Source organism: Drosophila ananassae, chromosome 2L, assembly GCF_017639315.1.
Source record: "Drosophila ananassae strain 14024-0371.13 chromosome 2L, ASM1763931v2, whole genome shotgun sequence".
NCBI classification, from domain to species: Eukaryota; Metazoa; Arthropoda; class Insecta; order Diptera; family Drosophilidae; genus Drosophila; species Drosophila ananassae.
The window spans coordinates 22,135,519-22,271,663 of NC_057927.1; the positions used below are offsets into that span (position 1 = coordinate 22,135,519).

Genomic DNA, 136,145 nt, shown 5'->3' on the forward strand with positions numbered 1-136,145 from the left:
TGACTTCGGGACGGGTTTTTGGTTTTTTGGTTTTAGGTTCGGACCGTGCACAATGGGAAAACACGGCGGAAGCGCACAATAAATTGCTTATTTATGGCCCAGCTTTTGGCCATAAGAAACACGCTGCTTTTATTGTTTTTAATCAACTCGAAAAGATTTGGCAAAAGCTTATAAAATAGACGCAGTGAACACGGCGATGGATGAGCTTCCGGTTGATTTTATTGTTCCTTTTGTTGTTGTTGTGTTTGAACAGGAAATAATTTTTTGCTTGCCTTTTCCGTAGAGTAAGCATTCCAACTATTGGCCACTAATGCCCGACCCTCAAAGCCGAAAATTTAAATTTATGACTGTTTTAAAGTTGGGTAACATCTCGAAGGCTGCTTTTCAGGCTGGTGTTCTCCCGTTGCCAACTCTGTGGCTTTGTTAGCCATGGTTCTCTGTTGGCAACAGCAACCAGCAAGGCACACGCATCAAAGCTGGCCATTGTTTGGCAAATATGTGTGCGACACTTCACGGAGAGAAAGGACATTGAACTAAGTTAGAAAATTGAATTAAGTTTATGGAAATAATTAACTAATGTCTTTAAGTCATACAAGGTAATTATATGATCTGAAATTAAATTAAAGAAGAACTGCAATTTATGATTATTTCTCTCAGTTTAATAGTTTATTTACACGTTTATGCATTTTACTCAGTTAGCTATTTATCTGTGCAGCCTGGGACAAAGTTGTTCCGCTCTCGCCAACAAAGGCGCCTGGTTAGATGGGCGTGGCCAGAGGACCTGCCTGCTAATCGCCTTTTTGTAGACCGCTCCTCATTGTACGGGGACCCCATCCACCAACCACCCAGCAGCCTTTCTGGTAAGTAGTTTTCCACTGCGAAGGCAACCACTCAAATGATTAATTAAAGCACCGCAGGGCGCTGCCTGTTCCGTCTGTCTGTGGAAATGCAAATGGCAGCCAAAATGAAGTGACTGCACCAGATATGCACAGATAGGAGCACTGGGATGGTGTGGGACTGTGTGTAAGGGGTGTAGTTGGTATTTGTTTACTTTGCGCTTTCGACTGGCAAACAATTTGCGAAATAATTTAACGCTTAATAAAAGGCCAAATCTAATAAACCTTTGAGCTTTTTGCGGCAACCGACGGAGTTTTCCAAAAGTGTGCTCTCTCTGCACTGTAATTGCATTTGGCCGGCTTCTGGGTTGTTTTTCGCTTTTGTCTTTACTCGAATTTTTGTTTTTGCTACTGTGGCTTGTTTTGGCCGTAAATGTTGGTTAATTTAACTTTCCTAAATTATGCATACTCGTCGAGCATTGTTCTGAAGGCTCTTGGCTCCAAAATATGTTGGTTGTTTGAAAATTTAATTTTCTGGCTATCCAGCTAGCCCGGCCAAACCAAGCCAACCCGGACAACCAACCATCCAGTCGGCCAGAAGGAGGCTACAGCCACAGTAGTACATTGGCCGTGACTAATTTAGTGCTAATTTTGCACGCATTATGCGCAATTAGATTATTAATGGAAACATTTGTTCAACAATTATCAGCAAGCATGCGAAAATTTTAATTAAAATGTTCAATTTTTTAATTCCGGAAATTACATTTTGGTGCATTGATTAGCTCGTTAGGTACTGATTAAAATCACTGCCAATAAAACAACCGAAATGTTTTTAATTACCCGGCGATAAGTGAAATTAAAAATTGAAAAGCTCCATAAAAGTGGCCTCTTCATTCATACGCGTTAATTGAATATCTCATTCCCCACTCAAAACTCAAAATGAGAGGTCATAAAATTCAAAAGAAAGTTTCGGCAGAGCCATTAATCCGCTCTTGTCAGGAAATGGGACATGGTAAGGGCGTTTTTGTTTGGCCATTAAAAAAAATCTGCCTACTCATTAAGAGCATCAGCGGGAAAAAAACAAAGGAAACTGTGGGGGTTGGGCTAGTGTTTTGCACAGGTGAGCTGCACCTGGCGGCGGTAACATAAGATTCGCATAATTAAACAGACAAACCATGGGCCAAGCGCAGCAGCTGCATTAACAGCCCGCGGCGGAAGCAAAATAACGCACATCAGTCCGATGTCAGAGTCAAAAGTGTAGCCTACTTTGCAGCGCCACTTCAACGCAGGATAATAAAGGTAAGAAGGATTACAGGTACTCTTTTCTATAGATGGCCGGACTTTTTTTGGAAAATAATTAGTTGAATTGTTATTTAGTTTACTTTTTTTAAATATCTTAAGTCTATTCCTAAGGAAATTCCTAGATTAAATATTTATAGCCTAGCTAGATTGTGAAGGATCTCTTAAGATGAACAGGTTATACGTTAAACAGAGCTTAAATATATTAAGTATTTATAGAGGGACTATAAAAAATAATTGCAGTTCACTTCTGGATAGTGTGTCCACTTTTGGGCAGCGCCAACAATGCGCAAATCCGCAGCTTTCTCTTCCCGCTGCAGCTGTGCTTTTTTGTCTAATGGTTTCCGGTGCACTCACATGCACGCACTGCCACTTATACATAGACACCCCACACTACACACTACACACAACCACACTAACACCCACACAACACACATACACTCAAACCAACACACACGCACTTCACGCACGGCTGCTCAGCGCCGCGAATCTTTGCTTTCGGCAACAACTGCGCGCACATCCGTTTTCAGTTTCTGGTCCGTGTTCCTTTTGTTTTCTGGCTTTATTCCCGCTTTTTGGATCCGTGCTTGCTACTGACGGCCTTTCACAATTTTCCAAACTTATCGCAGTTTTTTTTTCTCGTTCCTAGAATCATTGCATTGTTGGGAGTCCGAAGAAGGAATCTACACACCACCATAGTATAATGGACAGTCAGCGACGTGGCTGCACTTCCAACTAAGAGCCATCCGCCGCTGCATTTCGTGGCACTTTGCTGGAATTTTTGGTGCATTTTGCAGCTTTTTGCTACCGCCTGCAGCTCATTGGGCTTTCGTCCGCCATTGTTTTCCGTTTCCAAAGTGGCATCTCCATGGGTTTACAGTTGACCATTGGCACAGGAATTCCATTGGGATTTCTTTTCTAGTTTCTTGCTTTAGATGACAGCGGGACTGCGGGTTTCCAACCATTGCATTTCTTTACGTGAAAATAAACTCCAACGACTGAAAATAAACTGCCATTAGTTTAATTTATTTTTAATGTATTTTATTTAATGACAATTAAATTGAATAATTTTATCCAACTGATAAATAATGTTTGCACATAACTAATAAACGGAATTGACTTAATAAATTTTTCTACAAAGATTATAGATTTCAGCAGTACAACAAATCATTAAAATTTATTGGAAGCTTTAATAAAAGTTTTAAAAAAGCAGTTTAAATTATATAGCCTTTTTTCCTTTTAGAAATTTTATAAAAGAATCCCTTAAAGCGATTGGTATAAGGAACACCCCGCAGTTCAGTCAACTGCGGCATTTAATCAATTTTATTGCCAAGAAAAAGCATATCCTGCTCGAGGTACTCATCTTTTTTTTTAAGCTGTTTCTATTATTACATTTGCTTTTGTTGTTTAAAAATGCAAATTTATACATAACCCAGCCGGAGAGTAGAGCCCGGCAGACATTTTCTTGATTTATGCGTCAGCTGATGACGCTTCAATGGAGCAGCAAGCCAGTCCATAATCAATTAGCAAGTGCCACGGGTTCGGGCCGGGTCAGGATGATGTGTCCTGGTGATGTTGTGGTGGCCTTTGTCTTTGGGCCAAGCACCGGCACACAGACGCATTAACTATAAATCCACGTTAATTTAGAGCAAACATGGAGCCGGCTAGGGCCATAAAGAGCCACCTCACGCCCGCCCAGATGGCACGTGCAGTTGCATAAGTTTATCAAACTCAAACGCGGCCAAAGAGCCCCAAAAATATATGTATAGAAAAAAGTAAAGCCAACAAGTCAGTGGTTCAGAGGGCGTCGAGTGCTTAACGGTAAAGATAAACTGCGCACGGGGCACAAATAATGTCTGGAGATGAAATTAAGCCGCAAAAGTAAATCACGACGCGCGATGCGCACGAAATGTAAATAAGCCAGAGTGCCAGAATTGGCTAAGGACTAGGGGGAAGGATGCACCCTGAAAAATCAGGATTAATGCACATGAACTTGGGGATGAAATTATTAGTTAAAGAAAAAAAAAATTACTTGCTTTTTAAGCCAAAATACTGGAAATGATAAAGAAACTTTTTAACTTTTAAATCGAAAGCTTTAGGAACTAGATTCCAAATCAGACTTGTTGAATTTTATACAGACTTGAAATTAATTTTATTATTTATTATATATCTACACTTCTGAGTGCTATAATTTTCCGAGTGCATCATCTGACTGTGGAAATGCTGGTGGTGATGTTGATGATGGGCCGCGCTCAATAATTTAGAGAAACTGCAAAACCACCATGGGCTAGCATTGGCAGCACCAGCCGGCACACCTTGCGGGGTGTTTGGGCCTGTTTTGGGAGGCCGCCGAGTCTAAAATATTTATGAGCCCTGCCAACAGACACAACAGCAGCAGAATCAGCAGCAAAGGGCACCAAGAGCAGCAGCAACAAGAGTTGCAGGGCTCTGAGTAGCTGCGGGAACTTTAGTGATTATTACTGACGTGGTTACGTGACTGTTTTGGAAAGTGTCGAAAATGCGGCACGCGGGACTTTCGCCCAATCCAGGTCCACCATCTTAAGCGCCCAACTCCTGGCCAAATACACACATTATTAACAAGTTTTGTGTCTCGGCTCTGATTTCGGTTGCCCCGCTTGAGAAAGAGTCATAAAAATAAATCCACTAGCCCAGGCCAGCCGAATCGGAGTCAAATATTTATGAACGCGCGAGGAGTCGGAATTTAATGCGAAATTGCTGTAAAGTGCCATCAGCGCTATCAGCGTGGCATTTAACACTAATTCATAATAAGATGTCGTTGACAGTTAACCCGTGGCCCCTAGCACGTGGCCCAAAAACCAGGCTGACAATGAAATTTTTACGCATTGTCGTGGTTGTCCTTGCCGCTATCCTCGTTGTCCTGCCAAAACAGATGAAGGCTGCTGCCTCAAAAACTTTTTAACCCTGGGCCGACAAAATTTTTCAACATTTTCGTGTTTTTTTTTTTTTTTGGTTTTCATGGCTCTTCACCTCTTTGTGTGCTGCGGTTCTTTTGGTTTTGTCCTTTGGCTTTTGTCGCGTCTCTGGACGTTTGTTTTATGTTGTCTGTCTATGTGCTGGCAGCCAAAATGAGCTGGAAATGTTGCCGGGGGAGGAGCTCTATGGCTACGGCTACGGCTACACCCGGAACCAGAACCAGAAGCTGTAGCCGGGCCCGGAGTCTGTTGGGCTATGCTGCGGAAAGCTGTCATAAGCAGATAAGCTGCCGCAATAAGCCTGAGCCGGGATATATTTGCTCTGATTTACGAGATTCGCTTTTGCATATGGTAATCACAGGAGACCAAGAGCAGTCACAAGAGGACTGACGGGGGTGCCCTCAGGGAAGGCGTTCAATGAACCTTCAAAAAGCCTTAAATTTCTATAAAAAGAAGTCTTGATACGGACTGTCTTGATAAAATTAATATTTTTAAAAACGCACATCGTGATTTAAATTAAGAAATACCTTCAGACACTCTTGAATATTTTGGGAACATAAATTCATTTTTTTGGCATCGCAACAAAGTGTTAATGAAAGTTTTGAACCAAAATGAAATCTGAAAAGTTCTTTGATATGAGACTGGCGAAAGTTGCTCAAAATTCACCGCCTCTATTTGGCTTTAAATTGGAAGCTTTGGTGCACCGACAATGTAACAGATTCTCCATTATCTTTTCATTTCTCGCTTGACTTTTGGCTATTCCCGCTGAAAAGCAGCGACTAAGCCAAAAGTCTCCCAGCTTCCTTGGCATTGTCCTCGCGTTTTTGGTGCGGTTCATGTTCATGTTCTTGTTTTTCCGCTTTTGTTGTCAGCGTTGGTGCAAAAATTAAATTTAGATTTAATAACCTGCAACCAAGGGGTGGTGCAGGAGCAGTGGCCGGGGCAGGGGCATGGCCATGGGGCAGGTTCAGGGGCAATGGGGAGATCACTGTTTTGTTCGCATTTTGGAGCGGTGTTTTGGGGCTGCACTCGATGCGCCAAAAGGTGGAGCCAAGCATGAAATTTAATCAACAAAGTGCAGCAAGTTTTTATTCTTGTATATTTTTTTTTTAGCCATATTCCTTTTTTTGTTAGCTTTTGTTTTCGCAGCTTGCTGGGAAATTGTGTTTGCCGTTGTTGCTATTTTGTGTGTTGCTGGTGTGGCAAGCAGCCGTAAATATATGTGTCGCCTGCGTGCTTTGTTCTAATACGGCGTTTTTATAAGCATATTGTGCATATTCCGACTGCTGCCAGCCAATTTATTTATTAAAATTTTCACCCGATTTCGCCCTGACACTTCTGGCTGCCATGGCGCCACAAGCATCTCGATTTGCATTTGCTTCTAGCCACTTTGCTCCTCCGGGCACCGACTCCGACTCCGACTCCCGTCTTGCCAATTAAATTGGATTAAAAATTCCATTTTCCCGACTGCATATCGCCATATGGGTGCGAATGTTTGCGCCAATACATGCTCGAATGTCCTGGAGCCTGGCCACGTGTGCGGTCTAATCAAAAAAGGGTAACAGCATGGCATTTTCGCGTCCATAAAAAAATCCTGCGAGCAGGAGTATAGCCGCCAAGGAACACGCGCTGAGGGCTTCAGATCTGCGGGAACTGGCAAAAAAATGACTGACGATGGCAAACTATTCCAATAAGGGTGAGGGACAAAGAGAGAAAGAGTAACCAACAGAGAAGGACAGGGAATGATGGAAAGTCAGGATTCGGGGGGACGAGTGCCGAGTGTGCAGTGCCGAGTTTTGTTGGTTTTTAATTAACTTTTGGCTGCAGGATACAACATATTGTGGAAATTAACGTTCACACACACAATCGCTGGCAAACACAAACATGTGCATGTGTTAGTTACATAGCTTGACACGCCCATCGCCCAATGCTTTACGTCCAGTGCCCTACTCCCACAAAATTCCATGATATATATGTACAGAAAATTTTTAAATATTTAAATTAAAAGATAAAAAATATTTTTTATCCTCTTTTTCTTATAAAAGTTGAAGGCTTAAGTTAAGCAATAACAAAAACTAATCTTTTACATTAAAAAGGTTAAGCTCTTACCTCTTTTTTTTAGTGCACAAATATGCAGGGAGAAAAGTCAAAAGTTGGTTATGTTATTTTGGCCAGTTTTTGACCAAGAAACACAAAAGTATAAATTGAGTTTTGCGCACGGCAGCTCATGGCTTATTGGCCAAGTCAAGTGATTGGAAATCAAAACTATTAACCCATGTCAAGGCTTCAAACCGAATTCAATTACCATGGTTGGAGAAACAAGTTGGATGCTCAAAACCGAGCGTCATTACATCTCAATTAATGGTAAATTCCTTCAGTTACATATGCTGGCAATCAAAAGTTGTAAATTATTTTTACTACCCACATATGTCAGAATTTGGCTTAAATAACAAACAAATTTTTTCCGAGTCCTTTTTCCGTCAGTTGTTGTGTTGTAAACTTTTGATGTTTTAATACACTACAATTAGGAAGTCCTTCAGCAGTGCTACTGAACAAATTGTAACCGAAACTGTAATAATTTTTAACAACATGCAACGTGCGCTGTTAAAGGAATCGCCAAAGGCGAACGAGTCGCAAGAGGCGCAATAATGGACGGCGGCCGGTTGACGGGGCGTATGAGCAATGACCGGGCATTAAAGTACGTCCACGGGGCGTATACGTTGTCGTCCAAGGCTGAGATTGGAAGGGCCTTGGAAGGAATAACAACCGCAGAGTGCCACAAATTTCGCACTGATTTCCTCCGGCCCTCTGATGGAAATGTTTTAGTTTTCCAGCACTTGACCCCAACTCCTCATCCTTCTTGCCAGTTGCATTTGTTTTACTGTATGCTCCGTTCATGTTTGCATTGTTTCGCCTTTTTTGTTAAAAATTCTTTTATTTTTATTTGCAACAGAAAATATTTATATTAGTTATTGTTTCAGTCGGGCCCTTGTTTTGTTTTTGCTATGTTGTTGGTTGTGGTTGTGCGCGAGTTTCATGTTTGCATTGTAGTTGCCATAGTTGTACAGCAAAAGTTAATTAATTGAGTTTTGCAAACTTTTGGCTATAACATAAATTTAAATTGTACAACCCAGCAGCTCTGATTTGAGTTGCATTCCTCCTGCAGGGTATGTTCACTTGCTGACGACTCTCGAGTCAACTACCCTGGCAGGGTATTGCCACCTTCGGCTGGGCCATGTGGCCCCGCCATCAAGCGAATTTATTTGCTCGGCTTGTGTTGTTTATAAAATTGCAATTTCCGTACTCAAACTGAAACTGCAACTGCAGTCATTTAGGGGTACTTGATGGCCCCTCATTGCCGGCTCATAGATTCCGGTGGCGGTAAAAAGTTTCGGGGCGGCAGAGTTATGGCACTCCTTGGGTGTATTTATGAGGCGTTGCTCTTATTAGCACTTGACCGACACACCGCAGCGGTGTGGCGAAAGTTGAGCAAAATCCGCAAACAAATTTACGCTAACCGCATAATCATTGCGCCTTCCGTTGGCTCGTCTCTCACATTGCTCATACGACCCATCTGCCCGCAGCGCACAATCCTTATTTATCGCTTTCAATAAGTCGCCACAAAAAGGGGTGCATGCAAAAACCATTAAAGGCATTACGCGTTTTTTTTCTCATTTTTCCCCATTTTTTCTCAGTCCTGCAAACGGCTTTGCTCTGCCACTGCCTTTACCCCAGCCTCTGTCTCTGCCATTCTGTGACTCCTCTCAATATTTCCTTCTTGTTTTTATTTACAGCGATCCCCTATGAATTTGTACGTTTTTTTTTCGGTGCCTTTTTGTCGCTTGCGGCAAATTAAAAACGATAAATTTACACTGCGCATACGAGTGTGTGAAGTGAAGAGAGTGCATCTCCCCGGGCCGCGACTTCCGACTGCCATAGACAAATCCGCGCATCAGGAGCTCGATTCAGATCCTGGTCCTCAGGATGGTGCGCCTTTCGTCCCAAGCTGTCAAATACAGTAGGGATACTTTAAAAGAAACTAGCCAACATTGTGATTATCCCAAAGATTTTACAGCCTAAAGTTTTAAAAGAAAGTGTTTCAGGATTTTATTTCATGCCGGAAGAAATAATAAAAAATCGTCGATTTCCATGGTTCGTTTTACAGAAGTTTACTGCAAGTTGAACGAAAGGGTTAACCGGGGTCCCACAAACAAATGACCAAATAAAAGCGCCGCTCCGGCAACGGAAATTGCTTTGCATTGTCATTGCTACACGGCCGGAGTTCTGAGTGTGGCCTGGGGCTTCGGGGCTCTGGGTTCCCGGTTTTCTGGGAAAAGCGCGCCCGACAAATTTTTAAGTCATGACTGCACAATAACAATAAAACAAACGACGACTACGGCCATCGCCGTACAAAGTATTCTTAAGCCCCGTCGTTCGACCAACGGTTAGTGGTCAGCCGGTCAGCGAATGCGGAAATAAATTCGCGCGACTTTTCGGCCGACAAGTGCCACATAAATTCTAAATGCATCCGCTGGCCGAAGGAATCGCTGTTACTGTGGCTGGTTGTTGTTTGGACGGAATTTTGAACGGCCGAATGAATATTTGAGGCTTTTCTGGAATTTCAATTGTAAAGCGGTTGTCAAGTGCGAATTGCGATCAAATTGCTGTTAGATTTTGTGGCCTTATTGGCTCGGACAGGAATATTCCGGAAATTGCACATCTTTAACCAATTTATATTCATATTTCCTTAATTGCCCGATTGTGGTTGGCAATGGATTTTTATGCGAGCCATAAGCAAAAGCTTATCGCCATGAGAGACCGAAAGTCGGTACGAGTTCTGCGCCTTGCATTCTATGTTTCCCGTATGTGTAAAAATATATATTTGTAATTCCCTTATTGCATGGCTGGATAGGGCGCTGTGAAAATATTGATATATAAAAACATGGCTTATGGCATAGATTTAGCTAAAACCCCGGTCATGCCGCAAAAAACGAAGCCAAATGCGTTGCCAACATGGCAATAACAACAAGAGGAGTAGGCCAGAAAAAAACAACAGGGCAAACAAGGCAATTACAAAGTGCCAAAATGGCACAAGCCATAACAGTCCCGGCCATCTAAGCTCCCCCCGCTGGCAGCTCCCCACTGCTGCCCCCACTGGAAACCCAAAAACAAATAGCCAAAGCCATTTCAATGTATTTAGCCAGGGTCGGTCCACATATGCATAGCCATCGACCCCATGGACCCATGGAAGCTGCTGCGGCTTTTGCAACTGACTCTGGCAAACTGTCATCAATTTGGCGACTCTCCGACGATGCAACTGTGTGTGTGCCAGTGGGAGAGTGTGTGTGTTGGCCATTGTGTGTGTGCAGATGAAGAAATTTCACACGAATCGGGTTTTAAAATAGATTTTTCATGAGGTGTTTCCAAAGGGATACTGGTTAAGTTTAAAATTAAAATCAAAATTCTTTTACTTTTCAACAGAAAAGGGAAATCCGATTATCTATCAAATCTATTCATCTATATAATTTTGAAACAATTTATATAAGTTACATTAGGTTCGATAAGAGCATTAACTTAACAACATCTCAAAAATGAAAAGTTCCTTTTTAAACAAATGTCTTTTCAATTCCCAAAAACGTTGTAATCTTTTAGGTATCAATTTCTAGCCACACCAATTAGAATCTACTGAAATCCCACTAATACTTTTGTCTCTGTGTATTGGCCAATGGCCATATTGACAATATGTATTGAAACTCACTCAAGCTATTAATGCTGAAAGCTTTTACGGCCACTTCAGGCAGCAAGCGGCACGGATTGCCGGCGGGGCAGAAAGGAGTAAAGGACGGCGGGTGGGTCGTCCGACCCCCTTGGACGACCACAGGCAGGCACCAGCTGGTGTCAAACTCAAAAGTGGTTTGTTCTTCTTTTTTTTTGTTCTCTACAATATTTTTATTTATTTTTTTTTTTGGTTCGCTCACACCAACTAGAAAAAACATTAGCCAAAATATAAACATGAACTTTACATTTGAAATATGAGAGTGTCGGGGCTTTTTCCAAAATAAAGGGCAGACAGAGGCAGTCGGTGGTAGTTTAAAGGACAATTTGTCCGACCATGTTTAAGGCTGCAGGACACGGCGACTGGCGGAGATAAGGCACGCAGCGAAAACGACAGGCGCTGTCTACACAGGACGCACAGCTGGCAAAATAAGCGGAAAAACTGCGTTTAGCGGCAGACACGGCGAAGATTACGGGGGTAATGGCGGAGGTGGGTCTTGCAATTGCAAAGTTAACGTGTCAATGGCAACCATTGAAGCGTTCCCCTTCCCATATCCCCTTCTACAAGCCGTACCCTGTCCTGAGAGCGTTGGCTTTCCGCAGCACAGATAAAGGCACGAAAAGAAAGGCAACGTCGTCTGGGAAAACTTCTTGAGAAAGTTTCACTTTAACTTGAACAATTGACTTTTTTTCCGAGAATATTGTTCCTGGACCCGAGCCCAGGACACTTGACTTGCGGCCAAAGTCAACCGGTTGCTACTTCAATCAATGCATGCGAAAAAAATATTTATTTCTGATTTAAATTTCGAGTTTACTTTCAAGAAAAACATATATTGTCTTGAATAAAAAAAAGTATTGCATACTTATAGGGATACTTCCGGAAGTCATAAAAAAGGACTTTATAGTCGGTTTTTTCAAAAGACGTTTAAGAACAAATTAATAGTTTAATTTTCTCAAATTCTTTTAAATAATGATAAAAGAAAGTGCTTTAAAGCTTTCCATAAATTAGATAATTTGCTGTTTATTGGCCTGTTTTTCTCTCCCTGTAGAAAAGGATCTCATCCATCTATCCTATCCATTGGCTGGCCTCTTCAGCACCCCGACAATTGGAACGTGGCTGAATCTTGGTATTGAAATGTTTGCAGCCAAGTTATTGTTATTGTTATGCGAATTGTTGCCACTGCCGGTGGCGGGTGGTTGACTGGATCGGGTGGTTTGGGCTGTTGAGTGGTGCTGCTGGCAATTCAACGTCTTCGCCACTACTCCGAGTGAAGCGATTGTTGCCCCGTGCTCATGAAACTGTAAGCGAAAAGTTTGCTTTACTTTTGTGTCACGCTCTGTTGCTTCCCGCGCCCCGAAAGACTCAAATTGAAAATGTTCTCATAATTTCTGGCCGTAAAAGATTTCAATCGTGAATCGCAAAACTTTGCTCTGCCAGTTCTCGAGTTTACTTTTTACTGATTTTACAATTGATTTTAATACACACCCACACATACAGGAGGATGTTGAGCCTGAAAAAGTTGTTGAAATCCTCTGTCGATTCAATCGTGCAACTAATTGAAATTTTTGCTAATGAAATTGTTTGTCGAAATGATTATTAATTTTTTGGTTTATTTATTTCAAGCTCTTCTTTGATTAGCATAATGAAAGCGGGCTGCTGTTCATGTTTCCATTTAATCTAACAGAATCATGTCAGTTGGGTCAGAAGGTGAACTGAAAAATACATAAAACTGAAAATTAGACCCTAATAAAGACGTGTCAGACTGGCTTTTCAATTCAAATCATTGGGCCAGAAATAACATCTATAAGTCTACACTCTAAGTCTAATCAAAAATTAATTTATAAAAGTATCTTTAATCTATCACTTGAAAGAATTTATTAACTTTCCTAATCTTTAATGATTTTTAATTTAAAATGTTTAAACTTATTGTAATTAATTAGAAAGTAACTAATTTTTTTTATGTGTGCCAAATCCCAGCATGGCGTGACAATGTCGCGACTTTGGCCGCTTAACTCCTGGAAAATGTCCTGATTAGCCGCCACTCCCGACTGGCTGGCTGGCATTTAAAGTGGCTGACAATGTGTGCAGGCGTGCGACGGCAATCCTTGCCAAAATTGCCAGCTGCCATCCGTTGATGAGCTCGGATTGCAAACAATAACACTCCGAGATTTTGGGGATTTATGATGTTGCTTCTCCGTCTGTCGGTCCTTTTGTTTTCCCGATCTCTGTCCCCCCACTTTCCTCCCAGATTGTCTCCTGTCTTTTCGATTTGTTTGCCTTCAGTTTGTTGTTTCTTTTGCATGCAGACAATCAAATGCCTGCCGTTACTCATACGCCATGTTGGCCGCTCGTTAGCTGGTTAGCTGGTTTTGCGAACCGCCTACTACCATTGTTGTTGTGCCAGTCAGAAGGGGCTGCAGGGACCTGCCCGCCTGTAACAATATTTATTCATGTTAATTAAATTGTGTGAATATCACAATTTTCCATATGACTGCGCACATTTATTGTCTTTCAATTTGCGGCTGTGGTTTCAGTTCCACTCTAAGCGACAGTATACCTATTACTTGTGGGGATTTATGGATTCTGGGTAATTTTGAAACTTAGATCATTTGAAAATCTTAGTATTTTTAAATTAAAATAATGTTTATTTATTTTTACTATAAATCTATTAGGTTACAGGGTATCCCCAAAGTTAAAAGCATCCTGGAGAAAAACATTCGTGGCTTACCTAACCCTAGCTGGGTTATGATTTGACTTGCCCATGAGCACCGGCTTTCATTAGAGCCGGTTCCGTCGCCTGACCCGAGACCACGGCCGTATGATTTCCCTGGGCCGGCTTTTATGACTGTAATCCGGCGAGCGGCGAACCTGCAACGCATGCAGAAATAAGCAATAATAATCTGTGTTCAATTTCCACTCGCCTTGGCCGCAAATTGCACGCAAGTGACGACTCCGGGCCGGAAACCGGTTCCGGGTAAAAGACGAAACCGTAGCTATAGTAAAAGCGTCGAACCAAAAGACCAGTCGCCATGTTTCCGCAGCTGACAAAATAATTTGAAAGCAATTTCGAACGGCGTACGTCCCTTTCGCCTCTAAGGAAAAAAAATTGTCAAATTCGCACTTTGCCGGAAAAGCCAAGAAGACGCCCGTACAATTTTTGGGTTAGCCCACTGCAATAATATTTCAATATGTACTACAATTTGGAAAATTCAAATTTTGGCCAACTGCAGTCGGTGGAGTCTCAGTTCTCCGACAGCGATAATTTCCCCCAAGAATGCAGCATTAACACGAGACGCAGATGGCCAAAGGGCCTTCCGAGGAGTGGATTAGACCGGAGTGCTTCGGGAAGGGATTGGGACTGGGATTTCGGATGCAAGGGTTAGAGGGCTGTAGTGCTGCAGGGCTATAGGATTGGTGGGTTAAAGGGAGGTCGCTGTGTTTGTCATATTTGTATGCGCAACTAAAAAGGTTTCTGGCTGCTGGCAAATTGATCCCAGCTCACTGGCTTATGAAGGACACGGGCAGGACTATTGTCTGGGTGTACTTGGCAGGATTGGGGCCAGGGTGGATAATAAACGCTCCGGCAGCTCGAAGCACAAGAAATATAAGTCGTAGAAAAAGTAGAGGCAACTGTAGCTAAAGCAGCCGGGCGAGCAATGCAAAAAGCCAACTCTCAAAGGACCTGTGACAGGATAATGCATGCTTGCATTTTAGATGACAATAATGCATTTTTGTTTTAAGGGTAATTTTGCAGAATGTTTTTGCCTCTTCCTGTCTTCTCTGAAACTGACGCTGCTACTGGATTTCCACAGGGATTTCATTATACGAAAATATATAAGCAAGTTTTGTTTATTCTTTCCGCCAGCCAGGACTCGCACAAGCGATTTGCAGATGTCTCTCCAACTTTGGCAAAGCGAGCCCATCAAACCCGGCCCAGAGGCGGGCATAAACAACTCGTGTTTCGCACAACTATTTAAAATTGTATTAAACTCGCCGAGAGTGGAAAGTACTTGAAACTTTAGCAGCCAATTAAATCCGCGATACAAAATGTCGAAATGGCAAAATAGCTGCTGGACTGGGCCTGGCTGGGGAGGTTAACATACTATATTCTTTATGAAGCATACATATTTTATGGGACAATAATTTTTCAATTAAAGCAACTGCCATTTTGTCTTTCGCCTGGCGGCAATAAATGAAATGTTGTCGATGGAGAGCTCTCTTACTCGAAATGAACAGACACTTTTCGCCGAAGGGTAGAGGTCGGCAATGCTTTTAAGTATTTGTAAATTATGTTAATGACAGCACATTGACTTTATTACGCCAACCAGCAGCAGCAGCAGCAGTGGCAGTAGGATAATTGCCAGCACCACTGACAAAATAGGATACAATTTCTATGTTAACAACTTTTCCCAGCCATGTGGGTGTATCAAAAGATGATGGCAAGCCGCAGTAAACGCTTTAAAGTTCAACTCCATGAATTATTTACAGCTTACTTCGGGTCGTACATCAGGCCACTAGACTTTGGTTAAAGCCACTTTAAAGACTCCTGCCTGGCAGTTAATCGATGGCCGTGCAGTCTGCTTCCTACCAGGAGGATTATGTGAAAAAGTCTATGCACTTGAAAAAATATTTTGCAATTAATAGGCAGTAGTTAGAAAATAAGTTAGTTTAATAATTAATACATTAAGAAATAGCTTTTTTAGAAGTGACTTACAGAGCCATTACTGAAATATTAAATAAAGTAAGTCTTAAAAAAGAAATATAATTTTTTATTATAGTGTTTCAAGTGGATGCCCTGTCTGTTGTGCGTTTCCGCCGGACCCGGTGACGCTCGGCAGATGTCAGACTCTCTCTCTGGTTATGCTTCTGGAGGCTAATCCTCGCCAGGCACGTCCTTGTGCTCAACGGAAATCGCCGTTCAAAAATTACTGGGGTGGCATCTGGCCCACTCACATGCCACTGATTGTTGCACGGCAGCTTTGTTTACTTTTCATTTCCTTCAAGCAGATGCCACATGCTCGCCCACACCGACGGTTCGATAAGTAAACAGACCGGGAACAGAGGACATTTTTGGGAATCCCCTTCTTGACTCCTTTGGGGTCGACGGTTTTTTGTATATTTTTTTCCCGTCGCTGGCGACTAATTTGCAAGACAATTAGAAGGTCCTGGGAGACCCAGACATCCGCTAATGAAAGGCGCCCGCGATAAGGAACCCGGACAAATGTCAAATGGCTGGAAGACGAAGGATGGAGCGCCGCCGGGCGACGTTGTCTGCGCTGAAAAGTAAAGTAAATGTTTGCATTGGAAATCTGAAATTTGCATAATTTGCCAAGGAGCCGGAATGCAAAGGAGCTGCAAAAGTCGCGGAATAGAACTGAGTAATATTCATGGACCGGCGGATGTACGACAAAAGTTTTTCGGACCAACATCGGAGATAGTGTCACAAGTGTCGGACCAGCGGTAGATAGTGTCCTGGAACTGTCAAAGTGGACGCCGGTCGGCCATCAGCAGGTGTCCTTTCCTGCCAGCTGACTAAACAGGACCCAACAGGCTCAACAGGATGCCTCCCGCCCATCTGCCCGTTCCTCACTTACTCAGTTGTATCGTATTTTAGCAGCCGAGAGCGAGCCTCGGAAAACGGCGATACAAGGATGAAAGGAGCTGCAAGGACACGGCTACTTTCGCTCTCGCTGAGCGGGCTCCTCGTGAGTTGTATCGTGCATCGTGTTTATGCTGTTGTATTGTATTTCCCCCCTAAACAAATCGTAAACAAAGCGCAGAGGCGTCGTTTCAAACGGGGTTCTAAACTTTAAATGATCGCCTGGGAAACTTGTTTGAATAAAACTCAACCGCCATTTTGTCTTCTACAAAGGAAACTTCAAATTACCAGCGAGCATGTATTACTCTCTGACGGCACCTCCCATTTCGGTACATAAGTCTTTTGTTCCTTTTATGTATCCCGCATTCAGACTCCGCCTCTGTGCCGGGTATATGCACTTCACGTGGCGTCTGACTGGACGCCAGTTGCACTGGTGTTGGTGAGTATCCTTGCAGCTCGTGCAGAGAGTTGAGAGAGCAAGTGCTCTGTCATCGCTGCGTTTTCGGTGGTGGATGGCGCCAAAAGGACTTTAACGACCTCAGGAAATGCGCTACATTTCGGCCAAGTTGGTTTAGTCTTGAAACTTGGTTTAGAAATTTATACGTTTTTAAGAGTGGCTTTTAGGCACTACAACTTGAAATTCTTCAAAATTATTGATAATTGCTAAATTATTAAAAAGAAATATATACATGAGTCCAATTATGTTTTTCAAAAACAGATTTTGATAATTAATCTTACATTTTTCACATTAAAAATAAATGAATAAATCTATCTATCTATAAAATAAATTTTGTAGATAAATATTAGCTAAAATATTTTTCCAAAAAAGGAATAATGATATCCTTTATAAATTGTAGTTAATCTAAAAACCCGTTAATATCTCGGTGAAGACTCGTCACAACAGAGCGATAGTAACTGAGGCAATTCGAGGAGAGTCACTCGTGGGCCACTTGCTGAACGAAGGACTAAGGACGATGGAGGCGAAGACGTAGCAGATGGTCAAAATCGCACCTTTCTGTCGTGGTGGTGGCTGTTATCCTTGCTCTCTTTCTCGCCATTTCCCTCTCACTCTTCGAACAAACGCGAATATGTGCGAATTAGCATATCAAATGCCATAAATGACGCCAAGGACTCTGAGTGTGTGTGGGTAAGGGCTCTCTGTGTGCGTTCATATTTCTATTGTTACTCATACGCCTCGTTGTACGAACGAATGAGCGCACGAAGGGCGGTGTGACGGTTTCGGGGCAGGTGGGGGTTGCTGCAACTTTCCGAGCCCTTTGTATGTGTGTGTGATTTAGTTGCATGCGATAATGTCAACCACAGAGCGGGCCCCTTTGAGCCACCCGGCTAACTGACTAACTGAGACTCTTATTCGGCTGCTTGGGTTGGCTCGCCTTGCGTGTCCTGTATTGGTGGCACGTGTATTCCACTGCGTTCCTGTATGTGTAAGTGTGTGTGTTGGCGTTTTTTTTTTCGGTGGTGGTGCAGCGGCTCTGCTGCCACTGAAACTGCTACTGAAACTGCCGGACTCCGACTTGGCTCTTCAGTGTTAATTCGTCGACACGAGGCGTTGCTTTTGAGCTGAGAAATAATCGTTGACATCTTGGTCTAATTTCCAGGACCTTCGCGGAAATCGTTTCATATTCGTGCGTGCATCTCCCTCCTCTTGAGGGCCACGTGCTCGTGCTCTCAGTGTTTTTTTTTTCTGGCTTCTCTGGTTCCTGTTTTGTTTTCCTGCCTCTCTGAAGGACAAAAATTCGATACAGCTATACAACGGCAAGTGGGCCATACGGGAGCTGTCCTGCGAACGTGCCAGTGTGTGTGAGCACTGCATTCCGGAGAGGAAGAAAGAGAAACAGAGAGTGAGTAGTAGGAGCCAGGTTCAGCTGCAGCTGTGGCTCTGCAGCCTGCTCTCACTATTGTGCAACGTGTTTTGCTTTTTGACCTTGTTTACAATTTCTGAGTGGCCACAAAGGACAACTGAGTTGCAACAACATGTGCGCATGTGTGCAAGGTTATGCAGATCCTTATGTCAGATCTCTTTTGAAGAGCTGCGGATCTATGTACATTTGTGTTATTTTTAATCAAGCAAATATTATAAAATTTTGAAGGAAAAGATATGTTTTTCAAAAATAATTTAGTACATAATTATAATTAAATAAGAGTTGAATGATGTCTGGATGTGACTTAGTTTTTTATTCAAATTCATTCCATCTATTATATGGTTTATAAATACAAATTTATTAAGATAAAAGAGCATAATTGTTGTTTAAAAACATACTATATGACCATTAATCTTTTCCCAAACCACTCATTAGTTTTTAGGGCCCAAAACTAATAGAATTTAAATTAATTTATTTAATTCCATTGTTCATGTCCATGAATAGAAGAAGTTAAATTAATGGCATAGTCCAAAGGCATCTGTAGAGGAATTTCTAATTTGAAGTGAATGTCTAATGAATTTATAATCAGGCAGGGGGATTACATATTTAAGCATCAGATTTAAATCAGAGCCCTTTACATACATCCTTTGCCACCGAAAATCCGCCCACATAATTTATGTAAAAAGTTTATAATCCAGGAGAGATTTTTTGTTGCAATGGCGCTTCATTAATTTATGAATATCAAATTGCATTTTGACATTTGCCAACAAAAACTATTTAAAACTTGTTTCCTCTCGCCGTTTATCCCCAGGGTGAGCACGGTTCACAATAGCCTTGTATGGTTCCTGTCCCAGGACCTCTGTCTCGGTCCGCTCCCGTCCTTCCATAAAATACCCTATCAACGGTCCTTTCTTCGCCGCCCCCTGCCATTGGCGATTCGGTTTGATTGAAGCACCCGCATGTACAGAGCATTTTAAATATTTACAAAGATATTTCAAAAAACGCTTTTGGCATGTTTTGTTTTTGTTTGGCCACCCAGCTCCAGTTCCAGTTCCAGCACCAACTTCTGGATCCTGTTCCTGTTTCCTTATAATTGTAGTTGTTGTTGCTGCTTCTGTTGGCGTGTCCATTGAGGTCCGCAGTGTTCTACCCCTCCTAGATGGTTGAGTGTTTTGCTCATTTTTTGGTCGAAAGCCCCAGTCCACCCTCCGCTGTCCGCTGTCCATTGTCCGTTGGACTTAAAAAAGGGCAAACGAACTTCGAATGTGGCATGAGGGCGGTCTGATCAGTGAAATGGGGGCGGGGCACTTGAGAGCGCGTGTGTCCTTTTAGGAAAGTGTCAAAAACCGTTGGTCAAAAAACCGTATGGCAATTATTCAACACAATTGAATATGAAGTGTGGCAATGGGCAAAGGACGAGCACCAGGAGGAGTATGCTGCTTGGGCGCCCAACAAACCAGCAAAAAAGTTGCAGCGCTGGGCAAATAATGAAAAACACACCCACATCAGTATTTTTCGGCTGTCTGCACTCCAACACACACGCAAACTACCAACACATTTGCACCCTTTTCATGTCCTTGCTGTTGCTATTGCTGGTGCCGGTGCCGCTGTTGCTTTTGGCATTGGTGTTGCTGCTGCCGATGTTGCTGTTGTTTTTGCGCAGTTGCTGCCGCCTGGCAATTTTTCGGTGATAAAATATTTAAATTTAATTAAGGCCACCAACGAGCAGCCCGATTCCGAGCCAGTGCCACAGGGAAGATGAAGTGGAAGTGGACCCAGCAGCAACAGCAACGGCAGCAGCAACATCAACAGCAGCAGCAGCAACACTGGACCTTTGACCCTGCATTCCCATTCCATGGATACAGGATCCGTCCCTTTTTGCGCGTTTTGGAGGCTTACGGCTGCCCGGCAAGAAATTCATTAAAAATTTTTGCTTTGATGCTACCAAATTCTTTTTGTAAGTTTCTTTGTAATTTCGGCTTTCTGCACCCCAAACGAACGTATGTATCTCAAAGCCAGAAACAGAAGCAGCACCAGCAACAGTAAACTCTTACAAAACATGTTTTTAAAGGACCTTAGCGGTCTGTGTGTGTCCCTGCCAGTGATTAAATATTATATTTTGGTCCAAGTCCCCTTTTCGGTTTTGCAATTAAGTTCGAATGCCACAAAAGTTCCATACACGCATATCTCTCTCACTTGTTAGATACAAAAATTCAAATTGAACAGGAATTGTGGCTAAAAGCCAAACTTTGCTTTTGCCGGCATCTTAATCGCCGGCTAAAGTCAGAAAAGTTGCTGTCTTACTCGTCTAAAGCCCGAAACTACAATATTTCTGCTATTGTCTGCTCGTAGCTCTGCCACCAAAAACTTTTGATCTTAAGTTGTGCAAATATTTTTCATTATGCGGGCAAAATATTTATGGAATTATGGAAATTTGTTTTGAAGATATTTGTGTTTGTCAGCCAACAAAAAAAAAGGTAAATTCTTTCATATTCAGGAGTCGTTTCATGTGCGGGTTAAGAGTTTAAGAGCTAAAGTTTTAAAGTTTTTACATACATACATATATCGGTCTTGTAATTACCAAAGATTGTCCAGAAAAAGTATTATTTTTAAGCACTTCTTTCCTTGGAAAATGTTGATTTGTTAGGAATTACTAGTTCCTTGATCCTCTGGACCTTTCTGATCCTGATTGATTTGATTGAAAAATATGAGCCCTTCTGGCCTGCAGATAGTCTGCCAATTAGCCATGGTCAACTGGCCCAGGAACGGAATTTTGACCAATGGCATCGCCAACAAAGGCTGCATACGTGCACCTGTTTTGGGACATTTAAAATTCTATTGTTTGGTCTGCAGCAAGGATTCGTTTCTGGCCAAAATGCGTGCACCAAGGATTGAGAAGGACTCGGGCGAAGTCAACAATCAAGTGTGGATAGAGTCGTGCAATTTGACCAGAGGGGGCCGGGGCAAGGCCATGGGCAGGAACAGGATAAGGGAAACCAAAACAGGAGCCAGCCTGGTCAATTTTTCTTGCATTTGCCTTCGGGAGCGGTAGAGGCATCAAAGCCAGCAAGATTTTTTTTGGGTTTTGTCGGTTGTCGGTTATTGTTGTTTCTGCTTCGTGCTGTTTGTCCAAGTTGCCATTTCAAGCGTGTTGCAATGAAAAGAAAACTTTTTCCCCTACAGCCGACAACCGGGTTAGGGATAGGACTGACTTGTTTTTGGTTACGGTGTGTTTCGGGCCTGTCGGAGAACTGAATAGGCGCACACGGGGCGTATACAAAATTAAAATGCACTCAGCTGAAAAATTGGTTTCTCGTTCTTGACAAACTTTGAGTGATTTCTGAAAGCATCTGAAGAGTGCCAGCCAGTTAGTCCAACGTGCCAAGCAACAGGCGGTAACAATCTGAGCCACAACAAGATACTTTCATACGAAATTCGGTTACTCCCCGTACTACCACATTGTTTTCCAAAAAAAAATTGTTTTAATAGGACGTAAAAATAACTCATAAATATGAAAGGTCAGCGGAGGAAAAAACCTTAAGGTATATTATTTTTGAAATAGGTGGAAAATCATTTTTGAAAGTAATATACTAAAATACTAAAAATATTACTAGTTTTGAATAATATATTACTCTGTTTTATCTTTTTTTAGCCAAATCTGAGCAACATAAACGTGGCAAACATAGCGAACCTGAAGAGCGAGGTTTCGGCCAGTCCTGCCTCGGGGCTGGGCTTTGTTGGAATCCTGCCCTGTTCCCTGCGTTGGAAGTCGCCGCCGGGGAAGTCATCCAAATTGCTGGGCTATTCCTCCCGCTCCGCCGCTCGATCTGGCAGTCAGCCGTATGACATGCCTGCAAACCACAATAGTTGCTGCAATAGCGGCCGTGGGTGCTGTCAAGACTGTGGTAGCTGGGATCAGGACTATGAGCATCTGCCGGTACCGCGCTTGCAGCACCAACATCCGCCACCACCCCTCTACCAACAGCCCCAGCAGCAGCAACAACAGCCGACGACAGCTACTCAGCAGTTGCCACAAATACCAGCTGCATATGAGAACTATTCCCACGGAAATGGCCTGCCACCAGCAGAGAGCGAGTCTAAAACATACGCAAGCAATGTTGCACCTATGCCGCGTTGCCAATCGCATTGCCATGGGCTTAACCTGCCGGCTTGCACCAACAACAGCAGCTGTAGTGGCATGACTCCCGCCCAGTCAATGATCTTTCTGCCCTTCATGTTGCCAGTGCCGAACCAACAACTGCAGTTGCCACAGCAACGTCTGAATATTCCGCCGCCAATGCTGGCAGCGGAAAATTACAAGCCGGTGAGTCAAGCCAAAGGCATTCCGCCGCCGCCACAGCCACCTCCGTCTTTGCTGCCCCACTACCATCCGCCGACGCTGATACCGCCGCTGCCTCTTCCCCCTCAGCGGCTTGTTGCCTGCCCCCTGCCGTCGAGGGCGCCGCCCACGCCTCCGTTGCCTCCCCCGCGAAATGTTCAGAGCTTGAAGTCCGCAGCAGCAGCAGCTCTCAGCGTGTATCAGAGAGTAAGTATCTTAAACTATTATTTACTTATTATCAATATTTTATGAGTATTTGGAAAACCACATAACACGAGCCAATAGACTTAATAACTTGAAATGGAGTCCACAAGGTCTTTTATAAGCCCTCTTCAAATGGATATTCTATCTACAGCCGTCAATGGGTGAAAAATCCTGCTGGGGCTACTAAAATGTTGCAATTTGTGAAGGACAACAGGAGCAGGGACAATGCCTCGTATACTTAATATTTATGGGCATGCTGCTGCTGCTAGTGTTGCTGTTGCTGCCAAACTTCAATTTACATAAACATAAAAGACAAGCAACTTTGGAGAAGCTCTTCACGAAGAATCCTCGTGCATGTTGGTGAGATTTAGCGCAGCGACAGGACACAAAAAATCAAAGCTGGCGGGGAGAGGAAATGCAAATCGTTAGGTGCGGAAGTGAAGTGAAGTGGGATGGTTATGGGGGGATCGGTGTTGCACAAAAAACTAATGCATAACCTAGTAAGATCATCAACACGAAATTTTACAGCAAACTCATGTCCAAGGATGTGCAAATAAACTAGTTATTTTTGTTGCTCCTGTCTTGAAGCCCCCACTCCTTGTTGTCCTGCGCTCAATGACTTTTGCATTTAATATGAGTAAAGAACAACAGGACAACAGGAGAAGCAGCCAAATAAAAGTACTGAAAGAAGTTATTAAAAATATTATAAAAGTTATTCAAGAACTAGGAAATAGTTAAAGTTAATTTTTATTTGCAAGAAGTATTTTATTGATTAAAGCTCAGTATGAAAATTTACTTGAATCTTGAGAGCACACAAATAGTTTACCGTTTTTCTCAGTGCACTTAAATTTAAGGGGATGAAGTGGGACCAACAAGCTGAGCCGGACTTGAGGATTGGGCTTTTTGTTGGACCTTTACGGCGGGCTGAGTAGCACTGGCCAGCGACATGCAAAACGTGCTGTTTAAATTACGTTCTTGCTGGCAGATTTCGGATTTCGTTTTCCAGGATTTCAGGTGGAGCCGACTGCAAGGACAAGCAGATAGCGGATAGTGTCTGTTCACTTATCCTGCTGCTGGCTTCCCGTCGGCCCTGCTCCTTGGCCGTGTCCAGCGATTCGTTTATTTGATAGCCTTGCTGTTGATGCTTGTGCATACCGGATAAGTTCGTCCTGATTAAGAATCTGCAACACAAAAGGCTGAGAAAAAAAGCAAAAGTATAAACGCGATGTTGGACTCTTCGTTTTATATTTGCATATAAAAAAAAACACCCCGAGTGGTCACTCGGCAATTTCTTAATGCAGTGAGGGCGAGTGAGTTTGTAGAATAAATATTCATAAGTTTCCAGGCAGCAGGATGCGCTCCACAATTCTGATGATAACTCTGTCACATTCATTTTCCTTGTACGTTTATAGTTTACATGAGAAATAAACATAAGCAAAGTGCACATCATCGTCTTGCATCCTTAACGCTGTTCATTCACATGTACTTAAGTAGTTTTATTTGAAGCCTGCACACTCACTCGTAGGACTCTGGACTCTGCCTTTCTGCTCAGTGCACATTTGAATGTTAAATCTTTCATGAAATGCCTTTTTTTCGACAGCATGTCTGTTAGTTTGGCCGTATCTAATACATTGTGCTCATGTATGCTTTTTTGCGGTCTTCCTGCAACTTAACAATACCATTTTCCAACGCCTGCCCTTCCAAAGGCGTTCACTTTCATTTGCTTCTGCATTTCCCCTCTCGGTTTGCAAAAAACTAAGCGTCCTATCATGCACAAAGAAAGAATTCTATGTGATGTCTTTAATGTCTGCAGTAGCCGTTGTTATAATGTACTCTCACCCACATGTGATTGTATGTATATCTCATTATTCACAGAAAGAAAATGTTGTCCCAAACTATTATATTTTTATTGAGGGGAGTGTTTAATAGTCAGGGAAGTCTTATTAAAAATTTTTCAAGAGAAGTATTTTTTTGACAAGTATAGAAATACTTAAGTGTAGCACATTTTTTATATTTTTACGAGTGAGGTCTGTTGGATTCGTTGAAGCTCCTGAAGTCTGGTTTCCTTTGGTTGCTCCACTTGACCCCGCCTCTGGCGTCTTCCTATAAAAACATTTGGTTTCCATTTAATAATTGCTCTCCAAAAATTCCATATGCACTTGCGGAATATCTCAAAGCGGATTTCGGTGTTAGAGTTTTCCTGTTGTTATGGTATCTACACTTTTATTTCTATACTGATTCTACTTCTTTTGTTTTTAAAATAAAACAAAGATAACTCTAAGCTCTGAGCTGTGTTTATGTTGCTTATTTGTGTGGAGAAAAATCTCTTACTTAATCAGTACCCAGGCGATGGGATTCTAACTAATACGGAAATGGAAAGGATTTTCCCAAGAACCATCTTGCTGAATGATTGTCGGGTTTGAATGAATGAAATGAAAACACTTAACTCAGATATTTAATTTTTACTCTTTGAAAAGAAAGCTCTGGTTTCATTCGCCCTGAATCCTTCAAAAGGATGCCTCTTTTGGCTTACTTTATTTTCAGGGAAGTCAGTGCATTTGCCTTGTTTTTATATAAAAACGTGAAGCCAATTGCCACTGCCATTCCACACTTTTTTATGCCCGATCGTAGGCAGTGTTAAAAAAGCCCAAAAAAGGGACACAGAAGGAATTGCTTTCAGATTCGGATGTTAAAAAAAGGCAAAGGACAGAGGATGAGTGGTGGCCGAAAAGAGAATCCTTCGGCCAGGAGTGTCAGTGGTGCGGTGGCTTAATGGCACCAGAGGGTCGGGGCTGATGCGTAAGTGAATCCATATTTCATATGCCGCGTTAACGGGCCAACAAAAACCCAACGAGACACACAAAGTGAACAACATATTTCGAGGAGTGCCGCCAGAATGCGTTGACTTCATTGGAAGGAATCCAAGCAAAAAAAGCATCTCAAACCGAGGCTGTCATTATTTTGCTCTCAGCTATGGAAAACTGAAGCTGAAACAAAACGAGGCGAAAGGAAAGACAAGTCGGGCATGTCCTTGCCAGAGCAAAAGAAATTTGATATCAACGCCAAAGGATGCAATATCAAAGAACTGCCTTGTGGCCAGAGAAGGAAGTCCAAGGAAACCGTTGACAGCCAAACCAAAGCCAGGCAGCCAAACTGGCAAATTGGACAAGCAACTGGCAGCAAAGACAAAAAAGGAATCACTAGGAAAAAATGTTTAAATAAAATAAATAAGAACAAAAATAGAGCAGAAATGGCACCCAAATGCGAAAATCCACATCATAACTTGCCTTGGGGCCATCGAAGTATGTTACTTTGAATCGAAAGCTACCAAGAAGTCCGTGGCATTAACAGAATGTGGTGACTTTCCCGGCCTGTAAACGCTTCATTGCTCCCCCGGGTGGGACCACCTCCAGCTCCGCACCAACCCTTGCGGTGCCGCTGAGCTTCCATTATCCTTGTACGCCGGCCGATCTCACCATTCGAGCATCTTTGGGGCACAGTCCACAGTGTGCTGTTAATTCAATCTGCGGACTGGCCACGAGGTGGCGCCCCAAAAGTGCCAGCCACTCTGTTGAGTGGCCTGAATTTCACCGCATCTGACTCTGCGACTAAGTCTTCGTCCTTCGTCCTGCCTCCTTAGTCTGTTCTCTCCTTTGGGTCCTGGGTGCCAGTGTCCGTGTGAGTGTGTCGCGCACTGGCTGGCCTTCTAACTTTTAACCCATTTAGTTAAGAGTTGAGTCTAATCATCAGAAATTATTGTTTAAAAAAGAAATAATGTAAAGAACATAAATTTATTTAATAACATCTTTTAAGGCAAACTATAAAAGAATCCTTTCATTGCTTTTTCTCTTTATTTTTTAGTGACGCATAAAAAAACCAAAGACCCATTTAAAAAACTCCCGTAAAGCCCTCTAAACATCAGCCAAAAAACAGGCCATTGTGCTAAATTGAACATGCAAAAAATGGGTTAATCACCGCCGCACAGATAAAAAGGACGAGTGACAGGAACAGGAGAGATGGCGGCGACAGCAGCAGGCTTGCCATTCTTGTTGTTGCTGTTTTTGGCACTTGAAAGCTTTTACCACAACGCTTGTGTATCCGTGTCGCTTGGAGATGCGTGAGTGTATGTGTCTGTGTGTGTGTGAGCCGTCAAGTGCTCCTTTGTTTCTCGCTGTGTGCGAGGGCGCCAAATTTCAAAAGCAGCCGCGCAAAAGCTTTTTTGCTGCCAACGGTTTATTTTTCGCGACACTCGACGGGCGCATAGCCTTTGAAAGTGTAAACGCTGTCAGCAGCTTCACTTTCAATGGCGTTTGGGGCTTGGCCCATGCGGCGTATACTTGATACTGTACTCGCATTTAAGCAACAGCTCTTCCGTTTCGTCCTCGTCCCTTAAAACCGTTGCCAGGCCCTAATTTAATTTAGCGTAAATTTAGTTTTAGAAACTTTTGTTATTTTTTTTTCTGTTGCCGCTTTGCCGTTAAGGTCAAACCGCCAGAAACAGGGAGAATTAAATGCAATTGACAGTTGCAATTTCCAACTGGCTGTCAGGCCAAATCCCAAAGCAACTGCATTCGAAACAAGGAGAGCAAAAAAAAGGACCTCGAAGGACAAAAGCGGGCTTTGGGGGGCTGGCTAAATCCAAACTGTGTTGCAACACAATAAAATGCAACCTCAACTGACACAAAGAAAATGTTTTCGCCGAATGTGAATGCGAATGTGAGCCAGAAGAAATCGGTCGTGCGGGCCCGGAAAGGACAAAAAGGGGCGGACGGAAAGGACGAAGGCGTGTCGCTGGCAACCGATAGACAACACGTAAGCGAAACTACAATGCTGCGGCTGTCAAATTAGAGGCATTCAGGCAGCGGCAACTTTGTCGGGAATTTCTTATCAAAAGGACGAGAGTTGCAGTTGATATATAGTAAGGACATTGCATTACTCACTGGCCTCACTGGCCACTGGCCACTGGCAAATATGCTTTCACCAAGCCAATTAAAGTGACACACGGAGAATTCATACGCAAAAGTAAGCTATTCTCCGACGGAGGTCGGAGTCAAGTCTGCATAATTCGCATTGCTAGTGAGAAAATCACTGAAATGTATTTCCCAGTCCATTGAATTAATCATTCTGGTTAAATTAGCAATTTGCACCAAAGGCGTTGATTCATATTTCGGCAAATATCCAGATCATGACCGACGTAAATCCAGCTCACATGTAATTGTAATTGAAATACCTTCCAAGTTGCTTAAATTCAAGTTTAGCAGATGCTTGCCATCGCATTTACTCAACCTGAATCGTATTTTAGTTTTATTGAATTCAATGAAACAGCTCAGGATTCACACATCACAGCTCTAAATATGCCTGCTGAGATGACTTTACACGGTTAAAAATATAGTACATAGTTCATGATAGTACATAATACATGTATCTTATTAAAATTTTATTAATAAAGATTTATACAAAGTGTTTATCCATTTTGTTACATAATTTGTATGCCACAATTATTAGTAATAGAGGTAGCAGTTAAAATTAAAGCAATTTTCTTCAGTATACGATTTATAAGAACACTCTCATGCGTTGTCCTTGCAAAATACTTTTGTGAATTCACAAGTCTATTCCCAAATTTATTTAATGGCATAATGTCTGAAAATGGCCTGTTCATTGGGCGGTCGAAATGAATATGAACATTATTAGAATTAGTATGCGGACAGGAGAATACATTGAAAAGCCATCATTGAATTCCATGTGTATGTTTCTCCGACTGAGTAAAGGCTGGTGAGTTGTTTGTTTCATTTCGATGCATTTTCCTGGACAATTAATGTGCATGTCGTTGATGGCAGTAACTAACGATAACCTATAGCTTCCAAAAATGTTTGAGCTCTAGTTCGAACTCTCCGGTGGTTTTTATACCCTTGCGGAAGCTATTATAATACTGCTTAGATCCTAAAATGAATATTTGTTTTTGACTTACATCACCTCCTGAGTCAATATAAGGCGTGTCGTTTTGCCAATCTCTAAGCTATCATCTTCAAACTTACCATACTTTATCCTACTTATCCTATAAACCTGAAGATTAAAAATTTAATAACTTTCATGAATTTAAAGATAGAAATTGGAACCAAATTCTGAATGTATATTAAAATTGATACTAAAATTCTTATAAATATTCGCTAACTATATCTGATATATGTAAAATTTATCCAATATTACCATATACACCAAATTTATAGGCGAGGGTAAACGAACTTCGGTCTCGCAAGGAAAGTTAACTTCCATGCTTCCTAACTTCATTAAATTAGTGCATGTGGTGACTCGAACAAATCGGCTGTCTGTCACCCACCTGGCCACAATTTTTGTCTTAAATTTGTTGTTCAGTTTCATTGGAATTCCTTAAGGGCCATTTCTTGTTTTGTTCTGTTAGTCTTTTTGTTCTGTTAGTCTTTGTTTGGACATCTTTATTTTCAATAACAAATAAAAAAAACTGAGAGTACGGAGAACGTAAAATAAATTGCAGCCACCGACCGGACCTCTGTTTCCCTTTTCGAATGCGAATAGATTCAACATGAGTTGTCTGCCCAGGATCCGAGTCCATTATGTTTCCCCACATTTCCGTTGCCTTTCGGCATTTAATTGGCCGTATAATTGATTGGAGCAGCAATTGTTGTTGTTGCGGCTACTTCTTGGTAACTCATTATGTGGTGAGTGTGTTTGCAGCAAAACATTTGAAAATGCCGGGCCCAAGTGGCAAAGTTTCTTTGGCCAACTATTGAATTGGTAGCTCGTGGTTCCTGGCTTGTGGCTCGTACCACATGCCCCGTAGCCCGGGCCTTTTGATAGACTTTCAGCCCCTCTACTGAGTCTTTGCTGAGTCGGCCTTCGGCCTGCCTCTATAAATTTGTGTTGTGTTCACTGGCGTATTTTGCTGTACGTAATTAATTATATTTGCCTCCGACTCAAAATGTCAGTTGGTCTCGAATAATTATTATTATTTTTCCAATAGGGGAGCTAGCCGGGCCACGAGCCAGGAACCTCAGCAAAGCCTCTTCCTCTCGGTCGGCATATCTTTTTTGCCCGGCTCTCACAGGTTGTTTGACATTAATTGATTTATTTGGCTTTTACACAAATTACGCACCGAATATTTGGTTACAGAGGTAGAATACCGGTGGAGGGGGACAACAAGCTAAGACCATAGTTAGCCTAGTGTTTGATTTCACTTTTGGCTTTTGGCTCAAAGTACTTGAAAAGTGCACTAATTTTAAACATAATATGGAACACGCAGTTCTAATTATCCAACCTGGTGGGTACTCATTACATTTCTGAATATGACCCATAGAATTAGTATATCAAACTTTCTGGCTTCCTGCCAGTTAGCCACATTTAGCTGCTGCTGTTTTTGAACGGACCACAGTCTTTGGCACTCGCTCAGCTGAAAAACGCGATCCTGGCGAAAAAAGGAGCAACGGCAAAAAGCATAGTGTGAGGGGGTGAAACAAAATACAAAAAAAGGCGAAACTTTTTGACAGGGCAACATGCAAAAACAAATTACCAAACAGTCAAACTGTCAATTACGAGGCAATTAGTTGGCTTCGATTAAATAGCGTCCGCCGTTGTAGTTGCTGTCGTCGCTTAAGCCGTTTCGTTTCGGCTCCGTTTACAGAGGCTTTCAACTTCCGACTCAAACTTGCGAGCCCCAGCCCCCAGAGTGTGCAAATATTTGTGGCTGAAAATTAATGTCCGACAAGCCAGCGGCATGAACAACTTTCTGTGATAATTGGCTCAATGCAGTATTGAAGCAGCCATTTAAGTGGCCTGGCCAACAGTTTGATTTATTCCCGCTCCCTGTCTGGGACTCTGAGCCTGCGATATAGCCAGGTGCTCGGATCGGATTGGATGCATCCCCGGTGGCCACTCAAACGGCAAATACACAACATTTACAACTGGCCAGCCAAGGTCCGGCAATGCACTTTGGGTCCTAGCAAGTGATAAGAAGATAAATGAGGACATTCTGCATTCAAGAGTTAAGTCCTGCACTCAGAAAAGTATGTGAACAATAAGATATAAATAATTTATAAATAATAATAAATGTGTTCTTTTTTATTTCCTTATCATTTCTAAAATTAAGGTGTTCGTTTTTTGAATAATAAATTAAAAAAGTACGATAAGGGACTTAATATTTTATTCCTTTAATAAATATTTAATAAAGTACAAGTTCACTGACTGTTTAACATATGCAAACATATTTAAATTTAAGTGTGTTTCTAATAATTTCATTTGAATTGTTATAAGAAATGGCATTTGAGAGTTTTATGAGCGAATAAAACAGTAGAGCGCCAAACCACCGAGCGGCAAGTACAACTGCAATAGCAGTCGTTTTTGGAATGCACGATGGGGTATTCGAAGGACACTGGAGCCCTGCCTATGGCAGGATATGCAAAGTGCAGCTGAGACGCTGTTTGTTTGTTTGCTTGCATCGACTGCCATAGGCTGGCATATGCGAACTGGAAATTATGAGCGATAGTTCCCCCTTTTGCGTTTCGAAAGCAGTCTTGGGGTGTATGCCTCCGATATGGTTGCGTCTTCTTTGCGTTGGCAACATTTGGCATTGCTCATACGACGTGTGGTCTCAATATGCAATGTTGCGTGTCTTTCCGCCACTGGATGCCATCCCCAAGCCATCCTCAAGCGTTAGTGTTAATGCACAGAAAAAAAATATTATCATAAGGAAAAAGTAAATAAGTGGTTTAGACTTTTGCATAAATTAAAACTTAATCCATTGTGATATAAAATTAATTTTTCATTCAATCAGTAAAGTGTATTGCGTAAAATTTTAAAAACTTCTAAGACTGAACACTATTATTTAAAGAATAGAAAGAATATAATATAAATTACCATTAAAATAACTTAAAAAATAACATTTTGTTTATGTGTAAATAAGAGACAGTGAGCTTCATGGTACAGCACTCTGCCGATTGATGCCTTTGGCATGCTTTTGTGTTTGGTTCTGGCTCCAGTTCCAGCTCTGGCTGCAGCTCAGGCAGCAGCTCCATTCCCATCTCCACATCCACATCCATCGGATAACCCATTCCCATCTGCATCACCGTCCTCATGGCCGCTCTCTGAGTGATGTGAGGCTTAATTTATGGCAACCCGTTCTGGTCTGTTCTGCATACCGAAATGGCAAACGGCAACTGTCAAAGCGGAGTTGCAACTGCAACAGCAACGGCAACTGCAACAAGGCTGGGCACCGCCTGACCGACAACTGCAGAAAATTGCATGGCATTAGATCGACGATTGCCCCCGGCTTGCCCCATTCAGCTCACGGGCAATGGTGAGATGGGGCCATATGAATTGCATTCCCTACTCCGGCGCATTGCTAATTATGCGACTCAACCGTTCCCATCCGATGTTGGCCTCATAAATATGTATTACAGCATATACTTTCACCTGTCGCTGGACGCGTCATCAATCAACGTCCATTAGGGTAAAGAAAAGCAACCGGAAACGGAAGTGCAGCAAAGCATATATGCAGTCGGCAGAGGCGCCAAGGGACTAGTTTACCATCCGGCTATGGTTTTTATTTTCAATTAAAAACTACAATTTAAGGTTTAAATTTATTTAAGACAAAACTTATCTTGAGGTTATCGTTTATTCAATTGCCATTTAGTCTCCGGTATTATGCCATTTCTTGCATTTTTTAAATGTCTGCTGGGCATTAAATAACAAACAGACTGAGTCTCTGGTTGGCTGGCATTGCCAAGAAGGCAGTCATACATAGTATTCCTGTCAACGGCAACGGCAACGGCAGATGATAAAATGTTTGCGTCCAGTCAGTGACTTTCTCTTACTTTCATCTTGGGAGGGAAGCGAATGGAACCCAAGGAAATAATTTAATTTCGCCTGCCATGTTCGCCGCAGGCCGTCGCCCGCCGAATTTGTTTTATTAAAAACTGTGCACTATACCCAGACATGCACGAGCAATGAAAATGAAAGAAATGAAATCAAATACTCAAAAATGAGCAAATAAAGCAAAACGAAGCAAAGTCGGCAATGGCGACGGCATCGGCGACAACATAAAACGAGTCTGAACAAAAAAAAAATTTACAAAAATATGTGCGGGGCACAAAAATGTTGTAATTTCTTGGGGTAAATCGTGAAACGCTTTGTTTCTTTGACGGTTCTTTGACCAGATTTTCTTTGACGGTTTGACGGTTATTTAATTTTCTCTCCCCGAGAAATTGGGCCACCAAATCTTCGTAATCCTCGGAACACCAATCGTACACCCACCCACCCACATCCCCCACCCTAGGGCCGAAACGAATTGAAAGTTGATGCTAATGCTATAAATGCTCGCCCATCATTTGTCTTCATTCATCTTTGGCAATTGTCCACCCACCGAGTTTACAGCGCCACTCGAAATCATTAATCTCAAATATTATCCTCGCCTGGCAGCAGTGCCTTCCAATTGTAAATAGTAATAGGAGTTGAGGAGGATCGGCCCGGGCGGTGTATATGGCATATTCATAAATATAAAATAACTTCAGTGCCATTTGGTGGCGAATAATTCGTTCTGGCCACGCCCACTTTTAAGTGTGGAAATTCGTTTAGGTGACGGGGCTTTTTTTCATCTTTATCGGTGGGCCCATTGCCGGTTTCTTTATTAGGCAAACTAATCATGACCCTTTGTGGCCGACACGTGGCCGGCAGAAATGGTAAAAACGCAAAAACTGGGTCCCGGGGACACCGAATAATGTCCGCTCTGATGACCGGAATGGGCCCAGGGATTCTGGGTTTCCAGGATACCCGGTTCGACAACCGGCTCCCAAAACGGTGAGCATATTCAACACTCGCCCAGGCAAATCCTTTAAGTGTCATTCGGTGGCCCAGCCCTCCAGCATTTGAATGCATCGTTTGCTCTACTTTTCCAGCATGCCTTTCCCCCTTTTGTGTGCTTTTCCCCCGGATTTTTCCTGATTTTTCCTCTCGGGTTTTTGTGTTGTTTGCTCACTTTTTATGCGTTTGGATTTGCACATTTGGACACTAGTTAATTATGTTCTTAGTCCCTTTTATGTCACAATTTTCATTTCGCAACATCAAATAAACTAAATGTCCGGCCGGGCTTGGCCGGAAACAGCCCTCGACGCCGTACCCCTGGCCTCGAGAAACTGCCTACCGCAATTGTCGTGGCAAGGTAAACAAATATGCGTATATGGCCGAGCTGCTAACTACATTGGCCATTGCCTGCAGTTCAGATCGTGGCGTCCTGTGGCTCCAAAGGGGGTGGATTATGCACAGCAAACATTTAGTTATAATTGTACTAATTTTTATTAAATTATTTTTCAATTAATGAAAAGTTTCTATGACCTAAAAAGTGTGATTTTATGATTACTTTATAAAATGTTAGAGAGTTCAATCATAATAACATCTAATGTATTCTTTCCTCCTTTTTCCCAGTGCTCTTCAATATAGATGTGGGTATTTTGGGTGATTTTCGGAAAGTGGGTGGTGGAACAAATGTGCCTATTTGTAGCCCGGGTAGTCCTGTTTTTCGGTTCGGCTTGCCTCCCCCTTTGGTGCGGTCGCCTGCTATAAAATTCTGTGCGGAATGGACATTCGGACTTTTAATATGCTCGAGTAATGTCTGCATTAACAGAATTCATTTGCAGGACATGTCCAGTAGCTGGGCCAGGACTTCATCCATGTGTGTGTATTGGGTGTTGTGTATGCGTCGATGCGTGAGTGTTTGTGTGTGTGTGCGGAGAAACAAATTTATGTCGTGCTACTTGCTGAAATTGGATTTCTGGCTGCTGCTTCTCCCCATGGTTGTTATTGTTGTCGTCACATCGTTGCTTTTTAGTTACCCCAAAAAAAAGAAAAAAAAATACAAAAATAAAGGCCAAAACAAAACTTAACCGTCAGGAGACACCGAGCATTTGTTTCCATTCCAGTTTTTAGTACGTGTAATCCTTTTTCATGATTTGCACGCCACTTCAGAGGACATTTGTCGCCCTTGGCATTAGTCTCAGGTTAGTCGTTTGTCGTTTGCAGTTAGTTCCCTCCACTTGGATTTCGTTCTCGGTTTTAATCAAGTTGAATGCCTCAATTAGGGGATCGTCCACCTCGAAATTGCACTTGGCACGTGTTTCTACCCTTGCAGAGGGTATTACAATTTAGGTCAAAGTTTGCAACATAGTAAACGAGTTATCTTCCCCTTATCTAATATTCTTGATCTGCATCACACCTTGAGTCGATATAAAAATGTCCGTTTGTCTTTCTGTTTCTACGCCATCCAGTCTCTCAGTTGTGCAGCTTTTAATATGCAATTTTTAAAAATTGAAAACTTACATTATTGGAAGCATTACTTTGCGGAAATCAATTAGATTGGATTGGTCCTCCTCCAGGGCATTCCTCCAACTTCCTCCAACTTCATTCACTGAATCGTTTGCTTTGCCATATTTTGCTCAATCTCTTGCAGCGAGACCGGAAAAAATAGCTGATCAACTTCTTACTCTCCTAATACTTTCTTTCTTAGAGCCACTGGCTCCTTCAGGGTTTTAAAAGGCGAGCCTGAATCCTACCTCCTCATCAATTATTCCATAAATTAGGACATCAGGTCGATATAATCAAAAATTTAAATATAATTTATCCTGTCATCATAATTATGGCATAATGGATAAGATAATATTTGATGGAAAAAAGATACTTTTAAGACGAATAGACAACTTACATATTGACTATTTATTGCCTTGGAGAGAAACTTGATAAGAGTTCTTAGTAACTCTTTCTCGATCTTACTCGAAACTCGTTCGCTTTCAGAGTCAATCTATCGATAGACATATATATATATATATATATATCACGGTTTATCTAGACCGTGACAAAAGATAATGATCTAATGTTGCAGAAACGAAGAACGCCGGGGCGAGACAGAGGCACACATTCTGAAGACTGGAAGAGGGGAAAATGCACCGGGTTAATAAGCCTGCAGTTATGAGAGCCAACTTGAGATGCCGCTATAAAGATATTTGATAATTTTGTGCTAACAAAATACAAGATTATTATAGATATACATAGCTAGAGTTTGTATATGGTATCCTTTAACACCCACGCAGTTCATGTTTGCTTTAAGATTTTGCCACGAACTGTCCCGCCTTCAAAAATGGCATATTTTTGTATGTTTCTCACAAAAGTTGTTTGAAATAGTTTTTATATAGTTCTATAAGGTATAAGGATCAAGATCACCTCCTGAGTCGATATAAGCATGTCCGTCTTTCCGTCCGTCTGACTGTCTGTTTCTACGCAAACTAGTCTCTCAGTTTTAAAGCTATCAAGTTTAAACTGTGCACACATCCTTTTATTGTTTGCAGTATTTAAGTCGGAACGGGCGGGATCGGTCGAATTCCAATTTGGTCAACTCAATCCGTTCTTCCAAATTTAGCCTAGTCTACTATATCCTATAGCTCCTATATAACTGAACGATCGGCAATGGAGGTTGTGGATACAAGAGAAGAGTACAGGCTATCATATATTCGGTAAATTTGACCGTGGTTGTATTTAACAATGTTAAGAAGTTATAAAATACAAATAACATATAATAGTACATATAATAAAATAAATTTTTTGGAATATATATATACCGATAGAAAGAAGGTGAATTACCAAATGTGGCAGGTATGATGGGGATGCATTGGGCTTCCCGCAGGGCAGTTATAGACCTGGGAAAAGTCATGATTGTTGGAGACTGCGCCCAAGACGCGATACTTTTCTATGGTGTGTTCATCAGTTAAGTGGTTCCAAAAGTGTTCCTGCTTGTAATCTGCACACCAGAGCTGCGCAAATCCGAGAAAGAAAAGCTGTTCCGGCGACAGATCCAATCCGGGCATTTGTTCGTTTCTTAGGGTCTCGCTATTCTCTTTGCTTCTATTTTTTAAATGTTTCATGTGGCTGCGGTATGCATCAAGGGCTCTCTGCAGCCCACCGATGTCCGCGATGTTTTCGTCCTTGGTCTTTTTTCCGTTAATGTTGCGATTAATCTCCGGTATATGGTAGCTGTTATAGTGATCTATAATGCACATTTCCCGCTCCTTAAAAGCAGCACCAGACTTCTTGGTCCACCAGTTGTGCATTTTCCCCTCACTATTGAACTGGGAGCCCTTAGTATCAAAGCCATGGGTTAGCTCGTGGCCCACCAGGTAGCCCAAGGTACCAAATTTCAAAGAATTGGGCCAGTTGGGATGATAGACAGGTGGATGCAATATGCCAGCCATCACATAAATGGAGTTATCCAAGTAATAAAACGCATTCACCTGCATGCCCAAAAGAAAATGCAGAGGCTTGGATTTCTCATCTAGTTCCTCGTAATGGAATCCATGAAAGCGCTTCAAGCGGGTAACCAACATCGCCAGTTGGATCAGACTCTGCGGGTAGCTCGCGCCCTCCAAGTGCAGGCCGCGAAATTTTTGGATCAAGCGAGTGGTAACCTGTTCGTTTTTGTAGCTTCCAATTACGGTCTTAATGGTGGACTGTTTGAGCAGTGCTTCGCGCCGAGTCTCCGGGTCCAACCATTCTACTTTTTGCAGCGCTTTCCTCTGGCTATTTTGAAGTTCCTCTACGATAGCAGATACTTCTGAGCGAGTCCGTTCGGTAAAATGCTTCTGGGGATTCGGAAATGGTTTTAAAAAAATGTGGTTTAATGTATTGAATATATTAATACTGATCTTAATTCCACCGATTCATTTAGTTTGAATTCATATTCAAGCCTTTAAGAAAATAAACAAATCCAATGTACAAAATATACTTAAATTTGGTGTATATTGATTAAGAAATTTTAGTAAGCTTTTTAAATGATTTTTACAGCAATTTCCAATCTATTAATCAGGGCAACTCTTATAGAACAAAATTTTATCCAAAACTTACCGCCATGTAAAGCTTGTTGAAAAGATGGGAAAATCCGAATTGTACCGCTAAGAGGCAGTAATCCTTGTGATACTTCTCCTCTTCCAGTTTGGCATCCATTCGATATAACAGTAGTAGGGACAGATAGTTTGCCACAGCCTCTGGGTGTCTTGAGCACACTTTATCCAACTGTTCGTAGTAGTAGTCGCAATATCCAACCAGTCTGCTAGAAAAGTTTCGTCCGTTCCATGCAATTTCATAGTAACTCTCCCACTGATGGTACTTTGGCACATTTTCGTTTTTAGAAATTTCTATGCATTTCTCCCCATCGCCATGAAATTTATCTTCAATTGTCAGTGCGTCACGCCAGAAGGCAAAAACCCCAGCGATCACCTCCGAAATCTTGTCCTCCGTGAGGTTAAAAGCCTGCAGATAAATCTGCATTCTTTTCTCGTTCAGCTTGTAGGCTCTAGAGGTATTGTTGAATATGTTATCTGTTTGCACAATGTGATCAAAGCCCAGTTCTGGCAATTTAAAATGCGGAACGACGATAATTTCCTCGTTGATCAACCCATTGATCCCAAAATTAGTAAGATGGGCACTCATGTTAAACCAGCTGAATGTAGTGGCATTCCATGCCGCTCCGTCGATGGCAGGGAAACCGCCTACTGACCTGATAAGCGCCAGATAAGCGGGGTCAGCGGCCGGAAATGGCAGCAATACAGCAGAGCGACACGCGTTGTAGAACTGTTGCGCAACCAGCAATTCTGAAGAAACGCTGAGAGCCTGGGCCAACTGCTTGTTGGTCAGGAACTTCTCTACTTCGTCGCGTATGGTGTGGACTATATCCCTCATGTTGACACTCTCGCTATTATACTGGAAGTGGTCCGGTCGTACGTTTTTCCAATTTCCGCAGGCGTATTCGTAAAAGTCATCACAAGGCGCCACACTAAGGTTCATGTAGGACTTCATTTTTTCCCCATAGGACTTAAGGTTATTTTGTGAATCCTCGAAACTTCTGACCTTCAGATCAACAAGGATGAAAATTAAAAGGCATCCAAAAAGGATGAAAATTAAAAGGCAGAATATGAGAACCCTGTGGCGACTGAAGTTTGAAAACATTTTCCAGCGAGTCACAAACTAATCAACGTTTACAAAACCTTAAGAGCAAATGAGGGAACGACTGTTTAAGTCAGAGCTTAGTTATCAACTGATTAATTGTGGCTCTAAATTTAAACAATGAGAACTTATTTTGAAGAACTTTGCAAATAAGAAACCACAATTTCAAATTTCCAAATAATTTTTTTTTGCCATGACTCACATTAATTCAGCTTGAGATGAGATTAAAAACTTCCATTTACGAATACACACTATTTACTCATATTAACTATTTACTTATATAGTTTTGACGAGTTTTATTTTAAATCCCAAAAATTAAATTATGTTCTAGTGATTTCTTTCTCTCTTTCTCTATAAAGAAACAACTCTTCCGTTGAAGTATATTTGGGAATAAATCATAGAAGCACAAAAATAAATTTATATAATTTAAGATTTCAAGTTTGAATGGTTTTTCCAAAGATATGTTAACTGCTTGATTTTATAATTTTAATTGGTGTATATACATAGATATAGATATAAAAAAAAAATTACCAACTACACATACATATTGTACACAATATTTGGATTTTTTCTGTGTAGTTATAGTATCAGACTTTTTGTAGATGGAAACCCAGACATTGTAAAGATCTTTTTAAAATATAGTATTGAGATCAATGAATTTTATAATATATAAATTTACTCGTCTTGGAGCACATCATCGACAAGTATCGTGTATTTGGCGCAGTCTCCAACACTCATAATTACGGTCAGGTCTATAGCTATTCCGCTAGCAGACTAATGTATTCCCAAACTCCATTCCGCAATTGGTTCCTTACCTTATTCCTTATTTATAACGATCAAATTTCCTAATCAGTTTAAATATCTTAATTTTTGGTTGAAATCTTTTCAGGATAGGGTTAGAGTTTAAAAATAAATTTTATTTTGCTATATATGTTTTCTTAAAAATTTTATATGTTTCCTTTAAAAGTAAACGATAAAAAGAAAAGTTTTCTTTCAACCCTCATCACTTCTGGTACAATGTGCTGCTTGTTTCGAACAAGATGCGGGCAATTTACTAGTTCTTATATCATGACAGGGGGTATTATAATTTTTCTCAAAATAATGATAATATATTTGGTGTGCAATGCAGTATAAAAGTCAGAGTCGGTCGACTATATCCAATAGCTTCTACATAACTAAACGATCGCTAATGACACAATTTTGGAGTTTTTGTAGATAGAAGCTTGAGACTTTTTTCAAAATTTGTATTATGATAAATTATTTTGATAATAAGGGATCGACCAAAAATATCCGATATTTCCGATATACATCTGATATCTAATTAAATCAACTGCCACAAAACTTCAAGGGTATATCAACTTTGGCTCCTATAACTTTGGATGATATCACGCGCTCATAGTTTTGGGTCTCGCCAAGCTTTATTTTTATTAACAGCACAGCTTGAATGATTTCTTTTTTTTGGAAATTTGATTATGATTAAGTCCTAATTAGCTAGAATTTGAATTCGAGTTGAAACCTATTTAAATTCAAGAAACTATTAGTTCTGATATGTCGTTGTTCTGATATGTAGTTCTGATAAACATTTGGAATTTGGGTGAGTTTCATAGGTTTGATGAAGGCGCAACAAAGCTGAAAAATTACCATAAAAGGGTTTCACCATATAATGTTATTTTTTCAAGTTCACAATGATTCCAAAGTCCAAAATTTTTACTAAAAATCCAACCGGGTAGAAGTCGGTATAGAATAAATAGTTTGCTTAAAAATTAAGGTGATTGAGTCAACTATATCCGATATTTGCCATATGTATCCGAACCGACATGTATACATATAAATATCATGCCACATACACCTCCAATTAATTGAAAATGTATATAAAGTATATGAAGTTGGCTTTCCTTTCTTGTTTTATTTTTGTCTTTATATATTTATGTCTAATGTTGATGGTCCATCGCTGGACTCTTTCGTTGCAGAATGGCAAATTGCCCAGGAGCCTGCCGGCATTGCGTGCAATGGAAATGGCTCTGCGTACTAACTCCTTTGCCATGTCCACCCGAAGAGCCAGGAGCCAGGATAGGGTGGATCCAACGGACGATAGCGACTCGGAAATGGAGTACATGCCGCCGCTTCACAGTAAGTATGAGTACACAGGGAATATAATGGTTTCTTTTTGGGATACATTTAAAAGTATAATATAAAATATACAGTTAAACAAAAATAATTCTTTTTGAAATTATAATATTTTTAATGATAGTACCGATAATGCAATAAAATGGGTTTTTTTAAATTGATTTTTCTATTATTCATGGCTCTTCATAAGTGTATCAGAGTATTCTTAGGATTCCTATTTTAATTCTTAATTTTTATAATAATATTGTCATATTTTGTCTTTGTGTACAGTCCCTTTCCCTGTCCGGTGGTAAATTCAATTAAAAATTTTTGAAACTGGTCCACCTGCACGTGCGTGACGAGCTTCTGACGTCCAGCAATGATGGCCAGGTGGTGGTCGTTGGCTTGGTGTCCCAGTGTCCTAGTGTCCAGATGTCCTGGTCCTCCTGTGCCGTGTTTCCAGGCTCTGGCCATCGTTGTCAGAGCCACTGTCAGGCGTTTCAATTTACTTTTATGTCTCGCAGCCTTATCGCGGCGCAAATTGAAATGAAATCTTGACACAATCAGCATGCCCCTGCCACTGGCAGCTCAGATTCAGATTCCCACATACAATTAAGTTAAACGCTGACCATCAATTATGGGACGAGCTGCCTCTAAGCGGCTGGGGTGCTCAGCTGCCCTTCAATGGCCAAACTTTTCAGCCCATCCGAAAAATAGCCAGGGCGCTAAATACATAGACAAGTCGGAAAACAAAAACAAGAAATAAGGGAAACCGAAAAAAATGGGAAAGCCAAGCTAAGACTTTAGCAAAGCGACAAAAAATTGTCAACTTATGCGAAAGTCCCCACTTCCCAGTTTCTCCGGCTGTTGTCTCGGATGTTTCGCTAAAGATGATATCAGAAACTTTGCCCCAAGCCCTCCTGCCGGCCCAAGGAGCACTGGCAAATGGTCACAGGATCTTCTTCACTCCCCCTTTTATTTATATTAATATTTTTATCATTTTACGAGGGCTATACAAATGTGAAAAAGACACCGGCCTTCTGGCGACCACCTTGAGTCCGGACCCGGGATTGCGGCCAAAACTTTTTGGCCACAACTTAAATTCAGTTTATTTAGTTGGTCCGTGTTACCGTATTAATCCTCTGCCAGAGCGTCATTTACATTTCATTTGTGCGTCCCGCCCGTAAATATGATGGAATAATGAATATATAAATCAAAGCGAAACTTCTTTAGCTCCGCCCTGTGCTGCGTCATAAATCAATAAAGGGGAATTTATGATTTGGCTGCTTTTGTATCAGCTTTAATATGGGGGACTCTTGTGAGACTCGTACTGAGGATTCAAGGTAAAGGGGCTAAAAATCTGCATCACCAGCCATAAGTGCTTTGCTCGGCAGCTGTTCCAATTCTCAGTGTAAATAACCCCGCCAGCAGCAGACTCGTTCATTCCTCCCCCAGCTTGAGTTTTTCAGTTTTTCCACGCTCCGTCCCACAACCCCTCAGAGCACTTGTCAATATGAAAATGTTGCTGTTGCTTCTGTTGCTGCTGCTGCTGGGCGGCTGATGTTGGCGCTGCCATTGCTGTTGCTGTTGCATTTTTTCGCTCACCTGACTGTTTGTTCAGTCAGAAAGTTTTGATTTATTTACGGCCCAAGTTTTACATTTTACACGACACTCGCCTCCAATTACACGCCGCTGTTTCAGTTTCTGTTTCAGTTTCAGTTTCAGCAGCAACCCTTCCAACTGAACCAAAACTCATTTGCACCTCAGCAACCCTCAGCTGCAGCTTTCTGGGTGGAATGGCAACAAAAAAAAAACAAGTAAAACTGAAATACTTTCCTTCAGATTTTAATCGCTCACGTGAGTCCTGAAAGTCCTACGAGCTTGTGTGTGTGTGTCGTTGCCCGAGTTCTCTGTTTGCTCCTTGGGTTTTTACATATTTAGTCGCCGAGGATAATGTGTCGACGCTGCTGTTGCTATTTTACTTTACTGCTCATGCTGCTGTTACTTTGGCCATTGTCGTCACGGTTGCACAGTTTCAAGAACTTGGTCATTTGCATAATACAGCACCATAGATCCAAGCATTCATGGCCTAAACATTCGCGTAGGATGCCTGATTCCCGGAAGAGGTCGATTGTTCAATGGAATCTCCATACGAGCCCTATAGAAACTTTCTTTTGAATTTTAACTTTTTATTTCTAGGAAGGGATATATATTAGTCCTTTAGCTTTTCTCAACAGTATTAATAAAATGAACTTAATAAAATTAATTCAAATACTTTCGGATATTTGAAAAATTTTTCTATCGATTAAATATAAAATCTTTGTTGTAAAGTTTATTTATAAATTTTAAGTTATGCGTGCGACGAGCTTTTCTTGGCCGTTCTTTCCCTTGGCTTAGCCCTTTTTGCCTCGAAGGCCTATCCCCGCGAGTCGCCTAGCTGTTGCATGCAACGTAACCGATATCTGTTACACCATCGACGTCAACTCGTTTGTGCTTGTGCTTGTGTTTGTATGCCCGTGCCCCATGAATATGCAACGAAGAGTTTGCCTCGTTATTCCGCCGTGTTGGCCATGGTGTGGGTATCCGTATCCGTTTTGCGGGAAATCGATCAGGGACCACCCCTTTGAGATACAGATACGGAAAACGTAAAAAATGTTTAACAAAAGGAGAACTGTGCCACTGCGACGGCTCATCTGGTAACTATTCGTCGTCTGAAGTGACCTTGAAGTGCCTCGCGGTCTGGTTTCCGTTCTGGCCGTTCTGACCAAAAGCCAGAGCCATTTGCGACTTGGCCACTTTCCACAAATTATTTCCCAGACTCGAGACTTGAGACTTTCGACGACTTCTGTGTCTAATACGCTTTCGGCATGGAGTAACAGTTGCTAAAATGTTTTCCATTGTTTTCACGCTCAACAAAAGGCAGACAATTAGTTTTCTTAAACGACAAATCAAGTAGAAATTAAGTGGTGGCGGGCAAGGGCAAGAGATGCGGCAACAAGCTGAGTGCTGCGGGTGGTTCGGCGGTTCGACGCTTGGAAGGTTAGTGGATAGTGGGTGTCTCTGTGTGGGTGGGGTCCTTTTGGGTGGTGATAACAAAACAAAAGTGGATTATTGGCTCTCGAGCGCATAAACAATAGCATGTGCCTCGTGTATGGGGGCCGGGCTTGTGTCTGGCCTTTGTTTGTTTGCCCAGTGTAAAGTGGCTTAAGCTTGAAACACTCGACTCACCCTGAGGGCTTTTGCATAATGAGCAAAATCGCGTGTTAAACAGATGCACTCCATGTAATCCCAAGAAAAGAAAAGAATTCCTGTTAAAATTAGCCCGCCCAACAAAATGCAATGAATTAAGCCAACAGGATGACTTAACATAGCCCGACTTCAAGGTGTATAACACAAAGGATATGCCATAAACGATTCAAACTGAAAACAGGGAAATTTATTCTCTCAAGGAAAATCTGAGGAAAATCCCCCAGCCAAGACAGAAACCATTTCGAATTTTTACAGCGCATGCCTGAGAGTGAATTTTCCCAAAACGGACTTCGGCTAGAGGTCGGAACTTTTCCGCGAGGATATCCTTCGTTTGGGCCAAAAGGATGTCGGAGCGCCACCTTCTGCCGGCAGCGACGTCGGCAGAATAACGGTAAACGACCGGAGCAGACCGATGTGTTGACTATTTGTGAGGCGGACGAAGGCGATTCGCCTTCAGTTTGAATTGTGTCCTCGTTAAGAAAGGATATTCGTTACATTGTTGTTAAGTTGTTATTATAATTTCTCAAACAAACCAACCAACCAACCAAAGCAACCCAAACCGAAAGCCAACTGCTCGCTAAAGAGAATTCTAAATAAAAACCGAAAAGTAAGAAAAGCGAAAAAAAATCAACGAAGTGAAACAAACGAAAGCCGAACAAATGATAAACTAACCAAGAACTGAACTTTAAATAAATTCTAAAAAAATCTCAAAACTAAAATTTGTTGAAAGCCAAAAAAAAAAAAATGATATTGAAATATTTCGTGAACATTTGAATAAAAGAGAAATTTAAAAAATCTTTTGAGTTTTGAGTGTTTAATTTTGATTCTTATTTTTTAACAATGTCCTGATGTTCTGTCAAGTGTGGTTACAGCTGTGGTCTTAAATATTCAAGTCTTGAATAGATTTGTGAAATATTTCCAAGAAAATCGATGCAAGTTAAAGATTTTTTCGAAACGTTTAACCCATTTGGGGTTCCTTGGTCTCGTTGTCACCGAGCCGAGCATCGATTTTGGCCTTATTTACATAGCCTGGCTGCCACAACGCTTTTTGCGTGCATGTATATTTTGTTGTGCCTGTTGTGTGTTGTGTTTTTGGCCACATAATGTACAACGGCAGAACAGCCAGAGCGGCAAAATCAGCAGCCCGTTTCTGAAACAACAACCAAAGTCTGGCACTTCGGCTTGTGTGGCACATAAACCGACAACGAGCAGCCAATAAATGCTGCCGCCAGCCGACATCGCATGGGTTCCTATATAAAAAAGGCAACTGCAACTGTGTGTGCCTTGTGTGTGTCTTGTTTGAGTGTTCGAGTGAGTGTGTCCGTGTGTGTGTGTTTTTCTGAGTGTGCCAGTGTGTGTTTGAGTCATACACACAAAAAGGGAATGCTGGGTACCACATATAGAACATATATGTGTTTTTTTGTTGTTTGTACTTTTGGTGTGGCCTCTGCATTCGTGCTTTTTTCTGCGCTTCCGTGTCTCCTGGCTTTTCAAATAAAAATAAAAATATAAGTTTATATTTATACATAGCATTTGTCTGTCCGTCTGTGCCATAAAAACCGGAAGCGTTAGACTGACGGCGAGCCTGTCTCTGATCCTGACACTTGCCAACACTTGGGGCGTACAGGGTGTCAGGACTCGCAGGATTCGCAGCTTTGTTTGCTGCTGGGATGCTGCTCGCTGTCTATCGTCTTTCGGGGGCCTGTCGTAAAACCCCAGCTCGGCTTCTGGTGCGTGTTTTTTTGGCACTTGTATTCCGCTGCTTTTATTATTATTGTTATAATTTTTTTCGCTGCTGCTTCTGCTTTTGGCACTTAGACATTGCGTTGCTCTCGCACTTTCAATGTCTGCTGCCTGTCGCCCCTCGTTTCGGGCATAACTTTTTATTTATTTTTTTTTTGTTGCGTTGCTGGGCTCATGCCGTATTCAGTCCGCATACAAAGCGGGCACACAAATCGTAAAATATTAAATTTAATTTTTCAAATGATGTGTGAATGGCTTAGTCTTGATATATGATAATGGCTGTGCGCGGGCTATACTCGATCCATAAAAGTAAAGAAAGTGCTCGGCTTTATTTACTTTTTTCTTTGGACGCAACTGTAATCACACTAACAGCCATGAAAGTTAATTACCCCTTTTGTTTTCCAAGTACATTATCATTTTGTTTATTTTCAGCTGGCAGAATATTTTAATTCAAAAAAGAAGTGAAATGTTCTGGCAAGCTGAAATAAAATTAAATTTTTCCTTAAGAATCTAAACACAGAACTTCCTGCCTTTTGTGCTTGGGATTCTGGATGGGAACATACAAAATTAAAAACAAAAAAACCAAATGAACTTTTTGAAAACAAATTTCATTGGTCTGTGATAAGTGAAGGTCAAGCAAAAAAAAAATTTTTTATGCAAAACTAAAAAACAAATTAAAAGCCAACCACAAACAACACGAAGCGGAACAAACGTAAAGGAAAACCACAAAAAAGGCAACATTTTCAAACTAGCAGAATTGTAGAAATTATTTAATGCAACAAATCGTTTGCAAAAAAACCAAGAACAACAAAGGCCAGCAGGAGCAACAGCAACAATAGTGCGGTTTCACACAAAAAGGCAGCCATTAAAAAAATACGTAGCCAAATTATAATACAATTTATTTATATCATCAACTGCAAGGCGGCAGGCACTTCATTAAACATCAAAGCGAGCTGCGTGCAACCGCAAAACGTGCAAATTCCGCACCGCAACAGCAGCAGCAATTGCAGCATAAAAGCGGCAACAGCAGCAACATCAATACCAAAACGCAACAAGCAGCATCCGAGTGCAACTGAATTTGTAAAATGTTGGCCATGCCCACGCTGATGATGCCAGCCACCGCACAGATGACGCTCAGCAGTCAGCCCCTCTCCGTGGGCGCCGCCCATGGCAAGCCCTACGAGACAAAGCTGCTGGCCATCCACCAGACGCATCTGCAGCAGCAGCAACAGGCTCCCGCCCCGCAGCAGCAGCCTCAGCAGCAGTCCAATGGCAAGCAACAGCAGCAGCCCCAGCAGATGACCATCGTCACCACTCAGCAGCAGCAGCAGCAACAGCAGCAGCATCCCCAGTCGCAGTCGCCGCACCAGCAGCAGTCGCAGCAGCAGGCTGCCGCTGCAGCCGCCGCAGCTGCTGCTGCCGCCCACCACCAGCAACAGCAGGCAGTGGCCGCCGCCGTCTGCGCCGCCCAACAACAGGCAGTGGTCGTCCAGCAGCAGCAGCAATACCAGATCCACTCGCAGCAGCAATCGCCGCAGCAGCAGGTGCTCAGCGTTTCCCCCAAGCAGGGTAAGTTCTGAAAAAAAAAAACTCTCCAAAGACAAGACTATATTAAATTCTCCGGAATTATTAATTTCATTAAATTAACCAAAAAGTAAACTCCCAAAAATATCCTTACTTTTTGATAAAGAAAAACCCTACCCTCAAAATTCCTAATCTAAAAAAAAGGAACATTAATTTTACTACTTTTTTGTACGCGTAATTGTCATAATCGATATGATGATGATGGGGTGGCTAATAAATTTCCGGCAGAGCTGGGAACTCCTTTGACGATTCCTTGATGGATGAATGGGTCCCGGTCGAGGTGTGGGCCACACATTTGCCACATTTGTTTACGAGGACCTCCAACACTTTGGGCACTTATCGATTGGCTTTTATTTCCTGCCTACGCCTATGGTCGCGCTACACTGCTACACAGTCGGCGTCTGAGGTCCTTACAAATTTCACGAGTTTTACGAGCAACTGGAGCAGTTCAAGTAATGCTTTTTATGGTCTGTGTCGTAAAACTCGGCCAAGCCTCTAATAGCTGTCTAATGTTATTTGGCCTCAAAACGAGGCCCGCGTGTTTGTCAAAGTTTACGTTTTCACTTAAGCTATTTCCCCTCATCTTGGGACTGCGTTCTGTCCTGGAAACTACAGACCTGTCTTGAAAGACCTGACCACGTAGGTCGTATCTATATCTCCGCAAATTATAGACCAAGCAAAGCCTAGGTGTCCGCCTTTGTTAGCCTGTGTGCTAAATCAAATAGAAATCAATTGGAAATTATTGACAATTTCCACATTGGCATTGGCTCAGTCAATGGCTTCGATTCGATTTTGATTTCGACTCCCTGATTCACCGACTTTCTCATAGTTGGCATTCTGGCTAAACGAAAGGCAAACACACACCACCCACATATACACACTCTTCCAAGGCAAACAGACATCGGGGGCGGAAAAGTAAACACCAGATAGAAGGCGTGGTCCTTGTCTGTCTGCTGTTGTTTTTTCCTTTTTTTGTCGTTTTTTTATTTACGTTTTTTGGCCCGCGCTCCACCGACACGTTGGAAAATGCACGAGGCAAACATGAGACGTTGGGCAAGACACCGCACCAAACAGTCAAACTGAAACTCTAACTCAGACGAGACGATTTGCTCAAGTGCAGCGGACATGGCGGACAGGACGGGCCGTGCGGACAACGCGGCGTATACGTAACATTTAAACGCACGTCCACACTTGACCAGTTTTCCCAGCGAGACAGGGAATTGAAAATCGAAACGGAGTTTCGGACCAAAAAACTTTGTTGGCCAAGTTTGCTGTTGGTGCTGGTGTTGCTGCTTCTGCTCCTGCTCCTGCTACTGCTACTGTTGCTGCCAGTTGCTTTGCGGCAAATTTGTTTTTAAATTTGCAGCACCAGTCCCGACTGAAGTGTCTGCCGAAATTTTCAATTGAATTCGTCGTTGTAAGATGCAGAAAACAAATTGCCAAAAGCGAACGACACAAGAATGTAAAAAGTTGTCGAGCAAACAGACAAAGGCGCAATGTGCAATGGCAACAACAGAGTTGAATTTGGCTTATAAAGTGGCCGGATCCCCAACCCTTGGCCTCCGCGCCGTTCTCGTGTGTCCCAACCGGCAAATGTCGTCCTTTGTTAAACTGTAAAGACGTTGACTGATGCGTTGGCACAGCTACCAAGTAGCCCCGCCATTGTTGCTCCTTCCGCCCCTCGGGGCGGCACTCTAACTTTAAACAGGTGATCGATTTTTCTCTTTGTCACTTTGGCGAAAAACTTTCGAAACGAAATTTAATAAAATCTGATGCGATGTGATGCTGGGTGAATTTAATCCGCTTGCAGGCGGCTTGCGACACCTATCACAACGTTATTTAATATATTAAATATGGCATATTTAAATTATGAAATAAAATGGAATAAAAGCGAGCAATGGAATAACAGCAGGCAGATTATGCCTGATTTTGAAGCCTATTTAGCTGCTCCCTCATGAATTTATTTTATTTTATTTGCCTCCATTGATTTGCATATTCATGTTTCAGCTATAGCTGTACACTTTTTTGCTCCGCACTTCAAATGCAATTGAATAAATAAACATATTAAATGTTTACTCCTAAAGCGCATTAAACAAAAAATGCAAAGCCCGGATGAATATGCGTTTAAGGTAGATTCTGTTTAAAAATAAATGCCTTTAAATTGAACTCCAATTGATAGATTTTACATCCCAGAATATGCTATGTGCAATTAGGCCGATGAATTCAGAGCAATCAGGATTTTGTTAAGTGGAAAATAAATAGGTTTCGGCCATCAGTCGGTAAGGTAATGCATTTTCCGCCTCCATGAGCAGACACAAAGCATGAGTTTCGTGTACGAATTCCCTTCGGTAGTTTAGTCCTTCGGATTGCTAATGATAATGCTGATGAGGATGACGATTATTATTGGCAGGCAGTGTGCATTGCATGCCGAGTGCATTTTGTCAACCTGCTGGCTGCTAACTCATTGCCCATTATCGTCATTATTGTGGCTGTTAAGTACGTTTGCGCCATTATCTTGGTCTGGCTCTTGGTTCTGCCGCTCTGCCTTCTCGCTTTCTCGAAACCGATTTTCCCCGAAGTTATGCTTTAAATATGCCAACAACGTCCTCGCCCGCCAGTTTCCTTATATATCTTTGGCATTTTTTTCTGCCCCAACGCCTCGGGAAAAAGAAACGGAAAAGAGATGGGGGCTGGGAGGAACGAGGACGTGCAGCTGCTGAATGGTTTTTAAAATTGAAAACTATATATCAATTGCCTAGGCCAAGGAGATAGTTTGTCGGCCAGTCTGGTCCGGAGTCCAGCGCGTCCGGAGGCATCTCCTTTGTGTGGTCCTCCTTTCTGTTGCAGCGCTTTTCTTATGGGCTTTCATTTATTTGCTATTAACCTGTCATTGTTCATTTTTATTATTGTGCGGTTTTTATGCTCGTTTTCTCGTTTTTGCTCCCTCTGTCGCATGTCGCATGTTGCATGTATGTATTTGTTGTTGCAATCGTGTCTCGCGGAATTTTCCGGCACTTGGCAACTCTGCACATGGCTGTGTGTTTGTGTGTACGTGTGCAATAAATTGTTATTATCGCCGCGTTGCAGCATGTCGTTGTCCTTTTGGCAGGACACCCATCCCCATTTCCTCGCACCGCCTTGCCCCATCGTCTTGCGCTGCCTTGTCCTCGACAGACCATGCAAAAGATTTATAACTTTTATTATTATTGAAGCTTATTTGCCGCTTTATCTGGCCCCCGACTTTTGTCCAGCTCAGCCGTAGTTTACGACTGGAAAATCAATCATACGCCATGTTTGACGCCGAGTCGAGCCACTCGAGCATCACCTGCCAGTCGACTGTCGCGAGTCGGGAGTCGCCAAAGGAGTGCCCACCCCCACCAGGAGATGATAGCCCTTTGTTTTGCCCTGCTGTCGCCGACATTTTGTATTAATTTTTCACCGCCCAGACAAGAGCCAACCCGACACTCATTGATGTCGGCTGTCATTAATGTCTTTGCCCCAATGTCCGTTTGCTGTCCACTTTGCCAGCGATGGTGTCTGGCAGAAAAACAGGTGACGGATGGAAGTTGGAATAAAGAATCTCTAGGGAAAGCACAAGGAGAAATTGTGTTGGCTTATTGTTAAAAAATTTTAAACAGTCTAACTAGACTAAAGCATATGTGAAGTTTTTTCTTCTAATGACTTATAAGCCATCTTCGTATAGTACCTGGTTATTTTATTCTCGTATAGTATGTACAATCTTCTCCGGACTGGACACTTAATTCAGGGGGTGGTTCCATCGGTGGTCTATGGATTAGTATGCCAAGTGACGTCCAGCGGCTGATGCCTTGTTATTAAGTGGACGCTGCAGTTCCACATCCACCTCAGCGCTCACATCCCACTTGCAGCCCTTGCCCAAAGGCAAAACTTTTTACAAACGTCACTCCTGTCCAGCTCCCTGGCATTCTTTCCCCGCTTTCTTTACTCTCTCCTTTGTTTTTCTTTTTTTTTACTTTTTTTTTAAATGCCAGCAAACAACAAAAGCAGCATAAGGCAGTTTGGACAGCCGGGATGAGCATACAACTACGTAGCTAATACTTTAGCAGCCGGATTAGGTTCAATTGGAGCGGGGCTGTTGGGAAAGGCAAGAAGGGTATTCCACTCCTCTGGCTGGCTGAATGAAAAAAAAAAAACAACGAAACAACAAAAAATCTCAAGCTCACACACACAAACACCTATGCAGGAAAAGTGGAAACAGAGAAAATGGCCAAGGAATAAAAACTGTTGTAGCAGGCATTAAAGTTTAAACGTTGGTAAATTCCTACAGCTTCCGCTTTGTTGGACTTCATGGCTGGCAGTCACTGTGGGGACAATGGATCGCTTGACTGGACAGGTGGACCAGTTGCGCCAGGTAACCAGGTGCCAGTGGGGGTGGCACTCAAGCTGTGGTCCATCCAGGTGCGTTGACGTGCGTGCCGGGTGCAAATGAAAAGCCCGATTACAGAAATCGATCAAACTGGCTTCAATGAAAACTCAAAGCAGAAGATTAAATCCCATTAAATAGAAGGTAACTGCTTTTGAATAGTCACAACATTAATTAAAGAGTAAGAAACACATTTTAAAAAAAGTGTATTCTTATTTTTAAAAAATGTAGCATACTTTTAAGCGCTTTGGAAGCAGATTCAATTTCCCTTCAATTGCCCTTCAGGACTCCCGCATATGAGTACGTATAAAGTGTCATCATTTCATTTATTATCCTGCCCGGCCCATGCCTCGACTCGTTCTCGTTATTCCGCAATCGTCAATCGCGATCAATGTTTTATGTAAAGGGCAGCATTTTAAATGTCAGACTCACATGCAAAATGTCTGGACCTCTTCCTGGGGAAAAATCGATGAGGCTGAGCCGTTTCGTCTGGTTTTGGAGGAGGTTGGGCTTTAAGGCTCTGGAAGTTGAGGTTGAGGTCAGCCGGGGGTCAGCGAGTCCGGCAGCCATTTTGCCGTTTTGGTTGCATTGGGGCGCAGAACCGAGCGCCTTTCCCTTTGTCTTTGGCGCCTGTATGGAGGCTGTTCTGGCCACAGGACATGGGCATACACACACAGGCTTTGTGTATGGTTACAGGCACAATGCAGCAGTCTACGCATTTGATAAAATCAGTTTCGTGGCTCTAGCAGGGACAATTAATGCTTAAAACAAATATCACAATTAAGAATTCATAAAATATCAATTAAAATTAGGTAGTCTGAGAAGGAAAATGTTATTTATTTTATGATTGTTTAAACAAAATCCCCTTGAAAATGTTTCATTGCCACTCCTCTGTTTTTAATGGTCTGGCTGGTTATGTCCTGACGCTATCTTGGCCATCCTTTTGGCCATGACCATCGTCAACAGCATCCTCCTCGAATGACTAACAGCAGCTGCGGTGACGTCGACTGAAGCAGAAACAGTGGCAGCAACTGAGGCAGCAACAGCGACCGCACAAAATGCCACAAAGCCACATCCGTCTGAGCGCCGTTCAGTACTCTTGGGTCGTGGCCTGGCCTTTTGTTCTCCATCTGCCGCGTGACCGGCCAAACAAGCTGAACCACCCATCGCCCACCTCCTGGTCCCCCTGTTGGAGGCACATACCTTCCCTTTTGGCTCCGCTTCAATTCTGTGCTCTTGTGGCATCCGCGACAGTTCCCCGTTCGCTGATTTGTATATTTCGTGGCAGCATAATTTATTGATTGAGTGTTTGGCCAGTCCACAGCAACCACCGAGCCACCAGAATCGCACTGCCATCCCTCCTCATCCACCCAACCCTTGACCCGCTGTGGCCCTTCTGAATTCCAGCAAACTGGTTGCGATTTTCCGACTTTCAATTGTCATTGCGAATATTTCTGCACGTTCTTTTTGCAGCTTCTGCTTTCGTCCTGCCGGTTTGATTTTGTCAGCTACGCTTTGTTGCGCTTTTCGCCAGCTTTGTTAGCCCGATTTTCCCCCGGCTTTCTCCGGTTCTCCGGTCCACCCGGCTCCTTTCGCTGCACCCGTTAACTATGTTTTCCCATCCAGACTAACACCAACCGCCGACCCTTCGACACCGTTAAAAATTTAAATTGGTTTGTTTTGTAGTGCGGCAGATTCATTTGAACAGTGAAAAAAATTCTGGCGGTTCAATTAAACCATATATTGAATTATTTAGCTGTGCAATTGCGATGTATATAATTTTATTTAGTACATATCATTTTTAGAAATGTATGTATGTATACCAACTATAGAATATTCTATTAATACCATACCATATTAATACACAGAGCAGGAAAATTAATAATAACCATACCTTCAGAATGTTCATCAACAAAAACAAGGATAACAATTTGAGAATCCAGTGGTGACAGAGATTTAAAACCATTTTCCAGCAAATCACAAACTAAAACTCGAAATTAATTAAAAAATTAATTATTTGTGGCTCTATTTCTCAAAGTTAAACTTCGAATGAGATAAGATTAAAAATTCCTATTTTTCATATTGTTCTATTTACTCCAATAATTTTGACGAGCTTTTTCTTAAATCAAAAAATTTAATCATGGTATGCTCTACTGATTTCAATAAAAAGAAAAAAATATATGGTTAAATTTGATAAATTTCTTCTCTTAGGTGTACTGCGGAAACTGTGTTTTTTTGTTCTGGACTTTGGTTCAAAGGAGCCTAAAGAGAAGGAGCCTGTGTTATGGGAGATTAAAATAGACTCCTCGGAGTCCAAGTCCTTAGAAACATGACATTTTCCATCAATTAATTGATTTTTCTTCCGGTGTCCTTCTGTGTTTAGCAGCGCTGCCATAAAATTGCAAATTGCAACTCCCTGGCAGGTCTTGGTCTTTCCCGGTTTTCCTTCCGCTTTTCCGCTTCTCACTCGCTCTCCCCTCTCCATACCCCCCTCAAGATGTCTGGCTGACATCAGCGTCATGTTGCGCATCGTTGACAAAGTTACGAGGAGCTGTGGTAAATTTTATTTGAATATCCAATGCATCTGCTGCCGCTGCTTCTGTTTCTGTTTCAGCTTGGGCTTCAGCTTTTTTGCACTTGCTAACCTCAGACAGCGTGTTGTTTGTGCTGTTTTTGCTGCAGCTCTTTGCGGTTGGGAAGCGTTGATGAATGAAATGCAGTTAACACCCGAAAAGCACGAAGCTCCTTTGATTTGGCTCACTTCCTTTCCCAATTGTGTTTTTGTGGCGCCAGCTTGTACACACCAATTAATCATGGCCCCGAGGGCTGCCTTTCTTACTCCTGCTGTTCCTGCTCCTGCTCCTGCTCCGGCTCCGGCTGTCTTACCAATCACTTTCTGCTTCATTAATGATCGCAGCCAGCCGCAAAAGATAAGCCAGGCAGAGCAATTTTTAATCATAATGGGATCTCGGATGCCCAATCCCAATACCAATCCCGAGTGCCATGTCAAACTTGTTGAGGCCATCTTGTTCGCTTCCCTTGATGATGGCCTCGAGGCGGAAAACCCGCATCATTGGGAAAACCCCGAGCACAAAGACAAGACAACATGTCGAACACAATGGCGGCGGTGGAAATTCGTGGGAGGTGGCACGCTTTAATGATAACAATAAAACAGCTCACAGCGAGCTGGCATCAATGTCACACATGAGCCAAAGACAACACCAGGACCAGGAAAAGTACCAGCACAACTTTCAACTTTTACGGCAGGAAGGCAGGCAGGCCAGGGCAGAGCATGAGGGTGTTTTTTTGAAAAATTGCTACAGCGTCAGCCAGAGCTTCTGCGTTAAATCAAAAAATTATATAGTCATATAGTCGGGCGCACACACATAACCGACACATGGCCCCCGTAACACCGAGGACATCCCGAACAGGAGCAACATGTTCGGTATTTAGGTGCGGGCCCTCAAAGTGATAAAGGCGATAGGAAAATGAGGAAAAAGGCGCCAGTAGGGGAGCCAAGGAGCGAAAAGTGGAGAGTGGAAGCCACGGCTGGCAAAAATTAATTTATAATAGGCATCCTTTATGAGATGACAAGGCTGCTGAATAAGATAATGGCATCAACGAGCGTAGCAGACAAATGGCAAAAGGCAACTGGCTGGGGCGAACGGCAAACTGGTGGGATTTGTGGCCCAAACCGTTCACATGTTTGGCAAATAACAAAATTACTTATCGGCGGAAAACGATGAAAGCCAGCATCACCAGGAACATAAGATGAAGCTTGGAAGCTTCTGCTAATAAATATTTAAAAATGTTTGGGTTTTTGGGAAATAGGGATGGAGGATTGAAGAGAGAGCTGTGAACTGGCCATTAATTATGCAAGATGAGAGACGTTGGTCACAACAGGTCAGACAAAATGGCCAGTGAACTCTGGCTTTAAGCCGAAAATCCTCAACCTTAAACTCCTTAGCATTTTCAGCACTTAATTTAGGATTTATACCTGTACTCCTATCTGCTGACAATCTGCCGAGCCAAAGCCCCAATGTCATTTAATGTCGTTCATCGACATTAACTCACTCAAGCTGCACAAACACCATGAATATCCATGATGCCACGAATCCATGGATCCTTGAAGCTCCGAATCCGAGCACACACCGAGCACACACAGTGTCACAACTGATGGCTGATACAGGGCGCAGGCAATAAAACGTATTTTATGAGCAAATTATGTTTATTAGTGCGTCAAAATGTCAACATTATGCACGACAAAATACATATTAAAAAGTACATATAAAAAATGAAATATGAAGCTCGGCGGCACACACCCATGCCCATGCCCGTACTCTGATACAGAGGACCATAAAAGCCACTTTTTTGGTAGCCAATTTCGAGAGTAAGGTAATTTCAAAGCCAGCTCAAAAACACCGCAAGCCAAACGACAGAGTGTTGGTCAAAGTGCAGGAAAGGCCAAAGGCCAAAACAAGAAAAAAAAAAACAAAATGGAATGTGGGAAGGATGATGGGAACGGCATTGCCTCGGAGGCATTGTAATGCGGCCTTGTCTGTTGTTGTCTACATTGTGGCAGAAAATATAATTCGATTTGCAAGCTATTCTCCCCAAAAAAGAACACCAGAGACAGACCGAACGCAGGGCACACGATTCGAATATGAAAATGAAAATCATCGTAAAATTTCTGGGGGTGAAAGCCAGAAAAAAACAAAGGAGCAGACTGGGGGAGGCCTGGGTCTGGATCTGACTAGAGCCAACGAACCGGGCAACAACAAGAAAATTACAACAATCACCGGGCAACATTGTTGCATCACCAAAAGCGCCGCGATGCATGCTAAAAGTAATGCACAATGACAAACGTTCGTCCTGAATGGCACTGAAAGAAAATGGGTCTTTGAATAATACAGATGATAGAGAAACCTTAAAAAGTATGCAGTCCTTAAGATGATATTTTAGAAAATCTTTAAAAATCTTAGACATTTTAGGAACCATTAGTTAGATCTTATTGGGGAGTCAAGCAAAAACTAATTATAAAGCTAATTTTCTGCGGTACAATGGTGCTAGATCTATCCAAATCCCAGGGAAAAAAAAGAAACCCTCTGGGGCAAGTGCCACAAAGACTGGGGCAGCATATAAAAATAGTCAGCCAGCCAGCTGGCTGGGTGGAGCGAGTGGCAGGGGGCGGCTGGCATTCCGATTGCGATTGCGACTGCAGCCCACACAGGACATCCAACGCGCATGACACGCTCCTCCAACCGCCACAAACTTACTGGCTGGCTTGCTGGCTGGCTTTCCCGCTTTTCTACCCGCTTCCTATCCAACCGCCTTACCAGCTACGGAAGCTGACGAAATGTTGCCGATGAGCATTGCTAACGATGGGGGCAAGAACAACACAACGCCTACGAGGACGACACGACGGAATCCTGAAACGACCAGCTACAAAATTGCACGGCTAGCTGGCCAAGTTGCCTTCTCCTTCCCACATTCGGGACTTTGTCCTGGGCGGGAATTGCATTATCTATCCGTGTGTGCCTGTTTCTATGTTTGTGTATTTGTTGCGTTTTTATTTGCCGCCTGTCTTTGTTGCTGCTTTTCTATTTTCCAGCTTCGGCTGCCTTCATTTTCCGCTCAATCCCAACCCCAAACCCAAGCCCTCGACCGGCTTTTTGTTTTTGCCTCGTTCGTTCCTCGTCGGCGGTTGGGCGTAAAACTTTTAAATTAGAAATTTTTGTTAGTTGCAGAAAGCGCGGGTGGCTGTCGGGTTGCATGGGGGCATGGTGGGGAAAAAAAGTGAAGTGTTGGGACGCCAGCACTCAATAGTTTTTTACACTTTGTTAGCCGGTTAGTTTTTGTTGCCTAGCCCCATATTTTTTTTTTTAGTTTAGTTTTTCTGTCCGCTGCATTGTGGTTTCTATTGGCACTCGCCAGTTGCTATTAATTTTTAATTTTTTTCTTTAGGTTCCTGGCCCACCCTCCCATCGCTGCCTTCCCAGCCTTCCCAACCTTGCCAGCCTGCCCTTTCCCAGTTCCCATTTTGGCCGGCGTGTGTAACACTTTGTGGCAGACATAAGGTCAAACTTTTAATGCCATTTCAGCAGGGTGTTGAGCAAAGCCGAGCCTGAATGATTTGTAAACAATCAACTTTGGCCGATGGCTTATGCGAAATTGATGAATTTAAAGGCCAAATAAAGACGGGATTTTCTTTGGCTCACCTCTTTTGGCTGAAAGGAAAACCCATTAACGTTTCGTGCCCACAAAATGGGCCAATGCTCCCATTTTTTTCGGCGTCTTTATTTGGCTTCCATTGTGCGCCGCCCCAACTTGTTATTACCTATTTGCCTTGGCCTGGAGCTTAACAAAAGATGATGTGATTGAAATTTCACTCCCTTTCCTTGCACCCAACACAAAAAAATAAAAGGAGAGGAGGAGAAATAAGGAAAACCTGAAGCCAGAGATAATTTCAGCAATAGGCGTCACCTAATGGCATTCCGCAAATTGTTTGTTGAATTCGAGGCCAGGGCAAGCGCTTGTCAAAACGTCTGAGATTCAGGACTTCTACTTCCTTCCGCATGCCATCCCGCCCAGTACCCCCGCCCTGCTCATCCAGGAGTCCTCCCAGGACCCACTCAGTCAGTTAGTCGCATAAAAAAAGGTTGTCTCGCTGCCAAGAAGCGGTGGCGAAGACGATGACAAAAAACAACAACTTAATACCCAGCTGATGCCTATTAAGCACAGCATTTGTGGCACCATCCACCCCGCCTCCTGCTGTGCAGCTCCCAGCGTGTGTCTTGCCTTGATTTCGAGCCACTGATATTTTCATTTGCTTGATTTGTTTTGGCATAATTCTGCCGCTGTCGTCTCAACTTTTCTTCTTTCTTCTCGTTGTGCCTCGGCAGTCTTTAGTAAATTATTGGGAATGTATCTGTGAGGCTTGCGGTGGCTGAGTCTCACATCGTTTGTGGCCCAGGCATTGGCAAACCGCAAATCAGCATTTTTTTTTGGTTGTGCCCCAGTCCAGGGCCAGTGCCAGTGCCGGATGGGGGGATGGGCAGAGAATAATGGCCCGCCCCGGCTCACATTAAGCATTCGCCACATCGGCTCAGCCCCTACTAATTTGGGATGCCGATAGATGCCGTCCGGCTCAAGTGACGATGCACACGTAGCAACAATAATTTCGGCTAATTGCTCTCTGAACAGCAATTTAAATGCGAAATGAATGCTGGGCATTGCGTGAGGCCACAGCCAAAAAATTGGGAGCACCGAAAATAGTTTCGCCCCATTCATTTCATTGCGTTTCATTTGATGCTGCCACTGCCAGTGGCATTACCACTGCCGCTGCTGCTGCTTCTGCCACTGATGCTGCAGCTGTAATAAAATTACGCATACGCTGCGTGTGCCGGACTGCTGTTGGCTGCATATTAAAAACGAGTTTGTCCAGACCAGACCAGACCAGACCGGGCCAAAAGTCAACACCAATCCAGACCAGACTAGTTCAGACCTAGATCTTTATTCTTGCATGGGTGAAGTATGACACATGAAGAGTATGACTTTCATTGCAATTCATATCTGAGCGCAGACATCGCTCGGAAAATAGAAAATGGCTGAAATTAAATTTGTCTCTCCACGACTGACAAATGTCCCCCGAGTGGGCGAAACCAGAAAAGTACTTGACGATACGTAAAAGTCAAGTCAAATTGCAGAGGGCGACCCTCCCGGTCTCCCTTTTATAAGTCAGCTTGTAATGTTGTTAAGCATCCAAAGATACTGTCACTGTAGTGGCCACAAAGTAGGAGGTTGAGTGTTGCAGGCAACACAGCAACGATCCACACACATACATACATATATGGTATATACAGTGTATACTGGAAGGACCCCTCTTCTGGGCTGTATCTGCAGCTTTGTATCTTTAGTGCTGCCGGCGGTTGCAGAAGCAGCTCGCAACTTGGTCCGGGTTTTTGTAGAGGTTTGGGCTTGGGCCGGGGTTTGGGTTTGGGTTTTTGGGCTTTGGGCTTTGGGTGGGCTGAAGAGCAGCTGATGTTGATGATGATACACACTCAAGTGCGCTTTGGGTACAGCAGTTGAGTAAATACACCCAGCACACACACACCCAGAGACCGACTGACAGACAGACAGACAGCCGGAGACACAAAGTGCCATATGCGCAATATGGCGAACTGGGACCCAGCCGAAGTTAAAGTCGAATTCGACGGCGAGGTTGAAGTTGACTTTGGTGCTGTGGCCGCTTTACTTATTTATGCCAATTTTTGGCGTGCGTGCGTCTGTGAGCGGCTGTGGCTTGTTTGTTATTGTTGCTTCTCGGCTGGCTTGCCTCTATTTAAGCATTTAAAGCAAGGTGCTACGTGAGTCGAATGGGCAAGCCAAAATAAACCATTCCTTACACTGCAATATCTTTGCGAGAAACAAAGAAGAATACTTCCATTCATTGAGGAAAAAATTTCAAGATCCATCCCTTTTAAATTCATAATAAATCATACAAATTCAACAAATCCTTATAGAGTTATACCATTTTTTTATTGAGTTTCCTGACTGGCATGTTGGATATTTTTTAAATTCCGTTAAGGAACCACTCGGGTCCCGGAGGACATTAAAGTCCATGGGCCTGTTCCGCTGGTGGGGTGTGCCTGCCATCCAACGAACCAAGCAGCCGGCACAAATTTAACCAACTGAAGCCACTTGGGAATCGCCCCGACATCGCTCCTGCATTGGTTTTATTTCATTAGTTCGCCAATTTAAATATTTAACGAACATTGCGAGTTGATAGCATTTGCCGGCAGCTTTAAATTGACAAAAGCGAAACACAGGCCAGAACCCAAAAATAAAAAAAGAAAGAATGGGCAATGAACGCGACTGTGGCATAGATTAAATTTCCGCTCTTATGAATGCGCGTAGCTAATAGAAACGCTCGTCGAGGGTGGTGGTGCTGGGTGGCTGATGGTGGCTCCGTGGCTGTGACAGCGGCAACAACAGTTGCATATATTTCGAGCTAGGTCCCTGCTGATGCCGTGCGGAGCACATCGCTCCCCGGCCGGCGCTCGTCAGTTTCAAATGTCCGAAAAAAGAAATCCAATTTGCCGGGCTCGCGTTGGCAATGCCCCATGGACATGCGTTGATAAAAAATAGACGAGCACCCCAAAATAAAAAAAAAAAACAAAAAAAAAAACGGAGAGCAGCCAGAAATGGCCGTTGCCATCCGTGGACCACGACAAAAAACTGGCGACGGCTGCAGTCGGGAATCCAAATCCAAACTGAGGCCATGGCCATGGGAACGTGTAGAAAATAAAAATTTCTATTTAAATGGCAAAAATCAACAAATGCAACGCAAAACAATCTAAAACACAAATCGAAATTAAATGACCGCACTTGCACACAAAAGCGAGCTCAACAGAAAAGCGCTGCTCGCTGCTCCCCACCCCTACCATCACACACACACATACACACTCTCAGGGCAGAACAAAAAAAAAAATACATACAGATGGGAACATGGCTAAAAACAAGCCACTAGTGCCCAAAGGAAAAAAATGCACAGAAAGCGATTCAGAGTGCAAAAAATGGAAAGCAAGTGACTGAAATAAAGTGCAGCAGCTGCGCAGCTGTCCAAAAAAAGGTAACAAGTTCGTTGGCCAGGGGCAGAGTGGGGGTGAAATGGCGGTCAGCTTGCCGGCCCGGGCCGGCCCTTGGTTATGTTTTTGTTTTAAGCCAACAGCTAGACGCGGGTTGTGCAATTTCAACATTTCATTCAGCGACGAGTTTTGAATTTGATTTAAGCCTTTTTTTTGTGGGGGGGCTTGGTGCCGCCATTGAGGGTATTGTTTCCAGAAACCGGGGAACCCCCTATCTAGCAGAGCTAGTCCTTTAATATAATTATAAAAATTAACTTGGCTGTCTGTCTGGCAGGGCAAATGACCTCATATTGTTCTCGCCTCAACACTTTCCTTTCAACAATGGCCATCCTGGCCAAATTAATTAACCGAAAACGTGTGGAACTAAATGGAGTCAGTTGCTCCCTCCTCCTTCTAAAAAAAAGTAACCCACAAACTTTACAATTAACGCTCTGGAACCCAGCCTTGAACTGGAAACCGAACCCGAATCCTATTCGAAGCCAACTGAAACAGAAAAAAGGCAGTATCAGTGCCACTATTACTACATCAGCGCTTTGGCCGTGTTTGGATACATCAACACCTCCACACACACACATACGAGCACACGGCCACTAAAACTGGCCAAGTGACAGAGACAATAAGTGTAATGGCCGTGTGCTCTGTGGGCGGCAGTTGGAGGGACGGATCGGGCCGGAATACCGGCAACAGTACCGGCGGAAAATAAAAACGGTAACCGCAATTTGACCCAGGTTTTTACTTGCTTTACATTTCGTGGCGCCCGACAAATATGCAGATTGGCAGAGAGGGTGGCCTTCTACCTGGGACGCGTTTACTTTTAACATGTGCTACCAACAACGGCAGATATATTTTGCCGCGGGGTTAAGGGGTTGCTTTTGGGCTGGGGCTGGGGTTTTTTCTGCTCCCCCTCGGGACCTCTAATCTCTCCCTGCCCCCTTTTTTTGGCAAACGCTCACAGCAGCGTTAAATGTTCATTGGGGTGACTTTCTATAAACTCGGGGCAGTGCGTGTGTGTACGTGGGCTACAACTAACCCCAAACCAAAAAGAAAACACAAGGAACTCCTTTAGAAACTGTTAAAAAAGGGGTAAGGTATTAAAGAAATATTCATGAAAAATTTGATTTGAAAAAGTCAAGCCAGAAAACCCCTTTCTTCAAGTGTAAATTCTTTAGGGCAACTTTGTTTTATTTCAGGCCCTATTGCTAAACTTGTCCAAAGGTCAAACACACGCATTTTCCATTTGGGCCTCTGCCTTTCCTTTTTGTAAGTCTTTGTGTGATTTTTAATTTATAAGCCAACTTAACCCCCATACAGTCAGGGTGCACTTCTTGGCCCGGTTCTTTGCCGGGTCCTGCTACGCACATTTTGAAAACTGCTGGCTGTTGCAATGTCTCTTCGCACGATTGTCAACCCCATCGGGCTGCGAAATGGGAAAAGAAAACAAGTGACGACTGCCTACTGCCTACTAGCATTTAAATGTGAATTTCGCACGCGATCAGCAAGCTGAATGTGGGGACCCTGCCACATTTAAATCAAATTATTGACATTTGTTTAAAGGCCGGGCAGGCGACTCGCATACAAATGATTTAAATTTGGCCAACACTTAAAGAGTTCCGACCGGTTCGGGAGCCGGCAAAAGCAGAGTCAGCACTACTCGTAAAAAGGGCCCAGGACTCAAGACCCCGATAAGAGCTAAGTTGAGTCGAGGATTCCGGGGGATGATGATTGGGGCGGTTGGGTTGCCCCGGGGGCAGCAACCCGTTTGCCACATTTGCGTTTGCCTTTGCCGCTGCCACTGCTACTGCCACTGCCTCTGTCATGTTTTGTTTTTAATAGTTACTGAATCTCATTAGAATTTAGATGAGTCTTAATGAGTCATTGTTTTACACGTTAGACGAACGAAGAAGCAGACGACGACGACGCCGTTGGCAAGACAAACAACAACAATGTCAGCCCAAACACACACTTACAGAAGGAGCGAAAGCAGATACACTTGAAAATATTTAAATAAGTACTTAAATAAATATAAATAAAAGTTAAATAAGAGGCTGACAAAGTACCTATAACTCAGATCTTCAAGAACAAGTAGAACTTTGTGAAAACATTATTTCCTTCAACTGGGAAGGAAATGTCCTTTTTTCTCTACATCCAAAAAATAGTGCAGTGCTCCAGAAAGTTTCCGAGTTTTCAGAGCACGAAAACTTGAAAAGGTAGAGACTTTTCCAAACCCTAAACAAAAACAGAAACAGACACAAAGCCGGACCTAGAGCGAGTCACAACACAATGAAATTTTCATTTGATCTGCGCGACGCGACGACTTGATGAGGCTGCACCACCCAACTCCCCAACCCAGCCAACCACCCAAGGCAGCCAGGCAGCCAGGCAGCCATTCATTCAACCACCTTACCGAAACGAAAGGTTGTTGCCACCAGAACCACCAGAATACAATGCGAAAGTCGCGGGCTCATTTAAGTGGCAACTTAAATGCCACGCACACTTGCGGAAATGATGCTGACTCCGGGCTCAGTTATCTAAGACTCGGCGGGGGGAAAAAAGGATAAAAGGTGGCAAGGATTGCGGCCTGGCAGCTTGCGGTAATCAACATTAAAAATCAGCATTAACATCAGCCAGGCGGGGGCGTCTAATGGTGACAACGAGCCGTCGGGTTGAGAGTTGAATCTCCTTAGTGACTGCCGTTTCATTAGCCAGTCAAGTTGATTGGCTTTTGAGTTCGAGGCTTGCTGCCCGAGCGAATAAAACTATTGGCCCTCGAATAAATCTCTACTCTCTGATTAAAAGAAATAAGTTTTTACTCAAACTTACATTCCTATCAGTTTCAAATTAGCTTAAGTTTTTTTTGCCGTGCCCTGCACTTTGTAGCGTGGGCGGTAATCAAGATGAAATTAAAGCGAAAAGTTTGCTTTAAGTCGACTTCTGCAGCGGCCAACGCTAATTAGATTTTTTAGTTCCATTTAGCGCCGGCCAGGGCCCATTGGGTGCCTTTCTTGTGCGAAGCACATTTCATGCAAATGAATGAAATTAAAAGCACATTATACTTTATAATGCGCTCTGATTTGAGTCGAGAGAATTTAATTTAAAGATTTGCTGAGCCCAGACTTCTTCACACAACAAAGTCACAAATGGTCGCCATATATCAGGGTCTGGCCCACACATATTTTGGTCTATCCCCTAGATAACCGCAATGCCAAATTGTGGGCATAAGTGACTCTCAAAAGCACATAAATGCGGCCGGGACTGTCGAAGATGAAGATGAGGATGCGAATGCGGATGCGGATGAGGATGGCGGATGGACCCAATTGATTGGGCTTGGGCAGCCAGCCGGGCATTGATCAAAGTCATAAGTCAGCGGCATACAAATCTCCATGTAAATATCCTTTTACAGTTGAGTTGTCCTTTTCGAGCTGCCGCCCAGGACATCGCTGCCGCCCAGGATGGCACAGCACGTCTAAGCAACTGGATTATTAACATTTCAATATAATTTGTGGGCCCGGCTCATATTCGGGCAGGCCAATAGATGGGTTTCTGCCAGCCCCAAACTTTTCCTGCTGACGTCTGGGAAAATTAACGCGCCTCAGGACTTTGATCCTTTTTTATATACGTATATTTGGCAGGACCCCCGATGCGTGTTAGTCTTCTGTATTTGCTTACATATTCATCAATTTTTTGGGTTAAGTTGTGGGCGGGTCTGGGGCCCTGGGAGCTGGGAGCTGGGAGCTACAAGCTAAAAGCTGGCTTCTCGATTTTGGGATGGATGGTGTGTGTGGCCAGCACGTTTTGCGGTTGTTGGCGTCAAATTGTTTTGCTTGTTTGGGGCTTTCCCTGTCACAGCGGGCAGTCAGAGTCGGTCAGATGGTGATCTGGTTGGCCCGTGGTTTTTGACCGCCAGCTAAACGCTTTTGGCTTTAATGCACTGCACTTCCCACTTAGCGCCCAGTGGCGAGAGTTCATAATTGCCATTACGCATACGCCGTGTGGTCGGTTATGCGCGCAACTAAGCGGCAGCTACAAAGTGAATTGCCAAATGAGATTGCAGGCGCGGTCAATAAAACATTAGGTCGCACATATCGATGGGACACGCATATATCTTGGCTGAAGGCTGTCGGCTATCGGCTGTGGGATGTGGGTTGCGGCCAAAAAGCATTCTCCCTAGGGGAAAATCAGCCCGAACATCCTGCTTGAAATGGAGTCCTCGATGGGGTTGCGTGTAATTAAGCGCTGCAGCTTATGTAAGACAAACAGGAAATAAGGTTTAGCACAAACGCATAAATAACAACGGAAAATCAGTAAATTCTCACACACACTCCCAGACCCACAGCAGGGACAGTAGGGCAGTAGGCAGTCGACAACCGGCAGTTGGAAGTCGGCAGTAGACGGTAGACAGTGGGGAACATAAATAAAGGCATACAAACAATGAAAGCGGATAACATAAAATTTACAACAACTAAAGCCAACAAAAGCGGGATGGCCGTAGTAAGGCAAGGTAAGACAAGACATAAAACCGGATAGTTCTACACTCAGAGAAGCAAGGAGCTTAAAAGAAAAGGGGTCTAAGGAACAAGGACTATGCAGGCCTTGAGTGAATATTACTCTATATTTTTTTTATATATTAAAATCCCCATTTTTGTCACAGGTTTTAGGATTACAGCTAATCCTACCTGTGCTTCAGTGTGAGACCTTTACGCACACATCCACAGACACGTGTATAGTCCTTGAGTAGCTTCCGTCTTTAATCAAATACTACAAGAGGGCGTGGCAGGTACTGCTGACACACTTCTCGGCTGCGAAGCAACTCCTTGCCGACTTGGTCCAATCGCCAGCGGAAAGGAATGAAAAGGATGGATCGTAGGAAGGGTCTGGTGTGTCCTTGGCAAATATACAAAACACTTGTAACTGCCGTGCAGCTAGCAAGGATTTATGATTAATTTATGTGCACGTGTGTACACACCGAGTCTGTGTGTGTGTGTGAAGGTAGGAACAACGACAAAGGGCGACTGTAACGATGGCAAAAACTTAATTAACTCATTACCTACGCACCGTTTTAATCAGCAAACGACCCGACACGGCCGATGAAACAACGGCAGTACAAAGGGAATAAAAAGCTGCCACTACTTGACATGCTGACACCGAAGGCGGTTCAAAGATTCCCGTTCTACCGCCAACAAGGTGCCTGACGGCGTGGGGCGTGGCCCGGTGGCCCGGTCGCCCGGGGGGGTGGTTAAGACCTGCCAATCGAGAGTGCTGGCGCAGTGCAAATTTAAAGCAGCCTTTGACTGCAATTAGTGGCCGCCTCGTTTGTCTGTCTCACACATGCACACACGTACGTACGTATGTGTGTGGAAATGTATCTTACGGATACCATATACCCATACACTCAAGGCTGGCATGTTGCGTGCCTGTCTTTCGCCTTTTGCTGTGCAAATGGGCGAAAGCAATAACCTGAGAACCGCCGGAGCGAACCTCAGCGATTGATTTACAATAACGGCGCCAAGTGGAGTCGAGTCAAGCCGCCTGCACCGACTAAGCCGCTCCTACTTGCCAGGACTCGCAGTCAGGATTACAATGGGCTCATTAACGGTGGCGTATACGCAATTTCCAATTAAATAAAAAGTGGGCATACACACAAGAGCAGAAGCACTGAAGGAAATCAAGGAGAAACTTTATATCATTATGATAGTTAACCGATAAAGTACTGATTTATAAATGTACTTATCTAAACATTTTGTTTAGATTAAAAATTTAAAATCAAGAATTTATTTTTTGTTCTCAGTGTATGAAATACAAACTCATAGTTTTGTACACGTGAACACGCAGAGATTTACTCGTTCGGCTTGTATTTTTAAAAGGCCAACAGGCCGCAGTCAGGTCGTGGGGCTTCCACTTGCTCAGCAGCTACCTTGCCACCTCCTTGCCACCCCCTGCATCTTGCCATGTCTCCATCAGTTCCGCTGGCTCTGGGAAATTCCTTTTAATATTTATTTAACACAAAAGCTTTCCGCATTTCGCATTTTGCTTGGCTGCGACCACGACGACGTTGCCGTTAATTTTTCGCTTTGCTTTTCATTTTCGCAAAATTACCGGAAATGTTAATTTCTGCACGTGCAGCAGGCAAGGACACCGGTCGAAGGCGACAGGGGGCTGGTAATGGGAGGAGGTGGGTGGCAGGAGGCAGGACCGCCCTTTAGCCGCGCCCATCGGCGCTGTCAGCCTCGAATGTTGTCGTCGTCGTAGTCGTCGTCGTCAGTGGGCCCCAGCTGAATAGTGCTAATTATTTAGGGTAAGACTTCTCTGCCACTGTTTGTGAGGGGTGGCTGGGTTGGCTGGAGGTTGTGAGGTTGGGAGGTTAGTGGGGCGACTGGGGTGGTGGGGATAACCCCCGAAAAAATACACCCATTGCATTGGCCCTTAACCCATTACCACCCCACGTGCGTCGCCGAGCTGGCTTCGCCTTTGCCAAGTCTTGGCTCAAACCGAACCGGCTGACACAAGAGCGCACGAAGGACAACGTCGAGAAGCCCCGTTCCCGACGCCCCTCCTGGCTTTAGTCGAGGCGCCCCCCTTTTGTCTACTACCCGCACAGTCGCGACTTTTTTCTGTGCCAAAGAGACAAAGCACACAAAAATAATAATAAATGATTTCAATTCGTGCGAGTGTGTGTGTGTTTGCTTTGCATGGGAGCCCTACACTGAAAATAATCTAAAAACTAAATCCAATTTATAGTAAATGTGTTTTTCATTTAGTGGCATAGTCGCGGATATACACGGACCTAATTAAGGGTTAAAAAATGAGTAATTTGTAAGAGTGTATGAGGTTGGGGCTGCTGCACCTCGGGAGGACGCTGGTTGGGTGGCTGGGCTTTGTGAGGGTGGGATGTGCCATCACCCACTGCACTTGTGTTTGTGCAGCTTGCATAACAGCGAACGGCTTTGAGTTTGTGCATGTGTACATGATGTTTGGCTAGATGATGGGGCCTGAAGATTCGAGCGTGCAAAGTTTACTTAGATGAATGGGTTAATTAGTATTAATGGGGACGTTCTCCACGAGCCAGAGTGGGCGAGCACAAAAGACGCACAGTTGCAAAGTTTTCCACGACGTTTTTGAAAACTAATACCGAGTCGGTTGAGGACAACTTGGCAAGTTTTGTCATTCCCAACCCGACCCATCCCAACCCATTCCATCTTTGAACTCATCAATCTGCTCGACTCTCCTTTGTGATTTCAATTAACTTATCTCTGCTTATGCAGCATAAAATGATATATGAAAAACTTGTTCCTTTCAGCCTTCGTATGCCTTTTTTTTTTGTGATTGTGTATATGCATTAAAGCGACAGCTTCAACGCTGGCAATAAATTGCGAAATAAAAGCGCATGACTTGGGATTCTCTTTTGATTTGCGTTTTTATCTGGCGCATATTTTGTGCGACTCACGATGCGCCAGCGGCAACCCTTCTTCATATGCTTCCACGAAAGTCTCCCTCCAAAGTATCCCCAATACTCATACTTTCTTCTCGAATTTCTTTCTTTCTTTTTTTTGCAGAACAATTCCACATCTTTGTCGGCGACTTGAGCTCAGAAATTGAAACTCAGCAATTGCGCGAAGCGTTCACACCATTCGGCGAAATCTCGTAAGTATTAAAATGCAAATTTTCCATTTGCCAGTTAACTTGGAATTGCCTTCACACCGCCACCCCCGTCCACGGATTTTACCATTTCCCATTCAGCAGCTTTTATTTCTCCTTTCTTCGTTACAGTTCCGTTCCCCCTTTCGTTATTTTTTGTGCGACAATTTTTCTGTCACACATTCTCTGATTATTGGCAAGCGCGTGGGTGTGTGGGCATGTGGACTTGTGGGAGGTGGGCATAAAAAATTCATAACCGAGCGGCAACAAAAAAATGAATTTATGCAAATGCCACTTTGGCCGAACTCTTTTCGCTGTCTGTAAAACCGGGCCATTCAAATATTTAAGTTGCTATTTTTCGGCATGAAAAGGCAAAGTCACTATCCTCTCGGTCCCAAGCGCCCAAAAAACCTCATCCCATCAGCCCCCACTCCACTCTTGGCAACGACAGCATCAAAAACTTGGCTTAATTAACTTCTGTTTAATCGCAAAGTTTTGAGTCAAAATGTTAGTCCGTCTCTTGGGAGCAGCCCCTCCTGCGCTGCGGCCTGGTCCTCCAAAGAAGATGGCCCCGCGGCATCTTATCAGAAATTACGTCAAAGTATTTGATTTTTGGATTTGCCGCCTATTTAGCCCGCCGCCGCCGCCGCTTCGCCAGTCAATCAAGCAATCTGCTCATCTCCAGGGCCCTCCCGCCGGCCAATTTAAATTTTAATAATCTGAAAATCATTCTAATGACTGGGCTAAGGGGTTGCTCCGATTCGCTAATGAGCTGGCCATGTTTTGGATCAGTTGCTGAACGAAATCTCTGCAGCACGACATGAATTTCAGCCATCGATTGGCACCTGGCTGATAGCTATCGCTGACATCATTATCACCGATATCCCGACAAAAGTGAGCCCACGTCGCCGGCTGATTATCTTTTTAGAGAGTGGGGGAGAGCGGTTGAGGACACAGAGGCGCAAAAAAAAAAAACCAGAAGGGAAAAATAAAACAGTGCCGGCTTAAAGAACTTTATTTGTGGGCCGAGTCGATCTGCCAGCCGACATGTCAAAACGCTTAACGCCCCAAAGTCGGCAGGATTCGGTCGTGCGGCTCCTGGGGATCAAGATGTCCTGCCCCCGCAGGACCCTCCCTCTCGGTAGCTGTCAAAACTTTTATGCGTGCCTGGCGTTGTTTGCCCTTTTTTTCGTATATATTTTTTTGGGGCATTGTTGCCTGGTTTTGGCATTATGCTTGGGACTCTGCTTTGGGCGCATTTTTGTTTCGTTTTGTTAAATGCGCGGCGCGTGTGAATATTTAATAAGTCGCCTGCCTTGCTTCTGCCACAGAAAGTCAAAGCAAAGAGAGAAGCCCAAGCCCCAACGGGTCTCCCGGCATTTTACTTATAATAATCATAAAAAAAAAAGTTGCCGGACAGCGTCGCCAAGTTCGCCGCCGCTGTGGTTTATGCTTCATAAATGAAAAGTAAACTGCCGGTCCGGGGGTAATTGCCAAAGTTTCCTGGCAGTCCGGTTTAGTGCGGTGTCGAGGCCCCAATTGTCCAAATGAGAAGTCGTACTACTGCTGGGGGAAATCAATTTGGGCCCCAGAGTCGGAAGTCTACCAATTGGCAGAAGTGCCCCAAATGAGAAAGTCTTTTACGTTAATGATTGTACCATAGTTCTATGCTATTCGTTTCGCTTTGATTCGATTCGATCTGGGCATGGCTTTCAGTTTGATTACGGATAGAAATCGCGGAAGATCAACACCGTGGTCGGAGAATAAAAATCCATCAAAACTTTTCCCTTATCTTAAAGCCCGATGAGTTGTTTAAGCTGCGTGGCTTCTTGGCATCTCCAATCCCTCAATCTCGGCTGCAAATCTCCCCCGGTTCTGCGGCTGGCCAAACTGTAAGATAAATAAAAACTTTCCAGCATCGGGTCAGATTTCTAATTTCCGAATTACAAGAGGCCACGCCCACGCCTGCCCAAGTCAGACACACGCATTGAAAATATATTTGTATTTTGGACTCGAACGGAAATATTTGAACACGTCGGCCAGACCGTGCTGAAGACAGAGTCCTCGTCCCCTGCCCCGGGAGATGTCTTTATTAAGAATTTGCATAAATTTTAAAGTTTTCCAGCACTTCCGTTCGCAGCGAGGGTGGCCGCAGAATTATTCGAGTCCTAAGAGGACTACAGTTGCACAACTTTAATGTTTACATTTCGTGCTTTTGTTGCTTAAATATATTTATTTTGCTTTTCTCTTTGCAGCGACTGTCGCGTGGTTCGCGATCCACAGACCTTGAAGTCGAAGGGCTATGGTTTTGTGTCCTTCATCAAGAAATCGGTAAGTACTGCCACTGGCATTAGCATATTTAAGTGCATATTTATGCAGTCGTGCGCAGGCTCTTATTCTGATTTCGATTTAACACGTAGCGAAAAGTCTTAGTTATTTAAAATTATAATTTATTTTTTTTTTGAATATTCTTTAATCTTTTTTTATTTGTTTCAATATTTTCTTTGTGTTTGTAGAATATTTAGGTTTAAAATATTAAATCCTGTTTGTTAATTCGCTCTGTGTATATATTTTTTCAATTCTGGTCCTGACCGTGTCTCTGTCTTCATTATCGCCCTGCAGGAAGCCGAGAGCGCCATTACGGCCATGAATGGCCAGTGGCTTGGCTCCCGTTCAATTCGCACGAATTGGGCCACACGGAAACCGCCGGCGAGTAAAGGTAAGGAAATCATGAGTGTCACCCCAGCCGGCAGGCCAGCTGAGTTTCCGGTGTGCGTACACTCCGGAGCACCAGCTCCGGACTCAAACGGTTACTGTTGTTGCTACTGTTGCTTTTGCCTTTGCTGGCAGCAGGCGCGTCGTTCTTATTACAGGAAATTATGGCAATGAATGCCAAAGGTAGCCTGACACAGGCACAATGCCAGGGTCGAATGTGAGTCTGCGAAGGTAGGAAGTTTATGGCAGGGGTGTGGAGCTTGTGGAGACGGTAAAGAGCCGGGAAACCGCTTGCTATTTATAAACGTCGCACAAATTTTCTGCCAGATTATGTTTTCTTAATATTTGTCCTTTCTTAACCGCACGCGCCTAATTTCCGTAATGGGCTGTACCCAATTTGGTTTAAACTTTTTCAATTAGTCGTCGGCTACAGAGCGCCGAGTCGCCGCCGCCGCTGCCGACCCAAAAATATAAAAACCATCTAGAGGCATTCAATTAGGACACGGCAAATCAATTTTCATTTAGTCCCGGGGTCTGGGTCTGGGCCTGGGCCACGCCCCCGTCCTGGTCGCCGTCGATTTATGGCCATGGCTCCTTGTCAACCGCATAGATATCCGGCCATAACCGTAACTATATACTTAGAGCCGGGCGTAATCATTATTAACAGCGGACAAACATGCGCGGGGTTTTCCGCTCGTCGTTTGTCTTCCATAAATCAAAACTTAACGCATATTTGCATGTTTTAACATAATTTTTATTTGTTAGACAGAGAGTGGGAGGGCATCGATGGTGGTTAGCATGGAGGTGCTTGGAGGAGCGGGAAAATCAGATAAATAAATTTTGCCAACACGAAACTATTATTATAAAAGGCAAACACACACCCCCACACACACTGACACAACACACTCGCATAATACAAATGGGGTAAATTTTCATGGTTATACAAGAAACATTTGGCATTCTTTAAGGCCCCCACACAGACAAACACTCGGAAAAGTGGAAAACTAGCTGGAGTCAAGGTGGAATTTATCGTGCAGAGGCCCGAAAATTGTTGAAGGGTTCCTTTCGCATTCCGGGTAGTCGGAATATATGTATGTTATATTTTCCCTTTGCATTTATATTGTTGTCATAAAAAACGCCTATGAAAGCTTAAGCGTATTTTTATTGGTCGCATTGTTTATTTGACTATGTCACGGTTTTGTCTGCTCTATTCTATTTGCCGGTTTCGGGAGGCAGGCCAAATTACTTGGCGGTAGTTGGGGATCCTGTAATACAAGTTATTATTAGCAATTTGACAGCGAAATAATTTTGATTTTTTGATCGCTTCGAGGGCTGAATCAGCAGAAAAGAAATCGAAGGGCCAGCCGGCTGTGAGAGCCTGAAGGGCTGTTCGCTGAAGGGTTTTTATATCCCGCTCACATATGCACGATATAGGAATCGGAGGGGCACTAAAAGGACCAAAAGGGGTAGGTCCTGGATTTTACGGCCAGCCTAGTTGTTGCTGCTGTTGCGACTGTTGGACGAACTTTACGATTTGTAGCACTCAACTCATTTCGCATTTGGCATTCGCATTACTTCATGTTTTACGCAGCCACTTTGCTCGATTCTTTTGGCAATCCAACTGAGTTGGCCCGGCATTTTTATGTTTTAAGCAGGCTGCACATTTTATGTCCGTCCGCGTTTAGTGAGCCACTCATGTGTCTCTGTGTGTGCGCCCAGTGCGCTATTGTTGCAAAAGATTTACGATCCGGCGCAATTGCGCATTTTACAGTTGTGACAATTTTGGCGACGCTTTGCAATTTCGTGCCCGGCTAAAAGTTTCCCCTTTTTTTTGGGCGGTAAGGGGCTTTATAACAAACGCATTTGGCGCGGCCCCTTTTTTATTGTCCCTTCGAAAGGAAAAGCAGCCGTGGCCAAAGTTTCTTCAAAGTTCTTCTACCTTTGCCGAGCCACTCCGGCCTATATCAATGCATGCCCATAAATAAGGCCCCAAATACCTGTGAGCTCATTATGGTAATAACTTAATTAACCAGAAACAATATGCCGACGACGACGAGGACGACAAAAGCAGCATACAAAGACAACGCTGTTGTATGACAAATTTCTTTGGCGAAACTATTTGACTTTTGACTTGGTAGTGGTGACTTGTGGGCGAGTTCGCAGGAAAATAATTTCGGAAGTTGGAGTTACTTGGCCTCGTTACCTGGTTGACGCAATAAATCAAGATTTTATGCAGAGTTGCGCACAATTAAGTAAAAGTTTAAATGCCTCAGTGAGTTTTTATAGTAGAGGAAAGACTGGAGTCATGTTTTCATACCACCCCACTTGCTTATGCTGGCCTTTGTATCGATTAGACTTCGGCAAGAACGCAACTTTTTTATTTTCTTCAAAATTAGCACATGACCACGCCCATGCGGTACGTCACACCCCAAAAACACGCCCCTGCTGAAGGAGCAGTTCCATGCATATTAATTACTTTTAAATTTCCTCAAGTGCCTGCCTGGCGACGTCCTCGAGGCTCGTGTTGTTCGCAATGCCGACGCTGCGTGTAAAAATGTGAATTATTTATGTTAATGATTCGGTGATTATTTCATGATTTAGTTTTACATGCCTATAATTGCTCATTAAAATTTCAAATCGTCGCCGGCCAAAATGAGAGCACCTGCCGGCCGAAAGTATTTGCCCCCATAATGGAATGGCCCTTGGGCTGACCAGACTCCAATTATGTGTGTCTGCCCCCCGAGAATGGGACCAGATTGGAACCAGCCGGGAATGGAACCGGAATGCAATCGCCGGGGCTTGTCGTAGACAAAAATGTGCGATAATTATGGCCACGCTCCCGCAACTCATACAGTTGCAGTTTAACGGCATCGCGGGCTTTAATTTGCCGCGGACATGAAACCAAGTTGGCCAAGTTAACCAGCCCTCAAGGCTAAGCACGTTGGAATATGTGAGCCGGTCCTCATTTGGTTGCATTTTCAAAATTTAATTACACGTATTTAAAAGCGTAAAAAAGAAATTAGAGAAAACAAAAAGTGGAAATAATAATACGAGGAGGGCTGAAGGTACCGAACACAGGCACAGTCACAAAGCAATGTGAAAATTAGTGAAACATGGCGCTCGAAAGTATGCAACGCTGGGTTAGTTTTGTTCTTGTGTGTGTGTACGTGAACGCCAGGACCTCTTAGTACGTGTGTGAGTGTGCGTGGCCGAAGCGCATACATTTGTGGCAAAAGCTTTCAAAAGTATTTGCGAGCTTGTTAGTTTTTCGTGTTTTCGGTGCACCCTCGCCACGGAGCTTTGATTGTTGTTCCTGGCCAGATGCGTGTATGTGAGTGATTCCATTTCGAGTACGATTGTGTGTGTGTGCGAGTACTTGTTGTGTGGGTAGGTAGGGGTGTGCAGCAGCTGTGTACAGTAATCCTGTTGCATGTCATTGAGCCATATTTTTGTGTTTTCTTTGGCATGTTCGCTGCGCAGGCAAAATAAAAAACAGCCCCACACAAATCTAGACATCCTGCAATGGCATTTTGATGGCATGCCAGGAGGGCGGGGGCACTGAGTAGCGCCATTAACGGGCCATGTTAAGTAGCCTTCTGCAATTGCGCCCGGGTCCTTTAGATAGGCCAATCAACTTTCGATCTATGCTACCGAGTACTGGTCATTATGGGTTATAGACCATAGGCGCCACTTATCCCCAAAAGCCGAACAATGCGTGGAAATGTTCCTGAGCTAAACAAAGACATAAACACGCAAAGCCAACATTATTTTTAAAAGTGCAAATTTAGTTTTAACCTCAAAGGAAGTAATTAGTGTAACTTTTGCATACAAATACGTGCATACATGTCGTATACGTAACGACAGCAGCAGCAGCAACAGCAGTAGCAGAAACAGCAACAACAATCAGGACAACGACAACGACATTATGGGGGGGAAGCGGTTAAATAAAGTGTGTGTATATTGTACAGTGAGTGCAAAAAGCATAGCGACAATAAAATGGCATACGAGCATACGAAATATGTATATCCACCAAATACGTATAATAAAAAATGCAATAACAACCGCAACAATTTTAAATATTCAACTGCAACAACAAGAAATCAACGGTAAATGGTGTTGCACACCCCCCTCCACCCATATATAGCATGGCAGGACTTTACGTGTGTGTATAGTGTACACGTATAGGAACCGCACACACACAAGCATATTGACTAAGTGCATGCGGTTATTTTAATTACCAAAACGTTGCCGAGGCCCAGTCGGGCAGCTCTCGTTGCTGGCGTTGTTGCGGGTAAATCCGTTAATTAATTTGCATATTAATCATGCAGTTGGTGAATAAAAAAGGGGACATACAGAAAAAACTGCCACCCATAAATGGTCGTTCCAGGCGGCAACATTAAAATGAAATCCATCAAATGACTGTGTAACATTTGGTTTTCTTACACAATTTTTTTTGTGTTTTCTTCCCTCACCCGCAGAGAACATCAAGCCATTGACCTTCGACGAGGTCTACAATCAGAGCAGTCCCTCCAATTGCACCGTTTATGTGGGCGGAGTCAATAGCGCCCTCACAGCCCTCAGCGAGGAGGTGCTCCAGAAGACATTCGCCCCCTATGGAGCGATACAGGAGATCCGTGTCTTCAAGGATAAGGGCTATGCCTTTGTGCGGTAAGTGATACTACTTTATAAGAGTTTAACCATAACATTATTAAAAATAAAATAATAAAACTTTACTATAAAATAGATAATAATTTTTTCGTTTTTTTTATTATTTTCAACAGTTTCTCTACCAAGGAGGCAGCCACCCATGCTATTGTCGGTGTCCACAACACGGAAATCAACGCCCAGCCTGTGAAGTGCTCCTGGGGCAAGGAGAGTGGCGATCCAAATAACGCCCAGACCATCGCCACCCAGGCACTCAACTCGGCCGCCGCCGCCGCTGCAGGATTCCCGTATGGAGTGGGCGCCGCCGCTGCTGCCGCCGCCTACGGTCAACAGCTAGCCGCCACGGGATGCTGGTACTCGCCGACGCCCACCTACCCGGCCTCCTCGGCAACGGCGGCTGCTGTGACCCCGGCAGCCAATGCAGCTGCCGTGCAGAATCAGTTCCTGCAGGGCATCCAGGGATACCACTTTAGCCAGTACGCTGGATACCAGCAGGGCTACATGGGGTGAGTTGGGTCAAAAGTGCGCTGAGGGGATTGGCTTAATTTTATTAGGTGATTTGGCTCAAAGGCAAATGTGCAGCAGACGAAAGGTCCTCTAAAAAACTTCTTGTGTACTTTTTCCAATGGCTGAACCACCGCTGGGGATCGCCAGCAAACAAACAAAAAACAATAGCAGTGCCAACGACAGCATGACGGATGGGTGAATTCATTTGCTAATTGCAAAAGTTTTTCCTTTGCACCGTCGTCCTTCTGCGGCCGTTTGAAATACATTTCCGGATCCGTCGGCCTGTCAACATAACGTGATATTTGCAACGCAGTCGCGTAAATTTTGTTTTCCGCTTCCTCACTCATTTCACTTTGGGCATTCAGGATCCTTTTGTCTTGCCAATCCAGCCTTAATTCTACGGTTGCGGCATGCAACACCATTCTGGAAATATATGTTGCAAATATGTCATTACAGTGAGCCAAAAAACTTATTTGTTTATTGTTTGGAAAAGTTTTATAGGAGCTATAAGCATAATATTTTTTTAAAGCCAATTTCTTTCTGTGTTCTTATGTGTGGATATGTTTGATTTTATTTCCAGCATGGGCGTACAGATTCCTGCCACCTGGCAAGGCGTCACCCAGGCACAGATCTCTCCTGCCCAGCAACTGGCAACGGGCGTGGCCGGGACCGCCATCCCGCAGGCCGCCGGTGTGGTCGCCTATCCGATACAGCAGTTCCAAGTGAGCCCACAGGTATGCAATCCAGACTCAGACACTCAGATACAGATACCCATACAGTTGCAAATGCAGATTTAAACACAGATACACTCATGAACGCTGCCCGCTATATTGAAACATTTTTCGTGCATCTCCCTCCGTTTGTTGAAAGTTTTGAATGTATTTTGGATTATTTTACACACTTCTCGATTTCGGTTCGTTAGTGTTTACCTGGCAGCTGAGTGCCATGGTATCTGTAAAACTCGTATTTTCGGCCACTTTCAAAATATTGCATCGCCGTTCGAATGCCTTTGCTTGATAATGTTATTCTTTTGCATTTGAATATCGAATGTGGACAGGGCTAGTTCAAAGCACTCATATTCATGCATGTTTTTGATTGAATAGTATTTTAAGGATGAGGCAAATAAAATATAAACACTATTGGATTGGAAAAACAAACAATAATGAAAGCATAAACAATGAATTTCTTTTTATATTCATCTAAAATGTACATCTTTTGTTTACCATTAAAAGAATTACTTTTTTGCATGTGTGGCTTAATAATAAATTCAAAACCTTATGGTGAAATAGTTCTGCATCGCTGAGTGCTCAATGTTTTTAGTCTGTAAAATATCTGCAATTTGTTTGCTTGTTTTATTTGTTAATCTCGTACTCCTACACACACTCCTTTCAAAGCTCTCTGGATGGTACATAAGGCCAATAGAATTTTGCATTGCATTTCAAATATGTGTTGTTGACAAAAGTACAAAAAATCATGCACTCGTGCCAATACTCTTTTTTGCGTTACAATTACTTTTATTCCGTCTACTACTTTTTTCCAATTTTTACTAACACCCATATTATTTTTTAAGGTTTATCCTTTACTTTTGCAGGCACAGTAAACGAAAAAAGCCAAAAACCGAAATCCAAACAAAATTTTTCAAGTACAGCTGCAATTTTCTGAACAGAAACAAAACCATACTGAGCTGTAAATAAAATGCGAAGCGCAGAACACTAATTGCAAAACAATTGACGGCAACTCGAAGTTTGGCGATTTTAGAGAGCTGCACCCCAGAAACAAAATCAAGAGCAAAGCAAAGCATAAGCAAAAGCATAAGCGAATGCAAAACCTAAACCTTAACCTAAACCTAAACCAAAACCAAAACCAATGCTAAATGAAAATTACACGATCTCACACACACACCCACATGAATATATACATACTAATTATATATATAAACGTATATGTATAACTAGAGCATAAATATCTGTCGAGCATTGGGGGAGGCCAAAGCAAACAATTATTATGTATATGCAAAAGCAAAGAAAGCAAAAATATTTTTAACCCTAGCTGCTTACACCACAACATATACACCCAAAACACACGCATACACATCCACACCGACATATTTTAATGCTTAATGTAAATGTGTTGGAGCACGGCGCGTATAAAAAATAATAATAACAATAATTAATTGACGCAAGAAGCAAGAGAGGTACATGCAAAAACTGCGTTTATAAATAAAAATAGGGGCATACAATTTGGTCGAGGAAAAGCATAAATCGAGTGGCGGCCAAAATTAAACTCACAGACTCATATGCATCACACATCCACATCCTCATGTATTTCCAGAGTGGCGGCATTAAATTAAAATAAACATAATTAAAAATGCGTTAAAATTAATTACGCGAACACACACATGGAGACGCGTGCAAGTAAATATTTGTATGTGTGTATACAAATATTCGTCCTTGCCCCTCACCCGCTCTGTCATTTTCCATCCACAGCAGGACCCGCATCATTTTGTATTGCCTACTTTTGCGCGCAGTTTGGTTCTAGCTTGGCACACTCTACACCTAAAACACATACATACACACATAGCACTAGTGCCTATAACTATGATAGATGACGTGGATTTTTTAGAGGATACTGTAAATCACACACGTTAAAGAAAATACAGACAGCTGCCAAATCGGTCCAGGAGCAGTTCATGTCCTGCTATCACTTCCTATATAGAATGCAACTGAAAGTTTACGCACTCACACTACTTTGATTTGTGATCGATCAGCAATTGAAAGACAGGTTCCTACACACGCACATCAAACACACTACGAAGTACGAATCCGAATCCAGGATCCTCGAGCCCTCTCTCTCACTCACCTATACCGCTAGATCTCTTTCTCTCTCTCTCCATCCATAAAAATCCCTCCTTTTCGAGGAAGTTTCGCAATTAGCAGCAGCTGCAGGAGCTGAGCCTTTAATTTGTTTGAAATTTGAGTCTAATTTGATTACGATTTAAGTTTTTCGCTTCACTTTCAACAAGCTTCATGAGAGCCATGTACAAAGCAGCCAAACCCGACACGAAAGCCGCAAAAATGTTTCAACACCCTCCAAAACAATTTACCAACACACACTCCTCTCGTACTAAGCTATGTACATATATATGATACGTTTATGGTTTTATTTCAGTTGCCAGAAGAGGAATGGTTAGCTGCAAATTTGTTGTGTTAGTTCTCTGTTGTTTAGGCCAAAACGAAAACGAAATCACAATCCATACCAATATCGAAAAGGAGACCCCCAAACAAAAATAACAGAAACCAAACCAAACCGAACCGATAACTAAAAACAAAAAAAAAATATCCAAGTATCTAAGAATATATTAAAGAAATATACGGTAAAATAGAGAGAGGAGAACTCCCAAAACGCAAGTAATATATATATTGAAAACAATCAAAGTATGCCATCGAATGATATTAATTGATATTAGCTAATGGAGCATAGCCGTAATAGAGTAGATATTATCGCCTAATCATATAAGCCAATAAACACACTTGCAACACAGAGAGAGGAGGCCAGGAGCCGGCAACCAGCCAGATAACAAATTATCCAGAAAACGCCGTGAGAGAAAGGAGCCCTCACACCCACAGACTTACACTAGCAAGCATTAATCAACACACTCATACTCGCAGGACTCTAGGACTCTTGCGAACACACACAGCAGGCAGAGTTTCGGTTAGCATTGCACAGCTACCCACGCAGTACATGGATGTGAAACATAAAAATAGTCATAGAAGGTATAAAAATACAACTAAAAGTGTAGAGTATATATATATATATATAAATGAATGTAAAGTGGTAAATAAAGTATAGAAATAGACATGGTTGATAAGTTCGTGGCGTATTCAGCATATGCATTAAACCAACATGCTTATATAATATACATATATATATATATATACGGATAGAGTGACACTCACACCACTCACAATCACACCCGCATACCAACTAAAAACTAAATGCGAGCAACGTATGGTAAATTATATTTATTGTATTTTGTGTTGTACGTAATACGTATGTATGTATGTGTTGGATGATAAATCACAAATAGATGTTCAAAATGAAAACCAATTAAAACGATGACAACAACAAATAAAAATCCCAAGTAATAGAAATAGCAATACGCATACGTAAAAGCAACGTAATCGCAATCGCAATCTGAATCGCAATTGTGCGAAACATATTCGTACGTATCGGACAGTTTAGCCATAAAAAAAGTAAAGAAAAATGGACGAGTAGGAGGCTGAGAGGTATAAGGACGAGCCAGGACGAGGCTTGATTTGCATTTGACACGCCCCAATCCCCCGGCGGCAGCCAGCGTGGAATTTGTTATGTCATTTTTTAGTGGAATTTTTCGCAGCTATCGGAGCAGCGCATTTAGTTACTTGGGTGTGGTCCCATATAGCTCGAGTAAATGTCTATCGATAATCGACAAAAAAAATAAAAAAAACACAAAAACCCAGAAACACCCATACACGAAATACTCCAGGACACATCATTCGTGTGCTAACTGGTAGGATTGATTAGAAGCGGTGGGAGAGGGAGTATTTTAGCCACGACACAGATACGAATAAGAAATATAGTGACACGTACCCGTAGTCATTAGGGCAGTCGTACTGTATATTTAAATGTTTTTAGCACTAGAACTTAGAGGAACTACGAGAAGCATTGCGTGCAAGCGACTTAGATGTAGATGTGATTTTAAAAAGTGGGCGGGAAAGGATCGGCCAACGATCGGATAAGCGGTAAAGGATCATGAAGCTGACAAATGCATTTTGGTTCTGTTATTTTACGTTCTAGACATTGTGTTAAGCAAAAAAAAAAAGCGAAAGCAGAAATTTGAATGTTGTTGACCAAACGAAAAATAAACTAATACAAAAACAGTTTTGCAGAAAACAAAAAAAAATATTTGGCTAGGAAATCGAAGAAGAGAAACCCCTTTATAAGAGAAACCAGTTTATAGTTAAGGCGAAAAAACTAAAAAAAAAATATTATCGGTTTGTTTGTTAATGTTTGCGCTACATATCAGTAAAGAGTTAAAATGGGTAGTTGGCACGTAGAAATAGTGAAGAGTTGGAAACTAAATAAGCATTAACTGTGGAATGTAATATGATCTAACAAGCTGACAAAGACGACGAACTAAATAATATACAAACAAATAAAATATTTATATGAATAACAGCTGTAACTGTATGTATTTATGTTGTGTAACTACAAAACGTGCTAAGTCATTTATATACGTCTATATATATATATATATATATGAACATATACAAAGTATTTATACACAAGAAGGCCCACGTCACATATACCGCAAAACCAGGGATCCTGACAGAAGGATTCAGTCCCACAAAACGATCAAGTTAAAAACCTGATGTAAAAATTTTGAAGCTACAGAAGGTAAAGCACTTTATTGCCGAGAAATTAATATTATTATTTCCAATCACTTTACGTTAATTTCAACAATTAGTCAGGTGTAATCTAATTCCGTGGCAAGCGCTTTGAGTTACTAATTTGGTTTAAGTTCAAAGCAAAAGCAAAACTACACACTAAAATGATTGCAGTTATTAACCATAAACTACAATTACCAATTAGTCAATTCAAAGTGTAATTACTGAAATGCTGAAACAGGAGCAGTTAGCAAAATTTTACCACATGCAATGCAAAAAAGAAGGCGCTACAAGTGGAGGTGGCAGATGGAGGCACATAGCATAAATTAAACTAAATGAGCAGAAAACAAATTTTAACGAGATCAACTTGCGGCAGAGAAAAACCGAAAATCAATCAAATAAAAGTATTATCTAAGCTACAAAACAATTACACAGAATATATATTCTATACGTATATATTTACATGCAGGCAGATCCTTTAAATTACATGGCAGTGCATACTACTTAACTGAGTTCTAAGTGTTCCAAAATAACAAAAAAAAATATAAAAAACACAAAAAAAGGATTTCATTTACAGGCAGCACTAGCCACTAGCCACGGAAGAAAATTAAAAGAGCCAGGCCAATTCGAAATTCCATTTGAAATCCGGGCAGCCTAGGAAGTAAAAAGCAAAATATTTATGTGCAATAAACCAGATGGATAGAAAGGATCGAGGGCATGTTATGCAATTAAAAATACACTAATATAGTAAACAAATCAAATGCAAATGTAGAAAAAATCAAACGATGAGCAAACAACCAAAAGCTGCTAACAAAACAAACATCAAAAGATAAATAAAAGCAAAACCAGAAAAGTTTTGGAAGGCATTCGACACAAGGACACACCAAACGGACACGAACACAGTCACACGCCCATAATGCATATACAGATATCGATATTATACGAACCATATATATATATATGAAAATATATATATACACACACATATATATATACAGACGTAAAATATGATAAGTAAATAGCAAATAACTAAAGTAAACAAAGTATAGATATCGACTGCAGTATTGCAAATATTTTGTAGAAATTTAAGCATGTTTGAGTGTGTTTTAGGACAAGGACTAGAAAACACAAAAGCGAAAAGCAAACAGAATGAAAAATCGAAAACATTGTAGCGGAATATAAGGGCCGAGCAACAAAAACATAAACAAACATAAAAAAAACCAAAAACAACAACCAACAACAGTAAGAACAAAGCCGAAAATTGGAAACCTAATGCATAAGCTAAGTATTAAATATACACAAAACAGAAATAAATTATATATATATAGATATATATACAATATAAATACGGCATTAGAACCATACACCTACACAAAACAAACACACACACAAAACATACACACATACAAAACGGCATTTGCATAAGAAAACACAAGTGAAACAACGTAACGAATATTAAAAAAGTTAATCAAATTAAGCATAACAAAAAATGCAAAATGAAAAATATTTATAGTTGAAAAACAAAAAAAAAATATATAAATAAAACGATGAGAATTTGGCTGCGTTTTTGTATACCAACGCGCCAAAGGACATCGAAAGTAAGCCAGCAGCAGCAGGATGCAAGCAGAAGGGGCAAGACGCTAACTGGACGGTCTCAGTGAAGCGGTCGCCACAATAAGTAGGAGATGGTTTAGAGAGCTAGATGCTGGGCTGCAAATGCATAGAGAAATTATACTTAGGAGACAGAAAAACAAAAAAATAAAATAAAATAACACAAAAAACAAACGTGTAATAACAAACCAGAGACGGCCATGTGGAAAAAAAACCAAGAACAACTGCAACATAGAAATGATGAAAATAAGTAAATATACCGAATAAACAACAAAAATTATATTATGTATACATAAATATATTGAAAGAAAACAAATAAAAACGAACAAAAAAATTTTGTAAAAATAAAAAAACATATGAAAGGCGTTTTATAATTTTTGGTAAATGGGAAAGGGGAATATACAGGATCCTAAGGCTCCTATATCCTTTTTTTCAGATCTTGAGAACTTGCTCTTATACCATTATAATTTTAATTTTATTTCAAAACCTGAGAGCAGTTATAAAGCACAGCCACCCTGCCGCTTGAACAAAATGATTCCTTTTACTTTATGATCTTTGAAAATGGCTGTTTTCTTATTTCCCTGGGGCCCTTCGGCCATCGCTGGTATCCGGTGTTGTTTTGCCAACATATTTTTCGAGCGCACAGCTTTCCATTTACACAGGTGACGCGAAGAAGACGTTCCGCTACTTATGCGTATGCCCCACAGGTGAGTTCGTTAAAAACATTTATGCTCCGGATGGCACATACATACGTACGTAAATACGTACATCCTCGGATCCGTGCCACCTGCTTCGCCGGATCCGCCAAGGATGGATTGTCATAACAAAGGCAAAAGACAACACGTGCAACAATAACAAATCAAAAATTTACAAAAACAGAACAACGACAAAATGCTAAAGGGGACCGGAAAGGGCCGGTAACGGAGAGGACTGGCATAAAAAAAAAAACAAAAAAAAAATGCAAAGCGGAGAAAAATGTTTAAAACATATTTTTTGCCAATTCCTTTTGTTGTTTTTGTTGCTTTATTTTTTTGCCGTCGCGACTGCTTGCCCCGCAGTGGCGCAACGTTTTTTTGTGTCTTGTTTCGCATTCTGCCGCAGGTTAAAACCAGCAGACTCGCACTGCCACTCGCACCCACCGAGCCCCCATTTATATTTATTGTATACGTGTGCGTGTGTGTCTATTATCACAAGGACTCCAAGAGCACATCCCCATACATACATATGCGTATAAAACATGTCTGTGTGTGTGAGTGAGTTTGTGCGTGTAAATGTGAACCATGACGGCTGCATTTTTAAGCAACATATGCGGCAGGGTTTTACTTTCACTTCTCCTTCCGCATGTGTGTGTGTGCGTAGGAGCAAAATAATGGCGCTATGTTTGATTTGCATTGCAAATCGGCGTAATTTTGCAAAATGTCTTCCTATAAGAGAAACAATATGTTTTATTTACTTACATTTGACTTTGATTTCACTGTGTCATCCGCAGCAGTCCTTTGCCTTTTATTTCAGCCTCCCTGTCTGCCTATTTGGGGCGTACAGATGCCGTCCCGACTTTCCTTCCCCGTTGCTTACAAAAGCAAAAAGACATCGCAAAAAAGCGAAAGCATAAAAAGTGAAATCCAAGCCATTGCTTATTCTAACTTTGCTTAGGCCCTGTATGCGGGTGGGGAAAGAAATTGATTGTTTGAATAGGGAATTCTGTGTACACAGAGATAAGTACATTCCGCCGCCAAAGTTATTCCGGAGATATATTTAGACGGGAACAGAAACTCACAGCTGTATTGTCGTAGGGAATTGCTTATTTAAGACTTCTTATTATTTAAAAATATGCAAGCTACAGTAGATTAAAAAGGCTTTATATTTAGACTATACTAGATCTTATACTATTTATTTGTAAAGGTATTCTGATATATCTAGTTTATTTACCGTCTTACCGCACACGTCACGCATTGGGGCTCTTTATGGCATTTTCAGTTAATAATTCCCATGCCTGAGAGCCTGTCGCCTCAACTAAGACGACACGGGAGCAAGAAGCATTTTCTGCATAACAGGATATTTGCAGAATATAAAGAATGTATCAGCAGCAGCTGCAGCCGGATGCCAGGATTCAAGGCTGGTGAGAAAGCCGGGAACGGGGAGTGTGGCGGTGGATGGCAGGCAGGCGGATGGCAGGACGTGCAGCTGTGCAACGGAAACCGGAAATGCGCAAATAGCAGGGCACTGAGGATTTTTACGCTCAGCACGATTCCGCATGGCATCGGGAATCGGGCTGTGACCCCATGCAGTGCTCAGATGAGTGGCTCCATCGCCGCACAGCATACATAAGCTGGCATATATCCCCCTGCCAGCAGATTAGACACTCAACAGGACGAACAGGACGAGAGCAACAATGCATCGGACAGCAGATATGCATTTGTGAGCTCATCCTGGTCAGGTCCCCGATGTCATATCCGACATATCCGTTTCGAAAGCAGCCTCGAAAGGTATGGCTCCCAATCCCCTTAGAAGGACAGTACTATAATTATTATCTGAAAACTGATGGGCTTTTATAAAAAGTTGAAATATCAATTTAATAAGTCCGTTATCATGGATACCTTTCGTGGAAATCATATTAGAAGTGAATGGCCAATTTTGATGTGTCATATTGTCACTGATAGAAGTCAGTTTTTATATAAAAACTATAAATTTGTTGTCCTTGCAGTAAAAGATTCCAATAGTCGGTCTTATTAACATACAAAGCACCCGGTAATTTATGGCACTGGACCCGTCTGAATCGCATTTTGTGCGGGTACGGGAATTTTTTTGGCATATTACCGGACGCTTATGACTGCTAACTGATACAGATGCCACCCCAAGGAAAACACGTGCCCTCGTTCTCGGCCTCGGTCTCGTCCTTTTACACGAACCACGTGGACACCACAGCCCAGGACATAATGAAGCATACAATTTTCACAGACAAACATCAGCAGCGTAGAAAACCAGAGGTAGCTGGCGGGAGTGGAGGAAAGCTGGTGGCCACAATGTCCTGCATCGTTACAAGTAGCCGAATATCCTCGGCTCATAACACAAAACAGAACAAATGTCCTCTGCTGATAAAGCCTCATAATAAATGTCGACCTTTCGTTTTTCCATTTATATTATCAACTCAGGGGGAAACCAGAAGCGAGGACTTTCGGACAGCCAGGAGGATAAAAAGAGGCTGCTGTAGCTTCTGTACATGTTTTTCTCATTGTTGTTCTTGTTATTTTTCCTGTTTTGGTTGTTGTGGATTTTTGTTGTTACCGCCCCCTCCATGGCCTGGTTGGAGAGGGCGTGGCTTCATTGTGGCTACCAATGTTACCTGAACTATACATATACTGAGTATATTAAAATTTATAACCAACAACGGTAACTGAAAAAATAAACGCTGTGATAGGTGGGCTCTGAAATGTTTGCCAAAACATGTGGATAACGTAATATTATCCTAGTAAGTAATTACATTTTTTATCATTGGAAAATCTTAAAGTATTTCTCTATAATTTCTCTGGAAGAAACTACTGCCTTCCATTAAAGCAACAATCTTGCTGCCTTCCACCTTTTAAAAACCCAACCCTCGACAATGGCGCCACAATTTATGTAATTTTTCTCTTTACCTCCGTATCAGATGGCCAATAAAAAATATTATAATTACACATACATATCTGACAAAAGGTGGGTGACCACGCGAACGATCCCGTCCGCAGCGCCTTGGGCTCTGCGCCGCAGAAGCGAAGTAAGCCATAAGGACAATTTAGACTTTGAAGTGCCATTGCCGTTGCCGTAGCCGTAGCCCATTGCCGTTGCGGTGCGAACTTATTTTAATTAGACGGTGGCACATAAATGCTTAACGCCCATGCCACAGAGCACAGCTCTTCTTTGCGGTGTCGCCCCAGTCCGTTTCGCCATTCCACCTGAGAGACAATGCGACCGCAACATAAAAACCGAAAGGGGCCGTGGTAGGGGAAGGGGGGCGAATGTCAGCCTTGGAGGGCCAGGTGGTTTGGGCGGTTTGTCGTGTCGTGTAACTCACATTAACCGATGCCATGCAATGCAGCCATAATAAGAGGTGAGCACAAGTTTAATTAGTGCATTCAGTGAGGCCAAAAGGAAGGCGGAAGCCTGTGGCCACCGTTGCGTATGAGCAATGTGTGTTCGTGTGATAAAACGGCCATGCCGCATCAAGGTCTCGTGTCTCTCCCAGTCCCTGTCCCTGTCATGTGTGTGTGTGTGTACTTTTATTGCTGTCATCCATCTGAGGAGTAAAACTCTTATGGTCATAAAACTCTAGAACGCATGGGACGCGCAAAAACAAAGCCAAGCCTCGAACGCAAACGAAATCCCCCCAAAAAAACAAGCAAGAGAACCGAGCAACCGCAAAAAATGTCAGAGTGCTGAACTAATAATGGCACCTGTCAAAATTCGTTAGACCACCCCGGCCAGGGGAGAGGTCACCGGGTGTCTCCCAGAAGGGGTGAGGCCGAGAGATTGAGAGGAAACCAACTTTGGTCCGAATGACGAAACTCAAACGACATTCATAGTGATTTGGTTTGGCCGTTTTGCGTCATTTGTTGGATCCAAGCGATGGCACACATGGCCGAGGCTACACGGAGCCATGGCTAAGCATAGTTCTTAGAATCAGAAATCAAACGTAAGCCAAGAATCAGTATAAGGTTGAGGGAATCAATTCCTAATGGTATCGCAATGAGTACTTAGTACTTTTATAGTAGGAGAGCTATTATTTTTTCCCGGTGTATAACGAAGCCGATGCAAAGAGCCTCAAGTCACTTACCCGGATAGCTCGTGCTGATATGGCTCGAAGGACGTAGATGAATGGGAAAAAAACGGGGATCACACAGCAGAAGCGAAAGCATCAGCGAAGACAATGAAATTTATCACCAACCGCAAAGCCACAAAACTACAGATACTGCGAGTACAACAAAAACGTGACATCTAATAAAGGCCAGGAGATGAACAACAAAAAACACAAAAAAAAAAGGAAAAATAATGGAAAAAGCAGAGGAGGCCGTGAGGGGAAAGGCATTGTGCACCTATGAATGTGAAGTCTAAGACTGCGCTTTAGTTATGCATTTTATGAGCAACCTTGCAGCATTTTGATGGCCCTCGGTGGCCCGTATTCTCTGGCCAGGGACTATGGCGGTAATGCGTGGCATAAAATCCAGCCCGACCCTGGCTTCCTTAGTGCCACCACATCGTATATCTCTAATGATGATGATCATCGGACTTTTCGGTTTCTCGAAAACTTTAATCGCTTCCAGCACCCGTTGAAGAAGACGCTGCACAAAAAGAGTGTGCAGGAGATGTCGCTGTTGTCCGACAAAGCCGCAAACACTTCATGAAACTCAACAACATGCATCTGGAGTCTAAAAGCCTAGATGGAGATGGAGACGGAGACGGAGACGGAGACGGAGTCAGAGTCAGAGCAGTTGGAGCAGCAGGAGCTCCTGGACCTGGACACGACATGTGTGGCATGTGCCACACGCATGCGTTGCATGCCAATGCTGCCTGCCATATAAACAGAATAAGAAACTGCATAGAATTTGCAATGGCAATGAGAAAAGTGGAGCAGGACACTTTTGGAGGGAGTGCACGTGCAAAAAATAATAAACTACAATTGGCTTTAAAGTGCAAACTTTAGGTGTTGAATTGAATTCACTATTGATTCTTATTTTGAAAACTATTCTAGCTTAACTTCCTAACCTAAAAAGATAGGCTTAAAGTGGAAAAAATGAAAAAGAGATCATTAAGACATAATTTTTTGCCAGTGTATGCTACTAAGCGGCAGCTGGCCAAAGTCGAAGGAAGTTGGCCGGCTACCATGTCAACGGCTAAATGACACTGGCACTGGGATGGGTCCTGGGCCAGGGATTCATTTTGGATGGGGGAATATGAACGGGAATAGGACTAGGACAGTTTTCCCATGTGTCTAAAAGTGTGTATGTCCATCTGTGTGTGTGTGAGCTGTGCGGTTGTGTGCCACTTCCGGTGACAATGTGCAACCGTGGCAAAAGGAATGAGTGCGACGACGTGCAAGTGAACGAGCCGGATGAATGGTCAGTGGCAATGCACAAAGGCCGGCGACTCGATTTGGGATTGCAAAACAGGAATAGGAATAGGAAAAGGGATTTTGCCGGGAATAGGAATTGGAATGGTAAAAAGGACACATACAGAGACAGGTCTTAGACTCGTTGTTTGCGTTTGGCATTTGTGTTTGCTGGCGCATCCAAAACACTTGCCATGCGGCCAATATTTGAAATACATGTGAATATTCCCCGGCTTCCCTTGGCTGAATTCATATCATTCTCCACTGTCCGAGCACCTCTGTCGCTGCCATATGATTTATGAAGATGGGACATGTGTAATTTAAAGCTCATAAATTTGTCGCTGCTCCAAAAAAGGACTGACACTCAGAAGTGTACGGAAAATTGGGGATTGCAGTTAAGATGAAACTGCAATAATAATGTTTTGAATCTGACTTTTTGATAAGAAGTTTGGCAAGCTGCTAAACTACAAGGACATTCTCTAGAAGAAAACACAAAAAATCGATAAGGCTTAAGACACTTGTACTTACGAATGAAACTAAATTTTATAGCCCCCTGCGTGTTTGCTTTCTTCCCATCCTAGTACACTGGGCTCAACTGAAGTACCCCTAAATGCAACAATAAATTCAATTAATTGCACTTTATTTCGATTATCCTTGGACCCCAGCCGCAGGCCGCAGGCATTGTCCTATAAATGTCAATAGCGGCCATTGAATACTTGAGTGGCCGTCGCCGGATTGCGGTATCTGCCCTCCTCATCTAATGTCTAATTTTTGCTCATTAATTTCATTCAACATTTTTATGCATTGTCATAAAACTCATTTTATGAGGCACACGCATATCATGTCCTCCCACCCTTGTGACTTCCCTCCCTGTGGATAGTTGTCTGTCTAATTAGATTAGTTAGTTGCGCAGTTCGCATTCTTTTGGCGCTGCAAATGTTTTGGCTTGTCATAGAGGAGTGATTCTGTTATTCTGCCCCCGGAGAATGACTTTTGTCCAAATGGCAGGCCCTAATTGGTTGCCTTTCGTATTTTTACTTTCTGTCTGGGCCTTCTGCCTTTAATTGGTGCACTTTCATACTGCAATTTTGGCTACTTCTTTGGATATATTGTCGTTGCTTTGTTAATTAATTAAACGATGGCAACGAAATCTGATGTTTGTGCTCCGAAGCAGACAGTTTCGGTTCGTTAAAAACAATGCAGGCAACGCAGTGGTATCGATGTAAGTTCCCAGAATCCATGGTCGTCTACTGTAAAAAAGGAGCTCGGTTTTATCTGAAATCAAGCCCCTGCTCGTTAATCTACACCTATGTGTGCGTATGCAACTGACGTTGGACTGAGATTTCTGCATCTGCAACAACTATGATATTTCTACTTTTCCGACCTGACTGCTGATACTGCTGCTGGGGCTGGTGCTGGGGCTGGTGCGTTTGCTAGTCGAGCCAAAAATGGACTAAAATGGTACGTTATCAGTGCGTATACTTGATTTTTATACGCACACTTAAGCAAATAACTGCAGGCATTATTTCAAAATTCGAAAATTAAAAGCAAACAACAGAGCGAGAGCTACAGAACCAGAACAAGAGCCAGAGCCATGGCAGATGGCCATAAGAAAAATACACACACGCACACTATTTCATACTCAGATATAAACGCCCATACATACAAAAGTGCACAGGGAGAAAAGTGAGAGCAGAGGAAAGGAGGAAAAGTTTTAATATAAAGTGATGCGAAATGTTTTCCTTGCGAATTTACCTTCAATTTATGCATTTATGAATATGTAAGCACATTCGAGAGACTTCGCTCAGCTGCCCGAGTTGTGTGAGTGCAGTCAAGTGGCAAGCAGCTCACAGATTCCCACACCCACACATTGGCAGACACATAAACACACACTAGCACATTGATTAATAAAACGCATTTGGCTAAGAAGTTTTGTGCTTCGTCAAAAGGCATTCCCATTGCTCAGGCCAGGCCCGGCCCCAGGACATTTCGTCATGTGAAAAAAGCCAACATGAAATATTTATGGATTAATGTTTTATTTACCGCTCATAACAGGCCAGGCAGCTTAGTCGGAAAAACAACTGCAAAAAATATGATAATAATAAAAACAAGAAAAACAACAAAATTGTCTGGCCATGTGCGAAATTACGTATTTTCAAATGCAAGCCAAAAATTTCATTTCGAGCTCAAGTAATGGCCACTCTGTGAGTCGTATTTTATTGCCGTTTTTACTATTTTTCCAGTTGTGGCCAAGGATTTAATTTGGGCTTTTTTTGTAAACAGATCGTTTACTTGTTTACCATGTATTTACATGCGGATAACTATGCGGATCAGGATTTGGCATGCAAGTGAACTTTGGCCAGTCGAAACCGATTTCAAATCAAAGTTAATCAATTACGAGTCCCATCACAAAGTGTCATGAATATAACATGACAGCATTGAAAGGAGCATTGCCGCAACACGAAACACGCTCCTCGTTTTGCATAAAAACGAAAAGTAAAAGAGACCACCCCTTATCCCCCCCAAAAAAATAAAATAACAATCAACAGAGGCCTCACCAGCTCCCACATGTTCCACAATTAGCGTGACAATTTGAAAAGCCGAAAACCACCTCCACATAGCGTCAATCATTCCAATCATTCATTTTCTTGCTCAATATTTGCGGTCATTAAATTGCGTATACGCCGTGTGGGCGCGTATCGATTTGGGATTCGGCAAAGTATGTGTGGCTGTAAATGGAATCAGAAACCCTTTTTTATGGACCGACGTCACTTGCTCATTACCCAAATAGCCCCAGGAACCCGATCGCGTATTGTATGTCAAGTTTAGTGACTGTAAAATGTTTTTGTTGATTTTCCTCTGCGCCGCACCACGCATAAAACAAATAAACTTCCTCGTTGACATTTCTTTACGACAATCAATTTATGACATTTATGATAGGCAAATGGCACGCGCTAATCAATGCGTCGTCGACTTGATTCCCTTGCCCTGCAAGGCCTTCCCTCAAAAGCCAGGTTCTTCCTTCTGGTTCTGGGAAATGACAAACTTCCGTTACGCATTGTTTGGCAAGACAATGGGGCACTCGTTACATGGCCTAATAGTCATTTACCACGATATGGTAAATGGAAAGCGAGTCGTGTTGAAAAAAATTAAACGAGCATTGAGACAATTGCCAAACAAGTGGAAAAAAGTTTATGGACAATTTTACGACCGGCACAGCCCTCGGCCAAGGATCAGTCAACTTTTTATTGAGTGAGGAAAGTAATCAATTTCTGGAGACTGTGACTGTGAAATGGTGGCTGGCGGTGGGTGGTTGCTTCCATTAAATTCAAATAGTTATGAAATCATGTCTATTTATAGTGGTAAAGACCCTGGCATGGATGATTTGGCAAACGAATATATGCCAACCGAAATTAGTTTAATTTTATTCAAAGTCCATTAAGTTTGGGGAAAGTTGTTGATTTTATTGCTTGTCTATTGTTATGCAAATTACTTGTTAAAATAGTTTAACGTCTTTCTTTTAGAGAAGTATCTATCTATTCGGTATTCCTATTTCTTCCTCGGCGAAGTTTTCAAGGTAACTTTTATTCCTTATTTAAATCTGTTTTATTGTTTGAGAGTAACATATTCATGAGCGTTTAATGGTTACTGGTTTGCAGCCATAAAATCTCAACTGGAACAATCCACATCCAGGAAACGCGTAGTTTTGCGACCAAGAATTCTGCACAAATCAACACAAACTATACCCATACCATATTTTCTTAATGCCAATGGCGAAACAGTGGCCGTAGCAATAAAGGACTATTACACGCACTTCAATTGCAATTAACAAAACTTTCGTGAAGGGAGGGACCTGGCGAACAAGTCGGCTGCATATGAGAAGACTTGAATGCCTGCGTATTCCATAAATAAATTAGAATGTGGCAAAAGCGAAAAACGTTGAAATGTCAGCGAAGCCAGTCGGGCTTTTATTCTCGAGCTCGTTTTCACGCTGACACGGATATGGATACGGTGCGGCTATGACGACGGCTACGTCTATAGCTATGGCTAGAACAACAACGATGCCGACGCACTGCGACATAATGGCGTCCACTTTGCGTTTTTATGCTTAATTTACTTAAAAGGACGGCCTGCAATGTCGGGCAAAGTGCACTGATACATGGAAATGGAAGTGTATGGGACGCACCCCAAACAGTTATGACTTAGGCTTATACGTGTAGTGGGGGAAACTCTGGGCTCTCGAACACGCAATGTAATGTGACTGGCAAAAGGGGACGGGTTCGGGTCCGTGTCCGAGTCAGCGATGTTTCCAGGCTTCAGTCTCTGGGTGTATTTTACATTTCACGCACAATTTTCCATGGCACGCAATTTGACGCTTATGGCACCAGAGAGCGGAGAGGTCCTTGCTATTTTAAACCGTTCTCTATTTGCGACGGAAAGGATATGGATACGGGGGGACAGAAGCCCTCATCCTTGGGCCCCGAACCTTTTCGCCTCATCCTAATATCACATGCACAGCGGCACATGCAGGCGACAGCTTAGCGAGCACTAAGCAAGTCCTCGTCATAGTCGCATATTACATCACTCGCCGAGTGACTGAACCCAATCCAGTTCATCCCACTTGCCCTTTTCTTCAGCCATGTCACGTTGTTGTTAGCATTCCCAATGTAAGGGGGTCTTTGGATACGATGTGCACAGGGATGATACAAGTATTCAAATGAGTATTTGAAGGCTTTTCAGTAAGGTAGATTTAATTGAAACAAGGTTTCAAAACAATAGAAAATGTAAGGTAATTTAGTAAAGATTGTATTAATCATTTTATTTAGCTTTTTCATTATTGTTTTAACATGGCATAGCCAACTTATTGGTGTGCTCTTTTATGATTATGCTACTTTTATTTTAATTCTCCTAAATTATTTATTCAAATATTTCTCACTGTGCAACTATTTTGGAGAGGGGTTGGCTGCGAGGACATGTGCGTGGCAAAATAGTTGAAATAGTTGATGCGCACTTTTCAGCGGTTTCGAATTGGGCTTGGCCTTTGAACCCCGCCCAGGGCCATTTCTTTGCCATTCTGGGGGAGTGGGATGGCCCGTTGAATTGTTAATAACATTTCGGGACTCACGCATTTAAATGAGCCTCACGTACGCGGACGATTTGTCACAAAATAATTTTTACGACTTTGCGACTTCATTGCCAGTGACCAAGCCCCACCACGCACTCCTCCCTCTGCAAAATCCTCCCCCATTTCATCGCCAGATAATTGTTGTCGTTGTCTTTTAGCGACTGGCGACTAGCGACTGCCAACTGGGAAAATCGTGGTTCAATTCCAGCTAAAAGTGTCGCACACTTTTCTGCACCACAGGCGGTGCGGTGCGGTGGAGCGGTATGGTATGATGCCTCAAGGTTGGCGTGTCGCTCTCACTTAAGCCCTTAACGCCATTTCAGTTGGCATTAGGTGGCAACTTTAGATCATTACACATAAACTTCGTACATAGTACACACAGAGGAAAGTTGTTTGCTTCCAGCTTATGCCTGATTGCATTTATTCTGATGCCTCGCCGCCGTCTCAATAACAACTGCAAATGAACAAGCCAACTTTGCACCAGTCGATTCAAATCAAGCGGAGGCGATTGCTGGCGGCTTCAGATGCTTTTGTCACTTTTTTCCAATTTTTTCCTTTTTTTTTCTTGTCTCTGCGGTTGCCAAGCAGCGAGAGCCTCAGATGATATTAAACGCATTGTCACCACCGTAGCTGTCGATATCTTATCCGCAAACGCCTCTTAGATGCCGCTTTGGATATAAAATACAGAAAGTACTCCAGATGGAAAACACTTCATGAGAAAATTGGTATAAAATTTGGATTAACCCATTTACACTTTGAAAATAGGTATAGCTTAAATAGCATTTATTGATGATGGCTGTCTTATACTTATCGAGCGGCCACTGTACAGCGATACACTGACAATGTCGAATTTAAATGACGTGCGAAACAAGAATTTAATTTTCTACTTGCTCTGGCGAAATGAAAAGCCTCCCGAAACCGAACCACCCTCGGATCGCAGAGCTCCAACCACTAACCTTTTAACCCACCACCCCTCCATCCCGCCAATGTCAGGCTGTTCCGCTCGCTATTCAATTTTTATTTGCCTGCCGTTCTAGTAGTAGTTGGTTTCGGTTTTTTCGGCCTTACTCGGGTGGCTCCTACTCGTCCTTCGTCCTTCGTCCTCGTCGATGTCGTCGGTTACTAACTCACATCGCTAGACGTTTGGCAAAATGACAAATTTGCAGCGCATGTTGTCTCTCACAAGGGTAGGGGGATTTTTAGGATGTCGTGGATAGAAGAGGAGCTGAACGGAGCAAGCGGCGCGCAGGGGCGTAGGCAGTTAAGGGTAAAGGACATCAGCCAATGGCGCGGCAGTTGGTTTTAGTTTCAGTTTCGGCTATCCCCCCTGTGAGCTCTGCGCCTCCGTTTGTGTGCCAAAATGCGTTCCCTACTTTCGGGCCGGCATAATGAAATTCCAACTTTTGACTTATTGACGACGACAGCGAGGACGAAAACGAATCGAGGACGCTGCCTGCTCTGCTTGTTGTGGTTACCGTTTATCCTGTCGCTGTCGCTGTCGCTGTCGGCGTCACAGCGACGCTTGCGCCATGTCCTTCCATTAGAAACTATGGCAACATTATCCCCAATCAAGTCGAATCATAGTCCATATTCACACCCATTTAAGCGGGATTCTTTTTAAAGTTGGGAAATAAATCATAGCTAATTGGATAATAGTGTGCCTCTTTTCCGTAACTTTATGTTTGCGAGCTACCATCAGATCTTTTCGAGTGGGAACTGTGTAATCTCATTAGTTAAAGTAACGCTATCAATAGCACAAAAGGCCACTCAAGCCTGGAGATGAAAATTCCATCGATATTTTCGTCGGATCCTGAAACAGAAGTGGAAACACGGCAGTTGGGCGTGCTCGCCTTTCAAACGAAACTCAAAACTGAAACTCCATGATCCAGTTGCATGTTAATTAAGTACATTTTTCCGGTGGAGCGTCGGGGCAAAGGGTTGACAATAACAAAAACATCCAGAACAAAAGAACCATCCCGAGCAGAACGAAGCCGATAATTAAGACCCGAAGAGTAGTGAGTCCCTTTTGTCCATGCCAAATTAGTTGCACTTACAAATAACTTTAAATTGGCCAGGGCCAAGAAGCGAGCTCTGGCCATGTTCAGATTCATTTCCGTTTCGGTTTTAGTCGCTCTGAGCAGCTTAGCTTAGTGCACTGCAGTTGCCCACTGCGATTCCCCAATGCACCGATGTCCTGCCGGTCAGGACTCGACTTTTAATGAATGTGCCAGAAAGTATTGTGCATAAATTCGTGTTGCCTATCTGCAGGCGCAGGAAATTGCGCAATTTTCTAGATGTTTTCACCCAGAAATTTTTCCGAATTCTTCTTTTGGCTTTTGCGCTTTTGTCTTGCAGTCCTTGGGGGCGGCTGTAGTGGCGGGCTACGGGCTGCGGGTTGCGGGCTGCGGGCGATGAGCTGTGAGCTGCAGGATTCACGCCTCACTGGCTCAGTGCACCTCCGTACCGAACTCGCTTCCCACTTCGTTGGCATTCGTTGAAAATTAATTTTAATTGACTTTCGCTGAGCACGGAGGCGGACGGCTCCTGCTGCTTTCGGCCATGTCAATATTTACATGCCACGCATAAATTATCTACACATTTAGGCACACGCATTAGCCACCACAATGGCCAATTTCCGAGGCCAAGAGCGCGCCGTATATTTCGACTATATAGTTGGCCAGCTTATTAACAGGCCAACAAGCACGCACATTCAAAGCGGCCAAAAAGCGCAGGCAATCAAAATTATCCTGGACAACTGACCCACGCCACACCACGCCCCTTGGCGTCAACCCGCCCACCTCGACGGTGGGCAAAGCCATCGAACTTTTACGCATTGTTTATGTTAACAAAATGTAAATAAATGAGCCGTACAAACGACAGCGATGGAGACGATGGAGGCTAAGCGACAACAAAGGGCAATTAAATTCCGGGCCACGCAGGACGATGTCGCAAAGGAGGACTAAGGACAACAACAGGTGTTCAGGTTTACAGGGTTGGCTTAGCTAACAAAGGAAACAAAACAAAAATAAAAACGTAAACGTAAACGTAAACGCAAACGAACGAGAAACAGAAAAAAAAAAAACGAGGAACCAAATAAATCAAACCGAGGCAGACAAGCGCACACGCACTCCCCCAAAATGCCGGTCTTCGTCCTTTGGATTTTGTGTAAGTAAGTAGCAGGACTTGACCGGCGACGGCAGGACATTGTGTATCGAACGTTTTATCGCTTATGCAGGCACTTCGTCGCTGTTTGCTCAAGTGGCTCGCGTGTTAATTGTCGGGGAATGTGCATAACACGGCGATAACAATGAGCTGCCATCCAGTCAGCCAGTCGAAGGAGCTCCCTCCCCTTCCCAAGCTGAGCACCTCCAGCCAGCACCCCAGCGCCCCAACTCCCCAGGTGGCCAATTCGAACCTAACGTGCCCGGTGACAATTCAAAATTAACTGTCCAAGTGCTGGAGCGGCGCTGGAAAAGCAGCGCATAATCAAATGGGCCAGGGAACGCATAAATAAGCTCGAAAAGCCGCCAGGAAAGGCGAAGCAACGGAAGTGCGACTTCGCCACGCAGCTCTTAAAAAAAAGTTACATTTTTTAACTGAATCTGTTAACGGTGATCGATAGCGTTGGCTTTTTATTTTAAACATTTTTCCAACAGGTTAATTTATTTCATGTTGAAGATTGAAATTTTGTTCTTTTAGTGGGAAAGTTTGTGAAAAATAAACCTTTTAAATGATATCCTTTATATTATCTTAAATTTATTGATTTTAGGCTTATCCTTTAATTTTAAATTAAATTACAATAAAAATGTTGAATAGCTTATCTTAAATTCAAAGCTTATTGTATCTTTTGGGCCTTAAATGGCCTCTTCCATTAAAGTCACTTCCGCTTACTTTTATCGCTTTTAATTGCGTTTATTTTGGGATGTTGTTCCTTAGGCTTTGCTTTTTTGTTTTGTCCGTTACTCTGCCGGCTTTCGCGGATGCTCATTTGTCGCCGTGCGTTTGGTCGTTTATTTTATTTAGCAATTTATTTCACACATCGCCATTTCCCTAGCGGTCGCTTCGTTTTCTGGCGGTTACTGTTTTTAATTTTTGGCCATTATGAGCGGCCGGACGTAAGGAGATTGAGAACCCATGCTCCAGCTTCTGTTTCCGGTATTTGGGAGAGGTATTCTGGTTGGATGCAGTGGTTCTGAGCTACCAGACCCAAGTCCCAGTCCCAGTCCCAGTCGGGCTAAAATTATGGCCACACATATAAATTGTCAAGCGACCATTCATCTTGCAGAATAAATGTTGCAATTTGTTGGCTTTTGCTCGGCGCGGCGGCCCCGAAAGAAGATGGCTACCGCTAGATAGCCCCACTCACACACGCTCCCTCTCCGGCACACACAAAAGGACGAACACATATACCATTCCCTTTCGCACGCACAAAAGTGTGCTACGTTTTTTATTCGACTTCCTCCGTCCATTTCCCACATTTAAGTTTATGTGTCGCACCTTTGCTGACCGCGGGTCGTCGGGGTGCCGACCCCAAAACGAAGGCTGTAAATTCTATTGCACAGCCCCGAAGACTGGAAAAAAATTAGAGACTGGTTGTGTTAAAGATGCATGACTTATAGGAGTCCTTAGAGAATTTGTATATACTTCTTGCAACTCTTAATACTTTTGGAATTAGTTTTTCCAATTTTATAACTTTTTATAATTTCTTGCAGTGCCTTTGCGTATGAGAGATTGTGTATGCCTGTGTTTGTGGAGCGACACAAATAACTCACTGTTTGCAGTTGCTGCGTTGCTGCCAGTGTCTCTGGCTGGGCGCCTTTCATTAGACGGAACTGGAACTGAAACTGAAACGGGAACAGAAACTGACTTTGGCCTGCCTTCGCTGACCATTTGCGGGCATATATTTGCGCACAATTAATTATTATAAATGTCGTGGTTGCCGGGAAACCCAGCCGGATCCGTGATGGCAGCAGGGGAAGCCGGGTAGGAACTGCAGGCGAGCGAAATTGTTTATGAAAATTTATGATTACAATATTAGTGTGTCGCAGTGAATCTTTTGTGCTGGCCCGTTTGGCCTTTGGCTTTTAAATTATGGCTGTATGCATTTTATTTATTCGTTTCTGGCTACCCCCGTTTGCAATTGCATTCCACTGGCCTGACCCTCGGATATTCTCTGCAAACTACCGATGACAGGTGTAAGGTACAGCGATGAGCTATAAATGCACATATTTATGTGCCTTTCATGTGTGTTTGTGTTCGGCAAGCTGATTATGATTATCGCCTTTTTATCCGTCACTGTTTACCGCCAACACACATGTGGCGGGGTGCGTGTGTTTGGATTGGTATTGATACCCTGTTTACAATTGATTTCACACGACTTCATTCACGTTTATTCACAAGAAAAACTTTTTAATGCCTTCGAGTGCAAACAAGCGAGCGATGAAAGCACCCAGATACAAACATATAAGCCCAGGCCCAGGCGATGACAACAACAAAGGGTTTTCGGGATGATGGAAAAATGTTCCTTTTTCTGTTTTCCTTTCGTTGATTTGTTCCCCTCGCTCTCCATGAACCTATATTTGTTTAAATGATCTTTTATTGATTTACTTAACGATTTTTGATTTGTTTATTCGTTCGTTTGGTGCCAGGGGCTTCATTTAATGGGCTTCGGTTCGGGGCTTTGGCTAAAGAAGTTGTAATTCCCCTGCAGGAACATTATTTCCACATTTATCATCGCAGGCATTTTTCTCTCGAACACTAATTTCGGCTCCTCTGTCAAACTTCATGCAGCTAATTATGCGCTAAGTAGACACCGTGCCACACAGCAATGCGGTGGGCGTGGACCGGGTTGGCTGGGGCGTGGGCTGGATAATTTATTGCCGCGATTGCAGCCAAAAATCCTTTGTCGAAAAGTTGCAAATACCTGGAACTTAATGTTGGACTTTGAACTGGCGCGTTGCGTTCCAAAGCAGTAGCAGCAGCAGCAGGAGCTCTAGCAGCCGGCCTCCCAAATATGATAAATGTTGTGCGGAAGCCAGTGACCCCTTCGCAATCCCCAGATCCCCCAGACCCTCCGCCTCCGCCTCCTTTCCTGCCATTCAATGGCCACAAGGGGCCGTCGATACGCAAATATGCGAGCCATCGCCGAATGGCAACGGAATCCGCAACCGTTGCAGCGGCATCAGAATCTATGGGCCAGCGGGCTTTTGGCATTCCGACCCCTTGCATTGTGCGTGTGCTAATGCAGCAGATAAACACTGCCAAATGCCATGAAAATCTTCGGTTATTTGTCACAGCTGGTGGTCCAGTTCGGGCCCTGTGTGTGTCGCTGGTGGAAAATTAAAGGCGCGCCTGCAGGACCTGCCCACTCAATGACCGAGGAAATTGAATCATAATGAGCCTGGCATCCAGGCTAAGTAGTAACTTTGTTTTCAGCCGCTTTTCACACGCTGCCAAAACGTTTCCTCTTCCTCAGTCATCCTTTTTTTTGCAGAAGTTGGTGGAAAAAGTTGCGTTGACGTTTCGAGAAAGAAGTGACCAAAATAAAATTTTGCCACTGCAACTTTTTCCACATCCTGCCACTAAACCTAAACAAGCCGGAAACATGTGGCATTGCAGTTTCGTATTTTTTCGCAAGAGTTCTAACTGAGAAAGATCATTAATATATACCTTGATGACTAAATTTCACTTTCGTGGCATTTTAATTTGGAAAAGTAGAACCTGCCTAATGACTTAGTAACTTCATTTCCATAAGTCGTATCCATCCCTTTTCAAACCCTTACCCTCAATCAAAGGGAAATTATTTAATTATATTTAATTGACATTTTTCCTTTGACGGCTTGAAGGAGTATTAAGTTCTTGCTTTGATATCTCAGTCGTTTTGAGCTGACACATATTTTAAAAATTACATTTTTGTCATCCAGGCACTCCTGTGACACCTTTGCCACCTTTTTGTTGTCGCTGCCGCTGCCGTTGCCATACTCATATTCTCTCGCGGTTGCCTTGGCACCTAAGTTTCGAAAACGTCCTGGAAAATATGCAGTCGGCACGAACCCTTCGCGATCCCAACTCACTCAAATGTTCGTGCCGGCTGTCGAGCTGGCAAGCTACTCGAACTCATTTGGAATTTTTTTTTTTCCAATTACTTTAGGGATTAATTTAAAGCAGCCAGCAAAGTGCACACACACACTCGCACAGATATATTTACATTTATTACGTGCAACACGTTTCTTCACTTTTAATTTCAATTACTTTCATTAAGCGAGCCAAACGCGTTCCAATGAAGCAAAGCAGCGTCGACGGCGGCAGCCAAAAAGGTAAAAAATATATATAAATAATCCTGGGAATATTATAGGATAGGAGATGAGTATATGCATGTGTGTAAATGGCTAGGTTCGGGCTCATGTACATTTACACATGAGCGCAATAAAAACAAGCGTACTGGGGAAAAGTCGAGCGTAGAAAAAAGTTAACTTATTAATTTTCATAAGAGTAATTTTGTGTATTTTATGTTTGACGAGTGCTGAGTGTGTGTGTGTGTGCGGGAGCAGAGAGTGTGGCCAAGACAAACAAACAGAAGTACGTTGGAGAGAAACCGCAACAGCGAACTGGTGGGAAATTGTGTTTGTGTGTGTGAGCCGGGCGCCGTTAAACGGTTAAGGACATGCAAAAAGGGCGCGCTCTGATGAGTTGATGAAGTGTTCAACGCCTGGCTGGCTCCGCGGGACATTAAATTCTGCGGGGCCAGGTCCGGGGCTGGGGTTAAGGGTCGTGGTGGTAATGGAATGGGTTCAGCGGTGGGACAACCCGTGGCGCAAATAAAAAGTCAGGTTTTTAACTAAATGACTTTTTGTTGTTGTGCACACGCATTGCTACACACAAACGCACTCAGTGCGGCAACAAACATGCATGTCGGGCCCTGTATCGTAATTATTTTGATGGCGGCAACCTTTTTACACATAAAAATTTCGGAACAACTTTTGCTGAAATAATACCACCTGGTTTTATGTATCATATAAAAAAATTACAATTATTTTTGACAAGGTTTCTATAATATATGCAATTCGAATTATTCATTGAAGAGGTTTGTTAACTGATCTTTCTGTTAGTCAAGTAATTCTAATCAAAAACTCCACTCCACTCGATCGAATTTCAATGGGTTTCTGTTTCATAAACATTTATGAAAAGTTTCATAAAAAATAAAAAACAAAACATTTATAATTTTGACTGTTACTGTTGGCCCGAGTGTGTTGGCAGCGCTAAGTAAAATGGTCAGGACCTCACCTTTCCTTTTGGTGACCCACTGCCCCCCACTCTATCCGGGTCTGTGGGTATGTGTGTGTTAGCTCTGGGTATGAGTGTGTATTGCGGCTGTCTCGTTGATTATGCGCTGATAACAAATTATTCACTTGGGAGCACACTTCAGCCGACTTTGGCAAACACACACACCCGCACCCACTCCCGCCCACATGCGCGTGGGCTTTGTCAGGATTACATGAGACCATAGGCTTGGGAGGGACTGTTGTTGTATGTACTCACGCCTCTCGCCCCCCTTCCCAAAGCCCCCCTGCGTGCCGAAAATTAATGAAAAGCCACCAGTGCCGCCGCTGACGTTGCCTATTTGTGTTTGCTTTTTGTATATTCGATTTTGCTTTTTGTTTTGGTCCCGGTGACATTGTGATAACAATCAGCGACTTTTTAGTGGCATTAGGCCCGACATTATGCATACGCAGCGTGGCCATTGAGAATAAAAAAGGCCCTCGCTCCTGTTGAGTGGGTAAGTGGGCAATACCCTGGCATTAGATCCGTTGATTAAAACACAATCAATATATCGATGTGTGTTATAATAGAGGACGGCTAGAAAAGAGTTGACAGATAAAAGGCATTATTAATATTTTCATTATAGTGCAAATGAATAGATCTTCTTTATATAGAGGGTATTGATTATAATACGTCATTAATAATTATCCTTATACTATCAGATACCATCCTTGAACCCATCCGATCAATTGTATAGGGATCGCTTAAATCTATTGGAGTATGGCTTTTAAAAAGCTGTGTTGAAGCAGCTTCATAAGGAAACAATTCGAAAATCAAACGGCAGCGGAAATAGACAGCACAACTTCCGGGGCCGAGTGCCGCTGATGGGCCAATAAAAAGGACACAACTGGCCAAACGCCCCCCAGAGGCTGGACGGCCGCCTCCTCTAACCCATTTCGGGCTCCTCCTCGGCCATCCCACTGTTGTTTTATTATGCGAAACAAGCGAAGGAACAAACAAGAGGAATGCCAGCAAATTCGTGTTTAAAAAATAACAACTACAGCTCTGGGCGGCGGATGTGGGACGAAGGGGCGTGGCAGCTGCGACAGCCGAAGAAGGAGTCGCCATTTATCTTAATCTACCTTTTAACTTATCTCGTTGCCTGGGCTTGAACTTCTTTCGCTTTTTTTTTTGTTCTTGTCGTATTTCTATTCCGGCTGCTGGGCTATTTCCTATCCTCTCGTGGTGCCGGGAGTGGCGGTATCTTTGCTTTTGTTGCAACAGAAATCAATTAATTATTTATCACTTAAACTCTCCGCCACTTGTCATTATGTCATTGTTTACTCATTGCCGAGGGGCCCACGAGGGAGACCGAAGAAAAATCGAAGGACTAAGCAGGGTGGCCAAGGCAGTGTCGTGGTGGCGGGAAAACGAGCTTTCCTCTTTCTTGACTTTATCAATACTCAATTGAGATGGAGATGGGATCGGGAGTCGGGAGTCGGCAAGCCGGGGAATCGAATCGAATCGAAGAGTCTGAGAATCGTGGAATCGGACTGGCATTAGCTGACCCCATTGATGTTTGTGCGCTTAACTTCTTGCCGGCAGTTTGTCTCAGCGGGCCTCTGTCGTGGCTCCATCTTATTTTTCTTATTTTATTTTACTTAATACTTGTGCTGGCATTTTTTTCCTTCACTCCTGCTGCCTTTGCCAATGTCGTCGCTTTGGCCTTTTGCAACAATCGAAATCCCCAATTGACAAAAAGAAAACCAATTTAGCAGACAACGACAACTGTTGTGGTTGTGTTGGCTCCGAGTTGAGACCTCATTCCCAGCTGTGATAAATTCATCAGGTGAATGCCAAGGCATGGCGCAAATATGCTGCTTGGCTTTTCTGTTGCTCCGCAGAATTGTTGCCCCAGCCCCTTCTTTTTTTTTCACCTAGCAGCCACCGCCCCACTCCATATTCTAGCTCCTTGATGTGGCTGACTTCGGTTGGCTGCGGCTGGGCTGTCGCCGCATCAAACGACTATTGAATTTGCCATGTTGAAAACTTGGTCAGCCACCGCCACAATATCGAAAGGGGGCTCACAAGGGTCTCTCAGTGCAGGTGCACTACAAAAAAAATCAAACAAATAAGATAAAGGTAATTTTAAAAAGATAAGAAGCACTGCAATAGCCGCTGCAAGTAATTGAAACAATATATTTGTGTTAAAGCTTTGATATGTAGTTGGTCTAAAATCAGTATGTTATTATATTAAACACTCCCTTTTGTAACTTCAAACTCCTCTCTAATTTTCAGTGCAAGACCTTAGCAGAAGCTAGGTCCTGCAGCAGTCCACTAGACCTGCCTTACATTCCTTGGCCAGCCGTTGTTATTTATTTAGTTTTGTTTGCCGTTGGCATGCCTTCAATTAATGTCAATACGTTTTTAAGTAAGATATCGATAGTCCGACCTCCACACTCACTTTCACTCGGCCAAATGCCAGTTGCTAGAAACGATACGCATCGGACAAAATGAAAACGTATGGGCCAGGTAATTTGTCTATATTTGGGGCCAATATGAAAGCCAGCCATAGCAGCCAGTTGAACTGGTCAGGTGAACTGGCTCTATCACCAGCCCACTGGGTCGACAGTTGATGTGAGGAAATAAACCTAATGCTAATGTCTTGTCCTCGTCATCGTCGAGTCCTCGTCTAATGGAAGGGTAGCAGAAATATTTTCCATTATGTTTGAATGCAATAAATTACCTGTAGAGGCAACGACAAAAACCACACGGAGACACATTCGTGGGGAAAGCCATGGGGATACCAAAGGGATTGGAGTATGTAGGGACGTGTGTACGCACATTAATTTACTTTTGTTGTCACTTTGCCAGTGGGCCACATTCGAAGTGCGCTGCCGGCTGGAAAATAAAACAAATACAAATGACAAAGACAGAGCTGAAAGATGGAGCAGGACATTGCAGGATTGAGCGTACGAAAGGCGGGCGATTCGGGGGTAGCACAGAAGGTGCCTGCTCCTTGGCAGCCCCGGTAGCAGTTTGATATGTAAATGTGTATCGCACACATTTCGGGCCGAGTGTAATGGAATTGTATGACATTACTTTTAATTAAAAGCGCACAACATTTTGGCCAGCCAGTTGAGTGCCAGGCTTTCAGGCTCTGTCTCCCTGTGAAAAGAAAAGGCTTTTCCTCTCGTCCTTCCTTTTGTCAGCTAGGTGTGAAGTGTTTTCCATTTGGGCCACCGGACAAAAGGACATCGGACGTCGGCCAAGGGGTTAAGCCGGCCCCAGCTTTCATTGTTAGACAGCTGCCAAGTCATAAAGACGCTCGCCACTCAGCACACAGGACCAACAATATATTTATCAATCGTATTAAATCTGAGAGCAGCAGCGGAAATTGCATGCAATTCAATTGCAATCGACGAAAATGGTCAAGTACTAGAAATGGAATAGAACAAAGCCCGTGCTCCTCTATTTATATATTTTTCGGACTCAATGGAGCAAGTTTTGGGAGCTAGTGGATAAATCAGTTTTGAAAGATGAAAAGAATCTCAAGTATGTACCCGAAGATGTGCTCTATCTCATCTAAAAAATGAAAACTAAAGAAGTACTTTGTGTACTTCGGAAAGTTATTACATTACTAAGATTGAAAGATTTTTTTTATTATGAAAAAATGGTTGTTAAGACTGTAATTAAATGGAAAGTCTGACATTCTTTTCGATTGAAACCGAGTAAATGCCCCAGAGATCAGTAACGAAAAGGACAATAAGGAAGGACTTTTCAGCGTTGAACTGTATTGAAGCCATCTAGATCTGATGCCACTGATTCTGTGGTTGAAATAAAAACAATATCGAATTGCTGCCCCCTAACACACAAACACACTCTTTATGAGGACCGCGTAAAAACCCAAAATTGCAAATAATGCGAATCACGTGGCTCACTGTGACCCAACGCACAAAAAACAGGGGCGGGATGGGGGTCCTGGGTGCTTTTGGGATACATATCTGGATACGTATATATTCTTTTAGGTAAGGGTAGTGATGTACTAAGAGTGCAAAGAGCACGGATCCTATCGCACAATCAACCATTACCGAACGCGATTCGAGTTGGGCACGAGAGCATTTCGATTCGCAGGCAAATCATAAAAACGAATGAGTAAAATCAAATGGAAAATCAATGAAGCCAGCCATCAATTGCGTTCCGGGGGCTTTGGGGAAATGGCCGGGGCCGGGGGTTTTTGGGCCGCGTCAACCGCGGTTTGCATAAATTCCATTTCATACCGATACCCTTCCGCCCCGGAGGGCCAAAAGGATACACAATTTTCCGGGCGGGAATGCAGCCCTCGAATTATTATTTTTATTTTGAAACGTTTTCCGAACACTTTTAATTGGGCTGCATGGGGCATCATCGCATCAGCTTCGGGTACTTTAGGCAAAATCAACAATGGTTCTGCCATAAAACGGGGACGAGAGCTCGAAAAACATTTTCCCTCCCAAAGTGGGTGGTTGGGTTGCTGTTTTTGGTTGGGTGGTTGGTCGGAATGTCTGATGCTGGCTCGCTTTCCATTCGACCGCTGAACCCAAAATAATTAAAAGTATTTGGCGTCTGTAAAGTAATTTTTAATTAAGTTGAAGTGCGCCGAAAGTGCGTTAGGGGGTGGAAGTGGAGGTTTTGGGGGGATGGGCCACTGCTGTCGTAGGTTGCTTATTACCGTGCATAAACATAAACAATTTTAGAAATTAAATGATAATTTCTGAATATTTACATAATTTTATGCATTATCTCGACGGCTGCCCAAGGCTGGAGCCGGGGGATTGGCGGAATTGTGGCAACTTGTGTTGTTTTGTTTTTGCAGGTTTTCGTTTTCATGCCGCCGAATGAAGATAGATGTCAGCGGACAGGGGGCGTGGGCCCGGATTTTCGATTGGTATTTTGCCCGAGGATTATTTTTTTTAGCTTCGCTCTCCTCCTTGGCAAATATTTGGCTTATGAAATTTCATTGTTTTTGGCCAGCGACGAGATCGCTCCTTTAATCTCAATCCAAGTGATGGCTATCAGCAGCCACCAAATTGATTTTAGTTTCATTTACGTTTCCTGCTCTTGCCGGGACCGGAAAAAGTCCTGCCGCCGCCGCTGCATTTGGCAGGACTGCCGCATAAATATTTATGACGGCCCGGGAGGCGTGGCATTCGAGCCAGGAGATTTTTACCCTTACGATTGGATGGCGGCCAAGTGCAATGAAATTCTATTTGCGCCCGTTGCAAAGTGGATATTTTTTCTCTGCTGCTCTCTGGTGGCATTTCAAGTTTTAATTAAGTGCAAATTAGAGGGGTGTGCCGGTGCCGGGGTTTTTATGAAGAGCGAAAGACCCTTGGCTGGCTGCTCAAGAAATGGCAATGTGTACTTAATTACCAGAGCGGAATATCTGCAATATTTAGGAGATGTATCTGTTAATATATATTTAAGACCGTGTTCACATTAGGCGCCTCGACCGGCTCTGGGTGGAAGCGCGAAAACTTAATTAGCAAACACTTTTAATGGCACCAGCAGTAGCAGTAGCAGTACAGCAGTAGCAGAAATTTTAATGTTCCCGGCAATTTGGTTATAAATTACAACTATTATTTTAATATTTTCACACATTTTTGTTCGCCTACCAGCGCGAATGGAAAATGGTAAATGGGCTAAAAGAAAGGGGCTGCAAAGAGAAAGTGGAAAGTAGAAAGTGGAGAACGGAAAGGGGTGCGAGTGTCTGGTTGTAAGTAAAATTATTTGCACCTCCATGAAACTCACAAGCAGCCGGCAATTATTGAAATAAATTTACGAGCCTGAAACAAATTATGGCAAGGAAATGGAACAATCCCCGACCTCAGCCGGCGAGCAGGACGGCTCTGCTGGCAAGGAATTAAAAGGACGAACGAGATGGGCGAGCGAGCGTGTGAGCAGCTAATGAGGGGGGGGCAGAGTGAAATGAAGGAGTTGAAAATGAGGGAGTTGGAGCTCGAAGAGGCTGCCACATTGTTATGAAACTTTGCATATGAATGATAATAAAAAGGGGTGACTGTGGGGTCGAGGAGGATGGCGGGTAGCGGGTAGCTGGTAGCAAGGATGGCGGGGATACATTAATATGCTGCATAATTATCCGATAACCCTGCTGCCTCTGTAGCTGCTGGTTGGAGTGCGAGGCAGGATTCTAGCCACGTCTCGCTTGCACCTTGAAGAGCCAAAACATAACACAGCGCTACATAACGTTAACGCTAATGATGCCAGCAAAACAACAACAGCAGCAAAGCCAGCAGCGACTACACCATCAAAGGCGTGAACCAGGTGTGTGCGTGTCGGTGTGGAGGTATAAGTGTAAGTATTGGGTGTTACATGCTGCCAAGTACTCCCCAAAGTGCCCCTAAATGCAAGAAATGACAGTCATTTCATATTTGTTGTACTCCAAGGGCCGCCGCACTCGCTCGCCATCTCGTTCCCGCCAGGTCCAAGGATCCCGTGTCATAAAATTAAATACTTCACTGGAGAATTAAATGCAGTAAAAAGTGGGCGTGACCCGCACCCACCGCCCAGGACCAGCGCCCAAACAGTGACACAAACACACCTTCGCCAGGTGCTTCCACACACACACACACACATATATATATATATATTAGACTCTGGCCCCAATGGGCGGGTGGAGGGTTAAATAGGACATACGACAAGTCTTTGTAAATACCCGGGGCGTTGCTCCGGCTGACAACTGTAAAATAAAGCTAATAATAAGTTAAAAGCTGAAAGTGCTTTCTGTATTACGATTATTACGGATTGCCAGCTTGCTTTCTGACTGGGAATATGATCTCCCTCGTGCTTTCCCTTTCTCCTTTCTCCGCTTCAGCTTTCTCCTTTCATCGGACTCCATAGCTCTATCTCACGTCTGCGGACTTAGTGGCCGGGCTGTGAGATGACAGTAATAAATACATAAACTGCAAATGCCGAACTGCAGGCGCATTAAGCCATCCCGCACTCTATTAGATGGACAAGGGATCTCTCCCCCAAACGACCTAAGTCGGGTCGTAAACCATGGTAAAGGTGTATTAGCTGGCCGTGCTTTAAGCCAACTCAGATCGAGAGTTGACCATTCGCAGGTGTCAAAGGATTTTGGCTTGGCTGTCAAGCGTTTGCGAATTGAAATAAATGGATACGGAAAGAAATTCAGGTCAAATTGGTGGCCCGCATGATTAGAAGTTCTGTCACTTATAATAGAAAAAGTAAAAGATATAATAAAATTGAATATCTTATTAAAATAAAAAGAGAATTAAGGGTAAGTAGAAAGTACTAAGAACTCTTAAGCTTGCCAGCTGGTAGGTTAGGACCCCCATGCTCCCTCAAGCCAATAAACTATTCAGCTACATCCCAAATCCATCCATCCTTCCGCCTACTCATTTACAGAGGATTCTCAGCTCAGCGGGCAGGACTCAAGCCGCATTCCCATTTGAATCGACTTGCATCGAATTGCATTTGGCCGGAAATTGCATGTTCCCGATTGCCATAATTAAAACTAACTAGCGTTGATTTAGCCAAGATGTTCCATGAGGTCGGTGGTTCTGGTTCTGGTTCTGCTCTATCCCCAGCCCCCAACCCTATTCGCCTGCCTGTCTTCGTCTTGAGCAGGCGGCGATGCGGTTTTGTTAAAATTACATTTGCTAAAGTTTTATCGCAGCTGCGGCAGCGGCAGTGGCAGTGGCACAGTGGCAGCGGCAGGGCCATGATATCAGCGCTGTAATTAATTGCGGCCGCTGCATTTCAGGGTGGCCATGGCAATTGTGGCGTGCAAATTAAAAGCCAGCAGGCAAACGCTTCTTCCGCAAAAAAGTTCAAGAAAACAAACACTTTGAAACCAGAACAAAAAAGTACAAATAAATGAAAACAAAACTGTGAAAAAAACCGCAAAAATAAAAAGGTTGGGGATGTAGCCAATGACAGCGGAAGGAATACTGGTTAAAATAAACACCAGCAGGGACAGAGGCACGACCCGAGGCACCCGTAACCAGATCCAGAGACTCATCGATGGGAGACGAATAAAAATAGGAGTATGTATAATAATAAAACTTGGGAAAACCGCGGAATATCCTGTTGGCAATTTACGGTTGGCACAAGCGAAGTACACCAACCGGCTCATACACTTGTGGAAAAATTACTTACTAAAATGAATGACATTGAAAAGTTGAATTTGAAATAAAATACAATTTTAATATTACTAAAGAGCTAAAATATCAACTCTTGCTAAATTAATTTGTGTAAGTACTTCAAATTTTTTATGGTGCATTGCCGTGGGATCTGCAAAATGTCTTCGATTTCAAAGTGCTGCCTGCGTTGTGGTTTCTGCAGCCGCTAATGGTGCTGGTGGTTGGGTGATTGGGCCATCGGGTGGTTGAAGAGCACTGTTGCCACTGACAACAGCAAAATTCGCACAAATACAGGGCCCAACCCAGGCCGGGCTGGCTGGAACTCGAGAGGACAAAACAGCCTAAAAGTGTCGCTGAAAATTGAGTGGGAAAGGCAACAAATCACATCAAAAACATATTTGAATATTTGCCGTCACTTAGCTTTCAGTGGTGCGCAAGTGGGGCCAGTGTTTGAGTGCTGACGGTGGTTGTGGGGTGTGCAGTGTGGTGGGTGTGAGTGTTAGTGTCAGTGTCAGTGTGTGAGTGCGCCTTGGGTCGTATTGCCGGCGATGGTGTCGATGTCGCTGCCAGTGTTGGACTAAGCGCCATGGAGGCGCAGTCAATGAAATCGACACTTTCGCAGCATGCAAGTGCCGAAGAAGCTGTCTGCGACGAGTTGACCTGGGCGACCGGATGCACTGCGAGAAAATAGAGAAGCTTGTTCATAATCCATTAATACAAATCTAATTACCCACTTGCATCCTCTTTCGGATACATTTAAATCTCACACAGATTATAGTAGTGTGGTTCATAACTTTCTTTAAAAATACTTCCTTTTAAGTGTCTCTTATTGTTTTCAGTGCCTTAGCCTCCTGATAAAGAGGTGAAATCTGTAGAGTTTACTTTTCGCCGTGGCTGTCTTTCATTTTTCGGTAAGCAAAGCTTAACGGTGAGCTGACACTTTGCATACATCGGACCGAGCGGGAGGACGGTGTGGGCACTGGATCGTAGAGCCTACCCTCCTGCTACGAAATAGGTTAAAAAGCAGCAGTGTGTGAGTGAGGGTGAGCGTGTGTGCGAGTGCGATGTTTACATGTGTATTGTAAGTAAAATGCCTCCGGCAAAAGTGTACATTACGAAGTTTTAAATTACACAAAAATGTACATACAGACAGCCGCGCACACAGACACAAGGAAGGACACAAAGTGCGAACGGGAGGGGCAGCCGCAAGAATATGTGGTTCCTCCTTCGTCTCGGCACTGTTGTGTGTGTGTGTGTGCACTGTGTGTTGGTAATGGAATGAAATGGGTGGCACTGGGCGGGAAAAAAGGGGCACCAGTAGGTCCTGGGGGGACGGTGGTGTATCAATGGCAACTCCGGGATTGGCGGCTGCACGTGTCAAAATTTGCGCAAAGGATATACAAAGTAACTCATGCTAATTTCGCCATTGTTGGAGAGTGACGAGGGCCTGATGGAAATGGAACAGGACGGGGTGGCTTAGGTTTTGTGGCTGGGGGCAGAGCAATCGATGTGCGAGCGGGGCTTTTGTGAAAATTATAAAGCGGCGGGAGCAGCGCCCGGTGGTATAATGGATAATGGTTAAGTGGAGTGGAATTGTAATTTCTATTAAATCGAATCGGAAAAGTTATTTATCAGGGGATCGATGTGCCAAGAGATTTTCCATTAAATATATATATATACACCTCCAAAGGACACTACAGTTTCAATCAATATGTATCGTGTGCAGAGAATTTCTACATCTTCCTACATATACGTCGCTCTGTCATTAGGGAATGTTTTCTGTTCGAAGGACAATAACACAACTAACCAGGAACGGATCGACCTATTCATTCTACGGGCCTCCGAGGGTCATCAGTACTTTGACTTGAGCTTTAATTTCAGCTAAGCAAGCACATTGACAACCGTAAATGGTACACAAAACTTCCATTTGTCCTCCACTGAGAGATATATTAGTTTTCTAAGGACAAAGTGTACACAATTTTTTAATCGTTTATGAATAAAAGCTATTATTTCATGGAAAATGCTAAGGATATCTGAAGGCTAGCTAATAAAACGTAGACTAAATTTTTTCTTCAAGTGCAAGCTTTGCATATTTTCCATGCAAATACAAGCACACACATCCAACGAGGTAAACGTATACATTTAGCATTGCAGTTTTCGGAGAAAATTGCAATTTCGGTTTTATTTTATCTCATTTGGGAAGCTGACTTCTAGTTACAGAAGTGACAGCAAATAGCAGCAAGGCAACTGCTAATTGACTGGCCTATGTCGGGACCTTTGACTTTCGAAGGTTGCACCGCCCCAGCTCCTATGCCAGTGTGCCACTTGGCCCACCCATTTTGTCACCTGGTTGGGCAAATACAATTTGCGGTTTGCAGTTTGCCCTTGCCCATATAATTTGACCGCACTTAAAGAGCTAAGCTTTTTAAATGCCAAATGTGGCACACGTCCAACTTGCACATCTCAAGCTGCCACAGTGTCAACTAATTGCGAATGGCATGCGCTGATAATTGAGCCCGATTGCCGGTCATAATTATTGGGCATCACATCAAGAAGCATCGCATACGCTGGCATGTGATGGCAATTCGAGATGTGAGCTTGGAGCCGCCTCCCCCAAGAAAATTCCCATTGGCAACAGCTGCTAACTGCTGGCAATTCCATTCGATGCGGCATCCCGTGACCCCGGTTGGCCAATTCATTTCCATTATCATTATCAAAACTTTTTCGCTTTTCTTTTCGTCATTTGATAGAATTTTTGTTACCATTTATGGAACAAGACTTAAAAAGCGGAGGAACTAATCTTAAACTTAGATATCATTTAGAAGAAAATTTCAGTAATTTGATTATTTTATGAAATATTTTTAAGTGACTTGCAACAGCATTATAAACGTGGCTGCCACTGAGCTCATGCTAGCTTGAAGTTAAATAATATCTTTAATTCAAAGCCTGACAGGTACTTTGTAGTCGATTCTCCAACTCAAATCTTCTCATTAGTTTTCTTTCTTTCTCATGCAAGGGGGTGTGATTTACGCGACCTTGTGAGTGGGTGGAGAATTGGTGGTGGGGTGTCAGTGTGTGCTTGCGAGTGTCTTAGATGGCAGCATCATCATCAGGAGCAGCAGCAGAAGCAGCAGAAACGCCGCACTTCTTAAAAAAGCAATTACATTAAAAAGGATATGCTTGTGGCAGCCCTTTTTTGCAGCTTTGCTCGCTGGCTGGCTGCTCACATTACGTATACGTAATCGCAATTCTCGCTTACGTGCTGCTGCCGCTGCAGGACGATGTCCTTCGCCCCCTTTCGTCTCGTCACGCCGCGTTCCAAGTCGACTTGCCGCTCCGGGCCTGCCGAGTGTGTCTCTTAAATGTTCATTAAATTGGATTTTTAGTGCACATCGTAAAAAATTCAAAGCGTCCATTTAATTCGCCCGCCAACAACCATAACAGGAGCAAAAACAACACCAGCCCAGAAGCAGTACCTCCTGGCCTGGCCAAAAAGTTGGCCAGAAGGTGCCCGCTTGGTCAGCACTTCAATTCCCAAGGGGTCATAAAAGCGCCCGAGTCGCAAGTCGTGAGCGGAGAGACGTCGATTTAAATTGAAATATTTTGCAATCCTATTGATTTTTCGTTTAATGATGCACTGCATTTTAAATGGTCAATGCAGCAAGTCCTGGGTATTATTGAAAGCAGCTTCACCAGGAGCTGCCACTGGCTTCCACTGAAGGCTTTCCTTCCACTCGGTTATCATTACTCGATGGGCTGCTGCTTTTTCTGCTCCGGGAGTGTCGTGAAAAACCTTTTTACGGCAAATTGTGCTGCATTTTAAGCGGAAATGATGCGCGTCCTGCGGCATCACATCCTGCCCACAAAATGGCCACCCTTCCCCTTTGTTTTTCTTTCACCGAAAAATATTTGCATATTCATCTCAAAAACAACTTCCAGCCGGGGAAAGACAAACGGCAAATGGCATGAAAAAATAAAATAAACATTTGAAAGAAGAAAGCACCAGCCGCAGCCGCTGTGGCAGGAAGGAGCAAAGTTTAATGGCCAACATGGCCATGACCAGTGTTGTGCACTTGGCGAAAATATTCCATTTTTCTCCTTGTCTTAATAAAAAATAGTTCAACCCCTAGTGGCCTGTGATTAGTTTCAATTGAATAATTTAAAAGAGAAAATATATGAGGGGACTTGAACATTTTTCCAAGTGTCTGTTGCAATGTTTGATAGGCGGTGTGTACTTTGGCCTAGTGGGCGTGGCTTGGAGTCATCTCTGGCCAGTCGAAGTGGCCCATTATTGGACCTCCACCCACGCCCGCCAGCTAGTTGCACCGTCATGGAGGTCTGCGGCATATTGACAAAAAATTCGAAATAATTGACACCAACAGCGACATCTGATGTAGGGGCTGTGTAACTGCAAGGGTTCGGGGGGGTCGATAAACTTTCCTTTGATTTTTTTTCGGTGCACCGGAGCTGCGTCAGCCGGCGATGCGATGTATTTTCTAATTGCCTTATCGCTTTCAGCGTTGACGGGCGCTCGAGCGCGAGGACTCAAAGTCCTTTGACGATGAGTGGACACTTTTAGAGCTTGCTAGCAGGAAAAAAATAAAAGGGGACGGGAAGGGAGAGTCCTGTCAGCACACAGACCCATGTACACTGAAACACATACGAGAAGAAGCAGTGTTAATTGCAATTTGCCTTGCTATTCGTGTGTCGCGGACACTTTGAAAAGTGTTTGCATTTCGAAATGGATTTTGGCCCTGCGTCTGTAGCAGAAATATTTCATAAGCGCTGGCCAAAAGGAACAATTAATGTCGACCTGCGAAAAACCGACACGTTCGACATCGGATTTGGTGGCGGGATATCTGAAAATCCGGGATTGCAGATTCCCATTTTCTTAATTGCTAGTATAGAAAACGGAGAACGGATGCCACACCCTTTGGGGTTAATTGAAAGCCTGGCACAGGAAGGGCAATAATAAGTGTAGACAACTTTTGCGGCGACACATCAAATAAGAAAAGAGAACTCACCTCGAATGCAAACTTTCGAGCACTTTGCCGGCTTGAAAGATGAGGCCGAGAGGCCTGGAAAAGGGGAAAGGGAGTGTAGACCGAAGACCGAGGACCCACTTGACAGAGGCAGGACAGCAAATTTATGGCATTGACCACAGAATGTGTTAGTGAGTTTCAACATGTGAGTGCTGCTTCTGCTGCAGCTGAAACTTCACTTTGTAAGTAACTTTTGGGCAAACTCTAGCAAGTGCGCTACTAAATAAAAATTTATGCCTGTCCGAAGAACGATGAAGGGGACGAGGGCAAGGTGGGGCAGTAGGGGTAGCAGGACTATTGCCCAGACACTTGACCACTTCCACACTTATGCAATTATGAAATTGCCATAGAAAGTGACACTTTTATTCGTCATCCTGCTGCCATTGTCCTTTGCCTTCCAGAGCTGGGGCTTTGGGAGAAAATATAAAGAAAATTGCGCAACGAAAACTCTTAACAAAGTCATTTGGTCCAGATGCTGCCAGTTAAGTTAGTAGAACCAGACTCCAGACTCTTCCCTCCCCACAGGACCACTTTGCCCCTTGTCACAGTTTTCCCGCCGACAAACAACAGAAAGGAGTTTCCCAAGCTGGCTTGCCTTGGCGATACACATGTGGTTAAGGCTTGCCAAGTGGACTGCGAAGGGTTAAGCAAGCGGCCTGGAATTTTGGCAAAGTGTGCTACTTAAGGGATACACTAGCCCGCCCACTCACACACTCTTGCACGCATTTCGGTCACTTACTGTAATTGTCTCTGCCCCAGCAGGAAACTAAGACGGCGCAAATTAAGTGCAGAAAGCGATTACACAGGCCAACAGCAAAAAATCTCCACGCATAATTTTACCTGCTCCATAACCTTTAGGCTCCCCTGAACCAAAGTCCAGAACAAACATAGGTTCTATCACCCACCGTTTCCGCGGTACACCTAAGAGAAGAAATTGATCAAATTTTACCATATATTGAATTATGTAGGCCGTGTAATGGCTATGACCATCATTGTTTCCAGTACATATCATTTTTGAAATGTATGTGTACCAACTAAAATTAAAAAATGGTATCTAGCAGTTACCATATCTTTGGAATACTCATCCAAAGTTGAAATCTCAGATTTTCTACGTTAATTTTTGCTCTTCTATGATTTTTCCCCAAACATTTTTCTATGGAAGATTTTTATTTTCTTATTGAAATCAGTAGATCATACCATGTTTTAATTTTTGATTTAAGGAAAAACTCGAAATAATTTTATTGAATTTAATATAGGTGGTTCAACAATATTTTCTTCAATTAAATTGGAGTTTTTAATCTCATATTTTCAAAAAGTCATGGCTATCTAAAACTGTTTCTATATTCAAAACGTATCTATTGCAGGTTCAGCTTGTTTAGTAAAGCTTTACAGAAGTTGTAGATAGCCATGACTTTTTGAAAATATGAGATTAAAAACTCCAATTTAATTGAAGAAAATATTGTTGAACCACCTATATTAAATTCAATAAAATTATTTCGAGTTTTTCCTTAAATCCAAAATTAAAACATGGTATGATCTACTGATTTCAATAAGAAAATAAAAATCTTCCATAGAAAAATGTTTGGGGAAAAATCATAGAAGAGCAAAAATTCACGTAGAAAATCTGAGATTTCAACTTTGGATGAGTATTCCAAAGATATGGTAACTGCTAGATACCATTTTTTAATTTTAGTTGGTACACATACATTTCAAAAATGATATGTACTGGAAACAATGATGGTCATAGCCATTACACGGCCTACATAATTCAATATATGGTAAAATTTGATCAATTTCTTCTCTTAGGTGTGCCGCGGAAACGGTGGGTGATAGAACCTATGTTTGTTCTGGACTTTGGTTCAGGGGAGCCTAAAGATTATGGAGCAGGTAAAATTATGCGTGGAGGAAAAAAAAAGTTGGAAATTGTCGGCCTGTGTTACAGACTGGAGATTGCACAGAGAGAAACGTTGGTTAATCAATTTACCAATCAAAGAATATATTTTCATAATTATATTTAAACAATTATAAACTAACCGTTAAATTTATAAAAGCATAAGTGCTCTCCTTTGTCGTTAATGGAAATTATAACATTTATCCAGCAAGTGTACATGATACAGAGAACGCTTCCTAGTGGGTCAGTTGTATCGTCAGGGTCAAGGCGCAGTGTTTGATGAACTTGTGGGACGAGTCCTTGGCAGGATAGTTGCCTTAGTTCGGTTTGGGGACGAAGGTCGATCACCATAACTTTGGCACAATATGTTGCCAAAGTTTTGCAACTGCGTCGAATTTATCTGAACCATTTACTTACTAAGACATCAAGAAAAGTGGTAAGACATATAATATATTTTTAGATTAAAATTATACATTTTTTTAGTAATAAGGAAGCCACTTTTGTTCCAGGATTTTTAAGAATACATAATGTTGACGTTAAGAAATTAAAAATAATCCGATTCCGGTAGTCATATCACTGCCAGATTACATCCGATCCAGGAATAGTGTACCATATTGTGACCAGCGCTTCAAGTACCGCCATTTTGAATGAAGCATTCGGGTTCGTCACCTGTATATTACCTCCTCAAAATTTTTGTTGTGATTCAATTTATGTGATTTAATTTATTCCAATTTTTAGATTTTATTTTCTTTAAACTATGAGCTATATTATATCAGGAGCACCAATTAATTTGTGGCATTTTAGATGTATTTACGAAGCATCTTTTCACAAAGGATGTTTCGGGATAGATCTCTAACCAATGGCACTTGCCAACTTTATTCTGGAAATCGCAAGGAGTCCAGCACCAGGCGAAAACTCACAAAATAAATGCAACATTTGGCAACGCACTTCATGGCAAACGGAAAAGTGGCTACCGTGCACGTGTATGGGTGACACTACTATAAGCTTACACAAGGAAGAATTATTAAAATTAATATTTTAGAATAGAAAAGAAATTAAAATTTTAGATTTTTTAACTAGATGAGTGTTTTGGCTTACAAAGTGCATCCTACAACGCTCTCCTCAAGAATTTATTATTGAAATGAAGCAGAAACCAGTAATTTCTTTCAGTGAGTATGCAATGTCTTCTTCGAGAGCAGGAAAGACGCAGGATTTGCAGCTTTAAGGACCCCTACTGGTGCATCTCCTTACAGCTTGCCACATCTTCAGCTCCGCTGCCATTTGCGTCTTCTTTCGGCAATTTCCACTTGCTGCTCTGGCAACTTTCGGGCAACGTCTCCTTGGCTTCGTCTTTTATTGTTTCAAATTTTATTGCTGCATCAGTTTGTGGCAGAAGCAGACGCAGAATCACATGCAGAAGAAGACACGGACGCGGGTCTGTGCGACTGAAATGGTAGTTTTCTTGCATTTTTCCTGTTGCCTGTCCAAGTGGAGCAGCAGCGGGGCTGTGCCACATTCTCAGTGCTTTTTGTTGCCGTTGCTGCTGCTGCTGGTGGGTCACATTTTATGGGCGGCCAGTTGGCAGCCCTGGTCACTTCACATCGCAGAGTCACAGTCAGCAGCATTTTCAAATCTTTTGATTATGGACGACAGGCGCATTTACTTGTACGAGCTTGTGCATATGGCATTTCGAACTTCTACCCTCCGCTTCGGCTTTATTTATGGCTCTATCAATAAAAAATATAAATTACTGTTATTGTTGTTGGGCTGTATTGAAAAGCACACATCCTGCAAAGGTCAGTCAGTATTGTTGCTGCTGACGTCTGCGTTCGCAGCTCTATTTGCGCATCTTGTTCTTCCCTCTGTTGTCCTGCCATCGCAATTTGTATTGGTATTGGTGTTGGTAGTGATATTGGTATTGGTATTGGCATTGGGGTTGCTGTTGGTATTGGGATCCTTCCATGACCACACGTGCAACCGCCAATGTTTGTTTATGTTGCTGCTGCAGCTGCAACGGCCACGGCAACAGCATAGCCGCTGTTGTTGACTCGGCTGATGTTGCTGGATGTTGAATGTTTGCAGCGCTTATGCAGCCTACCTTCACAGCAGCACCGAAAATAAAAAAGGATACTACAACATGAGTTGGATGAGGCAGAAGCAGAATCAGGAGCCGGAGTTGGAGCAGCGGCGTCCATACAAAGCGCTTTATGTTTGCCTTTAATTTGCGTTCGGCGCCTTGGCGAACACAGCGATTTTTCTGTTTACCACGAACAATGCCGACGGGGCGTAGAATGAGTTTCCATAACATCCGTGTACAGCGGTTTAAGAAATGGATCGAGTTGAGCAACCAGTTGGCTATTTAAAAAGCTTCACAACTTTCATGTACTTCATAGTGCATGAATAAAGCCTCTTGCGAAACTAATACTGAATATTTTGAATGCTTCAAGCTATGCATTTAATTAAGATTATTGGATTATTGGATTTTGTATGTTTTCCAGCTATCAGTTTCTCTTTGCTTCTCGTCTCTCTTTCATTTTACCTTGCGGGAGTGAAGAATCGATGGAAATCAAAACAAAACCCTGGAACTTTTTAATCATGTTTGAGTTATGCTGAATGCATTGTACCATAAATATAAACACAAACACAGCCACTCCACACCCACACAGCCACCTACACACTGGCACAGGTACAAGTGCATCAAAGAAAAGGCAGTGGGGCGGGCAAACCTTTGGAATTTCAAAATGTTCGTAAAAGAAATGAAAAAAGCTGAAAAAAAAACACAAAAAATTGCATATTAATTATGTTTTTCTGGCACAGTTCCACAGGGGGGGCAAAACAGTTTCGAAGGGGCGCGGGGAGAGGGCCCAAAGGGAAGGATATTTTTTACTTTGAACGTTCGGGTCGTGGCAGCTGGTGAAGAACAACAACCTCTATAGTTCTAGTTGTATATTGGGGCGCGCAAAGTGTTCTGCCAGAGTATATCCGAGTGTTGGGTCCGATGCAGAGAGAATGCAGGTAGGCCTTACAGTTTTGTAATTTAAAAAATATAAGAAGGTTTTTAAACAATTTATTTTTATCATTTTTTCTAGAAGTGTCTGCTTTTTGCTCTGACTACTTTTATGTTTATTAGAATGTCTCAATTAAAGCTTGTCTGAATTTTTTCTGCATGCACTTTTACGTGTGCTTGTGACTTTTATAAATACACACACTTGCAGGTGTACTAAGGCTTTGTATGTGTATGCTAGTGTGCATCTCTCAAAGGTGTTTGTGTTTAGCCGCATTCTGTTTGTTTACAGTTTTTGCATGGCTTTCAACACACACGCATACGGGAGCTCATTCTCCCCATGTTTGCCATTATCTTACATAGCGCCGGGTCCTCAGCACTTCTTTTTCCCCGGCGTGGAAAGGCCCCTTTTTACCTCTCTCTTTGTCCCCGTCCCCGTCCCCGCTCTACTTGCCCCTTCTCCAACCATGCCCCATTCACTTTTTCACTTCGGCAACGACTGGCAACTAAAAATGGAAAATTGAACAACAACTTCTGCTCGTTTTGCTGCCCGAGCGAGCGGAAGTCCACAGTGCCTGTGCCTCATTCTGTGCCGCCCACTCTTCCACGCAATGTTTTCCTTTCCACACACACCCTGCCACATTCTCAAGCACTGCAGATAGGGCGGAGGGTGGGCGCGGTTGCAGGGTGCTATCAATCTGCAAGGTTAAGCCATAATGAAAGTAAAATGATGTACAAAATTGTTGCCCCTGCTGGTCCAATGAGAGAAAAAGAGTCCTGATGAGAAGGCTGTGTAAAGGGAAGGAGGGTCATATAGTCACAAGTGTAAAAACAGAACTGAGATCGAGGTCACTTTCCACATAAAAAGTTTAAAGGCACAACAGTAGTTGTTTATAGCACGAGTAATGCAATTTTTTATAATTTTTAAATCGAAACTCGTTAAAAAAATGCTTCAAATTCCAGATTTAAAGTTAATTTTTCAGGTTGCTCCACCCTGTTGGCAGGACTAATGGCAGAATCATTGCCAAACGAGCTCCGGTCACTCCCAATTGAGTTTTGCACTCCTACCCACTCCCCTGCACGCTGGTTGGCAAATTAATTACATAAAAATGTGCCGCAACACTTTGGCTTGCCATTTTTCGTTTTTGGCTTTTATTTCACCATATTTTCCGGAGGTAAGTGAGGGCCCCTACTGGCAGGATGTGGGGCAGGAGGTGTGCATGTGCCTCATGTGGCTGGCTGCCAAGGATGTTGGTCCTGTCGGTGGCATTGCAGTGTCAAGAGTGCGGCGGGAAGACTCCGCCCAACCCAAGCCCCCAGTTCGAGGGGACATGCGTGTGTGAGTTATGTGTTCCCATCCGTCCACTGCCTTTATTTGCCTTCATGCGTTTATCGTAGCACCGGCAGCATCCTCAGAGGGCCGGGGGGCCGAACCGGGGGTGCTGATGCTGCGTGCAGTTGTTTGTCTTTAATTATGTTTGGACGCGGTGCCATTTTTGCTCTGTCCAGGACCTACTTATGTGCGTCCCCAGCATGCCAAGCAGCCAGCACAGTTTTTCAGATCCACCGGTTAAGTTTTCACACTTGAAAATTGTTACGGGACTGGGATATCCTTTCATAAATCTTAAATAAAGAGAAATTATTTATACCCTTAAAAATACTTACAATACATGGCGTATACTTAATATCAAGTGAAAGCATTGAAAGGCTACTGGTGAAGACGATTTCAAAGTCTTTGAAAACAAAATGATAAAGAAATCAATTGGCATAAAATAAACTTACAACCAAAATAACTCTTTACAATATATACCAATATCCAAGTTTGATAATTTTCTTGTAGTGGAGCAATTTCTTTCCTCTGAACTCGCTGGCAGTTATTATGCAACGGCGCCAATGGCGAAAATAAAATTAAACGATAACATTTCCTTTTCATTTGCGCACGCATAAAATTTCAGTGAATCCATTCGACACACGACACATCCATATACACGAAGACGGCCCAGACGGGCTAATACGAACACAGCCTGGCCTGTTGGCATCGATGGATGAAGCCAAGGAGTGCAACATTTTCCATGTCAAACGCATGGAATTAATTAAAAGAAGCGAACGGAAATATTGATTGCCCGTAGATGGGATGAAAAAAAGAGCCCTGGTGCCGGGGGTGATGCTGTTTCCGCTGTTGCTGGTAATTTTAATTGGCAGCCCAAGCAGCAGCTGACGCAAAAATGTTCCGCACTTCATTGCAAGCAAATTTACTCCAGGCACTGGTCATCTGGGCTGTGGAGGCAGTGGCAGAGGAAGATGGGCTCGAGTAGTCGACCGACCAACCGCCACAGCCGGACAGCTTCATTTCGCGACATTGCATGTCAAAGTGAAATATTGGCTGGAGACATGTAATAAATTTTAAAATTTTTTATTATGCGCTGCAGCAAAAACTTTTCGCTGTGTTAAAGGAGAGGGACAAGCAACCAACGCATTCCCGCCAAAGTGGTTTGCACGGCTGCCTGCGCGTCTGTCATGCGTGTCCTCGCCGCACACACCCGTTCTTACACACCCATACATACGTGTTTGTGGAATGTTGTTGTTGCCGCTGTACTGATTCAACGGCTCCTCAGTGTGGCGTGAATCGTAAATCAACGATTTAGGCGCACATGCAGCGAGTCAGGCAAATTTTTAACCATTTTTTCTTCTCTCACATCTAGCCATATTACATTTTTGAACTCTCTACCATTGGGGCTATGGCCGTAGGACAAATTTTTGGAATAATTGTCATAGAGAGATTGTAGATTAAAATGTGGATTTTAAAAATTAAACATAATAGAAAAAGCTAGAGCATATCGAAGGCACAAATAATAAAAATGCATGGTCTCGATACATTTAGTTTTAAAATGAGAAATAAGCGTATTTGTAGGCCTTTGCTTGTTGTCAGCCTGTTTCACGTTGCGTATACGCAATAACGCATTATTCTCGCATGCACCCTAACTCATACGGACTACACCGTCAACACATCAACATGATACTGTTTCCGCTGCCGAAGCAGCTACAGCAGCCGCATCAGCACCAACATCAGCCTTAGCCCTAGTCCTCCTCATGACATATTGATTTGATGCCCCGGCTATGTCGAGAATTTCCATTAAATTTGCCTCCCAAAAGGTCGACGAGCGAAGACCGGCACAGCACGGCAACAAAAATTGGGGTATAGGCAAGCTTTACAGACATTTGCCATTAGAAGCGCCGCCGGCCTAACGCAATACATCCGCCCTGCCCTCTCACCCGAACCAACCACCAGCCGCTCCTTGCCAATTTTCAGTGTTTTGCAATTGCAAATCGCGCGAAAAATTGCGACGCACATCAATCAGGGGCCAGCGGAGCCGATGCCTACCAGCTACGGCGGAGTAAAATATTAAATTGGCTATTGTTGCCTAATTGAAAACATAATTAGCCTTAATTTATTAGCTAGCCACGCACCGAGGACAGCCGCCAAAGGGCTGCCGGCCGGCCGTCAAGTGTATCGATTGCAGTGGAAAACGTGGAAAGCGCGTCAAGAAAATCAATCTGACGCATCGATGGCTGGATGGAGGTCCTGGAGTGGTAGGAACGGGAAGGTGACTGCTCGACACGACCCTAATTTAATTAATCCATGCAGGCGTGGCGCGGCAAAAACATGAATGGCTTGATGGATACACTGGGCTACATGTTATCAAATGGCAATGTACTTTTTAGAATGGCGAATTAATCGAAAGATTATATCACACTTTAACTCATTTTAATTTAATTTTTTTCTTTAAAACACGCTGAGAAGTTAGTGGAATTAGTGGCACCTTAGTTTGGCTGGCTGATGTGTATGTTGGAGATGTAGTTGCTGCTAATACCTTAACTAAATATATAATGTTACAGCCGCCTCTGGCCGCGGGATCCTGGGCAAACTTGTAGCAAGCTTGCCAGCCATCCTTGATTGTATCCTTGGCATCCTCGTTGTCGTTGTTTTGGCGAGTCCTGGTGTTGTCGCTTGCAGGCGCAGTTAGTTAATGCTGCACATTATTTCGACAGCGCGCACTCTGGCGACAAGAACAACAATCTTGGATGCACGGAGGATACGGATTTTTTTTTCGCCCATTTAACTTGGCAGTTTTCTTTGGCGCTTGGATCCTTCCCTTCAGTTCCGCTCAGCTCTGTTCCCCGCCGCCCTGTTCCTTTCCGTTTAGCTTCTGTCCCTGCCAGGAGGACTAACTAGGTTTTTTGACAACCTCATGCATGTGACTTTGTCGTTTATAACTGCCATCCGCCGTGCACATGTATCGGTTGTCTCTGTGAGCTGGCGCTTGTAAATGTCTGTTGGTGCAAAAGTCTTGTACTGCTTTCCTTCGGCTCCGCTCCGCCCGCCTCCACTGGCAGCGTGCATTCATTTTAATTTTGAAACTTGTACTTCCCGGCCTTCCTCCACATGTCCTGGGAGGTCCTCCCCTGTGCGAGGTCTGTGCGATCCATATTACTTCCGGCGCACGTTACGTATACGCCAAATGTTCCGCTGCCTGTTTCCTTCTCTTTGCCACACAACTAATTATTTTTCGCTTGACAATGAAAATGTTTAAGTTTAATTAAATGCATCTTGCGCTGCTTTCTTTCTGTTTTCTCCGTGGCCGTCCTTGTTGCTTTTGTTGTTGTTGTTGCTGCACCTGATGCTGCGTGTCTTGCAACAGTAGCAACTTTTACTGCTCTGCTCTGACTGGCGCAGTAAATTTATGCTGCCTGTTTCCATTCGGCGGAGCGTGTTAAGAGTACATGGGATTGCCAGATACAATATCCGAATTGTTACTCGAAATGTGCAGATAATTGCCATAGTTAAAATAGCGAAATTTTTTATTTTTTTATGCTTTTAAGTTTTATGTTCAAATGCCTCTACAAATTCAAAATATTCCCTTTCATTTCAAATATTTTTATCCAACCATTAAAGCATTTGTGTGATCTTTCCGAGTCATTGACTCAAATAACTTGGCATGTGTCATCTACCCCGTAGTATGCCGTTTAAGCCGCTTTACAGACCTACCTGCTGCCACAAGTATGCTTTGACAAACAAAACTATTTGTCTTGGCATGACTTTCGGCAAAAGTTGCCACCAAGCCATTAAGAATCAATAGACGTAAAAATGCCTGAAAAACGATGCGGTTCGGCATTCAGAGGCATTTCTGCCCCCGAGCACCATGCTGGATGGGAGAGCGTGCAAATGGGGGCAAAAACAGGATACGGCAGATGGGGGTTGCCTTGCGGCCACACTTGTCATGCCGTTGATACATTTTTAAACTCGCTCTAAACACTCTCTAAGCACAACTCATGCAGTTTATGGCCGCAAAGAGTTCGTGGCCAAGATACAGATACACACATTGCAGACTCACTTTGAAGGCGGCAAAAAATTATTCTAAAATTCTTGCAAACAATTTCATAGAACTGGGGCAGGTCCTTCGCCTAAAACATCCGACTTCGCCGGTTCCCATGATTCCCTCCTTTGGAGAGAGTGTGTGGGGGCTTGGTTGGCAACTTGCTGACTTGCCGGGTGACGCTTTTTGGGCATTGCATACATTTCGGGGCACAGGATCTCCATGTTTGCCATGTCGGCGTGCTAATGTTTATAAATGCTGCGTGGTGGCGCAAAGTCCTTTGAATATTTTAATATGATTTAATATTAAACGTCACGGGGATGGGGCGGAGCGAGATCGAGATAACAAAGGATTACAAAACGCTTTCATTGCCAGCGACAGGCGCCGGCCCAAGTTGCGAATATTAAGTAAATGTTTTGAATAGTTCTCCGCCAAGTTATTTGGGTTAAGATTTTTTCATCCCCACCGGAAAAGAGGATAAAGCACATATATGGTACGCCCGCTCCAATTGCCTGGTTCTGGCTTCTGGTGTGTAAAGAGCTCAAATAAACGCATTTTAATTCAAAGTTTTCGGCTTGTCTTTTGTGCGGGGCACCCCCGGATCCTGGCTCGCAAAAAACCCTTAACCCCTGTCCCGCAACTGGTCCCAATTTAACCCCGCTCGTGTGTTTGCGTTCGCCATTTTGTGTGCGGTTGAGCGTGTTTGTTAAAAGCTTTGAAAAGATTTGCCATGTAATCGCATGCGGCGGAGGGACACAGCACGCAGGACGCAGGACACGGGCAGGACATGGCGCGCCAACATGCTAAATCGCTTTGATGACATTGTTAATTTGACATACTTGGGTTTCTTTCTCGCCGCCAACGCTGCTGTATCACTTGACTCGAGCCTGTTTGTATAGGCTTTGATTGCCACATAAAAGGCCCATACAAAATATGAATAAAAACTTTTGTAGTGCGCAGCACAATGAGAGCGATAAGTTAGACACATGACAGCACCAAAAGCACACACACACACGACCAGCCGAACGGGATATCAGAATGCATAATCACTGTGGCCGACTGGCCACTACTCCTGCCTTGCCACCACAAGGATGCTTCAATAAAATGGATATAGTTTCTTGTCGCCCGTTGCCATTTTTTCGAACCAGGACGAAAGCGATTAATATGATAGAGCATGGCCACAAAGACGGAAGGATAAAATCACAACCACACGCTCAAATGGATTTAGACACTAAATAACGAAGATATATTCAGCTCCCTATCCATTTTTGTTAAATACTTATATATTCAAAAAACTTTTACTTTTCAATCCCAATCAGGTGCTCTCAATCTGCACGTAATATGGTAAGTAAGTGGAAAAACTGTGGAAATGCATAAATGAGACGTTTACGCACTGTTGTCCTGGCCCGCGTGTTTGTGTTTGTGCACATGTCAGCTACATATGTCTGAGTACATCCTCGGCAACTGCAAATGCTGCTGCAGACAAGAAGACGAAATGTAGACAAGATGTCGTCATGTTGGCATCCTTTTGCAGAATGGTGACGCCGGCGGCAGGTGACAGCCAACGCCTTGCCATAGGCAGTATCTCATCTCCGAGGATGGTGAGTCTTCGCCACCGCCGCCGCCACCAAGAATCCCCGTGCCGAGAACCCAAAGCCTACGGCCCAGACTTGGAATCCGGGAACTGCAAGTGGAACTGCCTTCTGTTGGAGGAGTGCAATCACACATGCTTTCACTTGTCGCCCTGCAGGCATTGCGTTGTGTTGTCTTGTCGTTGGATGTGTATGCTCATTATGTCTGCCGCAGTGTGAGTGTGTGGGTGTTGGAGTGTAATGGCATGTGTTTATGTCTGTAATGGCAGCTGCTTATTTGGTAACAAGTTCCTGTATAATTTTTACATTCCCAGTATCTGCGATAAATGAAAATGTGAAAAGATTGGAGGTGCTTTTTCAAGGCTTTCTTCCATTAAATTTCCTTTATAAAAATAGTTCTAACTTTTTATTTGAGTTTTTTAGTAGTAGGTATTAAAAGTTCGTTTCCCTAAGTGCCATCCCCCTTCTTGGGTTTTTTTTATCCTTTTTTTGGACGCCTCAGCTGCCCAGAAGCAGCGGCGCTCGTGCGCTGAATTCTTCTTAATGAGCGACATCAAGTGTTGTATTAAATGTCAGTTCTGTGCTTATGTGCAGTATCTGTATCTCTATCTCGGGGTATGTATTATCCCACCCCCTCACCGCCCGAAGCCTTGCCGATGGCGGGTGAGTGCCGGGCAAGTATCTGTAATAAAATTTGTAATGAGTTGCAGGCACGGAAAAGGATTTTTGAGTGCAATTTATTTTATTTCAGCGCTTTTATTTTTATTTCCTCTTTCGCTTTGCCTCGCTTTCCTTTTGGCATATTTTTATGGTGCACACACAGATGCAGATACGGATACGGATACAGGAACATATACTACTACAAATACAGAGATACATAGATACTATAGAGATGGAGAGCTGCAGCTGCTTTTATGCTCTCGGCTATGGCATGTTTATTTCTGTTTGTATTCCATTTCTTATGATTTTTAATTACGCCCCCCGATCCAAGCCCTGGATCTCCCTTTGCCCATAAAGCGTTTCATACTTTACGACGCTGCAGGGGCTGGGTGGCGATTTTGGTGCCGAATCTGCTGGAATCTGGAACCCAAACCCAAACTGAAACAGACACAGAAACTGCAACGGAATCCGAAACTGAAACTGAAACCAAGCTGAGCTGAGCTGCACTGCAGCTGGGCAACTTCATAGAGTTGAAAATTTATCGAATGGCCAAAAAGACAATTCATTACATGCTTAGCCATGGCCATTTCCCCTCGGATTCAGATTCGGATTCGGGGTTCGAGCCAAGCAAAGCATTTGCATTTCAGATAATTGCCGCAGCGTTTTGTATGCATAGCCGTTGGCAGTTACCAGCTAGTCCGGCACACCCTCAAGCCCCCAGACCGCCCAGCTCCCTCTCACCCCTTTTGGCACCCTCGTTCGGGGCTCTTTCCCGGACAAGTGCGTCACTAGATGGGCCATAAATTCAGGCCCGCATGTGCAGGGGGTCACCCTTCGTCCGGACCGCTCTCCGTTTCTTTTCTCTCCGGACCCGTCTGTTTACAGTCATTGCTACAAATTGACAAATTCGCTGTCGCCCGTCACCCGCCTTTTTCTCCCTCTCCCCATTCCACTCGCCCTCCTTCTGGACAATCCTGGCCAAGCTGCTGCGGTACTGGGGGCGTGGCACATAAATGATAACAGTCGCAAAGCGCTGATTCATTTACTAAATATTTGCATAGGCGGCCTTGTCAATGCTGCTGGTCTCCGGTCTTTGGCTCTTTTGCCGGACAAAGTGTCGCCGCTGGGTATTTCTGTTCAGTTCCCATTCCTTATATCCCTTTTTTTTTATTTTACGCCCATGCGTGCGCTGGGTCCTGGATTGCAGCCTTAACCCCCTCCGGACACCGAACATTGGACAAGGGACATTCGGACATTCGGCAAACATTGCTCAGATATGTTGGCCAAGATTTACGATTGGCGCATGTCAAAGGCTTAATGCTCGTGGCCTTCCAGCGCTTCAATTCTGTTTTCCTTTCTGCCTTTATATTTGCTCAGTTTTATTAAAAGGCCACCCATGATCGCGGTTGCCCGGCGGTTTCTTCATTAATTAAATTCGCTGTCCATCGAGGCTGTTTCGTATGCCGCCCGCTCTCAAAGAGCATAAATATTGTAAAGCATAAAAATAAATAATAATGCCACACACACAAATATACGAGCAAGCTTGCTTAAACACTTAAAGAAAAATATTAAAAATGCAATAAATAGGTTGAATTAATTCTATCTCCATGAAAGCACTCAGAGCGAAAGCTAATCTTGACTTTAAAATAATAAAGTAGTGCTTGTGTTTAGTATTATGGTAAATATCAGATGGTACTCCACAGCTTTATGGCTTTTTCTTGAGTGCATCTGTGTTTGTTTTCCGCATACAAATTGCGTACACATGTCACCCATTGAGAAATGTGCGGGGAAATGGACAAAATGGATTTTCTTGCCGGATTCTTAAATTTGATTGTATGCAAATTTGTGCCAGTTCTGTCATTTAATTAACATGTTTGCAATTGGACAGCGAAGTTGCGTGATTGGACCAATTAATTGTCTCTCTGTGGCGGGGTCGCCTTGAGATATCTGCCATAGGATCGCATTGAAATCGCAACCGTTGAGCACTCCTCATTAGAGCTCGGAAAAGTCACAAATTTTGTAACAGATTCCCAACGTTTTTCATTCCATGCCAAGGACACACGTTCCGAATTTTAGCTCATTAAATACTTCAACCTTTGCTGCACACAAAAACACCCACACACGTACACGTCAAAGGCCACAAAAAGTGGAAGAGCAGAATAAAAGTGGCAAACATTTTGAGGCAATTTCATTTCCCCCGAAGCACCAGTAGCAGTGGCAGAGCCAGTAGAATCCCCACAGTCACTGATCACAGCAACAAAGTAACGAAATGTGGAGAAAAAAGCAAAAGTTAACCACGTTGTCATGTTGCCATGCTTAAATTATAATGAAAAGGACTCGGGCAGCTCCTTGCTGCTCACGCACACACTCGCCCTCCGAGTCGCGTTCCCTTTTTGTGTGCGGCTCTGTGGTGGTAGTGTATTGGTGGCCGTGTAACCTTATTCCGCCCCAGAATTTCTCCTTCGTGCAGCGGCGAATGCACAAGTCGATTTTGTCTCATTGAAGGTTGTTCCTCTGGCGGCTGGCTGCTGGTTGCTTTCTGACTGTTTTTCTCGTTGCTCCTTTAGTACATTTTCCTCCGACTCGGGCCCTCATTCTCTGAAGTTCTGCGGAGCCTGACTGGCATCACTTACCTCTCGGAAATGGGATCATCAGCCTGCCATTTCCTCGGTGCTCTGCTTCACTAGACAACAGCCCCAGACATTTGGGGCCAAATGATTGTTTATGGGTAGCATATGCACTCGGAGAAATGTATTTAAAATGACACACAAAACAAGAAAAGAAATTGAAAAGTGTGGTTTACAGAAACAATATCCCTGTGAAAAAAAATTTTAAAAATGGTATGTTGTTTTAGAGGATATAGCCAGTTTTCATTTGAAAATTTCCCAAAGTTTAAGAAACTATTTTCTAAGATTCTTCTAGCTTCAAACTTTGTTCCTCTGTAGGCCTTTCACTCTCTCCCTATACATATTTAATATTTCATATGTCTGCAATGATTTTCTACGCCTTCCCAGCTACACAGTCCACATCTATTTCCACACATCCTTCCATCCATCCCGAGTCCCTTGACGCGTCGCTGCGTATTATATTAAGTCCAAAATGAGGCTCCTGATGACGACGAATTGTCCTCGTCTGTCGCTGCTTTATTTTGCTGCTCCGTTCGTTTCGTTTCGTTTCGTTTTGTTTGTTTGTTTGGCTCCTGTCACTGTTTATTTGTCACTGCCTGGCCTAATGCCTCCAGTTCCCAGTTACCAACTCCCCAACCTCCAGCTTCCATCTACCATCTACCAGCTCATGAGAATTTCGAAACGGCCCATGTGTATTTCAGGGCTGGCGTTGCCAGTTCCGGTTGACTTACGCGCCATGTTGACTGCAATTTGTATGGAGCACGGCCTGCGTTTCGCTTGGTTAGATTACATACGGGCTAGGATCAGGATCCTGATTTTGATTCTCATTCCGATTCCGATTTTGATTCAGATTCGGATTTGGAAACGAAGGCCACACGCGCCACCCTTGCAGAGAGTGCCTTTCCATTGCCGGTCTGCTTGAATGCAATTTTAATTAGGCCAGGCCCCAAGGCAGTACAAATTTCCAAAATCTCAAACAAATTGACCATTGACTTTGCCCATAAACTCGGCAAGTCGCAAACTTTTCGCCAGTATTCCAGGGCGTTTAGTTACCAGCAGTTGGGCAAACAAGCCGACTGAAGCTTAACGCCTCTAATGTATGCGCATACACGGGTCTTCGAACCACCTACACCTAGTGAACTACCTACCAGACCCACCGTAAACAGTGGCCGACTCTTACCCTCTCCCAGACCAGACCAAATCATAAGAACGAACTAGAGTGGCTAAGAAAAATATGCTACCTGACTCCTTGCCACTTTCCAGGCAGCTGGCTAAAATCACCGTCAAGGTAAAAGCCAACTAAGTAAAGTCAAAGTGTATAACCCAACCACGCCCACTGCCTTTTTGAAAATGTACACTGGGCAGAAAGCTCAAAACATACAACTTATATTACAATAAATTTTATAAGTATTTTGTATAGTTAGGCTTAAATTATCTTTAAACTCTTAACATAAACAAACAAATGGAGAAATAAAAACCATTTCATAATCCCCAGATATTTTTTTTGGTACTTAGGCTATACTCTGGGTTTTATCCCAAGTATTTTAGGAAATTTCATTGGTTTCGGCTCTACGCTTTGCAGTTCTAACATAAATAGTTGAGCACTCCGACTCGGACCCAAAGCCAAGTGAATGAGTGGGTGTGCCCGAGGGCGGGACTGGGCTTGAAGATATGGGGGTATCGGGCCGTATGGGGTGGCAAGCATAAAGTTTTCACTGCATAAATAGTTGTCGAAAAAGTGCGCATAAGTAGGCGACGATGCTTGGCATGCAAGTGTAAAAGATTCGGTACGAAACTTTTCCACCCAAATGTGGCTAATGAAAAGTTTGCCCAGCGGGCCAGTCAAGTCCAGAAGTGCAGATTGCCATCTACTTCAGATATGCATAAAGGACCAAATTCCCAGAGATTTTAATTAATTTTTAATATTTTTCGTAAGATCTGTCATACGAGTTCGTTTTTTTGGTCCTTTGTTTGAAAATCCTGGAAACTGATATTATAGTAAGAAAAAATGTTAGGATTCAGATACAATAATTTTCATTCTCTGTTAGATTTAAAATTTTTTTTTTATTTTTAAGTAAGCCCCAAGGTAAGCCCATTGCCTGATAAAAGCAGCTCATTAATGGACAGATTTTTTATTGTATTCGTTTATTTTACATTGATTCTGAACCATTTGCATATTCGATGAGAGTTGGTCCGAGGTACGGTAATAACCTAAAATAAAAGCAAAGAGAGAGAAGTAAGCCCTCTGGTAAAGCCCAGACACACTCACAATTATAAGCAGCTTTATCAACTGCAATAGCACTTGTTCTGGCCGAGAAAATAAAATCATTCGGAGATTCATTCGTACTGATGGAGATGGATTAAATGCTGTGCGAGTGTGCATAGAAAAATGACCGGGCAGCATTAGGGATTTCCATGTATTCTCGTTTTTCTCCACCCACCACCCGTCGCAACACAAAGCAATTGCAGCTGCACCTTCGCCACTCGACCCACCCACCCACAATAAACACACTTAGCACACTCTGTAGTAGTCCGGTCAGGCAGATGGAGTAATCTGAAAGTAAGTATGCCAAGTTTTTGATGATGCTGTTGATGACTGGCTGAAATCTCATTGGCTTGAAGCAGGGCAGAGCATTAAATTTGAGAAATGCACAAATTCAGCTGCCAAGAAAAGCTCACGCACTCCCAGGAGCTGGGAAAACACATCTCCTTGCATCGAATGACTTCCGCTGCCAAATCCTGCTGCTGTTCCTGATGCCTGATTTTGCCTCTGCTCCAGCTACTCCAACTCCTTCTGCTGCTGCTGCACATTTACGCCGACTGGCATTTTGACTGCTTGCCGGCTGGTTAGCTGAATGGCTGGTTGGCTGAGCCACTAAAAAATTCCATTTGTAAACGGCAACCGCATTAAACCAAACTCATCTCCGGTTGTTAATGACTGCTGCCTGCCACTGGAAGACAAGCAGCATAATATGCTCAAGCATCCGAAGCAGAACAAAGATTTTCACGGCGGAAACACTGACAACAATTTTTTTAGCCTTCATGGGATTCAAGTATTTAAAATATATATATAGTCACTTGCCAAGTGAATAACTTGTGTTGATGTTAAGAAAGTTTAAAATCTTTTATTCAAATTTAATAGCAAAATCATACAATTGTTTCTCTGTTAGAAGAACTGAGTTTCACCCTTGTCGTTACTACTACCGTGGACGTTGCGAAGCTATAACCAGTTGCAAACAATTGACGCAAATGAAAACTGACGCCCGCTAACTGTGTCTGCCGTTGAATCCTCCGCCGAAGCTGCAAGTGAGTGATGGACCAGCCATCACGCATACGCCGTGTGAGCCGCGACTCAATTCACGGTGCGTAAATGATACAAACAAGGCGGCGGTGATGCTGGTGGGTGCGACTGCCATCCTGCTGCTGAGTGGACAGCTTGTCGCTGCTTGTTGCGACTGTCAGGCGATGCGGCCGCAAATTAGTGCAAAGTGCCACCCGGGCGGCAAGGCTACAGATAGGATTCCCCTCCCATGCCTCACGGACGACAGCGTTGGGGCGTGCGTTTCGTTCGTTTGTTGTGGAAAGATTTGAAAGTTGATTAATGAATACAAAATGCGGAATAGGAATACGGAATCCGCTATCCAGAATAGAGAATGAGCCGTGGATGGGAACAGATCGCTGGCCCCGACAGAAGGAAAGCATTTTATGTGCGGACGGAAATGAATAAAGTGCGAATTTTTGTGTTCTTGTCCCAGTCTTGTTCCTGCCGCCTGCCTGCCTTTGCCACTCTCATTTTGTTTGAAGAATGCAATTTTGTGATGAAGAAAAATTGATTGTCGTCGTCCTGCTTGGCAAAACGAAAAATGGAAAGCGAGCGACGAAAGCCGAGGACCGAGGGACGAAAAGCAAAAAGCGAGCATCGTCCAAGGACCAAGGGGAAAACTCTGCCGCCGCAGTCACAGACCCAGACACAGACGGAGTTTGTAAGAGAAAAGGAAATTCCCAGACTTTGCGGACAGGTTCATGAATACGAACTGCTGGAGAACTGGAGGGCGAAAAAAAAATTAATATTTGCTCAAATTGCGGCGAAGAAAAATCGTTCATTCCCAAGTTCAATAGTGCGTGAAATAAATTGTTT

At 43.1% G+C, this 136,145-nt stretch overlaps 2 protein-coding genes and 2 long non-coding RNA genes across 7 annotated transcripts; 2 read left to right on the forward strand and 2 right to left on the reverse strand.

Annotated features, from left to right (window-relative positions):
• The first annotated feature begins 18,147 nt into the window (after nt 1-18,147).
• LOC6501640 (RNA-binding protein 208) lies at nt 18,148-84,540 on the forward strand. Of its 4 annotated transcripts, none has more exons than XM_032456240.2 (10): nt 18,148-18,326; nt 22,000-22,893; nt 40,869-41,028; nt 69,180-69,267; nt 71,517-71,592; nt 71,884-71,980; nt 76,455-76,644; nt 76,758-77,147; nt 77,729-77,882; nt 78,719-84,540. In XM_032456240.2, the coding sequence occupies exons 2-10, from the start codon at nt 22,195-22,197 to the stop codon at nt 78,746-78,748; spliced, it is 1,884 nt and encodes a 627-aa protein (XP_032312131.1). In that variant the 5' UTR covers nt 18,148-18,326; nt 22,000-22,194; the 3' UTR covers nt 78,749-84,540. The 4 variants fall into 4 exon arrangements, with proteins under 4 accessions (XP_032312131.1, XP_032312130.1, XP_001955661.2 ...); XM_032456239.2 differs by having other exon boundaries at nt 80,317-84,540; XM_001955625.4 differs by lacking the exons at nt 18,148-18,326; nt 22,000-22,893; nt 40,869-41,028 and adding exons at nt 44,639-44,860; nt 46,504-47,565.
• On the reverse strand, nt 23,625-24,942 carry LOC123256980. Its single transcript, XR_006506873.1, has 2 exons — nt 24,734-24,942; nt 23,625-24,677 (listed from the first exon to the last, which is right to left on the reverse strand). It is a non-coding gene; the product is annotated as an uncharacterized LOC123256980 (long non-coding RNA).
• On the reverse strand, nt 36,540-38,901 carry LOC6498928 (neprilysin-4). Its single transcript, XM_032456488.1, has 3 exons — nt 38,875-38,901; nt 37,801-38,802; nt 36,540-37,538 (listed from the first exon to the last, which is right to left on the reverse strand). The coding sequence occupies exons 1-3, from the start codon at nt 38,899-38,901 to the stop codon at nt 36,540-36,542; spliced, it is 2,028 nt and encodes a 675-aa protein (XP_032312379.1).
• A 13,890-nt stretch (nt 84,541-98,430) lies between the features above and the next one.
• On the forward strand, nt 98,431-99,135 carry LOC123257279. Its single transcript, XR_006507305.1, has 2 exons — nt 98,431-98,561; nt 98,628-99,135. It is a non-coding gene; the product is annotated as an uncharacterized LOC123257279 (long non-coding RNA).
• Nucleotides 99,136-136,145: the final 37,010 nt, after the last annotated feature.

Bases quoted from the DNA above. Each gene is read 5' to 3' on its own strand.
- LOC6501640 (XM_032456239.2), top strand. From the start codon at position 22,195: ATGCCTGCAAACCACAATAGTTGCTGCAATAGCGGCCGTGGGTGCTGT. The intron at 69,268-71,516 runs GTAAGTATTAAA...TTCTCTTTGCAG, and splicing joins ACACCATTCGGCGAAATCTC to CGACTGTCGCGTGGTTCGCG. The intron at 77,148-77,728 runs GTGAGTTGGGTC...TTTTATTTCCAG, and splicing joins TACCAGCAGGGCTACATGGG to CATGGGCGTACAGATTCCTG.
- LOC6498928 (XM_032456488.1), bottom strand. From the start codon at position 38,901: ATGTTTTCAAACTTCAGTCGCCACAGG. The intron at 38,803-38,874 runs GTTCTCATATTC...GTTGATCTGAAG, and splicing joins CAAACTTCAGTCGCCACAGG to GTCAGAAGTTTCGAGGATTC. The intron at 37,539-37,800 runs GTAAGTTTTGGA...CCGAATCCCCAG, and splicing joins TCAACAAGCTTTACATGGCG to AAGCATTTTACCGAACGGAC.